The sequence below is a fragment of the Chaetodon trifascialis genome, chromosome 13 (genome assembly GCF_039877785.1).
Source record: "Chaetodon trifascialis isolate fChaTrf1 chromosome 13, fChaTrf1.hap1, whole genome shotgun sequence".
NCBI classification, from domain to species: Eukaryota; Metazoa; Chordata; class Actinopteri; order Chaetodontiformes; family Chaetodontidae; genus Chaetodon; species Chaetodon trifascialis.
The window spans coordinates 22,922,329-23,066,507 of record NC_092068.1 but is presented as its reverse complement, the minus strand read 5'-3'; the positions used below and the strand labels follow the sequence as shown (position 1 = coordinate 23,066,507).

General features: G+C 44.9%; 5 protein-coding genes across 6 annotated transcripts in view; 3 read left to right on the top strand and 2 right to left on the bottom strand.

Annotated features, from left to right (window-relative positions):
* otx1 (orthodenticle homeobox 1) overlaps positions 1 to 3,539 on the top strand; it is a 7,060-nt gene extending 3,521 nt beyond the window's left edge. Inside the window, exons 3-4 of the mRNA XM_070977137.1 lie at positions 110 to 261; positions 1,703 to 3,539. Coding sequence (XP_070833238.1) covers positions 110 to 261; positions 1,703 to 2,452 — 902 coding nt within the window. The 3' untranslated portion in view covers positions 2,453 to 3,539. The remainder of the gene's footprint in view (positions 1 to 109; positions 262 to 1,702) is intronic.
* An 8,154-nt stretch (positions 3,540 to 11,693) lies between these two features.
* wdpcp (WD repeat containing planar cell polarity effector) lies at positions 11,694 to 62,685 on the bottom strand. Its single transcript, XM_070977873.1, has 17 exons — positions 62,606 to 62,685; positions 58,852 to 58,896; positions 55,737 to 55,787; positions 53,463 to 53,533; positions 52,359 to 52,418; positions 52,005 to 52,119; positions 47,044 to 47,180; positions 44,263 to 44,454; positions 36,195 to 36,798; positions 32,485 to 32,673; positions 32,038 to 32,161; positions 30,900 to 30,963; positions 23,876 to 23,969; positions 18,657 to 18,771; positions 15,249 to 15,340; positions 13,997 to 14,040; positions 11,694 to 12,162 (listed from the first exon to the last, which is right to left on the bottom strand). Exons 1-17 carry the CDS (start codon positions 62,664 to 62,666, stop codon positions 12,112 to 12,114), a joined length of 2,109 nt encoding a protein of 702 aa, XP_070833974.1. The 5' UTR covers positions 62,667 to 62,685; the 3' UTR covers positions 11,694 to 12,111.
* Positions 62,686 to 87,439: 24,754 nt separating this feature from the next.
* Positions 87,440 to 93,485, top strand: mdh1ab (malate dehydrogenase 1Ab, NAD (soluble)). Its single transcript, XM_070977453.1, has 9 exons — positions 87,440 to 87,488; positions 87,967 to 88,065; positions 88,539 to 88,635; positions 90,099 to 90,274; positions 90,673 to 90,795; positions 90,895 to 91,071; positions 91,360 to 91,473; positions 92,463 to 92,552; positions 92,740 to 93,485. The coding sequence occupies exons 1-9, from the start codon at positions 87,486 to 87,488 to the stop codon at positions 92,860 to 92,862; spliced, it is 1,002 nt and encodes a 333-aa protein (XP_070833554.1). The 5' UTR covers positions 87,440 to 87,485; the 3' UTR covers positions 92,863 to 93,485.
* An 840-nt stretch (positions 93,486 to 94,325) lies between these two features.
* On the top strand, positions 94,326 to 120,329 carry ugp2b (UDP-glucose pyrophosphorylase 2b). 2 transcript variants are annotated; one of them, XM_070977800.1, is made up of 10 exons: positions 94,326 to 94,606; positions 97,974 to 98,101; positions 99,567 to 99,674; positions 108,199 to 108,384; positions 111,885 to 112,018; positions 114,418 to 114,715; positions 114,810 to 115,007; positions 117,242 to 117,484; positions 117,669 to 117,773; positions 118,394 to 120,329. In XM_070977800.1, exons 2-10 carry the CDS (start codon positions 98,003 to 98,005, stop codon positions 118,499 to 118,501), a joined length of 1,479 nt encoding a protein of 492 aa, XP_070833901.1. In that variant the 5' UTR covers positions 94,326 to 94,606; positions 97,974 to 98,002; the 3' UTR covers positions 118,502 to 120,329. The 2 variants fall into 2 exon arrangements, with proteins under 2 accessions (XP_070833901.1, XP_070833900.1); XM_070977799.1 differs by lacking the exon at positions 94,326 to 94,606 and adding an exon at positions 95,182 to 95,554.
* Positions 120,330 to 125,515: 5,186 nt separating this feature from the next.
* On the bottom strand, positions 125,516 to 140,317 carry peli1b (pellino E3 ubiquitin protein ligase 1b). Its single transcript, XM_070977139.1, has 6 exons — positions 140,085 to 140,317; positions 133,078 to 133,207; positions 131,667 to 131,768; positions 130,567 to 130,764; positions 129,840 to 130,028; positions 125,516 to 126,200 (listed from the first exon to the last, which is right to left on the bottom strand). Exons 1-6 carry the CDS (start codon positions 140,165 to 140,167, stop codon positions 125,622 to 125,624), a joined length of 1,281 nt encoding a protein of 426 aa, XP_070833240.1. The 5' UTR covers positions 140,168 to 140,317; the 3' UTR covers positions 125,516 to 125,621.
* Positions 140,318 to 144,179: the final 3,862 nt, after the last annotated feature.

Genomic DNA, 144,179 nt, shown 5'->3' with positions numbered 1-144,179 from the left:
ATCGTTTTTCACCTGTGTAACGTGTCAGCACACCTGAGCATTCTGCGGCTCTTTTAATGCGGTGAACACGCTCATTAACGCGCCTCCGTCTTTGCCTCCGTTTCTGCAGCGACTCCCCGGAAGCAGCGGCGGGAGCGGACCACCTTCACGCGCTCTCAGCTCGACGTCCTGGAGGCTCTGTTCGCCAAAACCCGGTACCCGGATATTTTCATGCGGGAGGAGGTGGCGCTGAAAATCAACCTGCCGGAGTCCAGAGTCCAGGTGAAAAACGCCGCATTTCGCTGCACACTTCCGGTGGAAAAGCACCGAAACACAAAGCTGCCGGGCCGCCGTTCAACTCTGCACAGACATGACGATCAATCCCGCTGTTAGCTCACGTCAGACAGGTGATATATTCACATGCAGGTGCTTTCAAAAGGCAGGATTTCCCCTGCTGGAGTGACTGCCGCCATTCATTAAAAGTGAAGAGTGGCTCCTCAGAGGCCTGTAAATGTCTGCAAGCGGTCAAAGCAGGATTTCAGCGGAGACCCCTGAACTCACCTTAAGATAACTCTTTCTTTTTTGTGTGTTAAAAGTTATTAAGCTAATTATTAGTTTAAAAGTGGGCTAGTGAGCTTTTTCTCTGCTTTGAGAGCAGAAATTTGTTTTAAAAACGGAGTAAATTTTCGTTCATTTAATGGAAATGGGCCGTTAATGACGTCATTGTGTTTTTTAAATTAATGGTTAGCGAGCTAGCTAACTAGCTAGCCGGCTATAAATGACTTGGACGTCCAATATTGTCAACAAATCCGATTAGGTTCAGAATTTTTGGAGGATTTACACCAGTAAATATCACTAAAAACCAACTGTGTCATGTAACCCAACAGCAGCATCACATAATTCACCTATGAGGAAAATAATGGTAGCAGGAAGGGGATCATTTTACAACAGTTAGCTCTGTGATTTCAGTAGTTCAAGCAGATAATAACGAATGTATGGCTCGAGTTCGATTGATAATGATGAGATTGTGACAGGAATTAAAATTATGCAGACTATTAATTAAAATAGACTGTAAAAACTGTAACGTTATTACTGATAAATAGGTGAGAAGGAGCAAATGAATGGCAATGGTTGCCACTTCATTTCATGCAGGAATCCAACAGACAAAACAGTTAGTATGAACAAAATGACATTTCAGACATTTTCCAGCTGAATCATTTCTTTATTTCATTAACGGCCTAACTGGAGGCTGTGTAATTTGATCTGAAATGTAGGATCTGCAACCAAGAGGTCAGGAGTGCGCCAGCTAACACTCCACAAGCAACTCACCGGTGTAACTACGATGTTGAACAAATACTACTCTTGAAAGGCATTAGGGGAAAACCAAGGCCGGCCTCTCACACACAATTTGAGTTATTCTCAGAATGTGTGTGTGAAACAAAATGCTCTACATGATCCTACCCTCTCGGTGCTCTAGAGTTACCCTACTGTGTGGTGAAACCCAATAGCCTGTTATCTTAGAGCCGTCTACCAGGTATGAAATTAGACCCCTGGCTGGTCCGAGCCAAGGGGCCGGGGTGGAAATGAACCTTGATAGCTAATAACCCCCAATTTTCCTCCATAATGTACTCCCAGCGTGGCCTGGGAGGATCTTTTTTGTATGAAATGCTGAGGTTGTTTGTATGTATGGTTGCTAACTCCTGGCTGGTGCTCTCTGTTGTAGGTGTGGTTCAAGAACCGGAGGGCCAAGTGTCGCCAGCAGCAGCAGAGCGGCAGCAGTGCCAAAGCCAGGCCGCCCAAGAAGAAGTCTTCTCCGGCCCGGGAGAGCACCGGCTCCGAGAGCAGCGGCCAGTTCACGCCTCCTGCCGTCTCCAGCACGGGCTCGTCCTCGTCTTCATCCTCCTCCACCAATCACACGGGCCCGGTGGCGCTCAGCAGCACCTCTACCTCCATCAGCACCGTCTCCTCCATCTGGAGCCCCGCCATTTCCCCCGGAAACGCTCCTCCTCCCGCCGTGGCCCCGCTCCCTGAGCCCGGACCCCCTTCCAACGCCTCCTGTATGCAGCGTTCAATGTCAGGCTCCGCCGCCGCCGCCACCTCCTACCCCATGTCCTACAACCAGACGCCGGGCTACGGCCAGGGCTACCCCACCCCGTCCAGCTCTTACTTCAGCGGCGTGGACTGCGGCTCCTACCTGGCCCCCATGCACTCCCACCACCACCCCCACCAGCTCAGCCCCATGACGGCCTCCTCCATGTCGGGCCACCCGCACCACCACATCAGCCAGTCGTCAGGCCACCACCACCATCACCACCACCACCAGGCCTACGGCGGCTCCAGCCTGGCCTTCAACTCCTCCGACTGCCTGGATTACAAAGAGCAGACTGCAGCCTCCTCGTGGAAGCTCAACTTTAACACCACAGACTGCTTGGACTACAAGGACCAGGCCTCCTGGAGGTTCCAAGTCTTGTGATCAGGCTTTTTTTTCCTTCCCTCCCTGCTCGTCTGCTCCCTCTTCTTTTATTTTCCAGATTAGCATATTGCTTGTTTTTAAAGACAAAAAGAGTTTATGAACCATAAGAAGACAAGATAGCAGCAGGAATGCTCGGCAGTCGGACTTTGTTTTTCCTCCCTCTCGTCCTCCACGTCTTTTAGAAATTAAAAAAGAAGAAGAAGAAGAAGAAACGGTCCCTCAAGTCGCGTGAAGAGAAAACATCAGGAGCGGCTTCCTGGCGATGAAGAGTGGGCTGTTCGGACGCCCCTCCCTGGATGATCTTAAGAAAACCAAACTGTTTTTCAAAACAGCAACAAAAAAAAAAGTCATTGCAACCAAACTCCTTTGACCACCAGCTCTCTGGCTCTCTGGATGGGAGGAATATTTCCCCTCTGGTGCACTGACAGGAACTGCCTGCAGTGCCCCTCTTTACCTCCAACCCAATCAAATCCTGTATAGTTTTTATTTCTGAAATTTGTTATTTTAGGATGACAGAGATTTTTAGTCAGCTGCGTCGAGGAGCTGAAATATGTAAATATGTATTTGGGTCAGTTACAGTGACCATGTTTAGTTGGTGTTTTTCCGAATTTGAAATTGTTTATTACCACTTTGGGAGAAAAAAAAAAAGAAAAAACCTGTATGTAAATCTTTCCAAATATTCCAAAGAGAACAAATTGGCCATAAAGTTCAGCTTTTATAGACACTGTTTTACTCAGAAAAAAATATGTTTTGGCAATTTGAAATGTCTCGGAAAACTCTCTAAATCTAAAACATAGATGCAGAACTATTCTGGGCTTTTGTCCAGGCGACGGTTAGTTTTCCGGGTATTATTATTCTAGCCTCTACATTTTCAAAGCAGACCTCCTCTCTTGGGCATTGTCGTGATATTGGACATGTTTGAACCGCAGCACTTGGCTTGATTATTGGAGTCAGAGCATTTTTATTATTTTTGGAGAGGAAATGTGGATTTATAGCTCCAAAATGACAGTGAGATGTTGAATGTATCTTTAAGGCGACCACCCTTACATACATGTTCATCCAATAAAGATCCGTTAAGTCATATTTATTTTCCACAGTGGATTCTGTCTCTGCTTGAGTCCCAACAGGGAGTCCAGTTTTTTTAGATGCATGTACACCAGCAAATTACTAACTCAACACTCCTGTTCTCTCTCGTTTGAATTAGTCATACTTTTATTCAAAAGCTTGTTGATTTTGTTTTTTCCTAATTATAACGGGGTAAATGCAAATTAGTCCATAATTAATACGAGCCGTGAACGCGTGTAGGCCCGCATTTCCATTTTAGAGAGCAGCCGGTTTAATCCTCTCTGTCTCCGTCTTTAAATTGAAACACTAACATCTCCCCTTGCTTTAGGGAGACCGAGTGTCTTTTTAAACTGCGGCGTTAAAAAGCCCTAAATATTGAGCCGGGAGACATTTGATCGAGGCGTAATTGAATGCAGCGCTGTAATGGCGTGATAATTACTCCTGCGCCCTGAGTTGGTTTCTCCAAAATAACCTGCAGGAATTTCACCGCCTCTGATGCGGTAATTACGTAGGTGGGGCCAGGTTAGGGGGTCAGATGTAAGTGTGTGTGTGTGGAGTGTGTGTTATGCCTGCGAGCATAAACGCATTATAAAAAGGGGGGCTTGGTTTTAAAAAAATATCCTATCCGTCAGTTCTCTGGCAAGGTTGTTTTGAACGAGCCTGTTTTTAACCCGTGAAGGCCGCACAGAGCGCAGAGCAGGCAGAAGCAGACCTCATGGAAATCAACTGCGCCAAAAAAATGCGTCCTTGTGCTAAGAAATCAGCCCCAAAATGAGCAGGTTGTGCGCACTTTTCCGCCTCTCAGCATGTTGGTTTAATTAAGAGTTTTTTTCTGATCATTTCGAATAAACAGAAATCAACTGTGGGAGTTTTTCTTGAGGCCTGTTTATTGTCCAGTCGTTAAATATGCTCTAATGAGGGCTGCAATTACGATTATTTTCATTAAACGTTAATCTGCTGATTATTTTCTCCACTGTGGCCGATGTGACCTCTTCATGTTTTTTTTGTTTTTTTTAATTTTAGTTCAAAACCCTCAAATATTCAGTTTTATCGCACAGGACAAAAGAAAAGCAGCAAATCCGAAGAAAACAGCAAATATTTGGCTTTTTTTAAAACTTGAAATGACAAACTATTAATTATAAAAACAGTTTAAATTTAGCTCTATAATTTTGCGCCAAGTCATAATTAGACTCACACGATGATTAACAAGCTGAGAAAAACAAACAGATTTCTGCTTCATAAAACTCTTGTGATGTATTTCCAGTATCTTTATTTAGACTTTTAAATAATAGTTAATAATAGAGAAATATCTAAACTTTTGTCGAGGGCTCTCGGGTTGAAAGTTTTGCATACAAACGTCTCAACATCAGAGAGATCTGAGCTCTATATAAATACATTTTTTCTGATTTTTCTGCCACGTTTGTCCCTTTTCTGCAGATATTTTGGATGTTTTTACCCCCAAAAATCCCCAAAATGAAACGATGTGAGAATGGAAAATCTGACACGTCGTTCTTTTGATTTGATTAAAGGGTCAGAAGCCGGAAATATTGGGCAGCATCGTGTTGATCCCGTCGATAATCCCTCCCATCAACCTGATCAGCCTGATCGATACATATTGTAGGTGCCTCCCTGCCTGAGCGGAGCATGCTTCAGCTGCAGCCCGCCGGCTGTTGTCTCTCTCTGTCTCTCTCTCTTTATGTAAATGAAGCTCGCAGCAGCTGAATAAATATCTGCCGACCAGGACATTAAACATGTTTGCGCCAAGACGCGCAAACAGCGCAGCGAGCGTCCACGAACAGCGGCGGATTTGTTCGGATTTGCATCAAACAAACATTTGCGACCAATCTTGTGGGATTGTTTAAGGAGGCAGAGAGAGCCACAGGTCTCACATGAGACAGCTGCTCACCTTCAAACGGCCGCAGAAATGAAAAGCGCGGCCGAGGAGGAGGAGGAGGAGGAGGAGAGAGCTCCGTCATTAAATGTCTCCTCTGAGGACGCGAAGCTGCAGCCAACGTGACGGACGTGCAGGAGATGTCCGCGCGCAGCCGGCTGACGACTCAGGGAACAGCTGCACAGGCAGAAAATATAAAAACAGAATAAAACTTAGATTTTCATCCTGAGCAATTTCTGAAACACAAGACGAATAAAACAGGGGCGAGAGAAACTAAAATAATTCATCCTGCACGCAGTTAAAGAGCTTCAATGTGACTCTAAACACTGAGGGTTTGTTTCCCAGCATGCAGCAGGAAGCAGAACAAAACGTGACTGTAGGAAAAAACAGGACAAAATACAACATTTATGATCCAGATTGTTATAAACTTGTTTCCAAACTGAGGCCGCAGGACGAACGAGAGGAAAAATCACGTGATACAAACAGACTGAACTGCATGACCTGCAGCAGGCAAATGACTTCATCATCTTCCCAGTTTCCTGCAGCTGTTTGACATCTTGTTAGTCAGTATTCAAATCTTTGCAAACATCCACGTTTATGCGTCTCAGTCTACAAGGTGAAAGAGGAGCCTCAGCCTCATTTACGTGTCTCTCAGGCTTCAGCTGCTGCTGGTTGGGGTTACATGTTTGGAACTGACCATCTTGGGACATAAAACCAGCTTGAAAAATGAGAGAATATTTCCCCCGAAGTCCCGCTGAGATGCCACAAAAATGCAGAAATGTTTTTGTAAATTCACACTGCAGCAAAGAATAACAGCCACGTTTAACAAAGGACACATTCAATTCAAATTTAGTATTTTCTTCACGTGATTTGTGTCAGGTGATGAGGAGACGGGTAAATTTAAATTGTTTTGAGAGATTAATGTTGAATTTTGTCAGTGGAGTCATGTTCGTTTGCTGTCAAACACACACACACCAGGTAGAATCTACAGGGCGTCACATGCATGAAAACACACCTTGAATCAACAGGTATCTTAAATTAATGTCTGAAGTTAAATCTGAGCAAACTGCACAGAAATAATTATCAACCTTCAGTTCAGATGCAACAACAAAAGCGACGCGCTCAACATTTTATAACGTACTAAAGCAAAAACCCAAAGTGTTTTTCCTCACAGCCCAGAGTTCCTTTGAATCTACGGACTGAATATTCATCAGGGTCTGTTGTTCCACATGTTGAGAACTAAAGCACATATTTATAAAGTAAACATGTCGATGGCAAAGTGTTCGAGCTGCAGCTGCAGGTTTGGCTGCTCGAGGGAGGGAGGAACCAGAAGTCTTCCTCTGCCTTAGAAAAGGTTTACGAGTGATTAAGTTGATGATCTAATCTATGAGTCAAATAGTTTATCTCTTTGTTCAAAGACCAAATTCTTGGAGCGCTTTGAGAAGATTTTAGGTTGACGCAGGGTTCAACCGGCACAAGGACGCCACATTTTTAGAGGAAATTTGACCAGTTTTCTTCCAAGAACTACGTGTAATCAGTTCTTTCATCAACATTTTAGTATTTCCAGGGTGGAAAAGCCTCTAAAATGTTGTTAAAGTCTTAAATTTGGGGGCAAGGTTGAAATATTAAACAGATAAATGTAAAATCTGCTAATAAAATAAATGTCCTGGTGGTTTTTTCCATTAAAGGAAGGTCCACAGTGACTGAATACTGAATAAAAACAGCACATTACTGGAGCACTTCATCGTCTGTGTGTGTTGTTTTACCCTGAGCTGAGGGTCTGACGCCTTCATGCTCTGTTCAATGGGACGATCGATCGCACCACCTCGCCTGTTGTCAGCTGTCGACCTTTTGGCCTCTCGCCTGCTCCGGTGAGGGTGTCTGAATGTGGGTGGACTGGAAACTGTTGACATTTCGTTCACACTTGTCCAGGAAATGAACTGGAACCGAGCCGGACCGTTTTTGCATGAGTGCTTGTGATTCCTATCTAGGAAAGAGAAACAGAGACAGGCAGAAAGATAAAGGCAGCGTGCGAGACAGAAAGCGGACTGATCCTCCTGTATTATTTAGGCCTGTGAGACCTTACAGGCCTCGATAAGTCCAAGTGTGTGTGTGTGGGAGACAGAGATTCGAAGGACCGGGAGATGCACTGATAGCAGCCTGCATGCTGGGACCGTCTTCTTGTCTTCTATTTCCATGCAGGACAGGAAAAAAAAAGAGAAAACACACTTGTCTTTCATTGGCTGTCAACTGTCGCCAGACCTTGGCATCCCGGTGTGTTCATAGGCCGGTATGAGGAGTGAGAGGTGATCCAGAGGAGGATTATGTTTACCTGGGAGGTTAATCTGGGGTCAACTGTACACCGACATGGGTGGAGTCCAGGCCGCCGTCTCCAGTTTCTCTGCTTTTTTTCTTCTTCTTGCATCTTGTTTTTTTTAACGTAACGCACAAAACTGGTGCTGCGGCAGACTTTAATGTCTGTTTGGTGATTTGAAGGGTTTCCTTGGCGGACATAAAAAGGTTTGTCTTTACCAAAAAACCCGAAGCAGCCACCAACAACCCCTCGAGTCCACCATCCAAACGCAAAGAGGGCGAGAGGACCACCGGTTCCTATGAGGGGATTTCACAGTTGAGTCCAGGCGGCCAACACAGCAGAGCTGGTGGACTGAAAGCAGCTTAGTCACCCCTATGACACAAGGCACCGAGAGCATTCACCAAATTCCTCGTGGGTTTACATAATGTAGGTTTAAGTTGAGCAGAAGACGCAGTGAGAACGACACAGCGTCTTTCCAAAGGGACAAGCTGCAGTTTCTTATGACTGAGTGAGGAGCAGCCTGCAGACTTTCTCACCTCTGTGCATGTGACTGTGGCTCACAATAATATATAATAATATCTACTGTATATAGAATAATATGTATAGAATACTCTGTAAAACTCTTGTAAATGGTGTCAATTACAGGCCGCTGAAGGCTGAGGTTCAGTTAATAAATCTACGGGTTGTAGGAATAAAACAAGCTCCGTGGGGCAGGTACATGCTAACATTAGCTGCTAACGCATTCGCCATATCAGAAAGAGCTGCAGTCATTTTGATTGATCAATTTTCATTATTTTAAAGCAAAAAATCACAACAATCTCTTGTTTAAGCTTGTCACGTGAACAATTGCTGCTTTTCCTCATCGTAACATTACAGTTTAAGCCTTTTGTCAGAAAAAACAACACGTGATGATCACCTAACACTCTCTAGGACATTGTGATGGTTGTTACATAAACCAAATCATGACGATAATCATTCATTGAAGCCCAGATGACACATTTTAAATGCTGATGTTCAGCTGGTACACCGTTTACTGTGCTCAACACCTTTGTTTAGCATGTTAGCATGCTAACATTCGCTAATTAGTGCTAAACACAGCACAGCTGAGGCTGATGGGAACATGATTTGTGAAAAGACACCGCAGTTTCTACAGTTCATCCCGAGGAGAGCATGAATGTCTGCACCAAATTCTGTGATGATACATCCAATAACTGTCGAGACGTCACTCTGAACCACTAGTGTGAACCTCAAGGTGGCGCTAGAGGAAAAAAAAAAATCAGGGATCGTCAGAATCATCTGGGTTCATCCTCTGGGATCATGAATGTCTGTTTATAATTCATCTATAAGAGCTGTTGAGGCAGTTCAGTCTGCAAAGCGTTGAATTGATAAACCAACACAGAGACATGTCACGTGACTAAAAATAACACAAACAGAGGAAGACTGGAGTGCTTATCTCCATGTTTGAGGCCATGCTAACATTACATGCTAAAGTGTTAGCATGCGCACTACACGGAGCGTCCCTGAGAGGACACGCAGACGGGTTTGACATGAATCGTCTGATGAATGCTGAGCAATGATCAGCAGCCCGAACAACAGAATATGCTCCAGCAGCTGTTCTGAGGTCAGCGGAGCAGCCAAACACTTCCTTCCTTCTTTGAAGTGGCTGATGGGAAATCAGACAAGACCGGGCTGGTGAAAGCAGCTCAGGGTTTTTCTGGGCTGAAGATGACATCCTCGCTTCCCTGTGAATCCGTGGCGTCAGGGTTTGGAGGGACGCAGCGGACAGGTATGTGAAGAGGGCTTGTATTGTCTCATCTGCAAAGGACGCAGCAGATCCTCCTCCCAAGTCACAACTTGTCTTTTCCCTCCAGCCACGCAGACATGGGAAAACTCTGAGGAGGCCTGCAGGCGTTAGTGTTTCCCACCGAGGAAGCCGTCTCTGTGTGTCAACAGACCGCCGTCTGGCGCGTTTGTCACATTTCCTCCTTCATTTACTTTGTTCCTCATTAACTAATTTCTCTCTGCATACAAAGCCAGAGGGCAGGAAGAGGAAACGTCTCCGTCTGCACCTCCGAGAAGCTGTTTAGAATCCATCTAAACCGCACTCCCGACCTTTGACCTTTCAAATCTCTGATGAAGATGAAGGACTCTCTTCACTCATTCAAAATCTGCAAAGTCTTTCATTTGCAAATATTATTTCTAATTTCAGCCAATTTTGTTTTTCCTGTGACCTAAAAAAGTGTTGACTGACCTCAACACACATTATGTCCACAAATAAGGAAATATGTCTGCATGTTTTTACGCTGTATGCACGAGCAAATGTATCTTTTATTTGCCAAAAAGAAATGCACAGTGTGTTCATTAATACAAATATATATTATTATATTTATTTTTTCTGCTAAAAAAGGGTCAGGGGTCTAATATCTGACCAAAATCTGACCACGAACGTAACTGTTATCTCAGCTTCAGTCTCAGCCGAGTCCTTCCGTTCGTCTCTGATCTCAGTCTGAGGTTGTTTTAATCAGAGAGCATCAAACTGTAATGCTTTTTGTCTTACAGGCTTCTCCAGGAAACAGATATTAAATACAGATGTTCTGCACCGTAATTAAGAACTTTTCTGATGATCTTTATGCAAAGTACATCTCATTCACTGAGTCCAGAACCGACAAATAAGAGAAACTGCACACCATTCAGTCATTTTTCTGGACAATAAGAGCCTTCCAGTTACCCTCCGCTGTCAGCAATTACGTCTCTTTGATGTCTTTAATGGTCCTGACATATTTGTCTATAATATTTTGGGGATCTGGCTCGTGCAGATTAGTGAAACAAACCTATGAAACATAGAATCTGGCCCTGAGGGGAAACAGCATCAGTCCAATCAGAGCCATCATTAGATGTGATCAGGCCTCCGCAGAAGCACTGCACAGCTGTTGCACAGAGGAGAGGAAAAAAAAACAGATAACCTGGATAATAGCAAGTGCCGGAGGCTTGATTCATTTCCAAATGTTAACAAGGCCGTTTCACAGCTCCAGCATGCCGCACAGTATGTTAATACCACTAATAAGCCTATCTCTGCGAGTCATCTCGGATGGTGGAGATTTGAGGCGGTGTTTTACAATAAAGCTGCTGGCCACATTTTAAATGAAGCATAACTATTTATGATTTTACAAAGCTGACATAATTGCTTAAAGGGTAACTGAGGAGAGCATTTGGTCTCGTACTTTGTTTTCTGTATTATGAAAGAGGAGATTTCACTGTTTGCATGTCAAAAAGGCTACTGTGTAGGCCATCAGAGGGATGGGAGGAACTCGTGCTCGCCTGTTAAGCAATTTTGCAGCTTTTATTCAAGCTGTCAAGTCAAACAATCAGGAGATAATGCAGCCTTGGTTTGTAAATTATAAACGTGTCAAGAGATGCACTAAAGGCATCGACAGATGCCACTTATCTCCAGCAGGCTCTGCAGTGTGACTGTATCATCAGAAGGGAAATATAACATTTTGATGTTTACATAAGAGAAGTATTAGTATCAGTCAGAAATGTAATTCCTTTCACCCATCCCTCTCGCAGGGATTGACTCCCCAAAAAACATACAATGATTTTTTTAAAGCTAACAAAACAAAAAAAAGGAGCAGAAAAGCATCCTCGCTGATCTTCTGTCCATTTCCAACATCGCTTCTTGTATATTTTTTGGTGGAAATCCTCTTAGAATGCAAAGTAAATAGATTACGATACAGTGAGGGATTAGGGCTCGCGCGGCGCTGTCAGATTAGTCGGTGAGCGCAGCGCGTCGACAGCTCTGACACGGCTATGGCTGCTGTTCAGGAAAGGGGCTCCGCGCGATGCTTTAAAGACGCTGGCTGGCTCCTATTCATGAATAAAACTGTGGCCCGTAATCTCGGCCAACACGCACACACATCCACACAGCACGCACGCACACACACAGGAAGCCTGGAACATTCAATATCAGCGGTGATGGAAGTATAATAGAAGTCTTTATTTTTTCAGGCTGATTAATGGAAAGGTTTGAAACGTTTTCTGTGGTGTTTTTAAAGGCAGACGTCGGTGTAACTGCTCTCCTCTCAGGTTGGTTCAGTTCAGACTTCACTAGGACAGAAAATAACCAGGCAGGAATAATAAAAAAAGACTGTTTTTCAGTTTAAAATGTACAAGTTATTAACAAAACTGGCAAAGCTAATGTATTTACATGTATTATTATCTTCAGTCGTCTACTGTTCTGCACAAGAAGAAGCACTTGAGTCCGTTTCCAGGTGACATCACAGGTAATATTCAGCATGTGGAGACAAAGAGAGTCTGTTACTGGTGTGATGACGCCGAGTCTCCAAACTCCCGCTGGGATAAAAAAAGTGCTCTGATCACATCTTGGTTTTTTCAAACCATTCCTAAATGAACCACGTGAAGCATCTCGCCGTCTTCATCATCCTGAGAGAGAACAAACACACGTGTTAGATGAAAATGTGCTTTTGGAGGCTTCCAAACTACATCAGCTGCACCTCATCCGGCTGATCCTGAATTCACACCTGAAAGCTGCACTGAGCAGTCGGGCTGCATCTAACGATCATTTCTATTATTGATTCATCTGCAGATTATTTTCCAGATTGATCATTCTGCCTATAAAACATCAAAAAGTCATGAAAAAATGCAGCCACATCGTCCCAGAGTGAAGTCTTTAAACTGCTCGTTTTACCCAACAACAGTTCAGAACTAAAAAGGTTTCTTCATATATAATAAAAACAAGGAGCAGATTCTTATTCTTGAGAAACTGGAAGCAGCAATTTAATATTGTCTCTCTAATATTGTCTAACTACTGTCTAACTGAAGTGCAGCACAGCAGAGGCTCAAAGGCAACTTATTTACCCTCATCACAGTTTGACTTGTGAGCAGTTCAATTTCCAATTGACCCTCCATTTAGCATTTAAAAGCAGAATATGAACATTTAATAAGTGTACACATTATTCTAAACCCTGTAAAAGTAAAACATATCAGAATCAGAATTTATTTTATTCATATATTATTGGCCAAGTATGTGTGTACATACAAGGAATTTGACCCCAGTTAAACATGCATACAACATATAAACATATATGGCAGAGCGTGTGTATAGGACGGTATTAGGCCAGGGTTAGGGTTAGGGTTAAATAATAAATGGGGTTACAATTGTTGTCAAATCCCGCACATTCATCAGCACTTCACGTCATCATGTCTGTTTATTACTACATTAGTGTGTTATACACTTTAATAAATGTTTATATTAGTGCTCTCAAAAATATTGCGTTATTAACGCAAATCAATTTTAACAGCGTCATTTTTTTTATCGCGCGATTAACGCTCTTTGTGACCTAGTGAACTTGTAGTTTTTTATAAGCTCTGGCCACTGCTAGTAATGTTAGAAAAAATACAGGATCCGATTGTAAACCGGAAACAAAACAATAGACACGCCCCACGCATGTTTTGGTCTCGCCTGCTCGCGAGCTGTTAAAGTGGAGGCGGATGTCAAGCGCGAAACGCCGAAATGGACGTGAACAAGATTCTGAATGGAAAGTTTAGTTTCAAAAAGTTGCCAGATGGGTCGACTGACAAGACCAAAGTTTGGACAGAGTGCACTTTGTAACTTTATCTTGTATCACCCTGTTTTGATCCCGTAGAAAGGTTTTGTTGAAGGGGCTTTTTTGTAACCAAGTATTTATTTTTTTTGTCATCTGTTTATTGACAGTGTTAAATTGTGTGAGATTTGATTCATTCAGATGTGAATGACCGCTCAAAGTGAGAATGTTAGTGTGAAATATAACACTACACATTGTTTTCAATAAAAAACATTTGCACAAAGCAAGCCTGTCCATTTTTCCATGTTGATAACAGTATTAAAATGATAATTAATGGGACATTTAGAATAGATAAAAATGTGCGATTCACTTGCGATTAATCGCGAGTTAACTATGACATTCATGAGATTAATCGCGATTAAATGTTTTAATCGATTGACAGCACCAGTTTATATTGTGCTTGGAAACATCAAAGGACCATATAAACATTATTCTGTGTGGCAGAATTCATGCTTTCCTTTGTTTTTTCCTCAGTTTGGGATCCACTGTACTGCACTTTACTGCTCCACCACTGTAACATCACCGTACACACTGCTGGCGAGGACTTATATATGATAACTCTTCCCTCTGATCCACTGACAGCCATGATACACTCTTGTGACTTCTGTTGACTGAAATGTAAATAAAAATCAATTTGGGGTCAATCAACTCACATTCCTGTTGTCTCTGTCACCTTGGCTGCTTCCTGCAGAACAAACTGAAACGACACGAGACGTTAGAGGATGTCAGACGTCCCTGCAGACCGGCCGTGACGCTTTACACAAGTACAACAACCAAACATTAGACATGCATAATCACACACGGCAGCCCTGCAGCACACACACACACACAGACACACGCGCAGCTGCACAGCTTACACGCTCACTCAGTGGGTCGGACATGTCGCCTTTTCTGGGTTTTAACGAACATGAACCGTTGTCACTCATGGCGATCTCTCTCTCTCGCTCTGAGCTCTGCGTTAATAAGGTTATGATTGACATTAAAACCCCGCCGTGCCTCATACAGATATTTAAAAGCTGATGCAAATTTCCCCCAATAGCCTACAGTCCGGATTATCAAACGACAGAGCGATTTGATAGCGAGACAATTGCTAATCACCCGAAAAATGGAATTATTAAAATGGAGAGAGCAGGAAGGAGGAGAGGAAGTGAAGAAGAAGTGATTTTTTCTTAATGGGTGTTTTTCCTAAATGACCGGTTAGTCATCTCAGACATCTGAGACCGGCAGAGGAGAGCACTCAGGCTACGTTTAGAGAATAAAACAGGTTGAATGTCGCCAGAGAATAGTTGCAGGGCTTAAAACGTGACCTGAAACAGACATGTTGAACATGATGAGACTTAATATAATGGGCTGACTCCCTCTCAGATGAAGATGGATGAACGGGCTTGTCGAAGGCAGTTTGGGGAGAATTTAGAGCAACGCTGAGAGTCGCTTAGTGTCAAGAGAAAGTTTAGATGCGTCTGTAATCAAGTTAAATCATTCAGAATTTTAGATTTTTCTCAGTAAATAAAGATTTTACTGGCCGATAACACTTACTGACACTTACTGTCAACGGGACTTCTTTAAATAAGAAAACAGCTTTAGTTTTAGCATCACACTTAAAATTGATGCCGCAGAAATCAGAAAAAAATCTTTTTTTAATTCACGCGTTCTCCCTAGTCAAAACATGGTGCTTACATTACCCAGAATGCAACATGACTGCTGACAGTTCAGTCACAGATTCAGGTGTGTTATGCTTAAAGTAGCTAATGTAGCCTCGAGCAGAGATGAGGAGCGGGCTGCAGATGTAGAGGACCCCTCACAGACACAACAGACAGGTGCTGAGAGTGCGACAGGCAGGCAGATGGATGGACAGACAGACAGACAGACATGGACAGGCAGACAGACAGACAGGGACAGACAGACCTGTTTGTCTCAGCGCCCTCAACACATCAGGGCTCACGGTCACTCGTATGCTCTCCGCCTGTGGCCTCCTCTGATTGGCTCTTCCATCAGCACTGAAGAACAGGAAGAAAACTGAGTCACATCGGTTCCATTTTGTTTAAAGACTAATGAAGAAGAATAAAACATCTTCTGTTTAACAAAGAATAAAAAATACAGTTTCAGGTATCCTCGGTTTGTCCGGTTTGTTTTGAAACATTGTTATTTACCCTTCAGTTAGTAATTTCCAGAATACAAACCTGAGAAAATGTGGGTGTGAATTTCCATTTGGGTGAAAGCGGTAACTCTTCTTCTTCTATCTTCTACTGATTTAGACGCGTACATTGTTTCTACATAAACGTTAAACCGTCGTCTCTGAACACAGCGTGTGGATGTTTGCTTCATGTTGTTTCTGTCAGAGGTTCAGATTCAGATGAGAAACCATCTTCGGGTTGTTCCACGATTACCTGAACCTCATGAGCCTGAATCAGGTGAGACACAAGCTCACCATCAGTGTGATCTCTAGTTTATCAATGGCAGACATGACACACGTATCATCGTCCTGATCAATGATGGATACAGCGCTGGACGAAGTATTCAGAGCAGCAGTGATACCACACTGTGAAAAATACTTCAGTACAGGAAAGAGTCCTGCATTCAAAACCTTACCAAAGAAAAAATACTATAAGTATTATCAAGTAAAAGTACTGATGTGTTTTTCTATCATATCCGCTGTTCATGGATTAATACTCATGTGTTTGTTGTGTTTTACTGCTGTAGATGTTGAAACTCATTTGCAGCGTAGCGTCTCTAAAAAGTCAGAAAAACAGCCTGTTTTCAGCTTTGTGACGATGCAGCTGATCCAAGAGGCTTTTTAAAGAGTTTGTTTAGTTGAAGGAGGACGTTTATTAGAAAAAATCTAAATCACTACATTTTGAGAAATATGGTTTTCACTGAACAGGAAAGACATGAAACATCGTAATCTGAAAAGCAGCTGTCAGACAAAAAGTACAATATTTGCCTCTGAGATCAAGTGGAGTACAATTATTAGGTTGCATAAAAAGCAAATACTGAGGTAAAGTACATGTACATTGAATTTGTATGTAAATACAGTATTTGAGTAAATGGTCTCAAAGGGACTACTTTCTCGAAGTCTTCATCCTCTGTCTCTTTTGTCTTTGGACGACAGACAACTTCTAGCTTTGTAGGAGTGAGCGGCTCCTCAAACAATAACTATAAAACCAGAATCTGCAACTACTAACACTAAACACACTCAGTGAGAAACTTCATACTATGTTATTCTGTTATTCTAGGAGGTGTGAGGCAGTTTTCTTACAGATCTGTAAGCTCACTGCGTCTGTTGGGGCTTCAGGATCTGCTTCATGCAGACAGACACTGAACCATTTCCCGCACACAGATTCAGGACACGAATATCAAATAAACACATAAAATATAGAGATTGAATCAGTTGAATATAGAAACTCGGCTCTCATCGTCACATTAACTTTGGCCTCCTCGGCTCGTTCTCCTCACTCCACCGACAGAGCAGTGCATGATGGGTGAGAGGGGCCAGCAGCCGTCAAAGGAACGCTGGGATGCTTCCCAGATCCCGTCTCGTTCTCGCTCACTTCTCCGAGCGCGGACTTGGATTTGGGGGATGCGGGAATGGTGCGAGGAGCCCCCGAACTGCCATTGTGCTCGCCTCCCTCTCTTCCTCTGCTCTTTTCTCGGCGAGCCAAACGGGAGAGCGACCGCGCTACAATGCCTCCCCTACTCCATCTCAGCTAAGCTGTCATTGGCTTCACATGAGAAACAATGAAACTTCATCGGAGACCAGATTACAAAAAGGAGGGGGGGGGTTCAATATAAAAAAATTGTTCTACAGGAGGGGGGAAATTGTGGAATAAAAAAGGCAGAGGCTTTTGTCTCTTTCTCTCTGTGGCTATTATCTTTTGGGAGGTTTGGGGATCTGCTTTCTTAGCCTCTGTCAGCGGTGCAGGGGAAGACCTGGGGTAGCACGACCGGGCTTTTGGCTGCCAAATCGCCCTAACCCTCTTTACCACTCTTTTTTCTCCTCTCGCTCCTTTTACTGTTTTTAAAAAGAGCTTAGGACAGAGCATCTCTCTCTGTCTCTTCCCCCCTCTCTCTCTCTGGACCCAGCTTGTTTAAATTGGCTGATAGGAAGGGATTTGGGATGGATGGAGGGGGCTTAGAGAAACGCAGAGTGGAAGGGCGGGTGGGGGGGGGAAAGCAGAGAGTCATCAGTGTTACAGTCAAACAGCCATGAAAAGCCTATGAGGATGAAAAGAACAAGAGCGCTTTTTTATCTAATGCACACAAATCCCATATAAATACTCCAATATGTTAGTTGGGGTATGACAAGGAATGCCCCTCCACCACTTCCTCCCACCCCCCACCCCCCCCCAGCCCACTATAATAGAGACATGGATGGCTATATTTGTATGTATCTGTTTGTGTGTGTGTGAGACGTTCAGGGACAAAGAGAGGGATGCTTCCAGTGCGTCTTTAGACACACTGTTTTCACACGTCATTCACGTAGACGAGTGTATTAAACAATCACTCTGAAACAGTGAGTTCAGTCTGCACTCTGGAGACTGAACCATGGTGAAAATGGACTCCGGTGGAGTTTTAAATGTGGCTCCGGGTTCAGCGTTGGGATCGCTAAGACCCGGAACTGATGTGGCTTTGACATTTGAAATGTCACTGGGAGTGACGGCTTTTAGGCTGCAGCTGGGTCATTTGGCCACAGACGCTCTCATGCAATTCATACGCAGACAATGGCGAATCACTGTGGGAGAGGAGGCGACATGTAAAAGTAAAACAGTCAATCATCTGCACGCAGACTCTGTCTTACTGTTGTGGTTCGCTCGCACCACCGCCGTAGCGTCGGTTTTGGCGGCAGCAGGCAGCAGAAAAGTTGTAAAAACCCACCGTACGCTACCTGCTCAGACACAGCTGGTGAACATTATAGAGCATTTAGCAGCTCAGGAGTTGGCAGAGACCAAAAACTGCTAGAAAGAGAGTCTTATATTCATCAGGTGGACAGATCACGACTCTGTGAATGATAACAGCGCTCTGGAACTGCTGGATGTGTAAGAAAGCCACTGTTTGTTAGCAGCTTCATCATATCAGCTCATAATATATAAACACTGTGTTCACAACTTGTTTCCCTCAGTTATTTCCGGTTTAAAGGAACAGAAGTACCACAATTGGAAAAACGTGCATCCGTAATAATAAAACATGAAAACAAACTGATCTGTGGCAAGCTTGCACTTCTACACTTGTGAGTGTAGTGTATCCCCAGTACATGCTGAACTCCAACAAAGACAGCTGTACAAGTACACACACGTGCACAGAGTACATGTAACTCACTGTGCTGTGGGCGTGCCTGCGTTCGAAGGTCCTGCTGCACCCTGGTTCCTCTCTGTCTGTCCGCCTGCGAGGCTAGAACCACACGACACACCGTTTCTGCCTCTCAGAGGATCTTCTAGGACAAACAGAGAGAGAGAGAGGGAGGGATGAGGGTGAGCAACAGTTTCCATTTACCTAAAACAAAAGCACGACCCAGTTTGAATCATTATCACCGTTTCACACAGAAATGGTCTCGCGTCACTTTCATCAAACCACTCGCTGACCCCTCGTGCCCCGTGGAAGCACTTCAGTTATTTATTCAGGCTTTCCCTTTACTTTGTTATCCACCTCTACACTGCATGTTCATCGTTCACCGGACAAAACCTGAAGATCTCTGTGGGATCAAAATGTTATTTCATTTACCGGCATTGATTGGTGCCTTGTCGATACAGCAGTGTGTTTTTCAGCCCTGTAATCTATCATCTCTTTGTGGTTTAAACAGCTGCATGAACGTGCGCGCAGGCTTTTGATAATTTGGATGTCACGCGTTGACAGTCTTGTTTCCGGTAAACACGTCGTGCCAGTAAAGTTTCTGAATCGAGACGGGAAGCCAAACAGTGACGGAGGTTGCGTGAACCAGCGGAGCCGAGAGGGGAACGGAGACAAACGCTGCTTTCCTTCAACACACACCGGAGCTAACAGGCTTTCCCCATAACGACCAAGAAGGCAGAGAGAGGAGGTGGAGAAGTGGATCTTTAGATAAAGCTCTTGTCTCTTTGCCCATTGAAAGGCCCTGCAGTCACATCAGCCTTTGTGAGGGGGAGACAGAACGATCAGGCAAACAACTTGGCGTCTCCTCTTGGCAAAGCGCTACCCCAAAGAAAAAGAGATAGAGAGCAGGAGAAAGAGGCCTTCCCTCGCACTTGTTCGCTACTCTGCCTCTCACAATGCCGTATCTCTCCAAATCAACACACTTGTCAGCCAGACAGCTATAAGCGATTTCCAACGCTGTTATAAAAGGAACCATTTCTAAGCTGAAATGTGTGTCCTCTATTGTGTGTTTATGTGTACAAGCGAAGGCAGAATCTCTGTTCACGGCGGTTTACAAAGGATGCAGATGAATATGAGAAGAGGTGCATAGAAACGTGTTGTCTGTGCCCCATCTGATTCGAGCCCAAGACCGACGCCGGTGCATCGCAAAACACGTCCACCTCAAAGAACCACCAGATCTGGTATTGAGTCATTTTTTCCGAAAACAAGTGAGAAATCATCCGAACAATGGCAGAAGACATGCTCTTCTTTCCAATGTTTCTTCTTTCCAATGCAAATCAACTCGTTTCTATGATTTTCATGAAATAAAGTAATCCAGGGTGGCGATGGCCTAGATGAGCTGATTTCACTGCTGCTCCTCAACAGAAGCACCGCTGCTTGGTTCCTGTGCTGCCAGGCAGTTAATTCCAGGTGTAAAACAGCGTGAGATTAAGTGGCTCAGATGAAAACCAGCAGAGCTCCAAGTCCTGAGGAACAGGGACTAAAACCTGCTGACCTTGAGTTAAACAAGAAGTTCAATATTCTTATTTGCTGTCTTGCTGAGAGTTAGAGAAGATTAATAGCACTCTCATGTCTGCCGGCTGGCTGAAGCTGCAACCAGCAGATCTGTAAGTTATATAAAATATCTGATGTCTGGTTAGGTTTGTGTGTGTGCATGTGCAGTAAATGTGTGTATTTCCATTCATAAAAAGAAGCCGACTTGTTGCGGACCGTTCACTGTTTGTACAGGAAGCAGCAGGATGTGTCGGGGCTCTGGGTTCGCTGCAGGGAACGGCGGCTTCACATGATCACAGCAGAAATTTCTGTTTAACAGCTGATTATTACAAATGGTTGGTTCGCGGAGGATTCGCCATGACCTGCCTCCCGAGTCACATCCAACCGCACACACACTGTACACATATTGACACAAACACGTATGTCACCGAGGGCCATCCTGAATTTGAGCTGCAGTGTGTGACGACGACGGAGAACAAACACATTTCAGTCTGCTGTGTGCGCTCAAACTGAAAATGTGTCTGTGGCTGCGCTGGGGGAACTTTGAAAAGCGTGGGACTGATGAGACGAGTCTGTGTTTAGTCACTGTGGAGCGACTCAGACTTCGTGTTCAAACAGATACGAGCTGCCACTTCCAAATACAGTCAAACACGTGTACCATGTGACATATGTCGACCAAACATACCTGAGGACGCTATCTGTGTTTCAACAGCAGGTACCATGCTGGTTAATTTGCAAAGCGTGCAGTAATAACTGTGTGTTAGGACTGAATTCTCTACTGACTAATGCAGAGGAGATGCACACATACCATAACAGAGAACAAATATTTATCAGAGAACAAATATTAGCTTTTTGTTTGCTTGTCTTGCTTCGAGGGGGCCGTGTTTAATAAGCCTCTGGATTTGGTTTAATAGTGACATTCTTCATTCTTTAGGCTGTATGAAAGTATTTATTTAATTTAAACCAAAAATACCGTAATTATTGGCTTCATCTTTCAAAAACTTGGCTAAACTTTGCATTAGCAAACAGTGTGGAGGAAGAACTGAATGTACTGGTTTGCAGTGATACTGTCATGTATGACATTAATAGATTGTTACTACTGATGCATCAGTGTGTGAGCAGCATTTTACTGTTAGAGCTGGTTGAGGTGTACTTTATATATAGTTTGTTAGTTTAGTCGAGCGGTTTCCAGCCTGGGGGGGTCAGATTACTCCAAAGGGTCACAAGATAAATTGGAGGGGTCATGAGCTGACTACTGGGGGAGGAAAGAATATGTGACATGTTGGATAATTTCACCTCTTTGAAACAGTTACTCAAGTGAAACATCTGAGAAGTTAATGGTGGAGCTGGGAACAACTCATACCTGAGACCTGACAGTTGGCCTAAAAAGTGTGAACCACTGGTTAAATCCTGAACAATGTGTCTTATACGACTCTCATCTGTGTTTTTACGTTTAAGTACAGCGGGCAGATAAATGTAGTGGAATAAAACGTATAATATGTAGTGTGTTCCTGAGAGCCAGGGCTGATCCTAGTGGTGTGTGATGGCCATGCCAGGAGCTTTGTGTGTCTATGTGTGTGCGCGTGTGTGTCTGTGCGTGTGTGTGTGTAAAGCGAGACACCTGTTCACTGGAGCCCTCTGCTTAAAGCGAGTCACTCATTATTTATGACCTGGCTTTTCTGCTCTGTTAATATGCTCTGTCTGCTTGTCTGAACGTCACACACACACACACACACACACACACACACACACAGAGATGTGTGCAAACACACACAGACAATTCAAGGGAGGCGTCAGTTTAACCATTATCACTACTGACTGTGACACAGTGTCAATATCCTCCTCTTGAGTGTGTGTGTGTGTTTCCAAACACACCTTCAGTCAAACCATCAACCATTTAACATGTTGGTGTCTAATTTTGCATGTGTGTGCCTGTGTGTGCCTGTGTGTGCGTGTGTGTGTGTGTGTGTGTGTGTGTGTGCGTGCGTGGCTGACAAAAACAAATCAAAGGGTCGCTGCTGTGTAACAATTATTCAAATTTGTATTATTCATGAACTTCATCTTGCATTTAGCAATTGAGTGAAAAGATGTTTCTTAATTCATGTTGATAAATTAAACACACACTATCAAACTGATAAGTATCTTCAGAAATGTTTAGTTGAGCTAGCCGTATGCTAGCTCAGCCGCGGGTCACGCAGAGCTTCTTCTGTCTGCTCGGATGTGCTGCTGTCATATAAACGTTTGTTCCAGCAGGTTACATGAACTAAACTATATGAGCAGAAGTTAACAAAAACATAAGAAATGTCTGCGGAAGGAGAACATCCATGTGTCCTTTGATTTCTTTCTTTATTTTCTTTACTTGTTCATATTCTTCTTTCGTTTTTCCTTTTCTTCATTCACCCATTTTTCTTTCTTTCCTATTTTTGCTTTATCCTTTTCTTTCTTTCCCTGTTCATTCCTTTCCTCTCTCCCTGCTGTCATCCCTCCTTTTTCTTCCTCCCTCTTTCTCTGCAGTGCTGTTGTCCAAGGATAGGACACGCTGCAGGTGATGCGGGTAAATCATCGAGGACATAATTAAGAGGCTTATGAGGAGGAGTGTGCGTGTTACGCATCACATTACAAAAAAAAAAAAAAAGAAACCGCATGCAAACAGGCCTCATAGTTACACAATGCTCATTTTCATTCACAGACAAACTCACAGACACTCAGCCTTCGGGGTTTGACCTTATACAGTGGAGTTAAATACCTCTCTCGCCTCATTTGGTTGTGTGCGAGTGCACACACACACACGCACAAAGACACACACTGAAGCACACTGCCTTCTGGTGTGTTTTAAGCACCAATGAAGGACTCATCAGACATGTTCATCTAGTTCCCTCACAAATTTGAATGTTTTCTGCTCACCCGTTGGCCCTTGAAGCCTCTGCGAGGAATTGTGTGTGTGTGTGTGTGTGTGTGTGTGTGTGTGTGTGTGTGTGTGTGTGTGTGTGTGTGTGTGTGTGTAATCAGGAACTCGGCTTGATCCCCTCTGGTATGTGCTTTTGGGAGTGTTTGTCAAAGGGCAGCAGCACAGCCTGAAGTAATGACAAAAAAATGGGCCTTCGCTGGTTTTCCTCCAGTCGCTGGTTACCCCAAAAAAACTTTGGTGCAAAATAATTCATTGGTCTGACACTGAAGACTTAGTTTTTCAACACTTTACGCTTTATATCACAACACTTTTTACCCAATTTTGGGGGAAAAATCTTAATTTAGAAGCATCCATGTCCAAAAACATAAGAAACCTGAAGGTGGAACTGCAAGCTACCACAATAGACACACAGATACAGAGACCTTGTGCTGGTAGTGATTGTCTAAAGGTTGATGTCACTTTAAGGCTTTCTATTTAATTTTACAAACATGCAGTATCTGGCGCTTAATCACTACCTATAGATGATATCGTCTTCAAAAAAAAGGCAACAGTTTGTGTGAATTTTACATGAATATTACTGTCAAACATGATCGGATTCGGTCCTCCTTTGTGCTGTGAAACGAGGGTGAGAGCCTGAGAAAATACCCGGTGTTAGATGTCAGGAAAGTGTGTCGGAGTGGGTGAGTTGCTGAGGTTATCGGGAGCCCACCTCCCATTTCAGATGTAAGGAGAAATAACGAGTCACATTTGGCGTCTTTCTGGTTAGACGTTATGATTATTTCCTTACCGCTGCCTGCGACGGCCTCCATTTCATTAGCTTTCCTCTTGGCCACATCCGCTAGCACCACCTCGCCCTTATCGCCGGCAACATAATGGAGGTCCTTTGAAGGTAATGCAAGAAAGAAAGAAACGTGAGCGTTAATCTAAAATGAATCTAGGCTCCGATGACAATAGCTTTTCTTTTTTTCTTTTTTTTTTGGAGGGGTGGGGGGTGGTGTTTTGGCGGGAGAAGGAAGAAACAGATGAAATGACAGAAAAAAAAGGAGCCGTTTGAAGGCCAACATCAGAAAGAGCACCGGTTGGATGAAATGCCGGTTCCTCCAAAAACTTTGAAATCAGCCCCCCCTCCTCACACACACCCACCCTCGTCTCTCCGGTTTTGAACTAGGGAGGATGTTATCTGTCGCATTTCAAAAGTGGGAGAGGAGGCGAGGGACTGTTCACCTTTCAGAAACGCTGGTATTCTCTCTTTACGGAGAAACATATCCAGCCGAGCACATTACTATATCAGCCTGCGACAATATTGGAAACAGCGTGTATCCTCTGTATCTCTCTGTTTGAGTCTTGCGGGGCCATAAAGAGCGATAATATTGCTAAATGATGTCTGAGGGTGGCTGATTTAAGGCTCAAGACCACCATACTATTCATTAATAACCGCACTGCATCAGACAGCTGTTCCTGTTTCAAGGTGCTCTGTGCTACAAGAAAGGCTGAGGTCAATTCATCCATCTAAACACCTGAAAAACAGAAATGAACTCTCAAACATTTTCATAAAGTAGATTCAGTCCAGTTCAAATCCTGTCCTGTGAGGGATCTGTGCTGTCTCTCAAATCCATACTGAGCTAATTCGACGCAGGTTTTTTTAGTGTGTAACAGGTCTGAGAATAATAGAAAATCCAACTGTCTTATGATGGAAATTTGGTTTGATTTAAAAATGTATTCTGTGTGACCACAGCTGGTTCAGAGGACCTGAAAGCGATGACTAAATGATGAGTCTGTGAGCAAACAGGGGCAGCAGCATGATGGTATAAAAGTGATTTGAGTCCCCCTGAACAGCTGTGAAGTAAATGGAAAACGCATCCTTAACAACAATCAACATGTTGCCCCAGTCGCTCCACTGAAGCCCGTCAATAACCAGCAGTAAAGGCTGGAAATGTACTGGTCAGCTCCCAGCGTGAATGTGTCGCTCTGCGTGGAGAACAGGCTGAAGGAATGCAATTAAAATACTGTTGACAGTACATAAATAAAAGGTCATTATCTGGAAATCTGAGGTGAGGTGAAATTTGAAAAGGAAAAAAAAATGAAACTGATTGAACAGGGAGTGAATCACACCCTCATCCTGGCACCCAACGAGGGTCGCAGGGTTTCCTCGGGCCGAGTGCAGGGCCTGAGGGCCCATCAAAGGGTACAGCGTGTTAAGGAAAGTCTTCCGCCTCAGCGACATCACAGGACATCAGTGCCGTGACTCCGGGCTCGCCATGGATAACCCTCAGCTGGCTAAAGCCTGCCCCCAGCTGAGCTGCACCCGGTCCTAATACCCCCATATTGTAACCCAGCTTTTGTACCCCTTGAGTAAAAAAACGAGGGAGGTGCTGGTTTCCAAAAGAGGAGGGGAGCGGAGAGGGATTGAGGCAGGGAAAGAGGGGGAGTAAAAGAGAAAGAGAGAGAGGTGGTGAAATTGAAGAGTATGAATGGGAACAGATTGGGTAATTATAGTGCGGTGCCTGCCCTCTGTGGCGAGGAGTTAGGAGGAAATGTGAAAATGGCCGACAACAAAATGGCCTCAAAAGAAGCTAAATCGGCTCCCAGGACTGAGGTGGCTAAATCAGCCGCTGTGAACGAGGACATGGCCCCTCAATTAGATATGAGTGAGGCTTCCTAATTGATAACAAACAGAGCAGCTGAAGATTAAAACAGGCGAGGAGGAGAGGAGGCCGAAAAGACGGCAAGGTGTGAGCGAGCGAGGAAGAAGAAAGAAAGAGCGAGAGAGACGATGAACAAGACATAAAAGACGAGAGGAAGGCAAAATTCACAACAAGGGTTTTCGTGTGAGAGAGAGAGAAAGAGAGCGAGAGAGAGCAGCAGGGAGAGAGAGACTGTATGACAGACAGAAGAGAACAATATGAACATTTGATGCCGGGGCGCTTTATTCCAGCTTAGCTCCTCATAATACTGTCTGAATCTGGAGAGAGGGGCCCAGAGAAAGAATAAACGAATGAGCAAATGTGAAACGAGAGCGAGAGAGACAGAGAACTGAGAGAGAGAGAGAGAGAGAGAGAGAGAGGAGTATCAGCCTGACTAAGAAGGGATAACAATAATACTGCATATAAAACCATCAGATATTACACCTCTTATTCCCCGACGCTCAAACACGACACTAATCTTATTTATATAAGAGCTTTAGGGGTTGCAGCGGCTGATAAAGAGGGGCGTTTTAGTGGGCCATTTTTGGGGAGTAGACGGGAGGCGAGGGGGGGGGCTAGGTGCTGGACACTACGAGCTGGATATCAACTGATATTCGGGTTACCTACAAATAAATGAGGGATTAGGTTAACTGGCACACAGCAGCGTTTACGACGCATTAATGGACAGAGTGTGGATCGATGGGACGTACATATGCGAGCGTTCAGTGTGGATTTGCACCCTGTCAGCACTGAGTGATAGAAGTGCAACCTCAAACTGCAGCATGCACAGGGCGAACGTTTCAGCTTTGGGATTTCTGCTCCATAATCTGTAATGTTCCTTTCAACATCTCGCAGAGAACAAGAAACAACTTGTTGCATTTAGAGAGGTAATAGGAAAAGTGTTACAGCAGTGACAGCAGCATCTTTCTTTCTTAAAAACTATCAAATTGTATGTTTTAACTGCAATCTTGCCAAATAGGTCTAACTCTACCTGCAGAGATTCATCCTGTATCTGACTTGAATGATTTGGACGCAGTCTTTGTCTCTGTGTTTCTCCCTGTGCGGTAGTAAAATATCAGCATCAAAAGGCGGCTCTGGAGAGAAGCCTTCGCTCTTTGATTCTGAGAGACGGACATCAAATCCTGATGATTGCTTTTGAAGTTTTCAGGCTTCACTGCAACCCCTGGAAATGTCTCAGGCAAATGTCGCATCAGCTGCCTTCAGCCAGTTATAACCAGGACCGTTAACAATTAGTCCTGGAAATTCAAAGCAGATAAGACTTTTGTTTTCGTTTTGTTTTGGTGCTAAAATGTTTTAGGGTGGAGTTTTTCTTTGCCAGAAACATAAAGTCAAATCAAATATTGACAGGGAGACCGGACACAAATCCACACGAGCACAAGCATGCAAACATGAAAATACATACTCACTAATTAACATAATCCCTGGACATGAGCACATTTGCTGAACCTGCACACATTCATGCAAACACACACACACACACACACACACACACACACACACACACACACACACACACACACACACACACACACACACACACACACACACACACACACACACACACACACACACACACACACACACACACACACACACTTGTTTTCTGACACACCTGTTATCCAGGAGCACTGTGTTTGACTAACACTTCTATCAGATAGGTGTTAAGGACTTAACGTTTTAATAACGCTAATTACTCATCTGAGCGACAACAATGAGCTTATTGCCGAAGACGTGCGATACCTCCTCCTCCTCCTCCTCCTCCTCCTCCTCCTCCTCCTCCTCCTCCTCCTCCAGCGCCGCCAAGCCCGGCGTCAGATAGGAGAGGAAGATAGGGGGTGAACCCAAAAGACGAAGCTTGCCTTACTGCTAGCGCATCTAACAAGAAACAGTACAAGCTCTCATTGGGGAACAAAAGAGTCGGCATCAGATTCGCTATCACACAATTTGATTTAATTAACGAGCTACATCAAGAGCCAAAGACCCAAGAAGAAGAAGAGGAAGAAGAAGAAGAAAAGGGGGAGGGAGGTGGGGAGGAAAAAAACTTGTTGTCGGCTTGACTTGGCTGACGAATGACCTAATTGGCTACATTATCAACTCATTATCAAAGGCTAATTAGAGAGCTACAGAACAGCGCCAATTATGAAAAAAAAATGCAAACGACTCAGTAACCCCCTACTACTACCTCTACATGCACCCCCAACCGCCACCTCCGCCAAAACACCCCCCTGCGACCAGTTCCTCCTCCCCCTCAATTTAGCCTGACACTAAAGTGTTTCATTATAACAAAAGGTTTCTTTTTTAGAAAAAGGGCTTGGAGGGCCTCTATTGTTAGCTGGGAAACAATGGGGCTTCACAGGGTGGGGGTCTGGTGATGGGGGGGTATATCATGCTGGGTATTTCTAGAAGAGGTGAGGGTGTGCATGTTATCTATGTGTGTGCTTGAGTGTGTGCATTTCATCAAGTCGATGGTGCGTTATTGAGTTCTGTGGGCAAGTTTGGAAGTTAAAAAGAGCTCGGCGAACGTGGGGGTTGCCCTCATTAACCCCCTCCACCTCAACTCAATCAGCCGACCAGCAGGTTAAAGCAACAACACAACCTAATTAGAGCGAAGGACAGAGCGAGGGGTGAAATGTCAACGTCCTCTTTTTCTCCTCCGTCCTTTCTGTCGCTCCTTTTGGATGACGAGTTGCTGCTCTCTTGGTCGCTGAGGCAAGAAATGTGCTTGAAAACACTCGTCGTGAGTGAGCGTTCGCTTTGTTGCAGAGTGTTTGCAGTTATGTCTGTGTTTGTGCGAGCCAGATATACTGAGAGCACAGAGAGGTTCACAAACTTCTCTCATTCGGTTTTAAATCGTGTTGCATTTCAGCCAATTCATCTTAAGCAAAAAACTAGAAAAAATGATAAAATATGATTGGAAATATGTCTCCTGTGCAGCATTTAGTCAGATTTAAAAGAGGAAAACAAAAAACATCTGCCAGCTGCAGTATCAGAGCCACAGGAGGGGGACACAGCGCTGAAACAGCTGAAATGGACGAGTGAATTTACTCTATAATTGTTTTGTAGTTCTGGTCCAGCAGTCTGCAGAGCCTCTGGACAGTGACGCACCAGTTCTGGATAACATCACACCAACTTCACACAATCAGGCTCTGAGATCAAATACTCGTGATCCAAATCATCTCTGTCACCTCCTTCACTTTACTGTGTCTGAAACGAATTCTGATGGCACGTTTTGGTTTTTGTCTTTAAAATTTGGCACTTGCACTTTGTTTCTTGGCACAAAATACTGAAATGATCTATGAGAACAAACATTTCACGAGTAATGTCTTTGAGGTTTGAGGAAGTGTTGACAAAGCAGCATCCATACAGCACTGAAGAGAATAATAATAATTATTATTATTTGGGGCAAACTGCTGACAGCTCAGGCTTGTTTGGCCCAGTCTGACTTGTCCTGACGTGGTTGCCTCCACCCGTCAAAGTCAGTTCAAACCCAGCACTGAGAATTATTAATAAATATGACTCCATCCACCTCCATCTCTGTGCTCATCTTGTGTTTCTCTTGCTCATCTCTCGACACCTCTACAGTGACAGACCAAGACCTTCCTGCTCTTCTTTTTTTTTTTTTTTTTGCATTTGTCATATAGCTTTCCATCTACACCACAACCCCCTCCTCTCCTCTCAGGCCCCCTCTCTCCTCCTTTGCGCTCTTTCAAGGTCCACAGGCTCGACTCCACCTTTTCAATTCGGCTTCCCAGCAGCACTACTTAGTGGGGAGGTAATTGGAACCACTGCTATCAGTGTGATTGAGGGAGCAAGAGGAGTGTGCGAGTGTGTGTGTGTGTGTGTGTGTGTGTGCATGTGTGTGTGTGTGTGTGTGTGTGTATGGGGGTCTGTATTAATGTCTAGGGTGTTGGTGAAGCATGGAGCAAAGGGGGCCCCATGAAAAAGGGGGTCAAACACATAGAAGAGCATTTCAGCGTGGAGTGGAAGAAAGACCAAGTTAGAGGGAAGATGAGGGGAGAGGAGAAGGCCGAGCCGAGGCCGTGGAGGTTGTGAAAAGATAGGGGCCCATAGTGAGATCACACCTGCTTTCTGACATGCAGCGCACACGCACGCACACACACACACACACACACACACACACACACACACACACACACACACACACACACACACCATGTCAGCACAACAATGAATGAACAATTACAATAGGTTGTATAGTGTTATTGGAAAAATGCCGTAAGACTTGTCATGTGTCATTTCATGGGCCACAATGATCAAAAATAACCAGTCAAATGGTCTAAATAAGTAAATGAATAATCTTTAATAAAGGAACAAGTTTGGATTAAGCCCTGCCTGATCCTCATGGCTTCACAGCAGGCTTAGGTTGGTCCTGATCTCTTTGTGAGAGGAGGTGCTGTTATTGGAAAAAAAAAATTGTGTCCCAGCCTTTCAGAGGAGTTTCCATATTTCTCTTCCCTTCATTACCTGCCTGTAGTCACGGAGCACCTGTGAGTGATGAGTGATGAAGATGTGTTTGTACTCTCTGTGTTTGGCTTCTGCAGGGTTCACCAAGTTACATTTAACACTTTCTCAGACCTTTTTAATACCATACAGAATGCTATTTAACGAATGTATGATGGAAAAAAGACAATTATAACACACGTCAGGACTTCCTAATAGTATACAACAAAAACTTTTGAACACTTGAGTTTCTTGGAACTCTGGATAAGCTGTGTAAAATGGACGGATGGATTTGTTTATTACAAATTATTACAAATTTTAAGTTCATTTAAGTTTTTTGCTAAAATCAACACTTCCCCATTATGAAACAATGAAACAATCCCACTTTTATTTTAGAGGTGTACAATGTCAGACACCCAGCTGCTCTTACATCTGACAAAGGCTGTAAGACCACGATGTCACACTTTTGTAATTTAAATTTTAAATGTTTGTCACATTTTTCTTCTATTGCATTTGCTGTTCATATGTGTCCACGAGATTATAAACTCCTGGACAGACTTACTATAATGTCGGCACCTTTTTTTGCCTAAATAAGTGTCACATTTTTCAAGAAAGTAACTGAAAAGAAATTTACTTTCCACTCACCATGAATAAATCTCTGGCTTCCAAATCTACAGCGAGGAGGAAGGCCTTCTCAAAGCGCTGGTGTCTGCAGAGAAAGACACACAGTTAAAGAGCAACAGCCTGATAAAAAAAGAAGAACAATAATGAATCTAAACACACGCTTTAGATGAAAATTTATGGATGGATAGGTCAGTAGTGCACATTCCCTCCTTCCTTTGGTCTGCAGACAGACACACACCTCGATGTGCACACATCCGCATACACCTCTGCATACAAAACTGTCAATAATTGAACTGAGAGTAGCAGGTCCTCTTCCTATTATCCAGAATTAAAGCTGGGAGAGAGAGCGCTGTATCTCCCAGTACAAAACAACTTTCCCTGTCTAGAGCCAACATGAAACAAACAAAACAAGCGGAGAGAGGAGGCGTGGGGGGCTTCCTTCATTTGATGTCGATGGAGAGAAAAAGAATGCAGGTAGGTGATAAGAGAGGAGAGAGGAGGGATGCCAAACAACGCTCCAGCTCCGCTACAGAGGAGGTGAAAGAAAGAGAGAGGAAACGGGAGGTAATTGCAGGATGGAGAGCAGTAAGCAGCAGTGTGGGGGAACAACAGGGTCTATTTCAGTCAAACAGGCATTTCAAAAGGCTCTCATGGCAGAAGGGAAAATGAAACAACAGCCTAAACAGGTGCATGTGAGGTGCTCTGCCTTATGAATGACTCAAAGCTGCATCAGTGCGTGTGTGTGTGTGTGTGTGTGTGTGTGTGTGTGTGTGTGTGTGTGAGGAAATTCAAAAGCTATTTCCCTTTTAGAATCTTTAAAATAGCTGCAAATAAGCGGTATTAAATTGTGTCTTCAATGGATGTCATTTTCTGAAAGACCTTTTTTGGACAGTATTTATTTTTCTGATTCTGCACCCTCTGTTGATAAAATGAATAAAACGCTCTGCTAATGCCTTAAAAATAGTGATTTATATTTTAATTACTGCTCTGTAGTCTGATGGAGGAACATAGTGTTTCCGTATTTAAATGCATTTAGCTCCAAAAGTGCTCTAATGTAGCTGACTTGACCTTTGACCCCCTGAGGAGTTACGTAAAACTAATTTCTCCCTCAGAAGATGAAACTAGGACCACAGCAGGTGCACAGAGTAGGTGGCGTTACCTGAGGAGGTGGTGAAAAAAGCGACGGGCATACTTGCTGATTGGCACCCTGTACTCGAGTATCACCATATCAGAGAGGGGGGCAGGTGGGGCATAAAACACACCCAGAGCTGCTTCTAGTTGGGCTACAGACAGAACAGAAACACACACAATGAACCAAAAAATAAAATTTGGCCGAATTTATTTTTAAAGATAATTTAGCTGGCACAGTTAAATCATTTACGTTCTTGTGATATATTAACTTTTCAGAAAAAATACTCCATGCACAAAAGGAAGTCTAATTCAAGTGCTAATTAACACCAAATTTAACAGACGTTAAAATATAAATAAAGTAGAATAACCAAAACCTTTAGATTTGACTACTGAGGTTTGATTTAAACAGTGAAATTAATCTAAATTTACAGAAATATCTGTAAAAGTAACGTTAGTGTTGAGCGCAGAGACCCACCCTCTGTCCGTGCATTCAGCTCCAGTCTCAGCAGGTGGTTGGTGATCGAGCTCAGGCCGCGGTAACACTCGTCTCCCATGATGCTCCAGTCCATGGCCTCCAGGACGCCCAGAGCCTCTTTGACCTGACCACAACGCAGCCGCTGCTGCAGCAGCTCCCCAGGACCCATCTGGCCCCCCGTCAGAGACCCTGTGACATCGAGTCAGGTTTTAGTTTATTATTATAGAAAATAAGGTGGCAGCAGTTAATCTCTTCACAAATAAATAAATAAACCACTAACCCAAAGCAATACTTACTGAATCACTGAAATATCGACCAAATCAAACATCAAGTTAAACTTTAACATTTCCTCTTCAACACGCAGCAGAGCCGCGTTACCGTCAGCCATCGACAAAGCAAAAGATGGTTCATTTGGAAAAGATCTGGCAACAGCTGTTTTATGAGATCAAAATGTACATTCATCTTATAATTTTATTCCATTTTATTATATTTTATACTTCTTTGTGTTGGAGAGTTTTGCTCTCCCTGGCTGTGTGTGACCATGAACATTGTGTGACCATGAACCTCCTCAAGTATCGCCTAAACTCTGGAGCAGCAGTGGATTGGTTAGACCGGCACTGACACGTCAATCAATTAGCCTGGAAGCCTGTTTAATCCCTTGTGTGTCCTCAGTGAGCATCTGAGTGTAAATACAAAATAAAAACAAGGTTGAGCTACACTGAGTATACTGTTCAATTCTGGTCAGACCATTTCCCAAAATCTTATTCAAACGCTGCATGTGTGAATGTGTGAGATCTCTAACTTTGCCCAGCAACTCAGATGTCTGTTCAGGAGATGAGAGGAACTCCAAAACTGATTAGGCCCTTTGACCAGAGGTGATTGGTTATGCCTTTGTTTGTTTGTGTGTGTGTGTACGTTAGGACTCTGTTGAATAATGGAAGGAGTCGGTTTTGTGCCCTTCCCGTTAGCGGAGGTGTCTCGTTCTGTGTGCAAAAGGGCAAAGGTGCATGTGTGTTTTTTTTATGTGTACTACCTTCGTACACATCCGAGAAGTGAAGGTGTTGAATACCAGGGGTGATTACGGGCTATTGTCACCTGATCATGACGGTGCAACAGTCGAGGCATCGCTAGCTTGTTTTGGGAGAGGCTGGTGTATGCTGAGGAGCAGAGCGACAACATCACACTCAAACGGATGCTGCCATAAATGATGATCATGCTACTATGTGGTTAAGCTTACATGTTTACTAAACAAAATCTGGACAGTGGTGGCACAGTTCTGGACGGTGTAGGTGATCACCGACAGCGGTGCTGTCAACGGGCCAGACTGCAGGCAGACAAAGTCACCACTTACTCTTGTCTAATTAATTAATTGAAGAAGTTGTGTGTGTATATCTGTGCGTGTGTGTGTGTGTTGGGGGTGGGTATGAGCAATTAAAATGACAAGCTGGCAATTAGCTAGCCCCCAAATCCCCTAAAGAGTGGGCTAATGTGGCTTATACATCAGCTGAGCGTGGTGCAGTTTGTGTTTATGAGTGTGCGTGTGTATGTGATTGTGTGTGTGTGGATGTGTGCGCTGAGGTCCTTGGGCTGGGCGTTAACGTCTGCTCTGAGCAGAGACAATGGATCATTGTGGTGGCAAGGACAAGTGACTGCTGTCCCACACCTGTCTACGCTAACTTATTTGAGCAGCTCAGTTCAGCGTCTCTGAGTCAGACACAAAACAACAGCAGCAGGAACAAACAGCTCCAGAGAATCAAACTGTGCAGCATTAAGCCCACAAGAGGACTTCAGGGACAAAAGCACTGACAAACTGCTGATACGAATGACAGCCAGGCACTAAAGTCCTCTAAAATACGAAGGAATCTTCCATTGAAACTGTTATATTTGGACAATGGCTCAGTAAATCATAGTTTTAAGTTTGTGCAATCTATCTCCTTTTCAGAAATGAAAATACCTAAAAATTAGAGATGATACTCATTATAAGATGCCCAACGAATCGATTAGACTCCAGTTGATTAGACTGGATAGACTTGACTTTACAAATGAGCTCTGCCTCCGAATGAACAGGCGGCAGCTTGTGCAGCGGAGGAGAGAATCCACCTTCATGTCGCCATAAAGCCTGCTGAGTGAACGTCTTTCTGCTTTTGTCTGTCACCAAAATAAATATCAAATAAGGATGCACCAGCTTGCACTCTCTTTCACACTAGTTACGTAATTCTTCTTTAAATATCAACGATATTTCACTAAATTCCCATCCCTACATAAAAATGACTGTTTTCCTTGCGTGTGGTGCAGCACACTCCCTGGTCTGCCCTTCCACAGCCTGTACCAGTGCAGGCCCAGCCGCGGCCAACGTGTGCCCAGATGAGATAACTCGGTGCAGGCAGGAGGGTGGGGGTGGGGGGGCACTGGGGAGGGCTGCCTCCTATGGAAAAAAGAGAACTTGGAGCTTGGCCAAGTCTTTCTTCCTCGCCGCCTCCCGACTCACTCCTTCTGTCATGTAGCGGGCCTTATGAAACAAGTCAATACAGAGAAGGAGCACAAGCAAGCAAACAAACAAATGAGTTGGAGTGTGAGCATGTGTGTGTGTGTGTGTGTGCGCGCACAGAAGCACAGAAATAGAAGAATACACACACGTGTGTGTGGGGGGAAGAATTATCATGGAGAAAAGACGTGCAGTGACTTTCTTCATCAAAACCTTGGCAGACGATCAGAGGAGGGGAAGCTATTGTTGGAAGACACCCTCCCCTTTCCCTGTGCACACAAGCAAACGCAGTTGAATACACACAGTCAAACACACACCCTCAAACACACACAAACTCAAACGCGCACAGTCCTCTACCTTCCTCCATCCACCCCCACACTCCTGCTTTCAAACTTCAGCAGAGAGCTGCGTGCCACTGTCACATCTTCTTTCCAAAGTCACAATTAAAGACACTGAGTGTGTGTCTGCGCCAGCGTGTGTGAGGCTGCGCGAGTGTGTTTGTGTGCGAGTGTGTTAGAGGGTGAGGTGGCTGCTTCGGAAAACATTTTGATTGGCAAACTTTATCTGGGGGCCCCGAGGGACTGCGCAGCCACTGTAAACGATTTATCGGAAAAATGCATCCCAGAATGCACCTGGGGGGCTCTTGCCCCGGGGCGATTATTGAATGACCTCTGAGAGCGTGACTCCTGCTAACCTTCCCGCCCGTCAACAAATTAACTTCCCTCAGCAGTGAAGAGGTCGACCCGTTCAGCAGCCATATTTACACGCTGGGGTTCAGATACAGTGTCAGATCCAAAACAGAGGAAGAGCCTCTGAAGGGCGGCGGGCGCTTCGTTAGGAAGAGATGACGACGATGCTGCGTAAGTTTACTCGATTATTTCTATTCATTTTCTATTAGTGCACTGAACCGGATCTGGTGCTCTTCTTCTAAATCAAACCAGCATAACTGCAGCATTATTCAAGGTTAGTTTATGTAGATTCACAGAGATGAATACGTTTCACACCAGCTTATAGAGCTCTACAGACTTCTGTGTGAGCATTTCATTTAAAGCAGAGCGAACGTTTGCTCAGCATTTTTAACTTTTTGCACTCTTTTCAGGACATCAGCAACCATTTTGCTAATCGATATGAGTTGCTTCAGGCATCTCAAATGTGAGGATTTTCTGTTGCAGTCTGTGCAGTCATTTGTTTTTGAAATGGCATTTCTGAATCGTATTTCACCCACCTAGTCTGAATCTCAAAGCTGCTAGTGGCCCCCCATGAAAGGCCAACATCAGGATATCGGTTCCCTCTGGGCCTCCTTCCAGGCTCGTCCCCCACTGCAGTCTCTCCAGGCCTCCGAAGCAGCGCAGGTGCTGAGCTAGTCTTAGCGTGGCAGCTGAAGCTACCTCTTCTGCTACCAGTGCCATGCTTACAGGTGCCAAGCCCACATCAAAGCACATCAGCTCCCCCTGCTCTCCTCCTACCATGACCACGGCCCCAGCAGGGTGCCAGGCGAGGAGGGTGGGTAGTATGGGGCAGGAGGCCAGGAGAGAGACCCCCCGGCGCTGGTCATACAAAACCAGGGAGGAGTCACTCAAGCCCAGGACGAGTGTGGTCTCACAGGGGTGTCGTGAGCAGGAGACAGGATGGAATGGCAGTGGGATGCGGGTGACGGACAGACGGCGCAGGCGCTCTCGTGCGTATTCGTACACGCAGGCGTCAGCCCAGGACCCCTCTCTGAAGCCTTGGGGTCCTGCAGGTAGCTCCACTGTTAGCAGCTGGTAGGGCTGGAGCAGGCTGAAGCGACAGTCCAGGAGATTCCCGTCTGTCCGCACCGAGCTAAGGACCTTTGAGAGGAAGGAAACACGGAGAAAAGAGTGATTTCAGAGACTGATGCACACTTGAACATCCTCCCAATAAATCAGATGCAGAAATGCACACTAACATCCCTTATAAACTGTTTTCTCTTCTCTCAGTAGGACGACACAAACTTCTTCATTTGTTACAGCACATTCACACCAGAGATGTTTGGAGCAAGGCCCTCTAACTCTGGAGTGTTTACTCATTTGACTCTGAAACTGCTTTGTGTTTAGTGCTCATTTGCAACATTTAGCATGCTAGCACTAAACTTAGATTATCAATATGGAAAACATTATACCTGCTTAACGTTAGCGTGTTAGCACTGTGAGCAAGTTAGCATGCTGATGCAATTGATGGGGGGAAAAAAACAGAAAAAAGTTAATATCTTAACAACTTCAGGAGACATCCGTGCTTTCAAGTGTGGATTTCTTCATCACAGTCTACCAAACTAAGATGAAGGCCACGGACATTACTGGATTTGTAGTGATGTTTTATATGTTGTGCTTTTATTTCCGTCTGTGTTTGTCTTTGGTCCTTGAGTGATCAAATTACCCTGTTGATACTGGAGTGGTTAGAGGGATTGTTGTTGTTTTAACATGTTCGTCGGTTTAAGAGTTGGAAAATGCCAACTTGTGCCAGTACAGTGAACGAACTAACCTGTTTCTGAATAAAAGAAGGACATGGAAGACAGAGAAATGAGTCATAGCATGGCAACTTCCCCAAACCCCTGGAGATGGAGGAAATGGAGCCGTCCAAACTGCTCATAAACACACAGCTGTCAATCAAGACAGCTAATGATAAGAGCTCCATTTTAACTCAAGGTCAACACCATCTTCTCCCTGAGCATGCCACGGCTTGGCACCCCGCGATAAACAGCCCCCTCTGTTTACCTGTGTGAGGAGCCAAGAGCTCAACACAACACACAGTGAATGACAAGAAACAAGCTCTTTTCACTATTAAGAGGATGATACATGAAGGAAGCTTGGAATTATTTGACCGATGGTGAAAATCAGAATTCAGATTATTTCCTGCTGAACCACAACCAGTTGGTGGGAGTGGGCACAATGGCCCCGCTAAGCAAGCTAGCATTGACACTGAGGGAGATAGGCCATGTCACGGGTGGTACTGTCGATAAAACACCCACAAGGAACCAGGAACAGTGGGTGGATGACAGGAGACAACAGCCTGTACTAAACAGCAGCCCAACAGTTCCACAGTCACTAACAGAGCTTTTTAGGAGGGATTTCACCTTACCAAAGCCTCTATCAGAGCCCTGTATTGACCGTGGCAGCTTTGGCTAAATGAGCCCATTTCTTTTCGCCGTGCAGACAGAAAGAGGGATCTGCTGCCTGCCTGCCTTCCTTTCCTTTCACAAAGCTGCCCGGCCCAGTTTTTTGGCAGGCATTGCCAAAAAGGGACTTAGAGGGAGGAAGAGTTTTTTTTGCCTGCCCATGGTCTACAGCAGGAGAGAAGCAGATGACTGTCCTCCTGAAAGCTTTTTTCCCTCTCCATAATCCCCCAGAGCTAGCTCCTGCTGCTCCCCAGGGGGTGGGTGCTGTGTGTGTGTGTTTATTTGAGGCAGCAGGCAAGACGGGCTCAATTCATGTAAGGGGTGGGGTATCCTTGGTAGGGTGCGGTTCTCTGGATAGCTACATTTCTGCAGGGACAAAGTGACACATGCATTAAATAAACTTGCACACAGACACATAGCAGGCGAGGGTCCATCGAGTCCATCCCACAGAATGCTGTCACAGGAATCACAAGACCTACTTCAATTCCACAAACCCTGACCCCCCAACCACATCTCATCCTCTCAGCTTTTCATCCCGTGCCCGGCTTGCTGGTGCCCGCTGTGCCAGCATGCCACCGTGGCACCATCGGGGATGAGGTGCAGCTGATTCAGCTCTGCCTCCCCTGATAGGTGACCCTCCAAGGAAAAGAGAAGGGGGACAGCGTCAGCTACAGCTCAGAGGCAACGAGAAAATACTGCACGCCCTGGTTCAACGAGCGTATTTCCGTACCAAGTCGTGTTTTTATTCTGACACATGCTCAGAAACCACGTGTGATATGAGGGAGTGAGCACACATTCAACCCAAGTCCACACCTGCACTTCAGTTCACTGCTAAGTCATGCTATGATCAGGACCACAGTTTGGTATTTATTTACTCAATCTTCCAGTAAAATTGAATGAAGTTAATGATTTTTACTTTCACACCAGCAGAAAGTAATGCGCCTCAAACGATTTATCATCCCCGATGTTACGTGGATGTTTGAAAACACAATATATAACACAGATACCTTGACAGCCATTTTATTTATCTATAAGAAACTCCTTATTATAATCATTTGATGTATTGTAAGGCACCTCTGGCCAGCATTAAATGTAGAGTGTCTTAGTTCAGGTGTGGCCTCATTATACTGGCTTCAAGGACATTTTAGGGTTCACTTTAAGATCCTTTCAATCACATTTAAAGACCTAATGATTCTAGATATTTCTACCCACTATTCATCAGCTAAATTTCATCTGCATGATTTATGTCCTGACTTTTCCAAGAGCCCTGAGCTAAGCTGGACCTGGACTTCCACAGTCTAGATGGAGTCCCTTATGGGTGTTCCATTAAAGTGCAATATGCAAAAAGGATGCAGTCCATAAATCTCTAATCTAAAATAGTGCTGCAGCAGACCACACAGAAAACGCACTGCAAAAACTGCATATTCTCACACTCAGCCACACATTTACAGTCACATTTATTCCAGTCAGCACAGCAGCATTTTGACTCCGGGTCATTTTTAAGGCCATGATGTGCTTCGTTTTACTTTCCATGAGGACCGAGCAAAGAGAGGCAAAAGGTCCCTGAAGGCAACACAGCTGATTAGGAGATTACGGCATGGCACTCGAGAGTTTCAGGGTTGTGAGGTTTCAATCTTTCAAAACATAAGCTCTTAAACTGCAAACACTCGTGCTACCATAAGCACGAATGGCGAACGATGACATGTAGATTTATCTGCAGCTCATTAACACGAACTCTCCGTCAGTTGTTTAGCTCATCAGACATCATTTGAAGACCAGTCTCATTTTCAGTTGGCTGTGTGATGTTTTGGGTCTCATCTCACAATTCTGACTAAAAGCTTCCATTATTTTTAAAGCATCAGTTTAAGAGCTACATGAATAAAGTCTAACATAAACACATTTTGAGGCTCAAAACAACAGCCGGTCTTGAAAAGAAGTGCAAATGACTTCCTACATACAGCATGCGTGTCTCTTTTTAATATATTCATACAAGCAGAGATTTGTTTGCCTCTGAACTCCAGAGCATATTGTGACTTGTGAACGCACTGCACTCCCCGGTTCTGAGAGCATAAAACAGAAAAATGATGAATAAGGTCAAGAGAGGGAGTGAGCGAGCGAGTGAGGGGAGGCTGAGAGAGAGGGAGGGAGACAGATGGAAAGAAATATGCACAAAAGATGATGAGGAAGAGTGGGAATGGAAGTGAGTAAAGAGAGGAAGAAAGGGGAAAGAGAGGGCTGGAGACATGGAGAGAAAGATGCAAAGAGAGTAGAGAGAGAGAGAGAGAGGGGGAGGGAGAGGGAGACAGACAGAAAGAGAGAGAGAGAGAGAGAGAGAGAGAAAGGCCTCTAGTAAGTAGCTTTCTCCTGGTTATTGGTTTCAGTGACTGGTCAAAACTATTCTTCTCCATTCTTCTTGTCTCTCTCTCGCCAGCACCTTTTTTTCCCCTCCGTGGCGTGAAAGATAAAGCGGACGGGCCCAACTGTGTGGCTGGCCCTTGTTCACAGCAGTGGCCTTTTGAAGCCAATTTTCCAGCTCACGGAGCAGAGAAAGACAGGGAGAGACGGGTAGAGAGAGAGACGGAGGGACTCGGAGGAGAGTCGAGGGATGAAGGGATGAGGGGGCTGGGGGGGGGGTGGCGCTGGGAAGTTTTAGGTGTGAGAATTAGGGTTAGCGTTGAGGTAGTGATGTGAGAAAATGCACAGGCACGGCGGGATTACGAACCAAAAATATTCCCCACACCTTAACTGTCATAATTGGTACAACTGAACATAATTGTAGAACGGATGGAACATTATTCCATTATTCGCAAGAACCGAAACTGTGGCAGCAGTGTTTCCTGTGTGATTTTTACAAAGCAGTGGAGCTCGGGGGTAATTCTGCACTTTGGATTCAACACCCGACCCTTTCATGGTCCAAATTATGATGGCGGTGCATTGCTGAAAATGCTTTTTTTTACTGTACATGCTTTAATTCTGCACAATAAGACTGCAGCTTTTTGTGATTTAGAGGCAAAATGAGCCATTTTATTCTGTTAATTTAGGCTCTTAATCACAGTGTTCTAGCAGTTGTGGAGGAGATGAAGTACAGATTAAATTATTTAATTTCTATGCAATTATACATTCTTTCTATACAAATGATTTCATTTGAGGTTGTCTTTCATGGATATTCTGTTTCCGTTTTTCTTGATTGTCAAGAGAAGAACGCCACGCAGCACAGTGCTGAAGTCAATAATTTTGAAAAGAAAAACAGAAATCACACAAAAGCAGATCAAACAGCTGCAGAGAAAGTGTTTGGTGACAGATAACAGGATCGTCATGCGCTTAAAAAAATAAAAATCAAACTTAAAAAAAGTATGTTCGCAAATATAAACACATAAACACGCATACAACCACAAAAATATGACAAAAAAAGCAGGAAAACATTCATCTGGTGTTTTCTTTTCATTAAGATTATTAAATTCCAGGAAATGGTTTGTGTGTGTTTTTTTTGGGGGGGGGGGGTTAAGGGAGGGAAGCATGAAGGAAGGATAATTAAAAATGTTAACTGGCTGCATAAAAACGAACTATGTATGTGTTTTTCTCTCCTTCCCACCCTCCACCCCCCTGCGTGCCGTGGCTCCACTTATCAGCATGGGGGGGGGGGGGGGGGGGGGGGGCATACGAATTAAGACCACATAGGGAAAGAAATCAGACTTTTTTAAATGCCGAGAGACTGGCTAGAAAATTGGCTTAGTGCGGCAGATAGCGAACTGAACAAAAGGAACATATATATGAGCTTGAAGTGATTGAAGTAGCTGGCGTCTCCCGATGTGTGCCCGGCGTTTGATTCCCGCCACGGCTCTTACATAAACTGCTCGCTTAATTTCACACCGCGCATCTGAAAAATGACAACAAACGCTTTCATTAGAGCGCGATGCCGCAGCCCCACGAAGAGACTTTAATGTTCTTGAAGCGTGGAGGAAGGAAGGAGGAGAAGGAGGAGAGGAGGACAGGGGGGTTGAAGGAGACAGAGGGAATAAACTAGGTGAAGGAGTGTGATAAATGTGGAGAGCGTTCCAAAAACAACAAGCGGAAAAAGCAGCGAACAACATCTGCTTTGCTTATTTCAATATTCAAGTGCCCCCCCCAGCTCCCATCCCTCCCTCGTTCTCTCCCGCGTGAATTTGTTTTCCTAGCACGCAATTGGTAACGCTCATCTTTCCTCCCTCTCGCAGACTCTCTCCCTTCTCTCTCTGGTGTGGTGAATATTTTGCATATGCTTACCGAGGTACGCGGCATGAGGAGTGCAGTTAAGCCCAGTTCGGTAATTTGGGATCTTTCATCTGTTTTCGGGCATAAAGCCAATCCTATGTTGACATAGAATCGGGTCACGGGTAGGGTTTTGCCGGAGGCCATGAGGATGTGTGTCTAAGTGTGTGTGTGGATATGTAGGCGTTCTCCTTCACGCTGTACCACAGCTTAGCTCTCGTGCTTATTTCATATGGTGATGCATGAAGGTGCAACACAGAGGTGCCACCCTTGAGGTGACTAACACACCATCCCCAATCCCATCCACGGCAACACAGGTCTCCACTCAAAACAGCAGCTTTGTAGCCTTTTTCACTACGTCTTCACTCTGTGTGTGTGTGTGTGTGTGTGTGTGTGAGCACAGCTGGACTTGTGATTTGTGTACCTGAGTTTAAGACTTCAAACAGCACTGAAAGTTCTTATTAAAGTCTTATTAAAAAACCTTTAAAGTTAAGAATTTCTGTCACGAGCAGACACAGTTTCATACTTTGTCCTGTCTCATATCTTTGTTTTGTTTACTGTATTTAATCATGACAGTTATTAGATTTAGCATAGCCTCTTTTGCGTGAAGTTTTGTGAGACATGCTTATAATGAGAGTCGAAGTAGAAAAGCTTGATTTAATTTGAAAGAGCCAGTAAGCAGGATTTCGAGTGTCTCAAACAAAAGACAAACGCCACAAGGCCTTCACACTGTCAAAAGGTGGCAGTGAGTGCATCGAGAAGGTGGCTTCCTGAAGGATAGAGAATGAAGTATATAACCTGCTTCAGTGACCTGTGTATATTCATTAAATTCCTAAATTCTTCCAAATTGATAAGAATCAATGAAAAAAACACTTTTGTGTGAAAATGATGTGTTAAGGGTCTCAACAAAGGCATCGAGACACACACACTTTTCAACGATTCATAGTTAATTCAACATTCATCCACTCATCAGGTTCCTGTCACTCATCCAGGCCCGTGTTGCTGCGGCAGCACATTTAGCAGGCATGGAAGATCGCAGGGTGTTCTGGGCCAGGTGGGAAATGTAAGCATTACAGTGCGTGCTGGGTGTGTCCCGGGGTCTCTTTCGAGCTGGACGTGTCCCAAATGCCTCCATGAGGGGTGTCTAGGAGGCATCCTGATTACATGACTTTCAATGTGCAGAAGCTAAAGTTCAAGTCTAAGCTCCTTCTGGATGTCTGAGCTCTCACTGCTTGAAATATATTGTAGATCGACTGGTATCTGAGAGCTTCACCTACAACGACAACTTGTTCCAAAACCTACATCACTAAGACAGCAAAACACCACCTGGTGCTTTCATGCTCCATCTTACAATCACTTGTGAGCTACACTTGAATTCCTTCATTTCAAGCAGCAATTCGCTCCCAAACAACCAAACTGGCGGAGGCCAACAAGTCTGACTCCAAAATGACTGAATGAACTGCACAGCTCTGTGCAACAGCCCTGCACTGGATATTTCCACAGTTACCCCACAAGACACCACGGGGAGAAGGTCGCAAACCTTCGCCAACAAAACACACGCAGGCTGGACTGGCAAACTCCACCGATCCCTCCGGTGTGCCGGTACAGGTAAAGGGTTGCTCCGTGGTTCCAATCAGGGCCCCGTGGGTACACAGAGTTAATTATCTTACCTGGCAATTTGAACACGTTGTTTGCGCTCACAACTTTTCCCTCATTCTATTTTAGAAATGCAGAATTTACTGGAGCATACAGGACTTTCTTTGTGTACTATGAAAGTCAATAATAGCTTGATTTGCCTTTAAAAACAGCTGCAACAAAGGAAGTAGCAACATTTGTGAATATTGCCGTGGTGATTGATTGTTGTCATTTACCAACTCTGTGTGTGTGCGTGTGTGCGTGTGTGTGTGTGTACCCTGAGGCCTTCAGTAGGCGAGCAGCTGAGCAGGACCAGGTTGTTCCTTCGCGTGTTTGTGGGACTCCAGGGCCACAGCTCCTCACCAGGCTCGTCCAGGCTCCACCAGCAGAGCGCCACATCCTGCAGACGGTTGAGACCGACACGTCTGAGGTGCCCACGGCCACGCCCACTCATATCCACGTCCGCCACCTGGACATGGATGGTATGTTAAGAGGCTCAAAATGGGCAGTACAGCCAGAAGATAAACAGCATAAAGGTCAACCCGAGCAGATGTACCAACAGAGTTAAAACGTATCTCATGATGAAGTGGAAGTTACTGTAGTGATTCACCTCTCCAGCCGTGTTAACACCTGAGGGCTCTCAAACTTCCACATCTGTAGCCTCAAATATCACCTCCTGTCCTTCCCCCGTCCTGTTTTTGTTGATGTCTAAGGTTGTTTTTTATCTTCCATTATTAATGTGTGCGTGCGTGTTTTGTTCTGTCGGGCTTGTTGTTTTAGTGATGTGCATATTTTTGGGAAGGTCCGCCACGCTCTACGGGCCACAACAAAGAGACGCACAGTAATGAGCTCTCGTGGCGCTTGTGGGGGGGTGGGGGGGTGGGCACACACACAGAAACACGCACACATACATGAATGCATGCATGTATGCACACAAATACACATGTACATAAATATAGAGGCACTGATGTAAAAAGTGTATATCAACGCACACTTTTATAGACAAGCACAGTGCAGACACACGCACGCACACACGAACATACACACACACCACTAAACAGTGCTCTATCCAGAAGCACTTTTAAAGCAGGTGAAATTGCAGGTCTGACAGTGTGACCCTGCCTTTCATGTACACCACAGCTCATTTCTTCTTCACACACACACACACACACACACACACACACACACACACACACACACACACACGCCTATAATCATACCGGCCTTTCATACACTCTATATCTCCAGTCACACTCACTAACACAATGAACCAGTTATCAGAGTGGATGGCTACCACAGACACACATTAGCGCGCACACACACACACACACACACACACACACACACACACACACACACACACACACACACACACACACACACGTCCATGACCTCTGTCACAGTGCAGAGTGTCTGGGACCTGACAGAAAGGTGTGCTGTAAAAAGCAGGAATACAGGCTTGTCTGTGCAGAAATTTAGGAAAAACATACTCCTCAGTGCAAAAGAGAAAGGTGGGAAACAGAGAAACATGCAGAAATGTGTAAATCGACAAGCTGTACTGTATAAGGAGAGCAGATTTGAGGTTCAGTGGTCCATGTCTGCCCCTCTTGCCCCCTTGGGCAGATGTTAGCTTTGGACACAAAATACAGAGGCAAATTAAAATGATGGAAGTACATCCGATGATAAAGGGAACAAAGAGTTGCCCCAAACAGCTGAACGGGAGATCACTGACAGATTAGAAATGGAAAATAAGAGGAAAAAAAAATCTGAAATCACTGGGGTTAATAACACACTATCTCTGCCCCCCGCATGCCCCCTTCCATCCCTCCATCCCTACCCATCTCTTCCCTCTTCTAGTCTTCTTTTTTTCTGCTGGCGTTTGCTGGTCAGCAATAATCAAAAACCACTTTCTGTGGGCCGGATTAGTTTAGCCCCCCCCACAACACCCCCAACTCTCCCTTCTCCAGCTTAGCCCACTGGACCAGTGCAATGTGTATGTGGTTGTGCATGTGTGTGTTTGTTGTGGGGGATGGGTAGCTGGGCGTGCATGTGCACACGTGTGTATGTTGCAGGTTGCATGCACATGCATTGACAGAGGTGTGAGGTGTACAATATGGGGTGGTGGTGGAAGGGGGGTGTCTTATCAGGACTCTGCTTCTGGAGACAGGCAGGAACGATTGCTTTTATACACACCAACATGCACGCGCGCGCGCGCACACACACCCACACACACGGCCTGGCAGTAATGTGATAATGCCAGGGTTAGCGGTTAGCCAGCTAGTGAAGGAGGACACAGTGCAGTTTTGTTTTGGGGAGGGAGGAACGGGACGGCACATAATCAGACCCGTTACGAGCACCTCCACAAACACCTCCAGATCAGACTGCCTCTCAATAACACCTTTATGAGAGATTAATAGACAGAAACAGGAAGGATCGAGAGACTTAGAGGCTACCTGGGCATTTTAAAGCAAAGGGCTGTATTCCCATGGTGATTATGTTGAATACATTCACAGTCTGTGGACCTGTTGTGCTCAAAGATACAAACAGACAAAAGCTCATCATTTACAGGTTGTATCAAGCCAAACGAAGGATATATGTTTTCCAAAAGTCCACAGTGAAGTAGCACCTTGGACAGATTCTGTTAGTGGGTCACTGGTAAACTGCCAAACGGACCACTAACTAAATTCAAGCAGTCAGACTGGGCTTCAAAGATTTAGTATGTTTGGGATTTTATTAAGATTTCTATTGGAAGGAAAATCTTTTATATGTTTTTATACAGTGATGGGAATTCCTGTATGTGACTGAATTGTGTTCTTTATTCTTTGTTTCCAGGTTTCACTCAGTGACAAACAGGACCTGATTGAATGTGAAATAGATACAAGAAAAAAAAAAACATTTAGGAAATGTGGGAAATTCAGGAGGACACGTTGACACCCTTCTTTTTTGTCTCCGCTTCCTCTTTGTCTCCTTTTTTCTCTCTCACAAGCACAGACTTAACACAGACTGAAATGCGCAGACACATTACCCATGCACACTCCGGCGATGCGTTCTACTGCACCTTGATTTCAGAGGGCGAGAGTTTGTCTGTTCGCCTGCCAGTCTCTGGGGAGTCCTGGTTCTTTTGGTTGAGGTAGACTGCAGCCACTTGGCTCTGCTCCAGGAAGGACAGCAGAATCAGCTTATCGCTCAGCACCGCTGGGAATGACATCACCACACTTGTCACTGAATGTCATGATTCAAAACAAAAAAACAACTGTACATTGTTGAGGTGACACGGTCTCCTTCCATGACACATACACTGATAGCTACACAGTTAGGTTTCCATCTTTGTTAGAATTTTTTAAGTAAAACATGATTCCTTGATTTAAGATACAAGAAAATGTGACTGAAATTAGTTATCAATAATGATTCACATGTTTTTTTCTATATTCTTAAAGCCTTTTAACTTCCAGGAGCACGGGGAAGCAGGAGCTCGAGGGGGGAGACATAACACACCCAGAAGCCGAACACTTTTCAGAGGTCAAACATTCACAGATGGATTCTTCTTTTTTGGTACTGATTAGGCCGATTTGGGACCCAGAGGAGGTGACATTAACTTTCTTTGAAAATTCAGAAATTTTCTGGATTTACAGTCTCAGAGTGTTACATCCAAGGGAAATGAATGAAGATTTCAGCATAAGAGGGTTGTTGTTGTTTTTACAGCTATTTAATAAAGGATTTCTAGTTTTTTTAAAACACTCACAAAATGGTCAATAGTTTTAATGAGGCGATGGAAAACGTGGCCAAGATAGTGCAGGTGCAAACATTGCTAACAGGAGGTCACTGCTGTATGATCCCACAACACAGACCCCACTGCCAATGCCGCCGGCTTTGACGAGGCCCGGCTGGACCTCTAGGTGCAGGTAGACGTAATACCTTTTTTCAGGTTTCTGATTGGCCACCATGGCCTCAGGGTTTAGGGTTACATTGCCGCCTGTTGGTTTTTTCAAGTCCTTAACTGTGATTCATTTGTGCTTATACACAATTTAAACAATTAAGTTTCAATTCTGATAACTTTTCAATAATGTACATGTTCTCACTTCATTATACTGCAGTAACATTTACCATTATCCCTGTCAGTTTGGAGAGGGAGGACAGAAGTTTCAGTTCTTCTCCACCTTTCCCTCCCATCTCCTTCATTTCTTCTTTCCTGCTCTTTCCTCCTCACCTAATTTCCCCCTCTCCCCTCTCCCCTCTCCACCTTCTCACATCCTCTCCTCTCCTTTCCACTGCCTCCCGTATTCTTTATATCTCCTTCCTCCCATGTTCTCTCCTCTCTCCCCCTGTCGGTGTACTGCAGGCTCTGAGGCCTTTTTTGTGGTAGAAGAACACACTTGATCCTGTTCAACTCTTCAGGAGCTGCATGGAAACGCTGATTAGCAATTAAGCCCCCCTCTCCTTCAAATTAATCTGTTTATGAAACCAATTAAATGGAAAGGAGGGGGGTTGTTACACATGTCTCTCAGATATCCTGCTTTGAGTTGAACGAGTAAGGCTGCACCCCGAGATTTAGAAATATAACCACCAATTAACCGTGGCATGTGTGTATTTATAAACATGCGGGTATTGGTATGATTGCACTTCAAATCATCCTGTTGTGTGAAAATTTCAAATTAATATGCAAATGTTCACGAGGGAAGTGAAACATTGCTTGGAAATAGAGAAAAACTCACATCTTAAATCAGGTCAGTTGAGTGAGTCTGTCCCTATGTTGAAGTTGGATTATAAAGCATTTGTAATGAAAACTGGTTCAAGGCTTAAACCATTACAAAATACAGCCATTAATGATGCCTTGGCTTTCCACAACAACATTTAATGCAATAGTAAGCGTCTTTGTAATAGATTACAGACAAATCAAGTTAAATGCAGTTTAGTATTGATCTCTATGGGTGTCTATAAACGGGATTAGGTTTAATCCCATTCATTCCCAAATGAAGAAGGGATATGAAACCAGGCTGTGGCCCAATCTGGGACCAGGTGGCTGATTTGGCATTAAGGGCCAGACCTTCATGACCCACCCGGACAACCCCCCAGACAGACGCACACACACACACACACACACGCGGGCACATTAATAGTGTATATATGGACACATTCATACTTGCCCTCTAGACACATACACACAACATGCACAGATACATATACATTAATACATGCAAGCCTGCAACCATGCTTTATACATTCTACACACACCAACACACACATGCATTCACACCCACAAGCATTAAACAAACCAACCACATGTTAAAGCACACACACACAGTCTCTTTCACATACACAGACAGACAGACAGACAGACACACACACACACACACACACACACACACACACACACACGCGCACACACACACAGTCCTCTAAATCCATTTAATGCCATCTCCTCAGCAGCATGTTGACATAAGAGGCCAATGGGCTTAACCAAAGCACATTTAAACATGGGTAAATGAAACCGGCTATGAAAAATCACTTAAGGATGCTTAATCGTGGAGCATATGCGCAGCTTGGCCCAGCCATCGGCCAAAGAAAGCCAGTAATACTTTGATGGTGTAAAATATATGTAATCTACTGCTCTGTATGATGCAATCAGAGCTCATGGTGGAGACAGGAAAGTAACCGGCATTGAGCATGCAAAGTTTAAGAGAGGACAGTAAGCCTGCTTTGTCACATCGTGGAACAAAAACAGACCTGGCTGCCGTTGCTTGTTGTCTCAGTGAGGCAAATACGCACCAGGCCTCACATTCAATTCAATGCATGCAAATCAGAGAGGGGATTTTCTTCAGCATTCAAATACTGAGAACCTTTTTGTTTTAGAAAGTTGTCCAATCCTGTCGCGAAAATGCAAAAGAATTCTCTGTCATTACACAGTGACTTACATCTTAATTCAGGATTTGACTACAGGGGAAATTATCAATCAAATAATCGACAGGAATACAATCATTTTGATTGTTTTGGTCATTTTTCAAGCAAAAATGACCTTCTCAAATAAAAGTGTTTGCTGCTTGTTTGGATGATAAACAATTAAATATATCTTGGTTTTTGACTGTTGGTTGGGTAAAACTTTTGGCTCTATGATGTTGTGACTACGATCAAGGGAATAATTGGTAGATTAATAGATAATATAAAACAACCGTTAGATGCAGCCGTGTATTTAACTTAAATTGATGTGACATTGCAGTGATTAAATATGCAAATGTATGCGGACAACATTAAACCACTATTACTTAACACTCAGTACTCAGCATACACACACATACGCACGCGCACACACACACGCACACACACCTAGAACAAACACAACTTGACTGTAACTGTAAACTGTTTCGGTAATTATACGTTGTAAATGTGTTCGATGGTGTGATCTGGTCTGGCTCTCTACTCTAATTGTCTCAGGCTAATTTAACAAGTGACAGATGTGAGAACAGCCCATAACCTACTACTACACCCCCCCAACCCCACACACACACACACACACACACACACACACACACACACACACACACACACACACACACACACACACACACACACACACACACACACACACAAAATCCCCGGAACCCACCCTCTCACAACCATTACTCTAATAATTAGTGCCTCTGAGGCTTTGAATGGAGCACAGTGGGAGGTGAGTGGGTGTATGTGTACCTGGGTGTGTGTGGGTGTGCCTCTGTATGTGCTATTGTGTATGTGGGAGTGTGCATGTGTGTTCCAGTCTCTGTGCATGTATATGAGTGGACATACAGTAAGTGCTTGTAGGTCTATATAAAAAAAAACTCTGCGCGTCTTTAATTACATATGAACGAGTGTGAGAATGAGTGTGTGTATGCCTCTGTGTGTGTGTGTGTGTGTGTGTGTGTGTGTGTGTGTGTGTGTGTGTGTGTGTGTGTGTGTGTGTGTGTGTGTGTGTGTGTGTGTGTGTGTGTGTGTGTGTGTGTACTACAGGGGCTTTATCAGGTGTCTGGAGACCCTGGACGGAAGCAGGGAGGGCGGTGTTATGAACAAATAATTGATACAGAAAGAAAGAAATAATTAGCAGATTTGGGCTGGTGTCCACGGCCCCTTATTCTCTCCTGCCAGGTCTGCAGAGCGAGGGAGCGCAGTGTGAGGGGGGCGGTACTCCCTGGAGGAACGCGCGATGGAGGAAAAACACTGATGGATGCTCTTAAGGGAAGGCCCCTGGACACACGCAGCACAAAAGGATTTGCCCGCAATTAGCTAGCAGAGTCGCCTTGCTCACCTGTGGCACCTGTTATGTGTGTGAGTCGGTGCGTGTGTGAGAGAGTGTTTGCGTGACAAAGTGGTGAGGCGATTGGGGAGTGTGTGTGTGTGTGTGTGTGTGTGTGTGTGTGTGTGTGTGTGGTAGATGTCAAGCTTCATGTGTGGTGAGCAGGTGTAAGGACACAGTAGGTGCTGACAGTGTGAGACAAAGTGTGGGTAGATGGTTTTGTGGTTTTAAAATAATGAACATTTTAATGTAAATGTCTTTGTGTTTGCTTGTGTGCGTGTGTACATGTATTTGTGTGTGTGCGTATTTGTGTTTGCGGCTGTGGGCAGAGATAGGTAGTCCAGCCATGTGGTGGAAACAATGATGTTTGTGTCTAAATCTGCTTTAATCACAATGAACCTCTGGAATGTTTAAAGTCATATGAACCATAGTTTCACTCAGTGAATGCAAACATCACAACAATGCCATAAAAGGCCTGATGGTTATGCAACAGCTCTAATTAGCATCAGCAGTACCAAAGTAACCAAAACCACATTCAAAAATGTCTGAAGGCTATAATGCACTGAGCACCAATGCTGGACTAAAGAGGGAAAAACCTTTTATTGAAGAAATAAAACATATATTGTGTAAAAAAAAAAAAAGCACAATCACTGTTATTCACAGTGTGTGTGTGTGTGTGTGTGTGTGTGTGTGTGTGTGTGTGTGTGTGTGTGTGTGTGTGTGTGTGTGTGTGTGTGTGTGTGTCTGTAACTAACCATCAGTCACGGTGTTGGCTGGTAATCGACCCACCAATGTGCGGTCTACACACACTTGTTCGAGCTCGGGTCCATTTAGGGTCAGAGTCACCAGAACGCCACTGCTCAGCAACACCTGCAAGGTAAATCAAACTGCTGAGACTTGTCCATTAACAGAAATGAAATGCAAATGTAGGAGAGTTTGTCCAGACCGTTCTTACAGACCAGCTCTTTATCTGAAGTCTGGTCTGAGACCATTCAGCTTCTGCCAGCCTGAAAAGAGGTGTGTGTGTGTGTGTGTGTGTGTGTGTGTGTGTGTGTGTGTGTGTGTGTGTGTGTGTGTACAGTAGGTGGCAGGCTGAGAAGAGTGTGCACCTGGCAGCACTGCTTTTTCCTCCATCTGGTGTGAACACAGGTGTTGGTCTGCAAGAGTTCCTGAATATGAACGACAGATAAACAGAGAAACTGTGAGAAAAACAGAACAAACAGAGGCGAATGGTGGTCCAAGCACCCAATACCTGATACTGAGATCAACACCAAACACGTTTTAAACAGGAAGTTCATCCGTGTGGTTGTTAAACACAGACTGAAAATGTATATGACACAATCTGAGGCTTCTGCTTGTCTTTATCAAAGCTGCAAAACACTGAATTTTTCATCTTGTGATGACAGTGCCGCTCATACTTGCACTAATTATCTTGGAGGTACACAGTAGCGGACACTTGCCGCTACAGGTGGCCACTGCAGCAGTTCCTGCTCAGGGAGGGGTGGGAGAGAGTTAAAAGAGGATGCAGGTAAGGGCTGCTTGTGTGCATGTCAGTGTGTGTGTGTGTGTGTGTGTGTGTGTGTGTGTGTGTGTGTGTGTGTGTGTGTAAGGTCAGTCATTCCTGCCACATTCCAAACCCAGCTGGGGTGATTGGATGGGAGGAGAGAGGGATGGAGGAGGAGGAGGAGGGTGGGGTGTGGAGGTGAGATGGGGTGTTTCTAGTTTCAGACAATGGTTACGGGTGAGAGGAAGGAGGTGGATGGGTGGGGAGTGTGTGTGTGCGTGCGTGTGTGTATAACAGCCACAGACAGGTTCCAGCAAACAAAGCTAGGTCTGTACTGCCACAAGTACAGAGGGGATGAAGGGGGGAGGAAGAGGGGGATGAATGAAGGGAGAGGAAGGGAAGGAGGGGGAAGAGAAGGAGGGAGGAAGAGAAGGGATGAGGGGCAGCCTGCAGCCCCCTGATCCCCTCAAATATCCCCCTCGATGACAGAGCTCGGCCGAAAGAGAGGTGATGAGAGAGGAGAGGGAGAGAGGAGAACAAACGGAACGACAGGGAGAGTGAAGGGAGAGGGAGAAAAGAAAGAGAATGCCCCTATTTGTTAATCAATCGGCCGTTTCGGAAAGGGAAAACTCCGAAAATCCCCAGAGGGAGGAAGAAGACGGGGGGCAGGAGGGGTGGCGGTGGAGGGTTTAACAGAGGAGGCGGGCACCTCCAACTCCTTCAGCGAATCGCGTAGCTTCTCTGGTCGGCGGTTCCTGGGGGTCCACGAATAGCCTCGAGCTACGGAGGAAAAACATGAGAGGGACCTAAAGATCATGTGACTCGAACTTTTAAATGCAGACACAGGAGAAATACTTAAAAAAAAGAAAGGTCCTCATGGGAATCTGGAAGAATGTGGCACCAAAAACAGGAAAGGGTGAAAGGGTTGAACTTCGTATCCGGGTCGAGATCTAAGTACAAAAAGGAGTGACATGAGGAATAAAGGATGGTGACAACGCGGCCCAGTGGAATACAGAGATGCAGGTACATGAAGCAGTGCTGAATCTGCTCTTGACTCAATACAGAATGATGATCGCACTCATGAACTTCAGCTCCATATTGACTGCGGGGAGAAATCCTGAGGCCCAATTAGTGCTGAAACAATAAGCTGATTAATCGACAAAACGTTCTATCAATTCAAGCAAAAAGGCCAAACATTTGCTGGTTTCAGCTTCTCAGATGTGACGATTTGTGGTTTTCTCTGTTTTCATATTGTTGGTAACTGATTACTTTGTGTTCTTGGACTTTGGATGGCTCAGAAAACAGAAGCAGCTTGAGGACGTCGCCTTGAGCAAAGAAAAACTTCAGTTAACTAATTACTAATGCCTGCTAATTTATAGACCGATCAATTGAAAGATAATCAACAGGTTATTTCGACACGTATTCAGTCTTCCACTGTTAGAAAATTGAGAAAGTGCACTAAAACAACAGTTCTTAAGAGCGTCTAAAAGTATCTATTTCATGTTTATATTTTATAGTGGCTGGTATATTGCATAAACCACTGCTACACACAACGTCATTATCATCTAAGCTACGCTATCATATAATAAAATGACCATAAACTCAATGACAAGCACCAGATCATTCAAAGCTACGTGAGTGACTTTAACTTGAGTTTAAGATGATCCCAGTCATGATCCATTTTAAGGTCTGTGGGTGAGGAGTTCTACATAATGATTCACAATCAGCAAAAGCCCAAATGAGGATTTGTGAAAGGGCACCTTAAGGTTCCCATAGCTGCCTGCTGGGTTACTGAGCCAGAAATCCCGAGAGGAACCAACAGGCCACTGAGGAACCTGATTAATACAACAATTACTGGTGCACATTTAATGAAATGATCAAAAGTTGCACCAGCGTTGCTTACTCTTAGTACCAGGAGCTGTGTCACTCATTTACTTTTATGTTCAAAGCCCAATGCGAGACCATTACTTACTATGTAGAAAATACATTGATGTAGTTACAAGTCTTATATTTCTGACTACCATATCACCAAAGCAGCAAAAGTCTGAAGTCTGCTGCTTACAGATTGATGTGGCTGCACTAAAGGAGTGAAAATATTCTACTGAAAGCAAAATGTCCCTTCATAAACACACACACACACTGGTCCTTGAGGAGAAGCAAATATTTAATCGTGAGGACTTTTGGCGCTCTTGAGTTATCTCCCAAATGCAACCTCACAGTTAGCAGCACATATCTCAACACATACCACACCAAGGCCCCTTCATTTTAATTTCCCAGCCCTCCCTTTTCCCATCCATCTCTAGTGGTTAAACAGAGGAAGGGAGGGATGTGAAAAAAAGCAGCTAATTGAATTTGTGCATCTGCTTCTGCCCACGCACATACATGAAGTTCAGTGGGAGAAAAAAATACAAGGGAAGGAAGGACTGCTGCTTTCAATATGGTGCAATCACTCGCCTATCTGTTTATTTTACAGTCTCCCTCTTCATCTCTACTGAAACGAACCATTAAGGAGTGGGATTCTCTATTAAGAATGAGTGGGAAGAGGAGGTAAACAGATGCATACAAATGAGGGTGTGGAGGGGAGCGGGGGGGGGGGGTCAGGGGAGAGAGGAGGGAGGGGAGGGCAGGGGGATGAGTGTTCGTCTCCTGATAAGGGTGTTTGTATTCCACTACTGGGTGAAAAGCAGAGAGAGAGGGAGGAACAGAGAGAGGGAGGGAGGGAGGGAGAGAATAGAGCAAGTAGGACAGTTGACTGACTAGGACAGTGATGGTTCTGGAAGATGGTCATCTACCAGTAAGATGACTGGGGCTCACACACACACACACACACACACACACACACACACACACACACACACACACACACACACACACACACACACACACACACACACACACACACACACACACACACACACACACACACACACACACACACACACACACACACACACTCTTTTGAGTTTCACTGTTGGGAACTTACCTTCACAGAAAAGGAGTTTCTCATTGTAGTAGTGATACTCGTGTGGATTGGCTGGAAAAAAAATAAAAAATAAAAAGGCCAAGTGAAGGGTTTGATTTGGGATATACAGCGAAATAACACGGTGTACAGGATGAATGATTCTGATGCAGATAATGAGGAACAGAGAACTAAGCGGGAGCTCAAACATCCCCCTTTAGCTCCAAGAGACCTTGTTGGCACAGTGTAACCCATAACCGTGCCTCATGGCCCAGTCACTGTGAGCAAGAAAGTGGCCAGTCTGGTGGCCGGCCTCTCTGGCAGGCAGGAACACCTCCAGGATTAGTAGTATTAATCAGATAAGGGGGTGAGGGGCCAGACAGGCCCAGACATGGGCACCTGCTCTGGGGCTGGGTGGGGAGGGCTGAGGGGGTGGATTTGGCTGCAGGGGACCCCCGGAGCTGCTCCAATGAGCTTGGGTCTACCTCTAGTGGGGAGATGCAGAACTACACTTCATCAATGATACTGATATACTGACACACAGAATGATGTCTATGCTCTGACATGTTAGACCTAATTGTCACAGTAAGAGCAACGTCACACACTCACTCATTTGCCAGTTTATTAGGTACACCTAGCTAAAATGAATGCAGTCTAACACAACAGTAGAGGTGTTTCTGTGACTTAGCCTAGCCTCGTTAATATAAATGGCATGGACAAAATAATGGAAACAACTGTCAGTGCAGCAAAATTTAGCCACACCACAAAACAGTTTCAACAAAAAAACAGACATACAGTAGAGCGCAACAATGCTGTGCAAGAAGTTTTATTCAGGTGAAACTTGTTGCTTATTCAGTCATGACTATTTAATGTTTAGAGAAATCTGCATGTTTGTTAAAGACCTTTGTGCAATGAGGACCAAAATACGGAGGCAGAATATTGTTCTGAAATGTCGTTTTTTCCACAGTCTGGCTGAGCACACACACACTTTTGTGCTTCAGTGTCAACACAAAATATCAAATGGACAAATTTTAATCTAATCTAATGTAATCAACTGTACATGTAATCGCATCATGACCTGAGCTATCGTTACAACGCTGTGTGAAAATGTTGTGATACTTTTGGATAGTGATTCTGCTCCCCTGCTCTGTGGCTCCCCTCCTCCTCCTCCTCCTCCTCCTCCTCCTCCCACTTTCCTCCATCCACTCTGATATCAAGCCACACTTTAGTAATCCTCCAAATGAAAGGATTTGGAGCGAGAGCATCGTCTCTCCACTGAAGATTGGAATGAAAGAGAAGGCAGCTTCTCAGATGAGAGAGAAGGGAGAGAACCCCATGATGAGAGGGAGAGAGGAAGAGACGGGGAGACGTACTGTACACAAAATGAGGAAGAACAAAATATACATGGTGGGAGAGGAAAAACTGAGACAAAGAGAAGGAAACCAGTGAGAGAGAGAGAGAGAGAGAGAGAGAGAGAGAGAGAGAGAGAGAGAGAGAGAGAGAGAGAGAGAGAGAGGTAGAAACATCTGAGACCGGCACAGTAACAAAAGAAAAAACATGTGGATGGAGAGAAAGAGACTAAAAATACACAGAATTGATGGAATAAAACGGGGCAGAGAACAGAAAGAGACACTGTGCACTGTGGTGAGTGACTTATGGTGCAAAGTGGACTCTCATAGAAATTAATGATACTGCTTAAAGCTCCTCTAATCAATATTTGACATTAACAGTTCCTCAGTCTTTCAAACCACTGCTCACTACCTGCTCAGCATCAAACCACAGACAACGTTAGCAACTAGCTTCTGAGCATAAAGAAGCATTTAGCAGCTAATGAGTCAGATATTTCCCTCAGGAGCTGGTGGAGACTGAAGCTACGTTTACAAGGAAAGGATCTGAACAGAAAACGCAAAAGTGGCGTTGTGTTCTCACATTTTATTCCGCGTTTAGACAAGTGTTTTTTGGGGGGGGGGAATCTGAATGCATACGGTGACGCAAAATTGCGTAGAATCAGAGACTGTAAGGGATGGGCTCTAGCAGATCGAAGCACACTTTTGCCTTTTTACCCTTTAGACGGGAATGCGACGGTGGAGCGTTTTTAAGATTTCCACTCTGGAGGGGGGTTTCACTTTTTTGCGTTTTTAAGCCCCAAAAATGCCGTCCCCGTCTAAACAAAAGGCACATTCGATAAAATATTTTATCATTTTCACCTGCGAGCGTTGTCATGTAAACGGGGCCTAAAAGCACAAAAGAACAAAAGAGAAATGGACACGACACAACTCCAAATGAATGCTGGTGTTTGCTAACACGTCTGTCACATTAACTGAACAATATAATAAGGTGATAAAATGTTTAGAGCTTGTTGCGTCGTCCCATTGTGGCACACTGGTAGTGTAAAATATTGATTTCATACTTTTTACATCTGGAAAATGTACCAAAGATTTTGGACAAAGATGAAGTCACCCCGTTTTCAGCTGTATTTGTGGAGAGCTCCCGTTGGCCATTTTGAACATGGTTGACTTTTTAGGTGCAAATTTGTACACATTCAGCCGAATCCAAATTTTCAAGGTGTGGCTCATACAAGACAAACTATGCATCTTTTTCATAAAAAACACACACATGCACACATAACAAAAGAGAAGCAAAGGAAGAGACAGCTCGTCCTACACTGCTAGGACCGTGGGGGAGCGATTTGAGCGCTTCCTGACGGTAAGGGAAGCCTCCTGGCCTGAGGCAATATGAGGCTGGACTACATGGGGCCTCTCGCTATGTGATCTGGGAAAAAGTCAACAGTTTAGTTTTCCTATCGCTGTGTGGCAGGACCTCGGGTCAACAGGAACACAGCAAGTGTAAGAGATAGAACCACGAGGGCCTAATAACCTGTGTGTGTTTGTGTGTGGTATGTGCATGTGTATATAAGGTTTTAGGGTGTAAATCCTACATACTAATAGCCTCTGTGTGGACAAGTGTATGTGTAGGACCAATAATTTGTGTGCCCGCGTGTGTGTTTACAGCTTATGTGAGCGTGGGAGACAGCAAAAAGCCCTTCTTCATATAGAAGAAAAATCACATACATTCCAAAAACAAGACAAATTCAACTTATCTTAAACACAAACAGACATCCAATATAAACACTATTTACCTGGCTCTCCTTTATCGTAGTACTGATAGGTGCCAATATCAGTATCTGTGGGGCGAGAGAGAGAGAGAGAGAGAGAGAGAGAGAGAGAGAGAGAGAGAGAGAGAGAGAGATGAACATCTAGCTGTCAGGGAAAAGCAGAAGACAGATCAGCAATTTCGCACCGTGGGATAAACAATCGCTATCAGCCAGTGGCCTGTCCCGTCTGCCAGCACCACGGTTTGAGCTGAGATAAGGCCCTGTGAGGGAGGAGGAGGTGGGAGGGTGGGCTGGGGGGTCCGAGCCAGAATGGAGGGGGGAGGCAGAGGGGTATTAATAAAGACAGGAGTGTGCCTTAACCCATCCCACCTGAGGGAGAGCCTCTGATTTACACACATGCAACATATACATTTAAAAGTAGACACACAGACTCAGCAGCTGGCTCTGAAAACATAAGAACACACACACACACACACACACACACACACACACACACACACACACACACACACACACACACACACACACACACACACACACACACACACACACACACACACACACACACACACACACACACACACACACACACACACACACACAAACTGCTGAGCTGAGCCTTTTTTGTCAGTGTTATTCCTGCAGGCCCAAAACCATAAGCAGCCAGACTCGGATTCGCACAACACATCGTTTCTTTATCGCTCCATGACTGTTGCTGCGGCTGCTGCTGCTCCTGAGGCCAGGTCACACTAATACAACAGGAGAGCTGATGGCACACACACACACACACGTACACACACACACAGACACACACACAAACAGAACCCTATTAGTAATGGCTTGATGTCACTTTTTCATTTCTGACAGGGATAGTGATACTATAACCTTGAGCATCTGCCAATAACATCCTGATACATTTTTCTCTTAAAAAAATAACCACGGTTTTCTTAAAACATCTGCATGAAAGCACTTCATGCCAAAAAATATCTTTATGCAGGTTTAACCTTAAATCAAATGATTCTGTGTCATATTAAAGGACCAGTCTGCAGGATTTAGTGGCAACAAACAGTATCAGGTGCATGCTACACCTTCCCAGGATGAAATAGCAGAGGTAAGCTAACGGGAGAGGCAGGTGAAGACAGATGCACATTTGACGTGCTACGGCATATAATTCTCAACCAAACCCAGACCTTCATTCATCAGCCGTCCAGAAACACGACTACAGTGAGATGCTGCTTGATGTGTAGCAAGCAAGCGCAGCACATAGCCAGTTTTATTTACAGCATGTTGCTCAAAGCTTGTGTTTGTGTGGTATCAGACTAACCTATATTTGTGGGATTTCTATGCACGGAAATCCTTTCTTAAGGACACAGTATGTAATTTCTGCTGATAAGGGTCTCTCATTCAAAACAATGAAAAGGAAAGGCGTTGTTGATGACATCGTGAAGTGGCGTGGGATCATGGGAGTTGTTGTCATCATTGCTAAACCAATCACCTTTGCTCATAAAAATCCATCTAACATGATTTGGACAGAAATCTGGTGTTTCCTGTGGAGCTGACCAAATGAAACACACAAAGTTACCATGAATGAGATTATGAATTCTTCTGGGTTCAAACATTATTGCAAACATAATGTACTAAGTACACAACTCAGCAAACTGTATACTGAACTATGATTGGTTTCAACTAGCTGTGATGTCACAGAATCATGCTCGTTCAAGCACATCTTAAACTGAGATTTAAGGTAAACTCAGAGAAATGTTCCTCCTTCAGCTGACGAACATGAAAACAGTCCTCTAGTGTTGAACTCTGCTCAGACATCATTCTGCACAGTGAAGCTTGAACATCCATCATCAACATCAACATCAACATGTTTTTGAGGGGAGGGGGACTTTAATCATTCCTCGTCATTCATAACAGAAGTAGTCTCTTGTGGAACATTAGAGTGAAAATTTGATTCAGGACCGAAGGTGAACAAAGGAACAGGACTAAAAATACTGGGTTTCATAACATCACAGTTAGGCAACAGCAAATTACAGGTTAGAGAAGTAGGATGAACTGGTCACCAGGTCAAATCTGACTTAAAATCTGCCTCCTTGTTAAAAGCAACATAGAAACTGTAATGCTGCTCAGTAACAAAGAGCAGAAGCCATGAGAGGTGTCTGCTCTGGTGTGCAGCTGTACAAACATGATCAACACATGTCACAGATGCACACAAGCAACATATAAAATATCTGTTTCATAGCATCATACAGTAGATGCTGCTTTTATAAATGTATATTTTTGTTTTTGAGGCGGATGTATACGATGTAAAGAAAGTGGCGATAGGGAGCGTCACACCTCAGTGACCAGGCCTCTTCGCTCAGATGTATCCATCCACGTTTCTCCAAGATAGCAGAAGACACACACACAGCAGGAGAAAACAAACAAATAAGGATATGTCACCATCACCGAGGATATACACCCTGTCGTACCTTTGTGTATACACATAAACGCACAACACAGCCAGGCTCCAAGAGACACTATCTTCGTCTAAAGCTCAGCAGACTGTGAAAGACAAGACAGAATGGAAGGCAGGAGAAAACAAGAAAATGGAGAAACAGAGCATTTCTGTCTAACGGAAGAGATGGACTGATAGGTGGCGAGCAGGAAAACGCACAGAAACTGCCAGAAAAGTCAAACTTAGACGACGCCCACTGGGCCTATCAGGGAAGCACTGGCTGCCGGTTAACGTTTCTCAATGCGTGCATGAAGGTGATGTAGGTGGCGTCATGTAGAGTTGACTTAACGTAACCGATCCAAAAGTAGTGTAAAAATGACACTGAACATGTACAACGCAAACAAAAAAGATCACCCATAGCTGTGCTTCTGAGAAATGATCATCAATTTGAAAATATACCACCCTTAAAGGGGAACTCCACGTCTGACGTCTCCACTACGTTTCCACTGTATATGTGATAAAAGTTGTATAAAGCTTTTCTTCAAGTGATGTCACTTAAGTCAGCATTGGTCAGGGACGGAGACTATAAGTAATGAACAGCTCATGAGAGTTTTGGGTTTCTTTGGTTGTTGCAGGTTGTAGCTTGTGCAGAGAACTGGGGCCTTTGATTTGCACCCCTTGCACGGATCATAATAACATTTTCAGTGTGGACTACCAACGAGTAGGTTTTACCCTTTAACTCCTTCCTATAATGATTGACATTCATGTTGACATCACAAGCTACTTAACATCCAGCTGCTTTAAGCATCATAACTGTCCTCACCACAGCGAAAAAAAATCTCTTTGTTTGTTTAATTTTCAATGACAGTCTGATTTACACTTGATTCAAACAGGGCACCTTCATTGGCAAACATGTGAACTTGTAGTGGGAGAGTTAAGTAATTGGCGTGACATGAAAGAAGCTTCCTTGTACACACGTCGGACTGCTGGCATCCCTTTGTCAACATTAGTCAACACGTGTGGTTTTACAGAACATACAGATGTTTCACTGGTTTCTTGTGTTGCTTGTGATCATGTCAACCAATGACACTTTAAAACAGTGTCAAAATGTCATGTAGTATAATGCAATAAACAGACATCGATAGCACGAGAGTCTGAGGAGACAAAGAGAAAGTGAAAACAGACAGAGTGAGAATTGGTGTTGACAGAGAATCAGATTGCTAAAGTAGATACAGGTAAGGTGGGGAAAAGGTGTGAAAACAAAGTGAGTGATGACAGAAAGGGCCAGAGAGAGAATTATTGAGAGAGGGGGAGATTGAACATGGTGATAAGTGCTACCTTTGACTTGGAGTGAGCTCTTGGTGGACCACAAGTGCAGCTCAGCCAGGCAGAACGCCATCTGATGGAGGAGTAGTAACCCAAGTCTGCAGAGGGGCGCAAAGTGAGAGAAAGAACAAATGAAGGGAGGGAGAGACAGCGCAGGCCAAACACAACCACAGATGCGTATCTTGACGAGACGACATAGCAGATTGACAAAAATAGGCCTCGGGGTCAAACAAAGCATGCGTGTAGGCACACATGCTAACATACACACAAACTTGAATGACTGCCAGTTAACACCCGATGTTCCTAGACTGACAAAATCTGTAATTTCCTCTATGGTGAAACTATAGCACTGATGGCAAAGCAGACAAGGCAGTGAGTTAATGGTGTACAATGAACAGTAAATGCTACTTTTAGCAGTAACTAGTAATTAAGTAACTAAATAACCATTAAAGGAAGGCTTATTACTTTGTTACTTTTCAATATAGGGAGGTAAACTGATTCAGTTTGACCAGTGGCAGAGATGCAAAGTCTACACTTCCTGTTAAAAATGAATCTGATCTCAAGTGAGTGTATGTTTGGACATGCATGATGATGATGCCGGACAGGTCAAGGTCTTCAGGAGGAGATATTCTCACTACATTTGTCGAGCAGAAAGACACGAATATTTTAGTAAAATGTAACTTGGCCCTGGCTTAAAGGTTCTATCCTCATCAAAGCTAGCTGCTAAAGATCCGGCACATATGAAGTCATTCAAGCCACTTCGCCCAAGCCGCCGAGGCTAGATTTTAAGTGTCTGGCTCCTGTGACCCTGGGACATCTTAACAAACTCAGCATGGTCTGTTGTAGAAATTATGCAGGCTCTCTCTACTGTCAAGTCACCTGCTTTCAGGTAGCTAAATTAGCAAGATACCCTGTCCAGGTGGTAAGCCACTGGCAAGGAAAACTCTTTGAAAATGACATTTATTCTGTCTGCAAAAAGCTGAACTGCGCATTGCCAATGGCAGCATTTTATAGAAGACATACTACCTAAAAACTAAGTAAAGTAACTATAAACATACTTCTCATAGAAATGCATTAATCTTGGGGTGAAGCAATCAGTAAAGTTATTCAGCTGCTTTTTAAATGAGGTAACAAGGAAATGTAACTAATAACTATGTTTCAGTGTCTAGCATAAAACTGGCAATAAAAATGACCATGTAATGTGAACAAACCTGATCAATATTTATCAATGTGACAGAAAATACTTTTTCCTGGTTTATCTCAGTATTTGTTTTCTGGCTCCTTCATAAATTATTTTTCAATTCAGTGCTGATTCAAGTCCATTTTATTTTCAGTCTTTTTCCATACTGGTAGCACTCATCGTTAAAGTGGCAGTGGAGCCATACTGGTAGTAAGTAACAATAGAAGTTATTAGTTGCAATAGTCACTGGTTTTCCAGCCAGTGTGACAATGGAACTGAAATATAATAGTCTTTTGTGGCACTTCGTCCTGGGCTTGTTATACCTGTTTTACAGGTAAGTTGGAATAATAGTAGTGGCTTGCTCTACAGGTATGGGTGTACATTTTGACCAAAAAATTCATTAACAGAAAGCCAAACAAACATGCACATGAACTCAGATTGACACTGAGACAAGGTCACAGGCCAAAGCCCTTGTACCTTCATTCACACATCACAGGTGAGCAGTGACGGACACACACTTTGGGGCTGACAGCTAACACAAAGCAGGCAACATTCCACACATCAGGTAGTGAGCACAGAACAGGTCTGCGACAGGTGTGTTTCTTAATTATAGACTTTATTCTGCACTCAGTTAACTTCTGTTGCTGGAGGGTTAAGCTGTTGCTTTCTTCTGGTCCTCTCTGTGGGGTTTCCGCTGTAGTATTGATGGTGCGTTATTGTATGTTGCAGAAGCACTTTGTTCTGTCTGTGTGAGCAGTGTCCCAACAGCGTATCGAACCACCGATGACGTTTCAGTAATAAAAAGAATGTCCTGCTGTGGAATCAATAAAATATCAAATACAACTGACATTGCTCACTACTGTTACTTTTACCACTTCTACTATCAACCAATGCTACAACCACTGCCGGCATGAGCACCACAACAACTGTTATTAAAACAAGCATCACCACGACTGCCACTATCTGCCACTAATCATACTGCCTTAACTAGAACTGCTGCAACTACCTCTAGTGAAATATCAGCAGTGCATATTTCATCAACATCTGTACATCTACTTCCATATAACACAATACAGCATGTTACTGACAATACTCTTTAACAGGAATGCTGTTTTTAAGAGACTTTTGTATTGAAAAATAGTGAGTGTGGGCAAATAAATATCAAAAAAAAAAGGTGCAAAACTGACATATCCTTTCAATACACTACTACTGTTGTACTAGCTATTAATATGTATGGTACTCCTCCATCTGAAAATGTCTACTTACATGTCAATGCTGCAAAACATTTACTGAAGTTCAACGTTTTCAGGAGGTTTAATAGTCTGCTTTGGGGGGAATCATCACTTGCACTTAGCTTGACCATCATTTTCAGGTCACTGCATGCAGTCTGAAGTTATACTGAAAGTCAAGATTAGCCTAGCATGTCTTTGAGCCCATCTACTTGAGATGAATTAGCCGAACTTCACCTTCAACATATTTTTAATCTGCACACACAAAGGAGGTTTTTGAGTTTGGCTGATTCTGAGAAAACAGGAAAGAGTTATATTTCCCAAAAACCAAACTACACTTTAACCAATGCTGCCACCTGGAACAAAGAATGGGTTAGGGGTTAGTGCTTTTGATAATATTACGGAGAGACAGACCCTTGGACACGTCAGTATACAAGTCTCAGTGTAAATTACAGGCAGTGCAGCAAAGGTGTTGCAGTGTTGCTGCGTCGGACATCATTTCTCTATCTGTGCAGCTAATGCTCTGCGTCTCTCCATCCTCTCTCGCCCTCTTATTTTCACTCGTTAACGCTGAGAGGGGGGTTCTCTCTTATCTTTCCCCTCTTCCACCTCCTGGTGTGGGGAAAAAAAAATCTCATTTTGCCACTCAACCCCCAAAACTACAAGTCCCAACAAAAATACACACAGATAACACCGGGTGCCATGGAAACGCTGGGGCTAGCATGGCATGGCAGCGACGGCGTAACGAGTTTACTGACATAAGAGGATTCTTTTATCCTCTCCTAACCAGCTTTTTTAGAAGAAGTCAGCCCTTTTGGAGGGAAAACCTCATTTCAGACAGCTTTCATTTAGTTACTGCCAGTCTGGCTAACCTAAAAGTTCTTGAGACCTTGTTCTGCACAGCTGTCGGGGTCTCAGGGAATTTATGGAAGAATAGAAAAAACAAGGGGGCTGACACAGATACAGAAAATATGAGGGTGAACTGGGTGAGCGTGCGTTGAACGACAATGATGTGTGTCCACAAGCCCTGTGGCCACATACCGTATGTATCAGGACAAGCACTACAGAGAGAGAGACATTAACAAGGGACAGACAGAGAGGGTTTGTTCAGGATGAGGCGCTCTTGATGTGTACTAAGATGAATGCTAACTGAAAATCAGTCCACTTACAGTGGCTGTCATTCATCAGCGCTGTCATATCCTGCACACCAGCATGTTTGTCTAATGACTTGCCACTCCGGCTCTTTACACGAACATGCAAAGCCAAACGCATCACTCAGTGCTTGCACTCACTTCACTTGTGCAATATAGAATTAATTTCTCCCCAGCACATTGACCAGCTCACTAACTACAATCAATGCAGACCTCTCAGGCCATTATGTTTCAGTTTCTAGAACAAAATCCAGATATGTGAGGCTGCTATTAGTTATTTTGGCCTTGTTCTCTGGAAGAAAGTACCTGATGTCTGGAGATTTGTCTCAACTGTGTCCATAAAAACCTTTTTTTTTCCAGACTAACAATTGGTCACTGTACATACGTTCCTGTAGGGTGGATGTGGTGTGAGTGTGTGATATTTTTTCTGTTTATTCTTGCATTTTCATTTTCTCTACTTTCATTTTGTTATTGACGCCTTTTTGAGATTTTTCCAAAGTCATATCCTACTCCATCAAACTTGAAAATTCAGAGCTATCACCTAAGCAATTTACTTCTTATAGACCTGTTGTTCACAGACGCGGACGAACCAATTTCTTGCTCTTCATGTTCATACAGAAACATCTCAAGAGAAAGAAAAAGCAAAACAAAATGTGAATGAATGCTTGTTTCCATCCAACTGACAACAACTGACATGTGATTATTAGGTTGGCTCATCAAGATAAGCAGTAGGCAGCGGCAGTTAACCTTCAACACAGTTCTATTAACAATAAGAAATACTGATGACTAAATGTATGAAGCCCTAAAAAACAATCTGCTCCCACGTTTTTAAAAAACTTTTTGTTGAAAGCTACAAGATTGCGCACACACTTGCATACACAGACACACAGCACACACATACACACACTCAGGCACAGAAGCACACACACACACACACACACACACACACACACACACACACACACACACACACACACACACACACACACACACACACACACACACACACACACACACACACACACACACACACACACACACACACACAGCATGCTGCACAGGTCCTGGACAGCTGCCACACTCATTCTGACTTCTGGTTGGGGTTGCTGTGGGTTACCTGTCCCCCCGCAGAGCTTTGTGGGGGTGTGCAGCCAGTGTACAGAGGGTTGTGTGAGGGGTGGGGGGGTCTAGGTTATTGTATCCTGTCTTTACACTAGTAAAGAGGCTGCTTTAACATCAAAGGAGGGGTGGGAAAACACACGACTCCTCTTTCAAAGACAGTCCACAGGAACTACGACCTTGTCTGCTCTCTGCATCTCTTTCTCTGCTCTTCTTTCACTGTCCCCTCTGGGTGGTTACAGAGTGTGTGTGAGAGAGAGAGAGAGAGAGAGAGTGAGTGTGTGTGTGTGTGTGTGTGTGTGTGTGTGTGCGTGTGTGTGCGCGCGCGCAAAGACGAACAAGAGCATCAGAAAGTGTCTTTGTATGAGTGTGCTATGATATGAGTGTGTGTGAAGACAGAACTTTATGTAAATATTTGTTTGAGACTGCTTCTCTCACAGTGAAAGAGAGAAACAATGGAGGCCTTTCTAAGATCTCTGCATTGCCATCCTGTCCCATCTCTCACTCTTTCTACCTCTCAACAGCCACAATCCAAACAGACGTTTATGTAAGCTAATTGAATTTAACATTGGGCTATTGTTCCAGACATGCCCTGAGCGACTACAGTGGGTATATCCTGATGTATATACAGCACAAACACTTGGTTTGAATCTGACTGATGGCCTTTCTAATCTACATCCCTTTCTACATCCTGTCCCTGAAGGAGGAATGACGTGTGTCTACTATATATAAAACCAAACAGGTTGTCTTGAGAGATATGATGAGATGATGACGGTGAAAATGATGATTTTATCCACTGAAAACTTTCCTTGGCAAATGTACGGTGTGACAGAAGGGACAATCAGTGGCCCATCAATTGCTCTGGCAAAGCAAAGAAAAGCTTATGGGTGGGATGAGCTTGTAACCCTCTTAATAGCTTGTTGGAACCACACAGACTTGGTCTAAAGGTAAAGGACATATTGACTCTTTGTGGAATTTGGTGGTGGATTGAGTTGAGAAGTCTCAAATCATTAAAATCTAAAATTAATTAATTTTAGATTTTTGACTTTGCACCATAAAGGTACAGAACAGTAATTACAGGGCACAAAGAAAGATGCCTGCAGATTCAAAGATGGTTTTGGACGGTACATGAGAACAGTAAATGTCATCAAAAGTCATCCAATGCAGTCCACTGGGGATGGACAGCGACCGCAGGCAGCTTCCCCTGCACACTGTCCGATTCAAGTGGTTTTGTGAGTTGGTGTATTTGGCCGAAATTCTTGGCTACTCATATTGACTCAATCTATCACTCCAAGGAAAAGCACGACCATGTTTCATGTCCTGTGACAAACTGTGTGAATTTTTCAACAAAGAGAAGAGGCAGATCTTGACCTCCATGACAGGTGCCATCAGAGAGCACCTGCAAACCCTGAGGAGTCAGCTCTGGGAGTACTTTCCTGTGCTCAGCGAGCAGCACAGCTGGATCCAGAATCCATTTGCCCCCTGTAATGAGGATGCCATCGCAGGTCTCTGTTCCAGGGAGCAGGACAGTTTTGTGGAGATGTGTTGTGATACTGCTCTGAAACTCATCTTCACACAGAAGCACTTGGTACATTTAAGGCATGTTTACTTGGAATATACTGTGTCTAACAAGGTATTGATGTGTCTGATGCCTTTTGCTATCACTTATCTGTGCGGAACTGGATTTTCAGCACTTGTGACTTAAAAGACAAAGTACAGGAAATAACTAGATGATAGAGGCCTGATGTTTGCCTAAAGGTCCTTTCAGCCAGACATCAAGACTCTGACAACTGCTATGCACCATTCTCATTAGGTGAGTTGCAGGTGACACAATGTGATGTTACCCAACATGTGAGTCCTATCCAGTGCATCTGGATAAAGTGTTTGTGGATGGTCGGACAGAGACTGAAATAGATCTTGTGTTACTGTCAATTTATGGACTTGTGAGAATGAATGCTTTGTTTCGCGCTCTTAAATGCCTACATTACACAGCAATAAGCCTGGGTTGGTTGGGTTGGATATAGTGAAATTTTATGCATAAGCTTTTATCATCCACTGTCATATAGTGAGGATACAGACTTAACAATTCACTATCTGCATATAATGTCTTACGTGTGTTGCTTTATAAATTGGTATATGTATGTGGATGCATTATTATGGATAATTTATGAACTTCTGAGAGTGAGTGCTTTGTTTTGTGCTGTTAAATGCCCCTGCTGGGCTCATTGCCACACGGCAATGAGCCCAGCAGTGATGGATAACTGCAAATTTACAAATTGTGGCATATGTGGTTAGATTATGAATTGGTTCTGCATTGCTGCAGGATCTCATTGACGAAGAGTTGTTCTGTTAATGAAATAAAAATACATAGGGAAATGCTTCATCTTAATCTCATGTGTTGGTCAGAGTTGTGATTAAAGGTATGAGTGGGCTGCAGATGATTTCCTGTTGGACTGCAGCATCTTAAATTAGAGAACGGCTGGTACACAGATTTGAACCATCGTCAACCAATGACTGCTACTGACACAACTGATTTCTAGAAACAGAAACTTTGCAACAGATGTGAGGTTATACAAATGAGCTCAAATCTTGCGATCACCACAGGGTCTATCAGGGCCTTCGTCCAGGATCTGGAGCTCCACTGCAACAAGAGACAGACAGGCCTGAAATGAAGGCAGGCTCGCAGACATTTTGTTTGACATCTCGAGAATCCTTTCTCACAGATTCTCTCTCTCTCTCTCTCTCTCTCTCTCTCTCTCTCTCTCTCTCTCTCTCTCTCTCTCTCTCTCTCTCTCTCTCTCTCTCTCTCTCTCTCTCTCTCTCTCTCTCTCTCTCTCTCTCTCTCTCTCTCTCTCTCTCTCTCTCTCTCTCTCTCTCTCTCTCTCTCTCTCTCTCACACACACACACACACACACACACACACACACACACACACACACACACACACACACACACACACACACACACACACACACACACACACACACACACACACAGACACTCACACACACTCACACACACACACACACACACACACGCCAGAGGCAGTGCTGTCAGCTGCTGCAGTGGTCCCATCACTGTGAAAGGAGTGATGCGGTAAATTACAGGGTTAAAGAGCTGCCATAGGGTGACTGACACAAGGCCATCACAGCCTTGCCTCATTCTCCCACCTCCAATACACACACCCCGTCATTACGCATCACACACACACACACTTCCACATTCTCTCCTCACCTGGCTCTGTGTAGGTTTGTCTGTCAGTTTTTCCTTCCCTTTTCCTTTTCTCATGTACCTTCACTTATCATCCCTCTGCCTACTTGTCCCTTGCCTTTTATCTTTTTTTCTCCTCTTCTTGTCTCCCATGTTTTTCTGAGGTACCTCCTATTAGAAATGCATTAAGCTTTCTGACCCCGTCTGCAAGCTTTCACTCTCTTTCGGGCAATTTTTACTCTCGTCATTCTTTGTGTCGTCTCTCTCAAAGGACAGTATTTCAGTGTGTCTGATTTTCTCTTTCTCTCTTGCAAGTTTTATTCTACTCTTTATTGTCTCACGTCTCTCAAAGGACAAAGTTTCAAATTTTCTTGACTTTTTCCCCACAACCTTTATCTGTAGCAGACGCTCTCTCTCAGCTACTGCCTGGTCTTGTTTTGGCTCTCAGAGAAAACCCTGGCAAACACGAAGAACATACAAAGAGCGACCAGAAAGTATTTCCACTGAGAAAGATAGGTAGGGTAACGGTGTGTAATTGTGAGTGTATTTTTATTATCTGAGCTGCCTTGGAGTTTCTGCCAAGTCTCAGACACAAACTACTTCAACACATACACTCATGTATTCAGTAAACACACTCAGGCACTCCAGTCAGTACTACATCGCATACGCTGCAATCTCTCAGACGTGTGATATGTGAACTCATACGGAACCCAAACACATACGTATGCATGGAACGGCATATACAGTATGATGCATACTCTGCTATCTTTTAACCTTGTGATACCTGAGGAAATGTACACATGTACACATTTACATACATATGAAACCATACACACACACACACTCCCACAAGCCCTTATCTTCAGTATATTCTTGAGGGAGAAGTCCTCATGCTTCCAGTCTCATATCAGAGCAAAGGAAGGTGGACACAATCTGAAAACATGCCTCTAAAGAAACTGAGATCATGAGAAGTGAAAAACTGGATAAAACAAAGAATCCAAGCCCTGAAAGGAGTCTAACATGGGAGGACTCAGATAAGAGGGTGTCTGCGCAGTGGAGAGGAGACTTGTGCAATGACAATAAAGACCATAATAAAACAATGCAAACCGACTGTAACAAGTGCCATGCAAGCAACCTTACTAAAACATTTAGAAGGCAACTGATAAAAGTTCTTAATGGATTTCGTCATTCACTTCCCATGATGCTTTGGGAAACAGTGAGTAAGTTATGCAGCTCCAGAAAAAGACATCTCAAAAGCTACTGGTGATATGGCCATTGACAGAGAAGTTGCAGTGAAGGTGGCTAGAAGCTGATTCAAGAGACATGTCAATTCCAGAGTTGTTATTTTTGTACTTGGAGTTACAATAACTTGTACAGCTGTGTCAATCACATACAGCTTTGTCATTTTTCTGGCCCGGTTTTTCATGAATGGAGCTAGGTAGCTCTGTAAAAAGACGACATTTCCCTTCTTAATCCTGACTGCTGAGCTCCGATTCATCTACTGTTTCTTCAACCCCAGCAAATAGCGAACAACGGGCACGACACCAGACCTGTCGTTGCCTTGTGGAGTATTGTGGGGTGTAATGAAAATTGTACTATGCCAGGGTCACTGGTGGGGGCTTAGGAGTTCTAGTCAAGCGATATTCCACTGAATCCTCTCTCCCTCACTGACTGTCTCTCAGTCACACTACTTCAGTGGTTTTGGTGAGGACCTAAGGCGTTACAGAACTTGACCCCCTGAGAAGAGAAAAAGAGGGGACGAACTGAAAACTGTTTTCTTCAGAGTGAAAGTGCTGCGAGGCCTGGCGGCAGTGCACGCGCACGCGCGCGCGCACACACACACACACACACACACACACACACACACACACACACACACACACACACACACACACACACACACACACACAGGCAAGTACAGTGCATCTTCTCAACTGTCCCATTACAAGACAGAGGGTCTGGTGCAGGAGAGTGGAGGGTGGGCAAAGTGGCGCCAGGCAGCAGGCTGAAAACCTTTCATACACACACACTTAACAAAGTCCCAAAGGGGCCCATTCAGCTGTCGGCAGAGAAAGAATAGAGGTGATGGACAGGAAGAACAAAATGAGGTAAAGGTAATACTATTCAAGAGAGGTGACAGGTACAGTCACGATGTACGCATGTGCACATGTGTGCGTGTCTGAGCGTTTTACAGGACGAGTCAATCAACAGGAAAATGAAGCTGCAGTGACATGACCGCTGGGCAAGTCTCTCTATCAAGTGGCATATGTGTGTGCACGGGTGTATGCATATGTGTGTATGTCACTTTTGCAGGTTTGGGGGGCATGTGGAGGTGAAGAGTTGAAAAGTTCAGGTGTCCCTTTCTGCCCACATTTCAGAACAGAAAGAAAGGAAAGCAAAATAAATAAATACATCTTGGAAGTGAGGATCATGCAGTTACTATAGCTTTACACAGAATATACTTTTCTAGGACAAACAAGTCTGTAGGGCTGCATCTAATTATTATTTTAGTTACTCATTAATCTGCAGATTATTTTCTAAATTAATTGATTGTTTTGTTGATAAAATGTAAGATAAGAAGAAGACTGCACATTATAGGCCAAGGTCGCGCCTTCAAGTTTATCCGACCCTCAGTCCAAACCTCAAAGATATGAGATATCACTACATTGTCTAATTATATAAGAAAAATATTTGCAGATTAATATTTTGTCAATAGAGCAATCAATTCATCAACTCATCATTAACCTCCCTCTCATAGACATCTCTCTCCTTTCATAGGTGTGTCTGATTTTTGTTGGTCTACGTGATAAGTTATGTTATCATTATGTGCTGCTGAATTGTAGTAGTTAAGAGGAAGATAGGATATGAATTCAGCAGCTAAATAATGGAGAATGTAATGCTTGAAAAAATGTCAGTGTGCTTGTGTGTGCATGTACAACAAAGAGAGGGAGGGAGAGACGGACGCAGGGTGACACAGAGATGAGTGGAAGTTCTTCTAAGCAGATGTGTAAACGTCATTAGTGGAGGTAATGGAGGGAGGAGGGTGGGACGTGTGGGGGGGGGGCTGCTCCTGCAGAGGTATTTACCCAATGCCTGGAGCAGAAACACAAACACAGCAATCGACAGAGAGAGAAAAACGCAGAAAAAGAGATGTCTGGTGGCGAATGTCTTCCCCAACAAACTTTGTGGCTGCACAAACAGCGAGAGAGACGCAGACCTCTGGGTTCATCATACCTGCTAAGTGTTTTAACAATCCAAAATTTCCACATTCAGACCAGATTCCGCTCTGCTTGTCTTTCACTCCTGTTCAGCTAATAGGCCTAATCCTGGCAAGTGTTTCACTAAAAGCCGAGTGCATCTGCCCTACAGCAACGCCCAAGGGCAGGAAAGACAATACTTCCAAACCCGCGGCACAATTGCGGCTGACTTCAAAGGGATTCTCAGGGACTATGTGCCTCTCCGGTGTCAGTCCCCTGTCACAGCGAAGGTGACACATGTCACACTGACCGTGGTTTTGTTTATGTTGTTGGATTTTCTTCTTTTAAAGCTGTTCGGTGCCCTGTTGTTCGCCCCTCACCTCCTGACCACAAACACGTGTACAACCGGTAAACACACACCAACTCACAAACAAACACGAATGATGAAGCATGTCTACTTGTGTGCAGACGCATGCATAAAAGACAAAAATCAACACGAGTCCATAAATATGAACGCTTACCAAATGCACACACAGTACATTGATACAGTATACACACATGCACAACTCATTTAAATTCTAGTTTGCTGTGAGGCAACACTGCTAACCACCATACTGCTCATTGGTTATTTCCTTAAAAACTACTGAGACAGGAGGAAATACTCTATTTCTTGGTGACTATTTTCAGACACAAATTTGTTGTATGGGTATTTTACATTATTTATGGAAGCAGGACAGTGTATATTGGATCGAATCAAAGCAAAATACAGTGCCCCTGTTCATAATAATGAAGGAAAATGCACCTTGTGCAATGCTGAGGCTCACTGATGCGTGTTTTTAATAGTTTTTAGACCACAATGCACATCTATGCACAGAGGAATAAGATCTATCAGTGTTCAACCCTAACCTACCCTAAGCCTATGCAGACAATACTTTTTAATAGCATCAAGTCACTGCTGGTTTTGGTCTTCATGGGATTTGCTGTCTGTCTGTCATTACCTTAAATAACTTAAACATCTGTACCTTTAGTTCAGAATAAATTTGTTCAATTTTGTTCACAAGAAACAATTTTTACCTTTATGGTGGATCTAAGGGAATGCAGCTGGTGCACAATACGTGTGTCTGGATCTCTGCAAAGTGTTTATTTCAGGACAAAAATGTCCTGTAGCTCTGTTTTTGCACGTGTACACACATACAGCAACATACAGCTTAGTTAAAGCTTTCCACAAACGGTTTACACAACCACATATGCACTTTCAGGTGCACACGCACACAAACACACACACCTGTCAAGGGCTCAGGAGGACAAGGTCCTTTAAAGTTGTTGTCAGATGCACAGAGCGAGATGGACCCTGACAACACGAAAGGTCACGACAAACGTCCCCTAGACTTCTCAGCGGTCTTATTTCCCCGTCACACACTCACACACATGCTGTCTGTCACCTCCCAGATGAGGCCATGACACCTTGGACACCTCTCAGCGGGCAGTGCCTCCCTCTGCCTCCCTCTCTCTGACAGGTTGACATGGCACAGAGTGGTCGGACGTCGATGGCACTCGGACCAAGAAGTTTGTTCCCTTTGCTGTGACCTCAGAGATGGACGCTCGTGTCATATCTCCGGTCTATAAGTAGGAATAAAATCCTGTCTAGCGTCTACTCCCAGGACTTCTTCCCTTTACCTGGCAGTTGTCCATCACACTTCATCACTGTAGTATGATCTTCAGTCTGGGCAAACCGGTTTTCAAACTTACATTGTTTCCTTGTTGGGGACTGCAATGACTTTAATGTAAGGATTTAAACAAATTCTACAGCAGCTGCTAACAATCATTTTCATTATTATCTTAATCCAATCCTCATCTTAAATGACCAGAAACAAATACCTTAAATTTGACCAACTGTCAACAAACCCCGAAGGCATCTGATTGATAATGGAGCCATCAAAAAAAGCAAGCAAACAATCAAATGCTATTTCACTTGATCAATGACAACAAATCACCCACAATAAAGTCACAATAACAGACCAAGTGAGGCACAGCCAGGATACAGAACCAAATGCCAAATACCATAACAGCACTGTGAAAAGAAGTCAAAGAAGACTGCTAACTCGTTGGTTATGGTGAACTGTCTTCATAACATTTGGTATTTGTACTTCTACAATGTCCAGAGACACATTGGGGGGACAGTTCTTCATATCATGGAGGAGTCTGGTTATTTGTCGCCTGCAGTAAGGGGTCAGTCAAGCCGCTGCTGAGGTTTGAAATCAGCAGAATTGAAGCACGAAATAAGACAATTGTGCACACGCACGTGCATGTTCACACACATCTGGCTATTCTCACCTGTCAAAGAGCCCAAACACCCAGCTGTGCATGAAAACAGCCCAATTCTGACCCAATACTCGTCCTAAGAGGGTACTGTCATTGTGCAAGTTGAGCCACATGACGTGCACCCTAACACACACACACACACACACACACACACACACACACACACACACACACACACACACACACACACACACACACACACACACACACACACACACACACACACACACACAAGGGGAAATTCTACAACCCTGATTTCTGCTGTTTATTCAGAACAATAACAGGGCTCTGCCTCTACTGCTGGGTCAAGTCATGTCTTGTCAGACACTGTATCCTCTTCCCATTGAGCCTGATGGTTACGAGTACCACAGGGGCCTGCGCTGGGCCCCATGTTAAACACATTCACCCTGCAGTTAGACCTGTCTGACGCAAAGAGAACAGGCTCGTATTTCGCATCAAACACTCATACAACCTTACCGCAGGCCAACAATTCAAACGCTTACAGTTGACTGTAGGAAATGCAAAACAGGGGCTATAAATTACTGAAATTGACCTGTATAAGATTTTATCCAACCTATTTCTCCTTCTTTCTTGTATTTAGATCCATATTAACAAAATGTCAATCATGTCATTAGTCTCAGGGCTGTAAAGAATATACTGTTACTACTGTCTACTGTCCAGCTGCTCTGTCTCTGTCAATCACTTACGGCCCTTTTCACTTTGTACACATTAAAAGTGAAATCAATACTTTAAATACAACAGAATCATCCCCAAAGACTTGTGCCATATTGACTATGTCCCATGATTTTCTTTGACCCATAATGCTATATGTGCATTTACTAATCTTCATTAGAGGCTCTGTGTGACAAGCACTTGAGAGCTTAGCAGCTCAAACAACACATCACATTAAAGCATCATCTGGGAGAGTAAAAGTCATTGCTCACAAAGGGGAAGTGATTTTGACAGATGATGTGCAACTGTTGGTTTAAAGCCCTCCATGTGCCACTGCTGTAAAACTCAGACCTTACAGAGAGCACTGCAGTCGGAGTATATGCTTTTACAGTGCTTACATACCTAATGAGCATGATAAATTTGTGTGAGACCACTGTGACAAATTTCCCACCGCCATTCTTTTTAATGTGTGACAGGCCCTTTCCTGGCTCAAACCCCCCCACCTCCCATACATGTACATAGGCTTAACGTATCTGGGCGGGCCGATCCCGCGGCTCACTGTCGGCACGGCAACGAGCACTATCCTGGCTAACATCTGCTGCACGACCCGGGGCCACTCAGAATGGGTTTTAATCCCCACACAGCCATGTTGTGGGGGAAAACATTCTTTCCTTTTAGTGAGTGCAGACAAACAGGGACAAGCCGTGTTGCTGGTAACCTGCAGGCAACCGGCCTCTTGGAAGGACCTGGAATGTTGTTGGTTACGTGGCCCCCAATTGTGCCACGGCCCATTATGGCTGTGCAGAGGGGTGTGACCGCCAGCATCGGCAGCGAGTTTCCGTCACCGGTCCAGTTGGATGGATTTGGGTTTTGAGGTTAATGAAAGGTGGTGCGTGGGTCAGGGAACGTTTGTCAGCCAGCCTTGTTGTGCAAAAACAGTTGCATTGATAAAAACGTGAACCACCTTCCACTCTCTCCGATGCGAGTTCGCTGCCACATCAGCTGGCCGTGCATCCAGGACAGGACTGCGTTGCCGCAGCATTTTCGGTCATCCTTCAGTGAGTTTTTAAACAGTGTGTTTGTTGCGGTCAACAGCAGAGTGAACAGAGAGTGAGCTTTCCGTCGGGACAGATGCAGAACATCAACATGTGGCAGTTTGGTGACCCCTTGTGGCCGCTATCAAGAGGACAGGCACTGCAGGAGCACCAAAACACTTTCTCACACACAGAAACACTCGTCTTCACACATACAGACACTCAGGTATTAACACCATGAAACATTCAAAGTCATAACACGACAAGTGAACAACTCCTCTCCGAAACAAGCCGAGCCATGATCCTTCATATTACTGCTCCTGATAAAGATCTTCCTTGGCAGCAACGCAACGAGGAAATGAAGACACAGCGCCATCAATCAGTCCATCAACTGCTATGAAATACGTATTTGTCTTAATATGGAGTTTGATTCCATCAAACCCATTTCACGGACCATTTCCCTATGCAAACACCTCGGGGAGAGAGAGGGAGAGAGAGAATGGCTGAGTGTGGTTGGGGCTCGTTCAGGGGAGGAAACATACCGAGGATGGTGTGTGTATATTATGAGATTTAATTGAATAGTTCTGCATCAGTGCCAAGAAGTTAGTTGGTGTGTTTGCAGAGGTCTCTGTTCTTTCTGATTGAGCTTGGTTGTCTTGATTTCCCCACAGCAAGCCAATACTTGGCTAGAAACAAAGCCCTTCTCAGGTTTCAATCACAGACAAGCAGCAAGAGAGAAACTCAGAGAGGTAGTACGTACATCAAGGCAAACTGGAAACATTCGTATGCCTCCAGGCCTCGTCCTGAAAGTGCCAAAGCCACACAATAACAACAGCTCAAATGGATCTGCAGGCTATTTCTGGACTTGACTAATTCATATATCCCAGCTCAGCAAAGGGTTATTTGGAAGATGCGCTCTGCTCGGTGTAGAAATGCGGCTTGGAAAAATATCTTTCAACAGACAATGAAAATTATTAAAGAGTATGTCATTCACAGTATGTTGAATGATTAGATGTAAAGGTCCTCATGCAGGAATTAAACAGCAATGAAGGAAGACCTAGTTCACATCATTCAACACTCTCGGTAAGAGTTTGGTTTACACAGAGTTGGTTTGCTATGGATACAAATTTCATGAGAAGTCTGTTTCCACATGACATGACAGCTCCAAATTTGAGCACAATGAGCAGCGGGACACAAATTCCCACAAAAGCTTTGTTAATAATGGGTTCAAAGATAGATGTACGTCTTGAAAGCAAGAAGAGCATTTGTTGTAGCCAAATATTTCCTGAGTTGGACTGTCATGTTAGGCACTCGAAAAACCTTCAAAGAGGGAGACACAAAGGTTTACATGTGCCAGATAATTTCTTTCCCATGATTTTCAAGAGCACTTACACACTCCATTGTTTTTCTAATTTTATGCATTGTCTTCTGTGTCTCTTCCATCTGCTCTTTTTCCAATTTCTTCCTGTAGAGCACTTTGAAACTTCTGTTTTTCAAAGCACAATATAAACATACTTTGAGCGAGAAGATTAACAGAGATTTAAACTGTTATCGTATCTGAGGAAAAGGTTTTAACAAAGCAAAACGGTGACAAAACCACTCTGTTTCACATGGTTGCCAAATTTCAGTGTGAGAAGATGAACTGTCATAAGCTCAGTTGTTACACAGAAGACTACTGCTGCAGCAACAAGTGTTTTTGGAGAGTCTTCACTTCAAAATCCATCAACACCAATTTCCAAGTGCCATGTAAAGTGACGTCCAAGAATGACTGTGGTTAACTGCAGCCAGACACTGACACCTAGTGTATTATTATGGTTACTGCAAATAATAAAGACTGACAGGACAGGTTCATTTTAAAACCAGCGACTGTCTGCATTACAGTGTCACTAAGAAAGGGAACACAAATCATCGGCTCCATCTGATCTAAAGCTTCATCAGCTAATCTAAGACACAGACATGCCACAAAGTAAACAGGGTTGTGGCACATGGATACAGAAGTTGAATATGATGGGAGATAGCAGTAACGATGATGTAATTATCTGTTGTGTTCGTGTGTTGTTTCTGTATTTATGAGGGTGCGCTCGTGTGAATGCAGCCTGCTATCTCACCGCGTCTGCTGGTACACTGTGAGGACTATTTGGTCTAGCAAGGCCGATAAGAGGGCGATATCGAGGTCGGTGGGTGTGCTGGCTATGTGCCTCCCGGCTGCCAACGTGACAGGGTCACTCAGGTGCACTCTGCGGGGACATGTGAAGGAGCAGTATAGGAGGAGATAAAGTGGGAGAGGACGGAAAGGGTGGAGATGAGGGAGGTGAAATGATGAGGGAACAAAAGAGGAGGAGGAGATGGAGGGGACAAAGGACGGAGAGAGGGGTCAGCAGAGGAGACAGACACTGTAAAGAGAAAGGCGTGCTGCTGTTCATGCACTTATCAAGATTTTCACAGCTCAGAGCGTGACAGTGTATTCTGTATGTGTGCACATGTATGCGTAAAATCCAGGCATTGCTGAGCTTTGAGCATGTTCACTCACATGTGTATAAGCATATGCATGTGCATGTGTGTCTGTGTAGCTTAGGATTTGTGCATGTGTGAACTTCGTCCATTCCCCTCGCTTCTGTGGGGCTCCAGGTTTCGCCTAGTGGGTGGGATAAAATACCCACAATGCCGATTGTTTTCACAGCACACACACAGGGGATCAGGCCGGCATGGCAAACTGGCACCAGATATTATCGTGTGTGCCGCTGCTGTTTTTGGTTTCATTCTGATTTCCTTTTTACAAAGACGAAGTATGCCTAATCCCCTCATGTCAACCTGACTTTGGGGGCTGCCAGAGAAGAAAATAAACACTGGAGTTTAACTTGTCAAATAACAGCGAGAGCAGCAACAGACTCTTTCAAATGTGCGCTTGTGTAAAATCAGAACTGTCACAAGCCTTTGGGGGATTTTAGGTGATTTTGATTTACAGGTACGCTCATAGCAGCATCTGATGCAGAGTGCATTGAAAGGCTAATGAATAATTCAAAGACAAACACTATTCTGACAGAGGAAGTGCCCTAAATCAGCTGCTTTTCAGGTGATGTAAAACATCTTATTGCAAGCTCAGTAAATACTGAAAACACAAAAGTGGGGCTGTTTCAAAGTTGTGTGCAACAAACAGAATTTTATCTCAGTGACAAACTGATCTACAGACAACTTCGGAACTCAACATGTAAGCAGCCCGACTAAAATGACACCACAGAAGCATACATACAGTATGGAGTCAGTGCCCCATACAAGTTGGAACGCTGTGTAAAACATAAATAAAACAGAATGTGACCATTTCTAACCCTTTTTGAGTTGAAAACAGCACAAAGACAATATATTCCATGTTTGAGCACATCAACTTCATTGATTTTTGTAAATATCTGCTTTGGAACTTTGGAACATTTCACAGGTAAACAAGTTCCCAACTTTTTTGGGATTGGGGTTGTAGCTGTCTGTCTTAAAGAGAAGTACTAAGAGTGATCAATACTGAAATAGTCCTGCACATTATAAGAAAGTAAAATCGAATAAAATGTGATACAATCAAATGACTTGAAGAAAAGATTAACCTCAAGGTAACAGTCTTCTTTTAATCTTCCCCCCGCTTGTAGATATTTCTATTCCTGACGTCTCACTGCAGACAGGTGGCGTCGTTTCTACATTTTGTGACAGGAAACTCCTAACACTCTGCACCGACCTTTTGAGGGGTTTCCACATTTACTTTGCAATTTAACCCCAATATCTAAATGCAAAACTTTTCCATAACTTTAAGCATCAGATTAAAATTTCCCAATGCATTGGAATACATAGAGCAATCAACAAATGCTGAATATTTTATTTTGTCTTAAAATCCATTAATCAGGATTTCATTGGCATGGCAATCTTGATTGTGTAATTTAAATGCATGTAGAAAAAGCACCACATACAAGCTACATGCACTTAATGTTCACCTGACACCACACAGATCAGCTAACTGCTAGCTAAAAACAACCACTGCTAAGAGGACACCAGTCATCCCTCACTTATCAGGGCAGTGAATAAAAAGTTTCACTCACTCTGGAAAAAGCAGCAGAGTTAAACGGAAAACTAGATCATGAAAAGAAGCAGACCACAACACATTTCAAGGGCCTTCTGATCAATGTAAGAAACCCACAGTATGATTATACAGCATTATGCCAGCCAACACACAGCTGTGAGCAACTGTTTGGCCCATATTGACACCCACGACAGACACGAGCTCAAACCACACAGAGGCGTAAAAATGCAACCGGAGCTGAGAGGAACACTGCCAGGCCGCAGCAGCTGCTTCAAACAGCTCTGAATCAGGCTTTCACACACACACACAGCCTTTTGAGTAGGGAAGTGTCTGTGTCAGCCCCTGTCACTGGCAGGTGGAGACACGAAAAGCAAGGACAGTTTTGGGCTTTGGACGGAGAATTGGTGGTGGTTTGGATTCATTTTGTGCCATTAGTTTGTCAGATCACAGCGGGATGTTGGACAAAATGGAAAATATTATTATTACATGAGAATGTTACCGTCCACATGGCGGAGACAGAGTGGAAAATGGTTTATCTCAACCTGACGAGGCAAGCGCTACAGCTCAGCGGTGTTACTGCTGCAGCACTGCCACTAAAAACTAAATTCAACTTATGATCTTACAAGGCTGAAAAACATGAACTCGACTATTTTCAAAGCAAGCAAGCAAAAAACACATCTATCCCATGTCACAGAGAAAGATATTGCAATCTTGAACGGTCAAAACATGTCCAGCATTGTGCTCAAAATGACTGATGAGCTGTCCATCAGCACTTTTTTTCTCCAGGCATATTTCACTTCCACTTATTTACATACTTTTTGAATTGAACACCTTAGGGGGTGAGAAACCTCCGCCTTCTGGCCATATAAGCCTTTTTAATAGCTTTTTTCCAGCTATAAAGAAAATAACATAACTATTTTCAGTGTGTTTAAACACTTTAAGCATAACAGATTAAAAGTGTATGCATTTTTATTTTTTTCTGTCATAAATTTACTCAAGAGTTTGTTTTATTCCGCTGAATTTAAAATTGAAATATAGTTTACTTTTGGCAAATACACAACTGTGAAATATTTTCTTAGTAAAATTTAAGTTCAATATTTAAAATGTACTTTCAAAATAACTGCTGCCAAATACTTTGTGGTTTCTTTGTATTTTCAGTAAGTGTACGAAAGTACGGACAGACTTGGCAGACCCAAACGTACCGTGAGGGTCTGTTGGGAACGTCTGGCGGAACCCGCTGTCAGGGAAGTTTTCAACTCCCACCTCCGGGAGAGCTTCAACCAGATCCCGAGGGAGGTTGGAGACATTGAGTCCGAATGGACCATGTTCTCCACTTCCATTGTTGATGCAGCCGTCCATAGCTGTGGCCGTAAAGTTGGCGGTGCCTGTCGTGGCGGCAACCCCCGAACCCGGTGGTGGACACCGGAAATAAGGGATGCTGTCAAGCTGAAGAAGGAGTCCTATCGGGCCTGGTTGGCTCATAGGACTCCTGAGGCAGCTGATGGGTACCGGCGGACCAAGCATGCGGCAGCTCGGGCGGTTGTAGAAGCAAAAACTCGGGTCTGGGAGGAGTTCGGGGAGGCCATGGAGGAGGACAACCGGTCGGCCTCGAGGAAATTCTGGCAAACCGTTCGGCGCCTCAGGAGGGGGAAGCAGCTTTCTGTCAACACTGTTTACAGTGGAGGTGGGGAGCTGTTGACCTCGACTGGGGATATTGTCGGGCGGTGGAAGGAATACTTCGAGGATCTCCTCAATCCCTCTGTCATGTCTTCCGTAGAGGAAGCAGAGACTGGGGACTTTGAGGTCGATTCATTCATCACCGGGGCTGAAGTCACTGAGGCAGTTCGCAAGCTCCTCGGTGGCAAAGCGCCGGGGGTGGATGAGATCCGCCCTGAGTACCTCAAGTCTCTGGATGTTGTAGGACTGTCTTGGTTGACACGCCTCTGCAGCATCGCGTGGCAGACGGGGACAGTGCCTCTGGACTGGCAGACTGGGGTGGTGGTCCCTCTTTTTAAAAAGGGGGACCGGAGGGTGTGTTCCAACTATCGGGGGATCACACTCCTCAGCCTCCCTGGTAAAGTCTATTCCAGGGTACTGGAGAGGAGAATCCGGCCGATAGTCAAACCCCGGATTCAAGAGGAACAATGCGGTTTTCGTCCTGGCCGTGGAACACTGGACCAGCTCTATACCCTCCACAGGGTGCTTGAGGGTTCATGGGAGTTTGCCCAACCAGTCCACATGTGCTTTGTGGACTTGGAGAAGGCATTCGACCGTGTCCCTCGCGTCATTCTGTGGGAGGTGCTCCAGGAGTATGGGGTTGGAGGCCCTCTGTTGAGGGCTCTACAGTCCCTGTACAACCGGAGCAGGAGCTTGGTCCGCATTGCCGGCAGTAAGTCGGACCTGTTCCCGGTGCATGTTGGACTCCGGCAGGGCTGCCCTTTGTCACCGGTTCTGTTCATCATTTTTATGAACAGGATTTCTAGGCGCAGCCAGGGGCCGGAGGGGGTTCAGTTCGGGGGCCGGCAGATTTCGTCTCTGCTTTTCGCGGATGATGTTGTCTTGTTGGCTACCTCGAGCCAGGACCTTCAGCATGCGCTGGGGCGGTTCGCGGCCGAGTGTGAAGCAGCTGGGATGAGAGTTAGCACCTCCAAGTCCGAGGCCATGGTTCTCGACCGGAAAAAGGTGGCTTGCTCCCTTCAGGTTTGGGGAGAGTTCCTGCCTCAAGTGGAGGAGTTTAAGTATCTTGGGATCCTGTTCACGAGTGAGGGAAGGATGGAACGTGAGATCGACAGGCGGATCGGTGCAGCGGCTGCAGTAATGCGGTCGCTGTATCGGTCTGTCATGGTAAAGAAGGAGCTGAGCCGAAAGGCGAAGCTCTCGATTTACCGGTCAATCTACGTTCCTACCCTCACCTATGGTCATGAACTTTGGGTCATGACCGAAAGAACGAGGTCCCGGATACAAGCGGCTGAAATGAGTTTCCTCCGCAGGGTGGCGGGGCGCTCCCTTAGAGATAGGGTGAGGAGCTCTGTCACCCGGGAGGAGCTCAGAGTAGAGTCGCTGCTCCTCCGCATGGAGAGGAGTCAGCTGAGGTGGCTCGGGCATCTCTATCGGATGCCCCCTGGACGCCTCCCTAGAGAGGTGTTCCAGGCATGTCCCACCGGGAGGACGCCCCGGGGAAGACCCAGGACACGCTGGGGTGACTACATCACTCGGCTGGCCTGGGAACGCCTCGGGATCCCCCCGGAAGAGTTGAAGGAAGTGTCCGGGGAGAGGGAAGTCTGGGCGTCCCTGCTCAGACTGCTCCCCCCGCAACCCGGCCCCGGATAAGCGGAAGAAAATGGATGGATGGATGTACGAAAGCCTTGTTGCATAGCGAATGAATTAAATATATTAACTGTATTCTCTCATGACATACTCAAAAGTTTATTTTTACTCACTAATCTGTATATATCTATTTGCTAATCAGATGTATGTACTGTACAGTATATCTCGTTCATCTTCAGTCTAAAAGTACACTTAAAGTGTACTGAAAGTGCTCAAGAAGTATGTAAAACACACACAATACACTTATTTGACATCTAGATAATGCCTGTCTGTACAAGAAGGAGGACATTTATGAAAATGATGACATTATGGATGTATGCTCTGAAAATGTTGTTTCATTCGTTTCATTGGCAATAAAAGGCGCAGACTTTAGGACAATCTTTCCTGAACACATTCATAGTGTTGCATTCATTCATACATGCAAGTGATGGAAGTAATTGCATAAAGAATGAAAAGAAGAGCAGCTGAGGACACCCGGGTAATCACTGCATGACGCTGGCACGCATGTCAAATTGAGAGTTTTGGAAAGTTTCAGAGGCTGTTGATGCTGCACCCCACAACTCCGACCTTAGAAAGGTGTTTAGACCAGCTACCTGGAACGGCTTCTCTTCCCAACTGATTGTCAGATGGTAGCGATGATGATGATGCTCCTTGCAGCTGGTTTTCCAGGTTTGGGTCAGACAGTCTTGAGGGGAACCAAGTCTTTACAAGAGTCGGTTTAGAAAAGAACTGCAAGTGGCGCGTTCATTTCATGATGGGGGTTGTCAGGTATATTAGCTGGTTACTAAACAGCGTAGCCAATACATTCAGGCAAATATGTTCAGTTACTCGCAGGCCAGTTCAAACAGTCTTGCAGGCCTCATATGGCCAAAAGGTGGAGGTTCTCCACCCCTGCCTCAGGTGTTCATTTCACTGCACCGCAAAAGTCAAAACTCAACTATGACACAGTTCAACCATACAGTTCTATCTGATCTCATATTAGGGATAATTTAAGGTTACATAGTTCAACATATCTCTCATCTCAATACAGTCTGACAACTCCAACTGCAATTATTATTTTTTCATTTGTCAATCTGACTGCATGGCCTCACTGTCTATACATAACCCCAAATGCTGCCAAACCAAAAGGCAAAAATGGAGCCAAAATAGAAAATGGTGTTCATGCAACAAGCACCAATACTTAAGAGTACTGTTTAAACTATAATATTATCAGACAGTGTTGTAACCCAGCTGACAGCCAGCCGAGCCAGCCCACAGTGAGACCACAGTCAGCCAGGTGTGACACCATCTCCTCTGCTTTTTGTTCAGGCCATGTAATGAGGCCGTAATGAGGCCATGAAATATTGATAACCACGCTCACCTAACACTGGGCCTCTGTAGGGGTCCTCTCAACTCAAAACAAGGTAGTAGATAGAAACACTTTATGGCCTCTCTTACTAAGGAAACAAACATTAAGGAGACGCAACAAGCACTTAAATGAAATCTAGATAGGCCTCCGTATGTGTGCTAAACACAAATCTACCATTTTAACACAGACACAAACAGGGAGAGGGGAAAGAGACGAGACAGATTAACACCAGCATCATCAACTTACCTTGATTTTCTGTCACGAAAACTGCTGAAGTTTTCGAGCTCTCTCCTGGGCTGCTCGGCTTCAGTGAGCTTCACGCTTTTGAACTTAACTTTAACGGTAACAAACGTAATAAAAGATGCCTCTCACTGCGAGTATTGAACGGTATAACGTCAGTTAGCTAACGTTAGCTATGTTTGTTTGATGAGGATGACATGTGAACGCCACACCGGGAACTTAGCATGATCCAAACTTACAGTAACAACCTGGTTTGCACTGAAAAAAATGTGATATTAAACCGGTTTCATTACATATAGATACTGCCGTTAGTCGCTGTTCGGCCCACCTAATAACACACGTCGGTCGTGTCTACTTTATTAATGAGCAACTAAGCTAAAGTAATTAACAAACTGTTTCTCGATGCTAGCTAGTTGCTGCCGCTGAGTACAGGTCGCTAAGCAACAACAAGCAGCACTTTGAAGGCTATGCTAACCAGCTAGCACATTAGCGATCCTGTAGCAGCATGTACAAAGACTAACTAGGACTTTTAACCGCTATATCCCGTAGAAACCTGCTGGTACTGCCTAGATAATATTTATATTACCGATGCCGATGTTTTCGTCAACTGTCTACCGTCTAACTTCTTGAGACTCGTGTGTTCTTTTTGACAAATGACTACATTACCTGTCAAAAACTACAACTACCAAGACCATCAATCTATCGTCAGACGGTTACAAGTGTCGTGATCCGCTGAGGATTTAAATAGGCGTGCCTCCGGCTTGAGCGAGACGTGGGTGAGTGACAGTCGAAGCTGTGGTGTGAGTATGGTGAGTACAACCAGCAACTAAATCGGCTATTCTTTTTCTCAGTGATGCATTGTTAAATTAAATAAAACCTGCAGTTATTCCAGTTAATCAAATGAATAAAGTTTTGTTCATTCACAAAGTTCGCTGTACAAGTTGATTTAACGATGCCTGTATGGTCCACGGCATGACTCCGGGTAACCAACCCCTCACTGCTCATTTTCAGTAGTCATATTCATGTAAAGGCTTCTGTAATTTGTTGCTCAGCTAGTTAATGAATGGTAAAGATGGCGATGAACTTGATCGCCTAAGTATATACGGCTTTTGTTATGCAACTGGGTCTATTTTTGAACTGACCCCTTGCTTTAGCAAATCCTGTTGACAAAAATAGACACCCAGCCCACGTGCGCTGGACAATTAAACTCTCCTTTTCATACCTGTCCTCTCATTGAAATCAATGCTAATAGCACTAACAGCAGTGTTTTCTCCTTGTGTCTTGCAGTCTGAGCCTATTAGAGTTCTGGTGACCGGCGCTGCTGGGCAGATTGCCTATTCCCTGTTGTTCAGCATTGCCAAGGGAGATGTCTTTGGCAAAGATCAGGTAAGACAGGCTTTTGTCTTGCTCGCAGTACACACTCAATTCCCTTATCTCATTAGGCAGTGTAAGAGCAGCGCCACAAGACACACGCAGGGCACTGAGTGACAACCCCCAGTAAACAGCTGTGAATATCACAAGTTGTCCAGGTCATGCCTCGGGTGCCGCTGAACAGATGTTGTCCCTGCGGGGATTGATCAGGTTGCATGCGCCCTGGGACGAGCCAGGGTTGTCCTTCAAGTCAGTGAAATGGATCTTGTGCCAAGAGTCTTAGGCCAACTTTAAAACCACTTGATCCACTTGGCACAGGCCGTAATGAGGCACATGGCTTAGGCCTTCACACTCTGTTCCAGAGATGGCTAAGTCCCTCACTGTCATGTCATTATACGTGGGAATTATGATTTAAATGCGTTTGAATTCAGGTCAGCGTGTTTTTATTCATTTCACTGCCTGTTTCCTTGCCCCCCCCCTTCTGTCAGCCACTCATCTTGCTCCTTCTGGACATTGCGCCCGCATTGCCCGTCCTGGAGGGTGTTGTCATGGAGCTGCAGGACTGTGCCCTCCCACTTCTGAGAGGTAACCGTTCAAGGCTGGGGCGAACCATCCACACTATAAAATAACATGATATATTGTCCGTATGCAGAACAGTATTGATACAAGTCCATAAACACGTAGACTGTGGATTTTTTTGTAGAAGCTGTTTGGAGTTAACATGTGTTTGCTCTGAGACAGAGATGTGTTCTTTATTTTAACCAGGTCATTAATGCATTGGAAATTATTGTCTTGCTTTTGATGTTGTCACTTTTGAGCACAGCTTTCATGTTGATACTAATCTAGCTCTCTTATTACTCATTATGATATTAATAGTAACATGTGTTATCCAGCCTCCAGTAGCTGCAGCTCTGGCCTCTGTCATAAGCCTGTGCCTCATCATGCCTGCATGTTTTCTATATGATGAAGGCTTCTGCATAGTTTTCAGCTTTCTGGGGTCTTTAAATGTCATTGGGGCAACAGTAGATACTGGGGTAAAGAAGTAGTTGACAGTTTTGTTGAAAGAGCCTACGCCTCCTGCTGAGTAAACACACATTTGAATAGAAGGAACCAGGAGCTGTATTTATTAAGCATCTCCAAATCACTTTGTTTTTTTGGTTTTTTTTACACTAATCTTACACCATTAAAACATTAGGGATAAAACATGCATAACATTAATTTTAAATGATTGAATATGTGCAGCATTGCACGGACACATGCAGTCAGAGCTGCCGTATACCAAGCAATAAACGTTGCAGCTTGTTGTCAGTCAGCTGTAAGATCTCGCTCTTTGTGGCACAGGCGCAGTTTTGTAGATGAGTGGTTATCTCTGCCAAAATCCACCACAAGATTTTTGAAACATTTGATGAATAGCTTCCTGTAACCGCCGTCATAACGTCAGTCGTGAGGCGCCATTATGTGCCATCTCCATTGTGACCTGGAATTTTTCCTTTGAATTGGTGCTGTCCTTTGCTTTGTTTGGACAGAGGCTGTGAGAGGCCCCTGCATTAACAACTGTGCTGCAAAGACAGCGCTTCATGCATTGAGATGGGCCCAGCCATACAGTACAACAGGGATCACATGGGATACGCCCCTCATACATGTCTCAATGTTGTATGCATGTATGATTTATAAAGGATGAAAAACCTTTCACCAAGTTTGGTTTTAAACTATTTAAGTGTCCAATCGACCATGTGGACAGGCGAGCGTTATACTTGTGTGCTCTGGTGTAATTGTTTTAGGAGTGTATGAGCAAGTTTACTGTTCAGTTAACCTTTATCAGGAATACCACCAAAGAAAATGTGTCTGTATTACAGGATCCTAATGGCCATGCACGACCACTGGGTCCCAGTCAAGTGGGAATCTTCCCAAAGATGTATTTTAGGGCTTGGAGATGGTAGAATGTTATTATCCATGTTAAATCCGTAGCACTGTTTATAGCATGTACACATATGTATATAAGCATGTTCAACCAGCGTTATTAATGAATTAACGCTGGTTTTCCACAGAGATTGTCCCCACTGACAAGGAGGAAGTGGCCTTCAAGGACCTGGACGCAGCCATCTTGGTGGGCTCCATGCCCAGGAAGGAGGGCATGGAGAGGAGGGACCTCCTCAAAGCCAACGTGGAAATCTTCAGGAGCCAGGGAGCTGCCCTGGAGAAGTACGCCAAGAAGACTGTTAAGGTAAGAGCACAGGCTGTAGTTCATAGACACACGCTAGTATGCAAATATACTGAAACATCCACCCCCTTCTTCTGCACTTGCTGAAGGCTGTTGGGTGAAACTGTGGTGCCTCTGGCTAAGTGGCTTGTGTTACATTGTGTTCATAGATGCAGAAATGTTCCCTCTAATTAAACATTCCTTGTGCAGAGTTGGTTCCCATTGTTCAGAGCCCTCATGTTAGCACACATGGCAACATAGTACAAAAGCACAAGTTTATTCTTATTATGATATTAACAACAGAGTGACTCCACTGTGGTACGCATGAGAGATGAAACCTACAGCTGCTTTTAAACTGAGCAAATCTATCCCATGGAAGTACATGTGACTGCATTTTAAAGCGTGTGCGTGTGTGTTTTCAGGTGCTGGTTGTGGGAAACCCTGCCAACACAAACTGTCTGATTGCAGCCAAGTCTGCTCCCTCCATCCCCAAAGAGAACTTCTCCTGCCTCACTCGTCTGGACCACAACAGGGCTCGCTCTCAGGTGCACCCCGGAGACCCTCTTTTCATTAGACTCACAGACTCTTCGTCATTTCTTGTTCTGAGCCGATCGTGACACCTGAATCGACGTTCTGCCCCGTAGTTGGCGATGCGCTGCGGCGTTCCTGCCACCCATGTGAGAAATGTGATCATCTGGGGCAACCACTCGTCCACCCAGTACCCAGATGTGCACCACTGCTTGGTCAACATGTCCGGTAGTGAGCTGGCCTGCTTTGATGCAGTCAACGATGACGCCTGGCTGAAAGGAGATTTCATCACTGTGAGTTAAAGAAGATTCACTGTTATTCTATTAGCCACTCAAGCTTTAGACTTTCCAGGTCTGCTTAAGTCAAGGCAAAACGCATAAATGGTCATAAGCTTTCAAATCTTACAGAAAAGTCTTGCTGCTGTAAACATTTCAGCCTTCATCTCAAGACCTTGACATAAAACCGAAAGTAGCTGCACATCTCAAAAACACAAGCTCAACCAACATGCTGAGTTGTTCTGCTCACACCCTCATTGACTGCCACCACATTTTCATGTGATGCTCCACGTTGTTCTGTTGCAGACAGTGCAGCAGAGAGGCGCCGCGGTCATCAAGGCCAGGAAGCTGTCCAGCGCCATGTCTGCAGCCAAAGCCATCTGTGACCACATGAGAGACATCTGGTCAGGCACCCCTGAGGTACACGCCATTTTTATTTTCACTTTCGACAGTTTCTTGCAGTTCAAATAACAGTTGTCAAAGCTTATTGTAAGTGTATTCCAATGATTGTTCTGTTGCACTGCTTGGAGACCTCAACAATGTTGTCAAGTCAAGAACTTTTGGCTTCTTTTTGGTCGTTCTTGTCATTGAGAGACTGATGGAGTTGATTAAGGCAGTGCCTGCACCTTCTGCTGGCTAATTATGTTTATGCATGTTCTTCACTCTGACAAAAAGTGTGTATGTGCATGCATATTTCTGTTTGTGCTCACACACAGATGGTTTTACTCATTAATATACACACACTTTTGTGGGGGCCGCAGGGGGCTCTGCCGCCGGGCTGCACCTCCTCAAAGATTTCATGCTGGAGGTTGTCAGGCAGTTCAGTTTAAACAATGGAGCAAATATGTTCAGGCAAATGCGTTCAGTTAATTTTTTTACCTTTCGTGTCCTGAAACGTTTCCCTAAATGCCTGACGAGGTTTTTCACACTCAGCAGCATATTCATGTGTCAGAGCAGCTTTTGTTCTTGCAGAGTAGGAACATGCACAGTGTTTCCTCTTTCCAGTTGCCACAGCTTTAATGTCACTTTAAATGATTTGGAAGCAGAGAGCTGAGCTTCATGTTCACTGCAGTTCTGTTTGGAGCTGTAGTGACTCTAAGATTGACCTTTTTCATCACTGTGAGCTCGTCCCCACAGACTAACGTGGACACACTGGCTTGCCTTGTATTTCACGTTTGTTTTGATGACACCATGATGCATTAACATGATATCAGCTGCTACGTGTGTTGCTTTCAGGGACCACTCAGAGGAACATATTAGTCTTGATTTTTGTTGTTTTCTTTTTGCATTCATGAATTGCCTCATGAGCTGCATCAAAGAAATGCAACATATCTGGAATAAGCAACATTGTATTCGAAAGGGTTTTTTGTTTTTTTGTTTTTTTTAACCACTTTCTCCTCTTTTTTTAGGGTGACTTCATCTCCATGGGTGTTTACTCCAATGGCAACTCCTATGGAGTCCCAGAAGACCTCATCTACTCATTCCCTGTCCAGATTAAGGTGAGATGATCCGACCTTGTGTTCACTCCTCTAGCAGCTTAAAGTAGGCTTTGAATTTGACGTATAGTGAGCAATAAATGTCATTGTTTGTCCTCAAAATGTGAAGCATTGTGCTGTTGACATTTGTAAAATGAGGTTTGTAAGCAGTCAAAAATATAAAACTTATGAAAGTATGATATTTCCTCAGGACAAGACCTGGAAGATTGTTGAGGGCCTGGCCATCAACAGCTTTTCCAAAGCCAAGATGGAGGCCACAGCTGCAGAGCTGATTGAGGAAAGAGACATGGCTGTGGCTTCTGTGGCATTATGACTAAACCCTTCAGGGCCACCCAACCAGCACTTAGACAGCCCCGTAACTCCAGTCGCACATCTGTGATAAAGCACTCCACCAACCCCTGCATTACTCTGCGTGCGTGTGTGTGTGTGTGTGTGTGTGTGTGTGTGTGAGTCAGTGATTATGAGTGTAAAGTTGGATTTGTACTTGTGCGTTGGGAAGCTGCAGTGTAGAAATGAGCCTACGCATGATCGGCAAGCTTGGGTTGCTTGAGTTTTCTGCTACTGGAGGTTCAGTACTTGTCTCCTTTTTGGTATCACTCGGCACATCCTGTGATCTGGCAAAGCCATTTGCACTATAAACCTTCTACCTTTTTGATTTGCGCTAACACAAAGTGGGAAAATCAAGGTAACCAGGTTTACTGTGGCTCTAAGTGATTTCCCGGCATTAGTCTCCTTTTCAGTTTACAACAGCGCCGCTGTACACCAAAACGTACAAGTATAACTTCACCTTAAGTATGCACTATATACTGAAAGCACATCAAATATGTTACCAGCTTTTTTCCAATAAACTGTCTCTGGGGTGAAGTGAAACATGGATAGTTGTTGTCAGTGATGCATTAAGTCCTCAAACACTGGAATTGATAACTTTTAAAGCTGAAACAATATAAAAAAAATTAAACAGCGCAGTTGTTATGTATTGTTTTACAAGTGTGTGTGTGTGTGTGTGTGTGTGTGTGTGTGTGTGTGTGTGTGTTGTGATGTTACAGGCAAATAGATAGGCGCAATGTAGTTCCCTTAAGTGGACATACTTACATCTATGACACTTATAACACTGGACTGAATGCTAATGAGGAGTAACGTAGTATTGTAATTACCAGCAGGGAAATGAGGGTTTTTTTTTTTGGCATCGTTCTGTCATTCAGACAAACAAAGGATCTGATTACACAGAATTATACCTGGCAGAAATATTATCAATATCCATTCCTGATCAGTCATTTGCAGAGAGTTAAGATGAGTAAAAATACTGTTCAGTAGAAGCTGAATTACAGCGCAATGCCACAGCTTCACCAGGCGGGGGCGGTGTTCCCTAGCTTTTACCGTCCCAACAGCAGGAGGAAGGATTATGTAACACTTTCATTTAAATTCACATTGTTGATAAGAAAGGGGTCAAAGGGGTCAATAATCACAAACGACAAATCTAACAAAAACATGATTATTCCTACAAAAATCTGGTGCATTCAGTGGAATGTTGAATGTTTTTGATACTACTCATTGTAAAGGTTGTGCTTATTCATTCGTACTTTGAAACTATATTAGAAACAAAAAGATCAATATAAATATAAATAGAGGGGCTTTTTTTGTTGGTTTATTGCCAAATAATTGGAGCATTCTTTAACCTGTCCTCGTCAGAAACCACATCGCACGTTGCGCACATCTATTGGCAGTCAAAGTTGCGTCACAGGAAAACAGCTTCCTCATTGGCTGCCATCCTCCTGCAACGTTCCCATTCGCCCCTTCCAGGAATGGCACTGTAGTGTAAAATATCTTCAAACTAATCACCTTTTTTTAACTTCTCTAATGTGTGCGCTGTCCTGATTTTTATTCGGCTCTTTCGAGGGGAAGCGGAAGCGGAGTTTTCAGGTGAAAACCCGTTAAAAACTGAAACCCAGCGCGCGCTCCCCGCTGCCTCCTCCGCGGGATTTGCTGTGGTCCTTCAGACCCGCAGGACCAGGCCGACCCCATCGACTTTTCTTCCGCCAGCATCCTGCAGTCACACAGTAAGAAAACGGCTTTAAATCTGAAAACATTCACTTCGTCTCTTGACATTGTGCTGTCTCTAAAGCGAGGGGTTTTTCGGGTCGTATCTTGCAGTTATTGCGAAACCACTGCGCAGCCCAACGGTTTTTTTTAACGTAAATTTATCGGAATCGGTCGTCTTCTCTCGTGTGGTGTTCAGGTACCACCGTAGATTTGACTTGTCTGTATTCCTCAAAGCTGTTCCCCGAAGGACGCGCAAATATTTATTGTTTCTTGAGTCGACAGCACACCGCCTCCCTCTGTCCACCCCCCGTCAGTCATTCATTTCCGCAGCCTCGAGTCTCTGAAGTTCCCCGTTAGGCAGGTCTTGCGTACGGCCAGACCACCGTGCGTCTCCCCGGTTAAGAATTGACGGCATGTTTATAGGCAGTGCAAGCGGACAGGTGTGAAAAGCGGCCGAAAATCCCTAACCGTCTGGCTGTAAGGTAATAAAAATGAAAGCCGTGGGCGAGGCGGAAGAAAAAAAACATGACCAAGAGGTTGAGGATTTGTGACGTGGTTTACAGTATTGGGGCTGGAAAAATAAGAGGCAGGCACCGCAAGCAATAAAAAGATCCTGCTAGTTACGACCCAGCTTCATGTCCAGGGACGACGTCTGGCTGCCGTCCAGAGAGATAAGTGTAAACGGACACATGTGTCCTTGTTTGTGCTCTTTGACGTCCTCCAGAACCTCATTTGTGAATGGACTTAAGAGGTTGTGGACGTCTGAATGAAGGACCAGCTGGCTTTTAGGATACCTCGCGGAAACTTTTTTTTTTTTGTATTTAACTACGGGATGTATGCTCGGTGAATGCTCTCTGGGAAATTTAAGTTGAAGCTCTGTTTTTGGATTTATTTCATGATCATTTGACCGCATGTATTGTTGAAGTGGTCGCTACTTGGCAGCTGAAACATGGCATTTTATCTAGGTAAGTAGAGATGTGGAGGGTCTGTGCTACAATGAACCAATCGGGGTTTAAAGGACCATACCTGCTAGTTGTTTTTTGTTTTGTTTTGTTTTTTTTTCCATATTAGTGACAAACATTTTAGTTTTTTCTATGCAAATGTATTTTCATGGTTGGTTGTCATTCCTTTGAAAAGAGACTTGAAGCTCACGTACTGACTGATCCATCACATGTGATCACCATGATTGGTTTTATTTCTTTTCCTAAATTATCCTTTCGCGTCACCACTTGGCCGCTATCCCTGCCGACTACACACTGTATCCCTTGAAAGCGTCAGAGAAGTGTAGTTAAGTGTGAATTATGAAATGTGGCACCTCCAATCTGTACACGAACGCACCATATGGACCTGATTAATTCAATTCAGGTATTTGTGATTGATTTTGATCAGTCTACAGCTGAATGAAGTCCTGTGTGGACCTTTTGAAAGGCACTCAGGTGGAGATCTGGTCAGGTTCTCCAGTTTATTCACTGCTTTGTAATTGATCAGCTACACGTCTGTGTTTTTGTTTTTCTATATTTCCTGTTTTTGTGACACGTCCTGTCTGCTGTCTAAGATGCAGCCAGCCATCAGTAGACTACACATCGCTGCCATGAATACAGCTTTCAGCCCTGTAGACAAACCAAATGTGCCAGTTAATGTGTGGATGACAGCTGATTTTTGGGCGCAGTTTTTCCTAAATTCTCAGGTCTTCAGGACCTCTGAATAAAGTTTTCTAGCTGTCAGAAGAGATAAGACGACCAGTCAAACAACCGAATGACTGATTTTGATGAATCAGTGAGTAATTTAAAGGGATTGTGAGGTAAACATTGTGCGGCTTTCATAATCTCACAGTTATCATGACTTGGACACGTTATAGACGAAACAGTTAATTGATGTAGTAAATCCATTAAGCAATAGATAAATGGTCCCAGCTTCTAAAGCGCTATCATGACTCTATTAAGTGTGGATCATCTGGACTTAACACACTCACAGCAGTTAGCTGGCAGATGGTTTTCATGTGTCCTTGATGACAAAAGTTAAAGGTCGGTATCATAAAATCTTAAGATATTAGACTCTAATTAAAAGCTTAACCGGGGATTGCAAAACGTGTGAATCCTTCCTGTTTCTCGCTGGTGTCACATTTTCATCAACAGTTTCCTGTTGCTATTTTTTTGTCCGTGTGCCAGAAGCAGTGAATTATTCTGTAGTAAAGTTACTGCAGTTAGCTGCACCGCAAAGCAACGAGGAGAATGCCGACAGACAGACAGACAGACAGACTGGTTTTCTTTTATTAATTATTTTAACATTTCAGACTATTTTTTTTTAACTTTCGTTCTTCGGTGAACTTCACAGTCCACAGAAAACCCAACAGGCTCAGCAGGTTCATGCGGCCGGGCCTTTTCTTTTTGTCACACCCAAATCGTGGCATGTGAGCTTTGATTGGTGCTCTCACCTGAATGAGTCACGCTGTACCTTGCGAGCAGTGAGCGTGCTTGGCCAAAGCCAAACAGGACAGGTGATAATAAAACATGATTTGGCTCATGGTTGTAATTCAGGCCTAACTGCACTCCTTCGGCCATTTAGGCGAAGCTCAGTCGGTGAAGTTGGCACAGCTGTGAAGGCTGCAGAGCTCTGAAGTGTTTCGCTTTCAGGTGGTTTAACGAGTACACGTTTCGCTTTTGCTTCCTTTATTTTTATTGTAGCCCGGACTGATATCAATGTTTGTTGATATTGATCATTTATTTATTGCTAACAGCTGTTTGTGGTGTTATTGTCTCTGCTTTCTCCAGTTTTGAAGCTTATTTGTGTTTTAAAACCACTTCTGACATTCACTCTTCATCTTCATCAAGCCGATTGAGAACTTCATGAAAGCTTCATCAAATCTTCCTTTTGCATTTCATCAAGGTGGCAGTGATTCAGTTAGAGCTGCAGCTAATGATTATTTTCATTATTATCTAATATGTTGATTGTTTTATTGATTAATTGTTTGGTCCTTTAAAGATCAGGAAGCAATGAAAAAGAGGATCACAGAGCACAAGCTGACGCCATCTGTTGATGTGTTTCATCAACAGAAAACCAAAAAACATTAAATTTATACTCATAGTTGAAAAACTAATCAATTATAAAAATATTTGCCAATTATTTTGAGTTGAATGGAATAATTGATCAGACTTTGCACCTCTGGATTCAGTTTCCTGTCGAAGTTTAGGACTTTTCTGCCTCCCTCAGCAATCCAGCATCCAAAAATGTACTTTTATAACTTTATTCATTAGCACACAACGCTACGACAGATGGTTTGAGTTAATTAAACGAGCAACCGTCGAGGTCAGAAGCAGCTTTTAGGGTCCAGATGATGTTGGTGTAAAACTTTGTCTCCCATCTTCCACCATCTTGCCTGTCCAGCTCTGAGTAAAGGAGTGGCCAAAGAAGGGATGGCTGAGTTCCAGGAAATGATGCGGCAGCAGCTGGAGAGCTCCATGCACGCTGAGCTGGAGAAACTGCTGGACACCACCACGGACGCGGAGAAAGAGGTACGCTCGCGTGCTCCCTCCCTCTCCCTCCTTCCCCCTCCCTCCCTCCCTCCCTCCCTCCCTCCCTCTGTCTCTCTCCGACCAGCTGGTTGCGATTAAAGGGTGGTGGGGTCACTCACAAACACTGCGAAAGCACAAAAGTGACACATACTGTAGCACGGTGCCAAAGAGGGTTCCACCTACACGCTGACAGACACACTAACATGAAGCATACGTCATAAAACCGCAGTAGGCAACGTTTTTAAGCAAACATGCAGACTGAATTACAATAAACTGCGTCATTAAAGACCTCCAGCCCAGCTGGGACTCTGTAGATTTGCTGTCGGCCCAGAGTGAATTCTGGTGTTGGGAGTGGAAGCCGCTCAGTCCACAGCTGCAAATCAATGAAAAATCTGAGAGTAAAATCCAAAGCGGCAGCAGCAGGAAAGCTCGACCAACCATCATTTAGTACGTTTTCTGTTTGGATTTCCTTTGGGCGTCTGTACACACACGCCTGCAAACACACAGGGATCAGCGGAGCCTCTTTCAGACGTAAACCTTTCGCTCGATGACAAAAGACACGGCGATGCTCAGAGAAAACGATCAGTCAGTCAACACAGGCGTGCCCATTGCTTCACACACACTCTCACTGGAGGGTGTTCACGGAAAAAGCTTTTGTAGATTCAGTAAGAACTCACAGATTTGAAGTCAATTATTTACATTTTTCAACATTTCAAATGTCTCTTCACTGTTAGAATAATCTCCTTCTTTTTTAAATCTTATATTAAAACCCAGAAAAAATGAGGATTTCTAAATAAATCGTTTAAGTTGTTAAAAATCATGTCATGTTTCTGCTTTTACTGATTTTTAATGATCTGATAGCTGCAGTACGCTGTAAGCCACATCATGAAATCTGTTTAAACATATAACACCAGTACTTGGAAACGATTATTGTCCCAGGTGAACAAAGCAGCTTTTGTAATTATTGATGGCGTACTCATAATCAAATATGCCGGCTGAAGTGAAGCAGAGTTTGTTGAGTGGCTTCACATTTACTCAGGGCATTCATGTCATTGTAGAATTTCAGGCTCAGTAAACATTCATGTTTCACTGCAGCGACTCCTTCAGCAAGCACAGGTTTAACCTCTCACTGTGTAACTGCAGATAATCAAACCCACATTTCACATTTGAGGCTTTCAGCTGGTTGTTTTTGTCATTGAATGACTTCCCGTAAGCGCAGCGGAGTAATAAAGTACAACTAAAGGAACATAAGAACCACAGCGGGAATCACTGATGGCAAAAATGTCATCAATTTATCCTGATTTCTAAGAGAAGAGTAAAAGATGTCACAGTGTAAGCTGTGGAGAAACCTGGTGGATGATCGGCTCTCTGAGAAGAAATGAGTGCATTTTTCATCCGTCCGGGCAGAAGAATCAAAACTGTGTCTGATGATCAGATGTTCAGAGGAAACCTTTGTGTTTTTCAGATGTCCAGGAAAGACTTTGAGGGCTTCAAGACTCTTTTCCACAGATTTCTGCAGGTGAAGGGTCCGTCGGTGGAGTGGATCAAGATACAGAGACCTCCAGAAGACTCGGTGAGTGTGGTTGGCTTGTCGAGGCCTCTCTGTGCCTCTGCGTGTTTCTGTGCATGCGCTTAAAAATGTCAAGTAAAACGTGAAACATGTCAGTGTGCGCTGCGCAGACACAGAGGGATTAAGTAAAGCACACACGCGTCTTTTCATGTGAGCGCTGAGCCTGAAAGCCATCAGGAATACTCGAGTGAACAGTCTGGATTCAAACCAGTGGTGCTGATTTCACACTTGATAGCATCCACGCAGAAACCACATCTCTTTGTGAAGTGTCGGGAAAACAAACAAACAAAAAAAACAATGATCTGTTGATCTTTACAAATCAAGACTTGACTGTCAGCGCTGAAAATAACCTGGAAGCAACGAGCTGTGATAGCGGAGGCATGTTGCTACAGATACACATGAGCTGAGGAAATCGCACCCAGATCGTCCAGTTTGAGTGAGAAGTGTTGAAATTTGTCACGTGATCAAAAAAAACACTGCGCTCATACCACCAGGCACATTTTTACAGCCTGATCGGCCTGGAGTGAGGGCTTTTGATTGGTCAGCATGGTGTGTTTCGCTGGATGACCGGACATCACGCCTCTCACTTACACTGGCTGCATCTTGAACACATCTGACACTTTTTACAGGAATTATTGTTATGTAAGTTGAAACTATTTGCGTCACCAATGCGCGGCGTCAGATTTGACCATTGAACGCCTTTTATTTGAACATATATCACAACTCTCCTCGTCTTTGTCTTTGGCGGGTACGGATGTGTCGCATCAAGCGGGTTCAAAGTCAACACGAAAGCAGCCATGTGCAGCTTTTCACCTTGAGTCAGTGGTGTGGTTTTAGTCCCAGGCTCAGACGATCAAACTCCCATCCAGCACCTGTCACTCATCACGGTGAGCTGTGACGAAGCAGCACTGGTTACATGCAAACAGGGGATTTGAGCTCACACAGTATGTGTGGTCCAGAGTAATATCCCGTTCGTTAAATAATGTCTGACACTTTGTGCTTACAGGAAACACAGCTTCAGACAGGACTGGATTCCACAGAAGCATATTTGAGCCAATATTGGTGTAAATTAGAACCCCTTTATGACAGATGAGTTGAGTTCATATTATAATGTGGTTCATAACTGTTAGGTGGCGCTCCTATATTTAACCTTTTCAAAAGTGGATAATTAGAGTTTGAATAGTAGAAGTCCAGAGATTCCTGCCAGGCGCCTGTAATTGTTAGGTCAGCTTAAGGATTTAAGTTACCTTCTACCATTTAAAGTAAGTATAACTATTGCATAAGCCAGTGATATTATGTAAGAGTGATGTCCTTTTTTCAACTGGTGACTCCTTCCTTTCTGCTTGAAAATCATCTTTTTATCATTATGGCCCGTTGCTTTCTGGGCTTTGCTCGATTCAAATAAAGCAGTAAATCATTCGTCAGTCATGAGGTTCCGGAGTCTTTTGGTGACACAGCAAAGCGAAATCCCCAGCGATGTTGACAGAAGGGTCTGAAGTTTTGCTTTCACTCATCGAGGTGTGTCGGGCTAATATAAGCGCAGCAAGCGTGGATAAGATGTGGTAGCAGCAAGCGAGACGTGAATTGTATAGCAGAACGTCAGTTTAACCAGTTCCAGGCTCAGAAGTGGACGTGGAGTTCGCAGCTATTTCTTTCCACGCTTGGATTAGATAACCTGCTTCAGGATGCTGCAGTCGGTAAAGTACAGCTCCTCCTTTTATCCTTTAACACTGAACACGCCTGGACCACACGCCTGGAGGGTGACAGCACTTTCTCAGCTGCATGACAGATGGGACATGTCCATAGCTCCTTGTGTCCTGTTGGTTCCGTCCCAGTCATACGTTTGAGAACGCGGCGGTAGCAGCAGAGCCATCAACGATGTCGACGTTATCTGGAGGATCTTATCAACGGCACAGTACAGTACACCCTGTGCTCTCCTCAACACCCAGAGCCACGGCACGGAGAGTTAGTTTACGCGACAGTTAACTCAGATTAATCAGGTTAAAAGGTAGATTATTACAGTATGACACATTTGATGCATTAATTGTGGAACGGTGATCACAAAGCGTCGCTCTGAAGGTGATACCAGTGATTTATGCTCAGTGTGTCACGTCAGACACTTCAGAGAGAGAGCTGGATATCACAAGATCATAGCAGCACAAAATCATCTTTCAAGTTGTGTGTTTGTGGTTAAACTACACTTGTTTTATATTGATTAGCATCCTCAGAGGAACTGCTGGCAGCTGCAGGTGTGATTTAGGTGTGATGATGGCGAGAGAAGCTGCAATAGCATCAGTTACACCAGAGCTGGAGAGTAGGCTTCAGCAGGACCACCACAATATACGGTTCATTGATCTGATTGGTTGAAATTAGCCAGCGATGGACAGAGAATTGATCCAATCTCCTGCTAAGAATTTCTTGACCTTTTCCAAACAGCTTCCAAGGACGGCTTCAGGTTGTCACCTCAGGTGCTTAAAAATGATGTTAGCAACAGTCCTTAAAGATATCTGCCGCCGTGAGTTTCAGGTAAACTGTCTTTAAAATGCTTCACTTAGATGATCCAGCAGTCATTCCTTACAGTCGACCTCTGTAGACTACACACGATTGTCCACTGCCCTCCTGGCAGTAAACTGCACAAACCACAGGAGTGTGAGTGTCCTTCTGATGGCGCTGTGGCTCAGCCTCTCACAAAGTGCCAAGTCATCAGTGCTTCTTTGAGTCGCTGGTGCAGGATTTCCTTGTTCTCCTCTACTGAAAAAGCACATTTTGTAGGTCTTCCTTAGTTTTCAGTCACCAGGGATGCTTTCTGTGCTCCCCTTCGGTTTCCTGAACACCGGGTTTCCGTGTTTCCTGTGAACTTCAAAGTACAAGATAAAAAGGTTTAACCGGGTAAAGAAACGGCCAACTTATCTGATCCCGAGGGAGGATCTTTAAAGTCTGAACTCGGTGTTTTCTGTCAGTCAAAGCGTTGAGCGGTCAGAGGCAGCACTCGAGAGCAGCCAGTGAGAAAACGGAGCAGCAGAAGTACACGAGTGTTGGTTTGCACGCTGAATTTCAAACCCTGAGAAAGTTCTCGCTTTTCCTTCAGTCGGCTGTGACTTCGTGTTGAACTCAGCTGAACATCATTGTGTCCGTGATGTGAAGCTCCGACGTCTCGTGCATGTGGCCTCATAAATTACTTACATGGAAAAAAATGGTCACATCTGCAGAGACAACAAAACAAAACTGTATAAAACAGATGCGAGTATTTATTTTGAATCCGCTGTGTGTAAATCAGCTCTGCATCCTTGTTTACTGCCTCACCACCACAGCGTCTGTTTTGTTTGTGAAAGAGGAGTGGGTTTATCCTTTATGTCAGTCTGTTTTGTTGTGGTGCACAGAGTGACTCACAAGACAAGTGAAAACACTGGAGATGTGAATTGTTCTGCGGTAAGATCAGATTTCAGGCACGTTGAGGCCGAACATCCCGCTACAGTGAAGAGGGAAGTGGCAAAGCATGAATTTCAGCTGTGATGCTGTTTTCATCACGATCCTAAAATCTGGGCGTACTGTCGATGGATTCGGAGATATGAACTGAATATCAGGTTCAGATTGAACTTTGATGCAAAGTTGTTGTCGTGCAGCGCAGATATGATGCACGTTGTTTTCATTTGGATCAGACTCCACACCAGCTTGCATGAATTAGTTTCACCATCCTGTGATTTGATATTCACATGCGACAGTTTTGTGTCCTGTCGTTAAATGCCATGTGACACAGGTTCCCAAATGAAACCCATCGGGTGTCTGGAGGCATGACTTCTCTTCTGCTTTTTCAGGAACTTGTAGGAGAATGTCTCATTGTGAGAGTGGCCTGATGCACCTGACCAGACAGCTGCACTAAATGTGAAAGTGACAGTAGATATCTGAAGCAGTTTGTCTGAGCCACTGGGTCAAAGCATGAAGTCAGAAGTTACACAATCAGACTGACTGTTAATGTTTTACACAAAGCATCATAAATGTGTGAAATGAAAGAGCTGCTGCTGTCATTCAGTCAATTGGCATTATTGGATTTTATCTTGGGTGACGCTATCTAATAAAGAATTCATAAGATGCATTTAATGGCTCATTAGCTTCTGCTTTATAGATCAGTTATAAGCCATTAAAGGTGCAATGTGCAAGATATGGCTGGAATTTTAATTTAAAACAATCAACAGAGTGTGAAGAAGTCCCACTGCCGACGGCATGTCAGAGACGTCTGCTGAAGTTAGCATGCTAACCAGCTAGCCCCAACCACTTTGCCAAACATTGCTCTTTTTAATGGCTCACAGCTGATCTACAGAGCATTAAAAAATGATTCCTTAACATTAATAAAGCTATTGCAGCCAATGAACCTTTTATTTAGAAAGTGATATCTATATTCCAAAGATTTGAACATGATATAAATCAGTTAATTTCAGCGTACCGTCGTTTTGGCTGCTGCAATCCTGTTGCATTCGATGCTGTTTCCTGATACGATGCTCCTACCACCTGTTGAGGAAAACAACCTGTGGTCCAGATTTCAGGTTCAGCCGGTTTCATGCCAGAGATGATGCTGTCTGGCATTTGTTGGCCACATTGGCTTCCGTCTCACTGAACATTGACAAAACTTCCTCAGTTGTTCGCCCAGTTCTGGACTCTTTCACCAAACACTCACAAACACAAAGCCTGATCTGTCTTTTCCTCTTCGGTCTGTGGCAACAGTAACTGCATCGCTCCCCAAAACTGAGCTGCCTCATTGGTTTTCACGAGGCTGAGGAGAAAGACGGAGAAGATTAAAGATGGAGAGAGGAGCTGGAAAAGATGAATGAATTGCGAAAAGAGGAGGCTTTTACGGTAAAATTGAGAGTTGCATAAAGAGAGATGGAGGCAGAGAGAAGATTAGAGGTTTGGAGACAAGTATTGAAACAGGGAACGCTAAGTGAAATAGAAAATGACAGCGACACACAGGGCAGGATGAGGGTAAAGAGGCAGCATTAAGCAGCATCCTGTCCCACAGAGCGCGAGGAAAGGAAACCAAAAACAGGGCCTCTGGATGCCCCAACCAAATTCATTATTCAGCAGCTGGTACATCTGTAACGTCAGCTCTGACACAGATCGCTCACTCACTTCTGTGGCTCGTGGAGATGACAGGCCGACCTGCTGCAGCACTAATTATTGGTATATGTTTGGTGTTTTTCAAGTTGTGAAGTCGACACAGGCAGAAGGAGATGAAGGCCTTGCAATGGATGCGTCTTCCTCTGTCACCAGATGATAGACTGCGATAGAACGGAGACGCGGAGAAGGGATATCTGGCACAACTTCACCTCACCAAGAGTATGCGCTGCCCAAATATGCCCAATGGTGTCCTTGTTAAAACACAGTTGTCTCATGCTGACGACTCACGGTCCTCTAGTTTCATGATGGTGCGGTTCAGTTTCAGTTCAGTGCCTTCAATTCTAACTTTAACTTGACATGTTGAATATGGTGTTGAGTTGTAGCTAACACTGATTTCCCTGATTAGCCGGTGACCCTGCAAAATAAAAATTTCCCAAAGCTCAAAGCAACATCTTCAGATGTCTTGTTGTGTCAGAGATATTCAGCTTCACATCACATACAACAAAAAAGCTGGTACTAGGACACTGCTCTTGATGGCCAGTAATCAAATGGTTGCCGATTAATTTTCTGTTGATCAATCGGCTCATCAGTAGAGCTGTAATGTGGTCATGATTAAACAGTATGGAGTAGTCTGATGTTCCATTGGGGCGAGTGGCTGCACAATAAATATCAAAAAACATTCAGTGAAAATCAAACCGGCTGCATTTCTTTGCAAAGTATTTAGTTACACGCCAGAATCAACAATGACAGGAATGTTGCTCTTCCACCTGACGTGATACAGTAAGTATCGTGGTAATGGGTGATCTGTTCATCAAGGTGTGTGTTTGGGTGTGTGTGAGTGATGCATATTTTAAAGACGTGGATCAGACTCAACCAGAGGGAGTGCTGGATTTACCTACACTGTAAGTTAAACTGAAGGCGTCTTGTCATTCATGTAATGGAGACCCTCATGTTGTTAGAAATGTGTGCCTGCACTTAATACTGCTGACAGGAAAAGTCGCAGAACACTGCTGTGGCACCTGATGGTGAAGGTGTAGCTGGTGTTGGTGAAACAGCAGACGGTACGTACACAGATAACATCGGTGTCATTTTTAATGCACTACAAAAAAATCTTATAGTTATGATGGCAGTACTTCAGCCTGTTGATGTAATGACATCACACAGTTACACACAACAGCAACATGCGTGACTGAAAGTGAAAGTAACAGTGCTGTGATGTTGATGTGCAGTGGTAGGTTTTTATTATTAAAGAAAAATGTGGAAAATGTTTGAAAGAAAGAAATGCCAAACAAATTTTGTCATTCAAGTGCAAGTTTGAGGTCTGCAGAGATAAAGAACATGAAAGGCAGTTTGAGAAGAGCCATGGACGTACAAGATTGTATCATCTGCATAAAATCGGATTATGTTACTAGATTAATGTAGATTAGAAGTAATAAGGCAAGCTCGGGAACTTGTGGTACCCTGTTTGCTCTTACGAGAGAGGCTGGACCATCGGTGTAGTTTCCATGTGCTCTATCATATGAGGGTTGTTTCTGAACATGTGCAGCTTCCAGTGCGCTTGAGTGCTAACAGCGTAGTTTGACTGCAGACATCTTCCCTCAAATACAGCTGTGCAAACCATATTTTAGTTGTATAACATTTTGCATCCCTCTGCCTTGTATTTATGTCACTCCAAATCTATAATTTATGGCTGGGTCCCTCTTCGCTCTAGAAGACATGTCCTGGGACTGTCTCCCAGGTGCTCCCTCCTACAGCTGGCAGCGGCTTGTCAGTCAGACTGAAAAGCAGAAACACTGTACAGCAGTCTGCATTGAAGCTGGTGGCTTCAGAAATAGAGAGAAGTGGTCTAAGAGTGCTTCCTGCAGGCCGCTGTTGTTAACTTTGTACTGTTGGAAAGGAGGAAAGTAGCCTCATCTGTACAGGCTATACAAGGAGATGAACATCTGTGAGGCTGTGGGGGTACAGGGGCAGGATGGGGATGTGACAACACACACACAGCCTCTCTTCCCCTTGAATTTTTGCTTTCTTTTTTCATTTTTCCAATACCTGCAGGGATTTGTATCAGTAGACGCTTACATGCATGTTGACAATGAGTGTTTTCCTGCGAGTCAGTCAACATGTTTTACAACTTTCCACCACGAAACATCTTTTGTCCTCCGTGAGGGAGCAGCAGCTGAGTGGAGCTTGTGTGTTGTGTTTGTAACCTCATGCCTCCATGTGGTGTGAAGTGAGGGGGTGAGGAGGAGCTGTTGAGCCGGGGGAGGGGGGGTAAACACCAGAGAGGCCGTCTGTTTCCATCAGGAGGTCTGCTGTGCGTCTGCTGTGACTGATTGGGACTCTGTGCTTTTAGCAGGAAAGGACACAGGATGACTCCCGACCTTTTCACACACACACACACACACACACACACACACACACACACACACACACACATCTGAGACACTGTTTTATTTTAAGAATGCAGGCAAACTCACACACAGCTTCAACTCTGACACACTCCCTCGCTCCCCAAGAACAGAAAGCTGGTGTAACATCTGGTTAGGATTTGCTGTCCCTGGATGACCCTGCGCATTGCTCGCAGTTTTTCAAAATTCCTCGCAAAGAACTAAACTCAGTCAAGCTGCACTGAACTCAGGGAGAGACACAGCAGCAGTGCAAAGCAGCACGTTAGCACTGAGATCTGATCCAGCTGCTGTTTCACCTTCAGTTTGAAGATGACATTGCTTCCTGGTTCACAGACGTCTTATTGTTCAGACGGTCACATCCTCCCTCATATCGTCCCTTCACTCCTTCCTGCTCTGTGGGAGAGAATGAAGGAAGTCAATAAACGATGTGTGAATACGCTGATGTGAGAGCTGTAATATCGACCCGCTAATTTGGCTTCACACACACGTTCACCTTACTTAACGATTTTTGCTGCTTCGCCAACAGAAGCGCTGAAGCCTGCATCTGACTCCAGCTGTGTTGTGCATGAAGTCATTGTAATTATGATCATCTGCACCGTTCACTCAAAAACATGCCACAATGTGTGTGATGTGTCTTTTTTGTTTTATGCAGCATTGTCTCTCTTGTTTCAAAAAAGCACCTGCAGCAAAATGAATGGACAGTTTGTGTGTTTTTGTGTCAATTCAGCTGCTAATCGATGAGCCCGCACTCCTTTCCTGGGTGAAACATTACATTACAGGAATGCATTTGTTTGCAAAAAGCAGTAAAATCCAAGATTAAAAGTATCTGAATTGCTGTTGTTGATTTACAGATGTTCTCTTGGAAGTGCAGTCCAGTAAAGCCCTGAACACCCAAAGACGAATCAAACTGAAACTCATAAATGAAGGAACAGTAAAGTTGACTGTTAAAGCACTTTATCGGTCCACCTGCAGCTTCTCTGACCCCGTGCTCGCCTCCCTCTCTCCTCCAGATCCAGCCCTACGATAAGATCGCTGCTCGGGGCCTCCCGGACAACGTGGCCGACAGCCTGAACAAACTGGTGGTGGTGAAGCTGAACGGGGGCCTGGGCACCAGCATGGGATGTAAAGGCCCCAAAAGCCTGATCAGTGTCCGCAACGAGAACACCTTCCTGGACCTCACTGTGCAGCAGATTGAGGTACAGAAATCAGCACACGATTTTAAGACCTCGGGGGGGCAAAGATTAGAAGAATTTCTTTGTAAGATGTGAGGCAAAGATGTGACCTGCTGCCAGTCAGAAAGACGCGTAGAGACGTCTTCTTACTGTATCAGAGATGGTCTTCATGCCACGTTGTCAGGACGTAAAGACTTCGCATCCTTCCTGTGTGTGGTACCATTAACAGGGAAAATTAGAGTTTAGCCTGGTGGTTTGCAAAATTGGACTTTTCTGTGCACATGAGCCTCATTGCAGAAAGTTAACAAACATCAGCGCTGATACCCAAACACAGTTACAGAGGAGATTATGAGCGTCTTCAGAGAGCTGGTGGTAAGTGAAGGACGTTTATAAGGGGTGTAACTCTTTCATGAAGTCTCTGCTGATTGAACTGAACCTAAAAGCTCAGTCGAGAAGACCCTCTTTGTGTTGCCTCCCCTCCTCATATCAGCTGATTCAGAGCATTCACTCTTTCGCCACCGTCTCTATCAACCAGTCTTATCTTTGCTGCTCTCTTTTCTGCCGCTGTCAGCTGTCTGTGCGTGTTAAACTTTGCCACATGGATAATGGGCAGCAAATGTCAAATGAAGGCAAACTCACTACTCATGTGCAAAACTTAATCACCATGTTGGCGCTGTAATATCTTTTGCACAGTTTATAAATCGGGCCTGGAGACATTGCGAGCAATGCGCAGTTCATGGCGCCGTCAGCAGATCGTGTGTTCAGCCTCCATGTAGTGTAGAAACACAGCAGGTCTGCCAATGAAAGGCTCATGAGCTATGTGAAGGAGATCTGCACTTTTTAACAGAGCAGAGCAGGCGCAGGGTTCAATCACAGACAGGCAGAAAAAACCTTTTCACCTCACTGGTGAAAACACTGATTTCATTCAGGCAAAAGACTAAATAAACTGTTTATGCGTCTTGGTTCTGGAGGAAATGATGGATGAGCTCAGGCGGCTCTGACGCCTTTTGGGAGTTTCCATTTCTTTCGTTGGCTGTTGGTTTTCCTGTCATGAGACTTTCCTCCTCAGCCCGTAAATCCATCACTGGATAAAAGCTTTAATTTCACACTCTGTGAGTTTCTCTTTTCTCTCACAAGCGCCGCCCTCCTTTACAAACCACGTTCACGCTGCGACTCAGAGGAGCACCCGCTAGGTGTTGCCTAACTCGAACGTGTGGTTACCACGCCAGCACACATGATGTGGCTGTGATGTCAGGACGGGTGAGGCCAGCGAGCAGGAAGTGACATATTTTCTGATGTTATCCAAACGTCTGCTCTGCGTACCACAGTGTTTATCGCTCTGATGTCCTGGTGTTTTTAAGCCCGTCACAACACAGGAGCTTTTCTTTATTATCCACAGCTGGAACAGTTCAGAGGAAGATATCAGAGGATTGAGGAGGATGCACATGCCTCCTCCTCCTCTGCCTCTCTCTCCACAATGCTGCATGCGTATCACCTCCAGGCACAAGCCTCTGTTACTTTATGTGTGCGAGGTGCCGGGGGAGAGACACGAAGGTCTTTTGAAAGGAGTTCAGTGTGATATCTGGGGGGAGTCGTGGTGAAAGAGGATCTGTTGGCGTGCAGGCGGGCAGGTCTGCCGGGTTGGCAGGGAAACAGAGGAGGCTGTGTGCCGGAGGAGACCAGTGTGTGTGCGTGTGTGTGAACATGCGTGTGGAAAGGACATGTACAATAAATAAAAAAAATGTCCCAGCATCAGCCGTGCCTCTGATCCTTTGATTCATTTATGTCGGTTCAGTCACGGATGAAGAAAACCTTCAGCACAGCTTCACGAGCAGCGTTTTGGAGTGAGGTTCAAGTTTTGGGAGTTGTCGAGTCGACGATGCCAGAGTCCTGGTGTGTGTCGTATTGTGTAATTGAGTTTATATAGGAGATGTGTGCCTGCTTTGTGTTTGTGTGTTTCATAACGGCCTCATGGGACGCGTCCTCCCCCCGCACACTGCTCTCCATTCTGTGCTCAGGTCTGGTCAGATTACCTCCCGCCTGAATCGGCCTATTTAGAAAAGAGTGAAAATGGATCCCATACACGCACCCTCTCATAAACGGGGCTCCTGTGCGAGAACGCCCCTCGCAGCCCCGACGCAGCCACGCTCGATTGGACAGAACTCAGGCTTGCTGGAATGGCGCCACCTGGCTGCTGAAGATCTGCTGCTTTCACCTGAGTGACTCCTGTTGCCGCGGCTGTTCGGTTTGAAAAGTTGTGTTGAGTATAAAAGCATTCTGTCCAAAGGTGGCGGTCTCAGTCCGACATGCCGGTCTTTGGTCAGGATGTCTTAAAGGTACAGACCTTTTTTTAAGATCATCTTTCCACATTAAGGCATTTTTCTATCAAGTTACAAAAGCACTTTGTGTTATTACAGGACTGAAGCTACAAATCAGGACAGTAAATTGAGTATTTTTCAGGCTGCTTTCAGTATTTGCAGACTCAGCTGATCAGTCAGTTATTGGATCAGTTGATTCTGATAATCAATCAGTTGCTTTTTAAGCAAAAATACTGAAATCTTACTCCAGGAAATGTGGTGTCCATGATTCAAGGATGGTTACACCACCCTCCCTCCCCACACATCCTTTCTCCATCTCTACTGCGACTGTCAGATGAAGGCAAAAGCGTATAAAATATCAAATTTTCTTTGGTTTTCTTATGTGGCAGCTCTCTGAAAAGTTGTTTGCTGGCGTGAAGGCGTTAACATCCTGAAGTGCTGCAATGGATCCACAGAAGGTGTGACGAAGTCATGCACAGTCACACACTCGTTTAGCTGATGAGAGGTCACCGCTGGTTTGCACTGAGAGGACGGCGTCCGGGTCTGTTAATGACAAAAACATGTCAGCTCTTTAACAGCCTCGTCACGTCAGCCTCTCCCCACTGATTCATACCCTGGTTCTCATTTTCCTCCTCCAGTCACTTTAATTTTCTCTTATCTGGGTAAAGGAATTGCCTCCATCTCTCCCCAGGTATTACTCTCCTCGTCTACATTCATTCTGATCACACAATCAAGTTATAGAAATTTTGTCACAACCCGTCTCTTGGGCCGTTGTTCTCGTTAGTGTTCATTACATGTCACAATGATGAAGAGTCAGATGACATCACTCCTTTAACAAAACCAGCTGCTTTAACAGTTAACACACTTAAACCAGAACATATACTGTACACACACATGCACACACACACAAATATTGACTGCTATGCATCGACTCCTCTCTTCCAACGTTCACTATGATCCATACAAACCTCTACTTGTCCTATGTTCCTCATAGTAACACATCCTTAGCATTAGCAGTAGCGTAGCATTCATGTGCTACAAAAGAGGACCCTATCTGATCACGTGATGTCAGCCTCTTAATGAAACCTGCCTGTCCAGCATCATTAGGACTGAAATTAAAAATATATTTATAGAACTTTTCCAGAACTTTGGCATAAACATTCATTCAAACTTTGACCTTGTGTTTGCATTTTGAACGTCCCGCAGCACCTGAACAAGACTTACAACACAGACGTGCCCCTGGTCCTCATGAACTCCTTCAACACAGACGAAGACACGAAGAAGATTCTGCAGAAGTACACACACCACCCGGTCAAGATACACACCTTTAACCAGAGCAGGTGAGAGAGCGTGCTCAGCGAAAGTCACGATGGATGACAGCGCAAACATGTGACACTGCACTGATCCGGCTCGTTTTTCCATCACACCAGAAGAAAATGTGTGCTAGATTATACTAAAGTCAGCATCAGCATTGGCACATTACTCTTATCAGTTAGCAGTGTTTAACCCAGAAACAGCTGTTTTCAGTATCAGAGCAGCCAGTGGGCATCGCCTGCTGTAGCTGTAGGAAACAGCCTCGTCCAGACAGGAAATGTCATGTAATGTATGAAGAAAGACATTAATATTTGATGCCTGGGTGTCTCAAATTTGTCAGTCATGTGGAACTTGATTTTTACTGTCTGCCTTGAATTATTTAGAGCACGTGTATGTTATGTGTGCAGTACAAAGGGCAGCGGTGGTGGTGGTGGTGGTAATGGGGGGGGGGGTACTGAAGCTCAAGACTTTACTGTCAGCGCGGAGAAAGCGGTTGAATGTTGAAATTGTCAATCAGTAGAAGAACAAAGGGAAGTCTGTGGTCGAGGTCGTGAGAGTAGTTCCTAAAAGGCAAATTAAAGCCAGTATCTGGTGTTCCACTTGATGAGGGAAAGCAATTAGCTTTTTATCCACCAGACAAATCCCAAAACCGTCCGGCCCCTTTCATTATGTGTCAGCCAAACAAAGCTCCCAGGCTGCCAAACAGACAGAACAAATAAACTCATTCAAAGGTCTAAAACTGAGCCTGTTTTTCATGTTATTTCTATGTTTTACCTGCAAAAAAATCATTCATTTCAAATGCAAATCCAGCTGAGTGCAGCTGTTAAAGCCAGTTTCCTTCTATCCAGTACTGAATAAAACAGCTGAAAATGGATAAAAAAAAGAAAGATGTGATAAGATGAAAATAATTTAGAACGACCAGTAGATGAAAACCCTGTCCTGTAACTCTGCACTGAGATGTGATATGTGTGTAATATGATTCTGGACTCTTTGATAAGATCTTCGTTCGTTTTCCTGTGTCCTCTGGAGAGAAGGACGGATCCTTCTGAGGCAGAAATACTGGATCCAAGAGTCCTGGAAGCGTGGACGTAACAAGATGTTCTCAGACTTTGGCGTGAGATGAAATCTTTGAAGTCCATGAGCTCGTATCCAAAGCTGTGGTCCGGAGCGGTCGGCTGGGATTAGACCTCCTTTAAAAAAGCCTCCTCTCACCTGACCAGCTCATCTGCACGCTGAAACATCCTCAAACTGCCAGAAACACAGCCAGCTCCCACTCAGCGCTGCTCCTCGCCACGAGGTTTGCTAACTCAACCTGACGCAGATCCTTCTTAGAAACCTTTGATCAGTTTAATGCCGAGCGCGATGAAGGCTCGGGCTCTTTGGCTTGTTGCCTCGTCTGCCTTCTTGGAAACACTTGAAAACTTGACTTCCTGATGCTGCCGTTTGAAGTCCTGCAGTGATATGAAAAGAAGAGATTTCCACTGCACCTGCCGCGCTGCTTTTTGACTGAGTTTCCGCGGCTTTCCCTCAGATGTGAAGCCTTTTCTGTCTGGGCTGTTTGTCTGTTGAACGTATGCAGTCTGAGGTTTACAGCGCTGCAGTGGGCGGCTGAGAGGAGTGAGGTAATCAGCTGTTTCTGTCAGAACTACAGACACATTAATGACATGTAAGAGATAAGACCTTAAACATGCCAACAGAAAGGGGGAAACTGTTCATCTGGTGTCATCAAACACATAAAACGACACTTTAATGTCATATTTATTATCAGGGTTGATAAGTATTAAAGATTACGTGATATCTCGTGGCCTTTCAGACATCAAGAACTTGGATTAGATTGTGTTTGCTCTAATCACTATTTGTATTTCAGCAGTAGATCCAGTAATTACATGAAAAATGATCTCTTAACTCCGCAGCTCTACGGAGAAGTGGAGCTCATTGTTTGAATTCAGGCTCAGCTCTGATTTGCATCATTTTCGCAGCTGTTTTCATTGAGATGACACCAAAAAAAAAAAAAAAACACTGCACACTACCTGCTCGCCACCAAACGGCAGATTCACCAAGTTATCGACTAGCTGGTGAATTTATGGTGGAGCTTTGAATCAGTTTTGAGCCCAATCAAGAGTTGGAGGAGACCAAAACCAGAGCTACAAGCAGAGTTAACGTTGGACTCAGCTCAGTAAATGCTAATGTTGTCATGTTTTCCATAACAAGCCTATAAGGTGATAAAATGTCAGTGCTGTTTGCCCCCAAGTGGCCAAAATTTATAATGCAGGTTTTAAATTTGGGTTCAGTCATTTGTAGACCCACCGCTCCATCGCTCCTCGCTTTGATGATATCGAGTTATGGTGCAGCTGAGTGTTTCTTTATGAGTTAAAACACAGAAAATCACGATGGCTGGTCTCATCGTGGACTTTCCTCTGTTCAGATACCCTCGCATCAACAAAGAGTCCCTCCTCCCCGTGCCCACAAACCTGAGCATGAACGGGCAGAACGCCGAAGGCTGGTACCCTCCAGGCCACGGCGACATTTACGCCAGCTTCTACAACTCGGGCCTGCTGGACCAGCTGATCGCGCAGGGGAAGGAGTACATCTTTGTGTCCAACATCGACAACCTGGGAGCCACCGTCGACCTCCACATCCTGCACCACCTGGTCAGCCAGCCCAACGGCAAGCGCTGCGAGTTCGTCATGGAGGTGACGGACAAGACGCGAGCCGACGTGAAGGTACGTGGGGGCTCAGCCGAGCTTTGAGGTCAAGCATTCACACGCACTCACACACACGTTGATCGTGTTTAAAATGGCGGACTGTGCTTCTCAGGGTGGAACGCTGATCCAGTACGACGGAAAGCTGCGTCTGCTGGAGATCGCCCAGGTCCCCAAGGCTCACGTAGACGAATTCAAATCCGTTTCAAAGTTCAAGATCTTCAACACCAACAACCTGTGGGTCTCTCTGGCTGCCATCAAGAGGCTGCAGGAGCAGAAGGCAATGGACCTGGAGATTATAGTCAACCCCAAGGTGAGTAGTCACAGAATCACGAGGCGAAGTTCACAGCCAATCACGTCAGAGCAAATCAGATGCTTATTGCGTCATTTAGCTGCTACTCAGTTTGACAGTTATGTGTAAAGTCAAAGGACGAGTTGTGAAAGAATTCACTGACGGTTAATCAGTGAGTGAAAAACACGAAAATCAGCTGAACAAAATACAGTTTAGATGTCTCTCTGTCTCTGTAACCGTCCTCATGTCCCGCCATGTCTGTCACTCACATTCATGATCGAAATTGTCCACATTTTACTTTTAGGGACAGTAGTTTTCCTCCAACATGTGTAATTTTTTTAAGCTGAGATGAAGGAGTTTGTGAGGTGCAGTCAGGTTTACCGTTGAGTCAGATGAGCCGTGATGATTACTGCAGGATTTTAGTCGTAGATTAGAGGCCGAGACTTCAGACATAATTACCCAAAATCTACCTTTGTTCCTTCTCGCAGACATTACTCAGTCAAATCTGAACATGTAGACGTGATTCACATATTTCAGATTCAGGGGGACTTACACACTTAGCTTTAACGTCCAGAATGAATCCACATCCACAAATCCACTTACGAAACTGCAGTTTTTAGTTTTCTTCAGCATCACAGTAATCCAGTGACTTCTCTGTACAGCTGAAGGTACATGCAAACAGGAAGGACTAAAATCAGCATACACCATACTGAATTATGGAGCCCATCGGAGTGAAAGGACTCATAAATGTCCTGGTAATAACCCGCTGTCGGATCATCCATGTGTGAGGCTGACGGCTGGAGGGGGCCAAGCACAGCAGGAGGCCTGAGTGTGCGAAAAGATGCTCGCATGAAACAATTCACTGTAATAACCAGCCAGCCTCAGAGTAACATCATCTGTCAGCTCTTACACGTCACACAGCTGTGAACAGCAGAGCGGAGAGATATCTGCAGCGCTCTCCTCCACAGACCCCCACCGCTGAATATTTCATATCTCGCTGAAAAGAAAAATCCAAGCGTTTTAAAGCCGTCCCGCTCGGCTCGACTCCTCCAGCCGTTTGTTGTCACGTGAGGTTTTTTGCACACAAAGGAGAGAAAAGAAGATCCAGCTTCCTGGCCGCCTCTCTGGGGGCTCGTCTGTCCTACTTGGACTCCAGTTTAAGCTGTTTGTGTCTGTGTGGGACGATGATTTTAACGTCCTCTTTGCTGACTCAGTTTGTTTGTCCGCCGCTCACATTTGCACACGGTTCATTTTCACATGTTTTTTTTTTTAAGTCGAGCTGCGTGAACGAACGTGAGGGAGAAGTTTGAGCGAACGCTTCATCAGTCGGCTTCATCTCTGTGGATCAGCACCATTTGCTTAAGCATGCATTTAAGGCTCCTGTTAAAAGCAGTGCAGCAAACATATCTGCATTGATGTGACGTTATTTCGGTTGTGCTCAGACTGCCCCCCCCCCACCACCACCAGTGGAGACGCACCGCCTCAGGGTATCCACAAATCCACAAACAGCGTAATAAATTCACGGGCAAACCCCGCCAGCCTCATTCCTGATTATTGCTTTTTTTGGGCCTACGGGTGTGATTTTCCAGCCCGAGGCTTCAGGAGTGCACGCTGTGACACGACACAGCAAGTGTTATGTAAGCGGTGATAACTGTGCAGAGCTGTGTGGCTTTACATAAGTGTGTGGTCCCACTGAGGTGGCAGTGCAGCACAAAACCTGCAGAGCGACTGTTCCTGTTGCACACAACTGAACTGTAGCTGCATGTACGGAAAAACTGCGTGCTTCTGAGAGGCACTTCAGGTAAAAGCGTCCACGAACAGGTGAACGGTACATAAATCCATCTGATCGTCTCAGATCAGTATCACTGTCGCCTTAAAACGTGCTGAAGACGGAGAGTCGAACAGCCATTCTGACAGCGTTGAGCTAAATGCTAACATCAGCATGCTAACAGGTTGGAAGCTGCTGCCTAAAAACGTCCAGTGCAGACAAACAAATCCAGACGAACCTTTAAACGTAAAATGAATTTAATGTTAAATGTTCATTGAGCTTCTTGTAGAACTGAGGTCTGTTTGTTATCTTTGTTGCTCGTGGTTCACTGATGCAGTGAGACGTGGACAGAAAAGCGAGAACAGTTCTTGGCGATGTGAATCAGACGTTCAAACGCTTCTCAAGATGAGCGGGCAAAGACATTTTAAAGAATGGAGTCACTCCTCCCTAACAGCCAACACGCCTCCTCTCTCCGTTTGCTCATCAGACGCTCGACGGCGGCCTGAACGTCGTCCAGCTGGAGACGGCGGTGGGCGCCGCCATCAAATGCTTCGACAACGCGCTGGGTATCAACGTGCCTCGCAGCCGCTTCCTGCCCGTCAAGACCACGTCGGACCTGCTGCTGGTCATGTCCAACCTGTACAGCCTGGACGCCGGCTCGCTCACCATGAGCCCCAAGAGAGAGTTCCCAACAACGCCGCACGTCAAGCTGGGCAGCGTCTTCACCAAGGTAAGAAACACCTGCTGCTGTTATTCAGGGGAGTATCTCAGACAGTGTCTTAGATAAAGACTTCAAGGTTACAGAATCAGACTTTGACCTTATTTGGTCTCGTTGGAATAATCTTAACCCGAGCGGAGATGATCTAAACTCAAACAGCAGGTCGTTTGTAAACTTCCTCTTCCTCTGTGCTCAGGTTCAGGAGTATTTGACCCGCTTCGAGAGCATCCCCGACATGCTGGAGCTCGACCACCTGACCGTGTCCGGAGACGTCACCTTCGGCAAGAACGTCTCACTCAAGGTAACTTAACCAGAGAGGTAAAGGGGACTGGACCAGTGTGCTCAAGTTTAAGTACAACTTGAGCGTAGATAAAAGAGTGACGTCACTAGAATTAACCAGAAAAGAGGACAAAGCTCAGACGATTAGACAAGATGGCCGACGGTCAGTGAAAAGGGCCGTTATTAAACGTCAGTGACGCTTTAACAGCAGCAACAGCAGCAGGATCTGCTTTAGGGTGGTGAAGTTCCAGCTGGACCCAGCGTGCACGGCATTGTGGGTGTGTTTGATTTGAGCCTCTTGTCGTGCTTGCCGGGTGGTGCATTTAACCAGCTTTTACAGCTTCAACCAAAACTCGTAGCGTTGCGATCTTTGCTGAGAACTCAAAGTAAAATGACTGATTTCTAAAAATACTCTGAAAAAGTACACAAAATGACTTTGATACACTGAGGAGAGTAGATGTAACCCCCCCACCCCACCCCGCCCCGCCCCCAGTGTCACAGTCGGTGGCAGTGATTGGCCCTGCCGGCAGCTGGCTGTCATTGATTTATTGCTTTAATTAAATCCTGCGTCCAGAATGTCTTCCTGCTGTCCTCTGTGTCTCCGATGACAACAGCTAAACTCATCGCTCTTCCTCCTTCCAGGGCACCGTCATCATCATCGCCAACCACGGAGATCGGATTGATATCCCAGCCGGCTCCATGCTGGAAAACAAAATCGTATCTGGCAACCTCCGCATCATGGACCACTAACATCTCTTTCACACACACCCCCCCCCCCCCCCCACACCCCCCCCCCCCACACCCCAATCATGTGACCTAGTGATTTTTATCCCCGTCATGTGACCTGTGTGTGAAAAGGAAGTGGCTTTTCCCTGAAGGGTGTGTGTGGCTGCACAGCGCAGTGCTGGGTGACACTGCCCTCTACAGGCTGTTTGTGATGGGACATAAACATTTAATAATGTTAATAATGAGCTACTCACTGTAATGATCTCTACCCATGATCGAGAGGAAGACAACAAATCAGACTTTATTTTTTATTCTTTTCAAACTCTTGGCCAGAAAATCAAAGCTGCCAAAGCCGACGGGGAACAATAGTTTAATGTTAATTTCTGGGATACTAATGAGACGATACGTCAAAGAACAAACAGGATTTCATCGTCGTCTTCGTCCTCAGCGCGCTCTTACAGCACTGCTAGTGCAGCTGCATCGTGCACTTCCACAGAGAGGTGAAGTCAAATCAAACAAATTAAGAACGTGGTTAAATTACTTCTAATTGAGCTTGTACCTGAGACATGTTTTCCTCTCTGGACTGACTGTGCTTCCTATGATCCGCTGAGGATTGTCGAGTGTAGCCAGACAGATTCGGAAATGTCTCATTAGGGATTCTTCTATTTAAACCCACATTCACTGATTTTAGTTTTTGTTTTATTTCAATTTTGGCCACTTGGGGGCAACAAACTGTGAACACAGCATCGACATATCACGCTCTATCAGTTGATCTGGTGAGTCTGGTATCAAAACGTTGCCTGTTTGTTCATCCAGCAATCAGAGAACAACGTCATCAGTAACGTGGAGCCTCGTCTGGAGACAGAATATTCAGGCTCCTTTTAGCTCCTGAGGGAAAGATACCAGCTAACAGCTGAATGCTCCACAGCTAGTCGCTAACTTTTAGCCCCCCCGTGACTCAAACGTCCACTGAAGAGACAAAAACACCAGATCTGTGAGTCTCATTCCCCAAATTAACACATGAAACCGGCATAAATGCTGCAGATCCAGACTCTACGCTGATAATCAGCCAGTCGTGGATGGAAATAAGCATTTATTCAGATTTTCTGTGTCATTTGGCGCTCTGCAGGCAGCTGATTATCACACTGATGAGAGCTCTTACGTTGTGACCTTGAATACTCAAAAAAATCAGCTTAAAGATGCTTGAAGTTGCAGAGCTGCACAGTCACAGTGAGTCTCTGCAGAAACATGCAGAAATCCATCCCGATGTGACGTCTGTGCTCAGAAATAAAAGCGTCCTCCGGATGTGTTTACACCTCCAGCATCCTCCTGGAGTTTGTGCCATAGAGGAGAAAGGAGCACGTTGTCCACGTCTCGCCTGAAGCACCTCCGTCTCTGCCTGTCCGGAGCTTTCCTGGATGAAGACTGATCCAAATCCAGGCGCGATCACGACGCCATGACTGACGCGACGTCAGTTTAACACGAAGGCCTTTATTTGTGACGTAATGATGACAAATATCAACAATGTTGTGCTTTATTGTTCTGTTTTTACTCCTGTGTGTCTGCTCACATCCTGACCTTAACGTTGTGTCAAAGATCTCTGTCAGGTGTCCATCACGTCATTCAGCATTAACTCTCCACACACGAAGCGCCGCACTTCCTGCAGCGCTGGTTTGCACACACACGTTCAGACGGTTTTAAAAACACAAAGTTTCAGCGTGGGAATACTTGAGATGGGTCCGCCGCGCGCGGGCCTGAAGCCTGAAAGCAATAAGTGTTGATCTGTGAAGGTGATGAGGTCTCAGCCCAGAACAGTTCTGCCTCCTCAGAGCTGAATAAAGTGCAATATGAAACGATGAGCGTGTGTCGTCTTTGTGTCGCTTCATTCATCAGAAACCTCCTGCAGAACAAACAGGAAGTCACTCAAAGGAGCCATATTGGATATCTGCAGGAACTTAAATATTACATAGCCCTGCGACATAAGAGCATGTCTCTTCAAAGAAATATCAGTATTACAGTTTAAACTGGTGTCTGTGAGGCAAAATCTGGTTCATTCTTTGCTGTAATGGGCTCATTACTGCCCCCCTGAGGCTGGTCAAGACCAACATGAACCCACTCCACACTCACACTTCCACAAACAACACAGACATGACCTTTGAGTTTTCTGTTTCACAGAAGAAAAGACTTAAAGGACAAAGACTGACGGGTCTGTGAGCGACTGCTCCTCCTTTAAAGAGCAGCACACAGCTCGCTTCAGGAAGTAGTCTGAGCCCTTTAACTGAGCGTTCACCTGCAGTTAATGGTGCTGGTGGTGCAGCAGCCTCACACAGTTGGCCCTGTTAGTAACACACTGTAACAAAGCTGAAAACACACATCTGTTTGTTTGACATTTTGGGAAACTGTTTGCCGAGTCTGAAGAGATTACACTGCGTCTGTGATATGACACGTTTCCAGGCAACAGGCGGGAAATACTCCAGCGCAGAAGTCAGAGTGTAAAATGATATTTTACACTCTGGTTTTCATGCAGACTAAATCTGTTGATCAAAATGTGCTCATGCTGGTTTTCTTGTCCGTTGTTTTGGGGTCTGGACGGACATGATGTGAGCGCTGATGTGTGTGATGAAAGAGACCTTCACAAAATGGGAATTGGATTTTCAAGGATTTGGGGGTTTTGCACCAGAAATTGTGAAATTTCCCAGTTCACAGAGCAACAACAGCACTTTGAGGCTGTAGGCTTTGATTATGAAATGCAGCGAGGAAGTCACACAGATGGGCATCAAATCTGCATTAATCTTTAGATTATTTAGATGTAATATCACTTCACAGAGCTCCAAACAGGAAATACTCAAACATTTTGAGGATACTGAGGAGGAATATCAAATATTAAATCATGTTAATGTTTCACTTCAGCTACAGCAAAAGTTCAGCTTATTGACAACATGAAAATCTGCCAAAAGGATTTTTTATTTCTTGATTTTTCTCTTTGAAGGAGCTGGGAAATGTGGGCAATCAGAAAATCAGAGAAAAGCCAAATCAGCCAAAGTCATGAGAACATCTGAGGCCACACACACACACACACACACACAAACACACACACACACACACACACACACACACACACACACGTTTCCAATCAAGGCAGTGATGAACTGGCAACTGGTGCTCTCTGAGGTAAAATCACTGTTGTTATCAAAGGAGTCTGGTGGCTTTGAAGACAGCGCAGATGATATAATGGCTCCAGCTTCCCGTCAGAAAAGGCTGCCTGACTGTGAGGCAGAGCAGGGAAAATATTCTAATTATAGCTCACACTTAAACTGAGGGTGACTTTTTAAGGTGGACTGTCCACAGCCGCTCATCACTCAGCTTAAACTGAGGATGTTTCATTGATGTGAATGAAAGGCAGCACACGGCCAAAAGTGTCACTTTTACACTTTATTGTTTAAAGTTGTTACAAAAAGTGTTTGCTGGAAACATTCTTTGCTTTCGCCTCTACAAGCACAAGGAGACTCAAGGAGACAGAGGAGAGGACGGGCGGGACTGACGTAGGTGTGTTTGTGTCCAAACAGGGTCGAGTTAACAGTACAGAGACAGAGTGAAGCCCTTACTAACACACTTCATCCACAGAGAGGCCAGGACACACAGGTGGGCGAAGGAGAGGCAAGACAACACTTTAAATCCAGAACAGACTTTTTTTTTACTGATGAGGTATCCTCAGAAGTCCTTAGCATGTGTGTGCGTGTGTGTGTGTGTGTGTGTGTGTGTGACACAGGTCATTGTTTTCTCCCTGAGGTGAGTTCGTGTGTCGCAGTCCGAGCACTGGAGTGATGAGAGTGATGGAGAACGACTGTGTGGACAGATGAACGAGCTGAAAGCTGCACGCATGCACGCACACACACACAGTCATCATGAATGCATCAGTTAAAATCACACACACACACACACACACACACACACACACACACACACACACACACACACACTTCCGGTACCTGCAGAAGCTCAGTGTGTGCTGAAGGAGTCGTGGCCAGTTTGGAAGTGACTGATCAGTAAAGCTGCTTCACTGTGGGGGAGTTTCTACAGTCGGAGTGTGTGTCTCCTTCTTGTGGCAGCGGGTGGAAAGTCTGCAGGGTGTGTGTGCGTGTGCGTGTGTGTGTGTGTGTCTGTGTGTGTGTGTAGCAGGATGTGTGCTTTCACAAACATCAGGCCGGCAGGTTTGGTTGTTTCTCTGCATTCGTCTGTGGTCAAGCTGCCGTAATCCCTCGGATGATGCTCAGATCATGCAGATGTTTGGATTTGTGTTTTTCTGAGCACCTCTGGTTCATGTTGGCTTAAAGGTTGGGATGGATTTTTGTCTCATTTTCATATTCATTATTATTTATCAGCATTCCCATTTGTCTTCGCAAACACTGAAACCTCGATGTTTAACTGAAAACAGCACAGAGACGACAGATCGAAGGTTGAAACTGAGGCACTTTGTTGTTTTTGAACATGATGTTTAGATTTTGACGGCAGCAACACGTTTCGGTAAAGCTGGGACAGCTTCATGTTTCCCTCTCTGCTGCATCAGCTCTTCTCTGAACGGCTCTGTCACACGTTTGACAAACTGCTCTCATGTAGAAAGTGGCATGTTTCCTGTTATCGGGGTCTCCTCCGTCATATTTTAAGCTTCATAATGCTCCAAACATTTTCAGATGGGGACAGAGTGGCCTGCAGGCGGCCGGACTCTTTTACTGCAGAGATTATTATTCTGAACTTGTTGCACGATCCTCCCCCTCCACATCTTTCCTTCACGCACACTCGGCCTCTCTGAGTCGCTCTTTATACCCAGCCATGTTTCCAACCTGCTGCCAGTTAACCTGATCACCTGTCAGATGATCCACCAGCTGTTTCCTGTCAGCATTTCACAGCTTCTCCAGTCTTTTGTTCTTTGAAACCTGCATCAAACTCCAAACGAGGATTCACTTTTCAAAAAACAGTGAAATGTCTCAGTTTCCACATTTGAGATGTTTTCACGTAGATAAGAGGTTTAGTTTACTGTCGGCGTTTTGAATGAAGTGTTTTTCAGCCATTGGAGAAACTCTGTCTGGCCTCATCACTGACACTCACATTTGGGGATCTCATAGCGAAATCAATAAAAAGTTGAATTAAAAGTCCATTTTTCTCTGGCTCTCTGGTTTTGGAGGAGCTATATAACAAGCGGCTGAATGCAGAGACCTTAAATTAAGCTGCAGGCCTTTATTTGAAGTGTACACAGATTTTAACAGGATACACTTGAGCCATATTTGCCAGTAATTGATCTGTTGGCGACGTGTCAGTAAAGCTGGTGGTGGCCACCAATCAAAGCCCTCCTGAAGCTCGTCAAGCTGTCGTTAATTGATCTCTTTTAAATGGTGATTTTGTTTAATGATTGTTGTTAGAAAGGCATCAAAGAGCTCGTTCCCCCTGAAATGCTCCACCGGGGGGACGGGGACCGGGGGGGTCCACTGTTTGGAAAGCACAAATCAGTATGAAGCCGTGGAGGATACACACACACACACACACACACACACACACGTCCACAGAGCTTGAAGCCATGCGTGTGTTCGCGTGCGTCAAACCTGAGTCAAACAGCTACAGTTGTCTTTGTCTTAAATGAGTTCTGCTGATTGCTTCATGCATCAGACGGACGGGACTTCCTGCACAGGTACGCTTCAGGTGAGAGAACGAAGCAAACACACCTGCTGTTAATACCTGCTGTTGCATAATTATGTAAATAATGTTGCCTGATTCCCTTGCAGCTCAGGTGTCTTTTCCAGAGAATTCTTCACGTCTTTCCTTGATCTCATGTGTCCCATCGAGGTCAAGAAACGTGTATAGAAGACACAGGACCTAAATATTCAACCTCAGCCCAGAACTTTAAATCACGCCTGAAATGCTGCAGTAAATCAGCGTTTTTCAAAATAAAACATGATCAGCCTCCAATAGGACGCAGCATTACTCACTCTCACCGGCCGCAGTGAAAGTTTTCATTTAAAAATGGTCCTTCAGAGTTAAAAACAGTCAGGACGCCATCGTTTCTCAGAACTGAATAACACTGATCAGAATACTGATCATCACTCCTCTGTCACTGCAGCTGCGCCCCAAACAGCACATTTAGTCATTTTATAACATCTGCGTCTTTATCTTTGTACCACCAGGTTCAGTGTGCACGTTTCTTTCCACTTTTAATATGATGAAAAGTATTTGACCGGGTCTGTGTGTGTGTGTGTGTGTGTGTGTGTGTGTGTGTGTGTGTGTGTGTGTGTGTGTGACATTAGCTACGTAGCATCATGGCTGACCTGTGATCAGAAAAGAGTCACACACCCGCGGGAAAGTTTCACTCGGACTTTAAAGGGAGGGAGCAGTCACTCAGGCTGCGCGAGCCCCACACAAACGCCTACGAGACTCAGTTTCCCACAATGCTTCAGGAGGTTCCCGTTCCAAATCTATTGCTTTGAATGTGAAAAGGCCATGGTGATGCCTGATGAGTGGAGTATAACTGAAGGGTTGACACACAGAGCGAGAGCACGCCGGAGGACGGGGTGTATAAATACGACAAAACAGACGTGACGTGGGGGAGAGACACGGAACGAAACCCTCAGAACACACCTAGAACTTTATATCTGATTAACAATATACTGTACTTTCAAATTAAAATGCTAAATATTATTGAAGTTAGACATATCTGACAGATAAAGGATGAAGCGATGGTTCTTGGGCCATAAATAAACATCTTTGTTTAAATTAGCTCTAAGAGATGTACACAGATGTATATTGCAACAATAAACATGAGTAGAAACCGTATGTTTGCGCTACGGTGTGTTAGTACTTTGAAAAATACTGTTGCAGAAAGTTCTTTCCGAGAAACAGACAAGAGGTTTACCCAGCAGTGTTCTTTGTTTGGTTTTTGTGTCTCTGGTTTCACGTGAAAATATAGAAATCTTTGTTGTCATTCATGAAAAAGCAATACAAAGGTCACTTAAATATGAGACAAAACGTCCAGGAAAAGGTTTACATCGTCACCGCAGAGGAAAGAAAACCAATCAGGGTCGTTTTCCACGCAGGGTCCAAACAAAAAAACTCCCCGCTCTGCCTCGCCCGAAGGACGCTGGGAGGCCCCCCCTCGCTAGTCGAGGGGTCCCTGGAAGATGAGTCTGACGAAGCCCTGCTCACCGGACAGCTGCTGGGCACAGAAGGGGCAGGCGGCGTGGAAGGTGTGCGTGCCGTGCGGGAGCGGGATCTGACTCCAGAAGGCCGCCGTCTTCTCTGAGCAAACATGGCCGCAGGGGTTGAAGGCGTGAGTGGGCGGGGCGGCGTCCACATAGAAGCCCGCCTCGCAGCCCAGCCACAGCGGCACGTACGGCCCTTTGGCTCGGCACATGGGGCACTCCCTGTGGCGGCCCTCCCGGCCCTCCCTCTCCTCCAGGTGGTTGCCCCAGTTGTGGTAGCCGTGCACGTGGCCACACTGGAGGTAGACCCACGGCTGCTTCTCGTCCGGTGTGTCTTTGCGACGCATGGAGGGGAAGGCCAGCGTGTTGAAGCCCACGGGGCACTGCGGGCGGGCCGCGTTGATCTCCTGCCGCAGCGCCTCCAGGTGCTTGAGGGTGGGGGTGCGCGACAGGCCTTCAGCCGTGCGCCACAGCAAGGTCGCGCCGCAAAGGTCGATGAGGGAGCCGTCGACCAGCTCCTGAGTCTCAGTCTCCACCTGGAACAGGAAGAGGTCACAGAGACGAGTTAATACACAAACAAACAAGATGGCTGCGCCAGATGTTCAAGTAAGATATGGATACTAAAACACACTGTTTTTGCCCTATTGCATGGTAGAAAATATATAATACAGTAAAAAAATATATGTATAGTAAAAAACATTATTGCACAAGATAGTTGCAAACGTAAATAATGGAGTAAATTTCTGAGTTTCCTCTGCTTCACCAGGGACGACTGCTGGCTGGAAATGCTTATAAATGCTCGTACTTATTCATCTCTGATGTGACCTGTGCTGTATGAGCCTCGCCACACCTCTCACCCAGTGGACAGGCTCCAGCCCCCTCCATGACACTGAACAGGATAAACAGTTTAGAAAGCGGATGATTAACGCCTGCTTCCAACGTGGAGCGCTGATGTTGTAGTACTTGTCTGCGCGCAGCAGGTGGCAGTGTGACGCTTCCTGCTCTGCCTCAGACAGCTGTGAGATTCAGGAACTCACAGCTGGAGGCAGAAGACACAAGGGAGCTGAAAAAATGACGGCGTGGGGGGTGATGGTGCAGTTTTGAGGCTCGGTCAGCTGGGAAATTCCAAGTTTAGATAACCGGAAGCTGACAAGGAGGGACGAGGGCAGAGGAGGGAACGAAGGCAAAAACAAGCTATTTTTAAAACGTGATACAGACAGGGGAGGAGCAGCTCTCGGGGTCTGTGGTGAGATCACTCGTACTAACGCTGGCGTTGAGGTCGTTGAGCGTCTCGGGGTAAACGCAGCACAGCGGCGCCACGGGCTGACGAGTCCCTCCTGGTGACAGCTTTTGACCTTCATTCATCCCGCCAAGGTTCCCTGAGCGCATGTGTGCTCTTCAGATGCAGCGGCACACACATTCACACCTGCCCAGTAAAACCACAGCCTCTCTGCCGCTGGCCAATGAGCCGCTCAGCTGGAACAGGTAAGAGTTCAGCGTCCGACTCGAGGGAAAGTGTTGTTTTTCTCAGATCTCACGCCTGCAGCTTCTGGGTCCTCCAATCATTAACCTCCCGCCACGTCAACAAAGGGATGAGAATATGATACTACGTTTTGTCTCATCAATAAATGACCGGAGTGGAAATCAATGATCCGAGCGCTCCGGCTGGACTCAGTCCAGGTAAACCCTCACACACGCTCACCCCTGACACACAGTTATAATTTCATTAGACCAAAGTGAATCATTTATCAGCACAAAAGCTTTTATCAAACACAGCAGGAGCTCAGACACCGTGGCCCGCTCGTTTATTATACTTCAAACACCAAGTATAATAAACGAGCGGGGCGTGCACGTGTGTGTGTGTGTGTGTGTGTGTGTGTGTGTGTGTGTGTGTGTGTGTGTGTGTGTGTGTGTGTGTGTGTGTGTGTGTGCACTCTAAGATATTCCTAATTACGCTGCTTTCAACCTTGTGTCCGCCTGCAGAAGGGCAGCCAGCGGCCCTGCAGGCGAGGCCGAGCGAATCTGTCCGCAAACTGAAACCAGCCCGCACATGATTCATCCTCGCCTCGCAATAAATCCTGAACATCACCTGTTTACAGCTTCAGAATAAACAAAAACATCCTCCGCAACAGAAATGGTGCTGCTTCTTCTTCTTCTGTTATTTTTAGTCTCTCAGTAGGTGTCATGTTTTCCAAACCGTGGATGTTTCTTAAAGCAACCCAAGGACAGGCCGGATCAGAACGCATTCAGCGGCACACCTCGGGTTCCTATTAACACACACGCACACACGCAAGCTCGGATAGCTTTTTGGCAAACTTGCTGAGGCGACTCCCTCCCCGCTTCTGTTTAATCAGAGAGTCCTTCAGCTGTTAACCTTCACAAACGCAGGGCGGTTATCACATTTAGAGAGCGGTGCGCTTCGCCGAGGCTTCGAGGGGAGGGTGAAATACGACAAAACCGCGTCGTGCTGTAGCCTACATGTCACAGGCTGTGCTGTTTGTGGGAGCATCGAACCGGACCCAGGTGACACTTGCTGGTGTGTGTGCCGTTAAATGCTGCAGCTGAGCACACACTTAGCGTTAGCGGTGAACTTCTCTCCGGTGAATGTTTGCTTGGCGGCTCATTCAACGCGGCGAGGCGCAGGACGAGCCGTGTTCGTGTCTGTGCGTTACATAAGAAGCAGACTTCAGCAGGAGAGCTGATGTCGGCCGTTGTTCGGAGTCTGCGGCTCTTGTGTTGTGTAGCTGCTGTTTGGCTTTGATGTAGCAGCTTCCTGGTTTAAAATGAAGCCATCTGATTGGCTGTTTGGAGAGACGGAGAGCAGAGCAGACAAATAAAATACTTCTTAACTTCAGTTGGACATAAGTTTGAACTCCAAAAGGCTGTTTTTCTATCTGCAAGTGCTGGTTTAATTCCAGCTTGTCTGTTTACATCTGAGGGCGTCAACCAGAACGGCGAGGCTCCACCGTCTGGCCTTCACTCGTGTGCATCCAGCATGGAAATGAAACCCCATCGTGCTCCAACACCGTGCGTAATGAAAATAGGTGCTTTCCCGAAGACGACTATCTAAATTGTCAATCAAGTGTGAAATAATGAGTGGTTTCTATGGTGGTGGATAATGCACACGCAGTTAACCCTCAGGATGGCGGAGGGCCAGTGGAGATAAGACAGCGGTTAATTTGTGCTGCGCTGGAGAGACCTGAGAACAGGTGGGACGTCAGATAAAGAGACGGACTGCTGCTGGAGCGGCAGACGTGCTGACTGTGTGCTCCTGGATGACGATGTGCAGAGTGTGGGAGCAAAGATGGAGGAAAAAAACAGAGACCTAATTAAACACACAACAGGCCACTAAATCCAGTCGGACAAACGCCACAGGTGGTGGCCGACGAGGCCTCGCGTTGTGATTGGCTGGGAGGCCCTGACGTGAGCTGGAGGATCCCCTTACAAGGTCCTGTTACACGCAGTGCTGACAGCCCCAATCGTTGCCATGGAGACGGCATCCGGATAACCTCCCGGTGATGTGAAGCTCTGACTGACCTCCCGCTGCCTGAGTGACGGCGTCGGTGTGTGAGTGTGAGAGTGTGAGAGAGACAGAGAGGACGAGTTTCTGTGAAACCAGCTCGTCCAGCTGACGAGCTGCTTCCATTGGACGTCTGTCCTGGTGTCCGTCTCTTAGACCAGCAGCCAGCTTTCTTTAATGTACCAAAGACAGTGTGAACGGTTTCGCAGTGATGAACCTACAGAGATCTATCACCTGAACCTGCGGCTCCCCTCGGTTTTATGCGGCTTTCAGCTCATTGTTCAGCGTCTGACTGCAGCTTCACTGCTGTCATGTCGTCATTTCAAGCAAAGAAAAAAACTGCTCTGTGCACGACCTGCTCAGCACCAAACAGCAAGCAGACACAGTTAGCAACTGCCTGATGAACACAGTGGAGCATTCAGCAGCTGAAGAGCCAGATATTTCCCTCAGGTAGAGACCAAAGACAGGGCTGAAAGAGCGCGACTACTGGACCATAAGTGGCCAAAACGTTTAGTTATTACAGGTTTAATAGTAATTAGCTGAGGTCCTCATCATCACGTGACCTTCTCATGTTTCTAAAACCCACAGTTCCATCCAAAGCGGCAGCATTTGTATTCAGGTGGTGCTACAGTACCCGCCCTGCCTCCTTTCTCACCATCTTTCCTCGCTGCTGAGCTGAACGGGTCTCCCGCAGGGTGAAGACGTTGCCGCAGACCGAGATCTCCCTCCACACGCCCGGTTTGGAGTCCTGGCTGAAGCCGTTTCGAGGGTGCATCACCAGCACGCCGTTGGTGGTCAGCCCGTCCATTTGACCGTCGGACGTCTTCCACTTGGCGGCCTTCTCCTGAGGACAAGAGTCAGGACGGATGTTCATTAGAGTCAGTCATGCATCGTGCGTTATTTGTCAGAAGCTGTGCTGTCAGTCGTCATTATTTATACTGTGACTGACTCTCAGCTCTCAACCCCAAACATCTGAACTCAACATGGGAGCAGTGGACGATTGGAAAGCTGCCTCTTGTTTCTTGTTGTCCACAACAGACTGGTGCCAAAGTGTCCTTGTGACAGGCTGCAGCTGAAAAGTGAGTCACTTCCTCTTTTTTCTGTTGAGCCTGTGTCAGGACACGAGCTGTTGTCCCTCTGCTGTCATGACAATAACAAATCAAGAAGAATGATGTTTGCCTCTGACACTACATGAAAAATCAATTAGAACGCAAAAGCAAACATGATCTGGAAAGAAAACAGGTTAAAGGAGTTTTAGCTGGCGACTCCTCTTTCCTCTTTTTTTCATGTATTTTTCTGTCACATGTCCTCGCGGTGCTTTGTCCTTTCATCTCTCTGCCTCTTCCTCTCACACTTGCCTACACGTGTGACAAGCAGCTCACCCCGAGGAAGATGTTCTTGGAGGAGTCGAAGCCCGCGGCGTAGATGCGTGCGGTGTAAGGCGGCGTGCGCTGGCACTTGATGCGGCAGGCGAAGCGGGAGATGGTGCTCTGGACCGACTGGGTGTCGGCGTTACTCTGGCTGCCTGCCACCGTGTCCGTCACTACGAAGTCTATGGGACTCTCCGTCGATCGACCGATCTGGTGAGCAGAGATGGAAATGCGTTCCAACAAGTCTCAGACAAGATATAACGAGCAAGGAACAACAGATTCCAGCTATGATGTAATATAATAATCAATTCCCTCTGGAGACGCCGGCTGGAAAAGACAGCGCAGAATAACAGACGAGTCAATAAAATCATGAGTGCTGAATATGTACGATATGGAAAAGTAAGACAGTCAGCGTTGTCCTTTGAGGACATTTTGGACAGTGATGATGGTACTTTGCCGCCCCTGACAGCTTCTTGCATCACCACTGTACCATTATCACCGTGCAGGACGGCCTCCCGCAGTCTTAATGCCACCATCGAGCAAAGAACAGGACGACTTTGGAAAAAAGTTTTGAAAAACGTTGTGTGACAAACTTTCAGAATCCAACAGCATGACCTTTTGGACGTGCCCGACTGGGATGATCGGCACCATTAAAAGCATGCTGAATTCGCTATGAGCAGTTCCTGTTTGCAACTCATCCACAGACATACAGACAGCTGTCACTGCGTTACTACGATGCTGAAGAAAACTTAAAAATGTGTTCATTCTCAGGCAAGTTCTGACGTTATAAAGACGGCCTTTTTCTGTGATTTCTACGTGGATTAAAGGATGGTTATTGCAATGGACCTCTACGTTATGTCTGACTCTGAGAAGCTGTACAAATTTTGACAGCGATCGGCACTAAAGTTTAAGGTTTTAAAGTATCTTACGTGCCTCCATGAGCCATGCGTCACAGCTGCTGACTGAGGGCGAAGCCACATGCGTGCAGACAGATGAGGGTGCACTAACTACGAAACTGATCTCAGACCAGGTTGGCTGATTGCGAGATAATTCCACTTGGAGAAATGCAGTGGAAAAAATAAGGCCTGGTGGTAAAAGCTGAGGCTTGTTACCTGGAACATGTCTGTATTGCTGTCATGGGTGTACTCCACCACCACCGTCTGGGCTCGAGACAGAGTGTAAGAGATGCTGTGCTGGTCTTTGTTGCTTATGGCCTGATGGGACAGAGGGAGAAAGAGACAAGATTAAAGACCTTTAGATGCTCCAATCAAACCCCTCGCTTAAAAAGGACTGAAGCTGAACATGGTTTACGGCAAAAACACCTCTGAAATCTGCTCGCCGATCCTCAGAGAGAACAATAGGAACACACAGGAAGGGCGGGGTGGGTCAGGAGTTCAGTCATGGAGTCATGAGCTGGACTTAATGCTGCCTCAACGTCTTTTCAGTCAGTCAGGACCACCCAAAGGACGGAGGAGAACAATCACTCCCCAAGACTCTTAAATGGCTGCAGCTGAACGCCTGGCCTGTGTGTGTGCGTGTCCACAGAGAATCCACGGCGTGCAGATGTTAAAGCGACGGTCCTCACACACACACACACACACACACACACACACACACACACACACACACACACACACACACACACACACACACACACACACACACACACACACACACGCCTCACGATCCTCCGTCCATCTCACAGATTTGGCTGATTTCTGGGCAGACGTGCAGCCGACGATGGAAACACTTGGACACGTGCTTCGCAGGACTTTTTGCTCGAAAACGCTCGGCTACGCTCGTCTGGACCGCCGACATTTGTTTCTCATATAAACCTTCAGCTCACTCCAGTTAAACGCCGCGTAAAAACCGTTGTTCAAATACCTTTTAAGCACAGCCTCGTACCTGCTCCTTTCTCCCCCTCTGCTAACTCAGGGGAGCTTTGCTGAACTCTGCCCTTTTCCTGTCGTGTTGATGGGTGTGTGTCAGAGTGTGTGTGTGTGTGTGTGTGAGAGAGAGAGAGACACTTTAATATCACAGAACAAAAAGCAAACAGAATTTCACAAAAGCCTTTGGTGGAGCGGCGCAGGTCGAATCCGCTGAACTGGGTGTGCTTCATTTGATGTTGTCAGGCATGCGCCTCAGACACAGACGACCTTTGTTAAGAGACGGAGAAAGGAAAGCTATTTTCTACCCGATGCGTTTGTATTTGCTTTGTTATTCGATATATTTGCCATGTGCTTCACGAACACCAGAGCCATGAATCATTCATAAATCATGTGCTGATTTATGAATGACATATGACATGTCATATGACATATGACATGTGCTGATTTATGAATGACATAAATCAGCACATGAAGAAGAAAAGCACTGAAACTGCTGAGTGAAGGGTTTCTGTGATCTCTGGGATGACTTAGTGATATTGTGTGTGTGTGTGTGTGTGTGTGTGTGTGTGTGTGTGTGTGTGTGTGTGTGTGTGTGTGTGTGGGTGTGTGTGGGTGTGGGTGTGTGTGTGTTCACCTTGGCTGCCTGTGGAGAGCAGGCGACGTGAACTGTGCTGGGCTTCACCCCGTTTGCCTTCGGTCTCTTGCAAAGTGCAAAACGGCTTTTACGTCGGCCTCGGTCCCCGTTGGGCAGAGAGCCATTGTACCTGCGCGTGCGCACACGCACACACACACACACACACACACACACACACACACACACACACACACACACACACACATACACAAAACAATAGGGCATTATAGTCTGAGCAGCTGTATAATACACTGGAAAAACAGTCATTATGGAAAATGCTTGAGGCATTCGGGCGCACTGCTTCCATGCCCCTAAGACCACATTCACGAACACAAACACACACACAAATAGCAGCCTATACTTTTCATACATGCTTTTTCTTTTTACAAAAGCACATCGTGTCCCGTAAACAACAAAGCCCCGCACACACATCCCCAGAAAGGCTGAGAAAATAAACACACAAAGAGACTCATTTATCCTGATACACGGCTGAGGAAAGGCGAATAAACAGAGGCGTTCCCTGCAGCAGAATGGAGCCTCTGTGACTCCCGACAACACTGACTGTGCTGTCGTGTCTCTGAGTGTGTGTGTGTGTGTGTGTGTGTGTGTGTGTGTGTGCCTTTCTTAATATCCTAAGTAAGAAAACACTCAGAAAACATTAATCATCTCCATCTACCGCTCAGCATATCAACAGTGTGTGCTTTCGAGAACTGACTCAAACTGATCCGTCTGCAGCCGATCCACCGCAGCGCTTAGAAACCAGGAACAACAAAAAGCAGCATTCATAAAAACCAACCATCCCATTCAATAAAGGAGAGGGTCCTCACTGACAACAATCACATAAAGTTATGTGATTAATGGAAGCAAAATGAGTGCGGGAAAGAAATTAAAAGGTGCAAAGTTAGATGCTTTTCTGCAGATAAGCCAGCACCAGTGTGAAGTGATATTCCTGCTGGCAGAACCACAGCTTTATAAACATCACCACATGCATAAACACCGCTCATTACTTTAACATTGTTATGACATCCAGGGACCACATAAGTTATGGACTCCTCTGGCTTCCCTGTTAAACTGCAGCGACACCCAACTGCAATAAATAGAAAGTGATAGCTTGGAAAAAGACGGCGCAGACATGATGTGAAGTTGAACCGCTTAGGTTTTTGCTTAGCTATGAATTCTGCAGTTCTGTTTATTTATTTGCGGGTCTTCTTCTAAAAAGTGTCTAAATATCATGATCGGCATGACATAAACTTTCAGAGCATAAAACATTACACAGCTAACTTTTCCAGAGGTGATAAACTTTGCAAACACAGCGGCGATGTCAGAGAAGTAGTAATCAAGGGTTCATTGTTTTAACCCAGACTGCAGACGCATGTGTAATGTCTGAAAAGATTTCTTTGAAGAAGAACACACGAATAAGAAAAAAAAAACACCGTGACTGCAGCAGAATCAGGACCTCAGCACAGCTGGAACGTGTCTCTGACCAATCAGACTCTTCAACTGAAACCACCCATTGCACTGAGTCCAGCACAGGCGACGCAGACAGGCTGTGAGGACGCCCAGCCTGCAGCGAACCGCTTCTCCGAGAGAGCGGATCTGCGGGGATCAAACGACGCCGGGAGGGTTTATGAGTCACCATGGTGAGAGAACAGAACCGCAGCAACGTTTGGGAAGAGTAACCATGGCAGGAGTGTAACCATGGTGAAGTTTAGCCCGTGGAGAGAGAGGAGAGAGGGCAGGGCGGTCTGCTGGAGAGAGCTCAAAGTGCTGCTGGCAGCTCAGGCCCTGGTTCCCATGGGTAGCACTAATGTGTGAGTGTGCATGCATGTGTCCAGATCCTCTCCAAACAATGGCAGAAAGGCCAAAGGTTAGCAGCAAGTTAGTGTGTGTTCATGTGTGTGTGCATACACAGGTTGCTCATACAGCGAGGCTGTGAGAGGAAAAAGTTAGTCTGTGTGTGCAGACACATGCTGTATTTTTCTACAAATGTGTGTGTGTTCCCTCCAAACACTAAAAAAACTACGGCTCAGTGTGCAGCGACAAGCTACCATTTATACAGTAAACCTATAAAAACATAAAGACAGGCTGTGTGTGTAATTACTGCCTGCGACTGAGTCACTGTGTGTGTCTGTTTGCATGTGTTAACATTACAAGGCTCTCAGACTAAAGGCCACCAAATGCATCAAAGTTTGTTGCTGTTTCAAATATACAGTGCAAAAAAACAAAGTTAAAACACTTTATTTTAAGATACACATACTCACCTTTAACTAGTTATTCATTAGCATGCATATCAGCAGCACACTGGCTCTTAGTCTGTATAATGCACTTATTAAAAAAAGTGGAAGCGAGATAATATTTCTGTCGTTCGGCTCGTTCATCTCCATGTGTGAATATACAGTACTGTCTCAATAATTAATAATAATCTTCCTGTGCTGCACTTGAGGTCCGTGGCACACGTGAAGATTTGACACACATGAAAAATGCATAAACATGCACGTGGACACACGATTAATAGGCTAATAGAGACGTTTAAAGACAGACAGAGACGGGACTGCAGTGTTCCCAGTAACGTCCCGGTTGTTTAAAGAACCACATGGATGTCCAGTGCGCCTGTAAACACATCGTCCCCAGAGACGCTGCAGCATTCCTCTGGATTAGACCATTAGCATCAGTGGGCTTCAAACATGGTAATGTTGGGCTGGGGTGAGCGCAGAGGTCAGGCACTGCGCTGTGCTGTGTGCTGACGGGGTTCTCCTTCAGTATTCGCATGTTCTTAGTCACACATTCTCCCTTAATCCAAGCATTTGTTTGAGCCTGCTGGGAGAACCAGACGGGTGGAGGTTACCACAGTTGAGCCATTTAGTGAGCACAGTCATGTTCTGTACTGGCTCACGAGTCCTTTACCCCAACTGTCCTTCACCTAATAGACTAAAACCAACCGAATAAGTAAAGTTCCTGCACACAGAAAGCAGATTTCAAAGAGAAAAGTAAACTAACAGTTTTTTGTCCTCTCCTACACTGGTTTACACTGGGACTCTCCCAGCGTTAGCCTGGTTTCAGACTTCTGAATCATTGTCCATATCTGCATATCAGCAACTGAAGCGAAAAAAAAACCAGTCTGATTATCAGCCAGGCACCTGTATCTGGACACGTTACCCTGATACGGTAAATGCATTGAGACTGGAACATGGTCGGATCTGCCTGACCACATCTGGAAGCAGTCTGCCTTGCATTGTGTGCCGATCTTAAGCTGTCGTGGCAACGTGCTGGCATCAGGCTACACAACATCCAGATTTGGTTTTAACTAACATAAGACTTAGTTTGCGGTTACAATTTAGAGAGTGTCTCAGCCATGAAGGCACCAAAAGATGTCTTATTCAACAGAGCTGCATGGAAAATGAAAGCAATATGATGGTAAGTGTTTACAAGTGTAAGAGGTGTAAATGCAAAGGAGAGATAAGACCGTTTATGACCCAGATAACGTACCTGGATACAAATACCACTTAAATGGGATGAGGGTGACTCAACGATCACAGTTTCAGCCTTGCACAGGGAAAATCTGAAGTGAAGCAATACGGCCTGAAGGCACATGTTCATGACACCTGTGACCTGAATACTGCGAGCTGGTCTCTAACTGGTCACCCAATGTGCTCGCTTCTGTATTGCATGCAGTTTAACCCCACAGGCCATGACTCAGCTGCTATTAAACGGGGACAGGAGGGTCAGTTCAGCACAGTCACGTGGTGATTTAGGATATGTTTGAAAACTCCACAGAGCTGCACCTGGAGGGAAGCAAGCAGCTTTTTACCATCTAGCTGTGAGTAACCTTCAGGGTCATCCTCACTCACAGCAGGGTCCTGAGCAGCCTGATGCTAATGTAATAGATTACACGCAACAAATATGACCGTGTGCACCCATTAGGATTATGCTCTCAGTGTGAGTAACAGGGCATTCTGTGTTGTGTGGCCTTGTGTGACTTTTATACTGCATAAATCACAGGTTATTGATAGTAAACAGGCTGTCCTGCTGAGTGATGCATTCACTGACCTACCCCGGGGTTAGAGGCCACACACAAAACATACTGTAATGCAAATTAAAGTGTTCGCTGCGCTGAGAGCCGCCTTGCTTGCAGAACAGTGCGTTTCTATTCACGCCATCCAGCAAAAAGTGCTCCCACTGACCTTTTAAAAAGGCTGGCTGGACCTGGAATGAAAAACTAGGAGCGGAAAAAGGAGAGCAAAGCGGAAAACTGGGGTTCTCCCTTGTAAAGGCATGGAGCTGCGTTTACTGCTCGCCGCCTTTTTCCACTAGGGAAAATTTCCACGGTCATCTCCCTGACGATGCTCGCTCCAGCACAACCCAGAACAACACACTGTGAGTCAGCTGCGACACCAACTGTGTGTCTGCATGAGACGTGAAATGTGTGTGTGTGTGTGTGTGTGCTGTACATGGACGAGAAAGTGTGTGTGTGCATGTAAGGAGTCTTTCCGACATCTGCATTCCTCTGTGGAGTGGGCCGGGACGGGGAGTGGAGTGGAATAGCCCTTTGGGGAATAAACAGGAGACAGATAGATAGAGGAAGTCCTTCACTGTCGGTCGTTGTTGGAGAAAGTGTGTGTGTGTGTGTGTGTGTGTGTGTGTGTGTGTGTGTGTGTGTGTGTGTGTGGTTATATGTCTTCTATGCTGAAGATGCAGGGCGGGGTGGAGGGTTTTTCCTACAGCTGAGTATGTGGACCACAGTCGAAACAAATCCCTGGAGGGAGAGGCAGCCAAGGTGTTTATGATGAGCATCCGGCGCTGCTCCCGGCCAAAATTGATCTCATCTGGTAATACATCACGTAAGGTGGTCCGTCCCATGTTCTGATGACACGTAACTCGAACTCTGGCTGAACAATCCTATCAGCGCATGACCCAACTGGACCAAAATATCACAGCTGCTGTCTGTGTTTTGTGGAAAAGCATCAGATATCCGCAGGTTAGCTGACCAAACAAAGTGCCTTTAAAGCTTTACTGTGTATTCTCTCAGGACACTTCAACAGCTGCCATCGTTTGTGGCATATAGTGTAAACAAACAAACAAACAATACAAAGTCAGAATCGCGTGTGTCTTCATCGCAGCAATTTAGGTTCTCGTGTTGCCTTAAAGGAGCCCTGTGGAAACAAAATCTCCCTCCTCATAAAACTTTTAATATTTCAAATCAGAAATTGTTTACATCCATGTTTACTTGGCAGTCCTCTTTCCCGCCTTTGTTGACACACTGCTATGCTTCTTTGTGCTTTATCCCTCAGACCAGGATCTGGATTTTGTGTTTTGAGCGACTGACTCTTGTCTAAAACTGTACACTGGGAGGTGAGTTTGGTTTTTAAAGTGCATGCGTCGGTAACGGTCTAACCAGAAAACACACAAGTAGGTCACATTTTCATGTTCGTTCATCAAACACTGGGAACGTTGGGAAAACTGGCGAGCAACAAGAGTCAGCGGCTGTGACCAACACGTCCAACCACAATCAGCCATGACTCAGAGATCCAACACCATGACTAATACAGTCAATAATGATCAATACGCACAGCTCATGTTCAAGCTTGTAACGTGAAGCACCTGCGATATCAAGAAACACGATGTCAGCACAACACTCAGATATCTTCACCCTTTAAGTCGAAACAGTGAACTTGTTAGCAAACAAGTTGCTTATTGACACAACTAGCAGTTACCTTTATCAAGATTATCATTGATTTGGAGCCACGTGTCTGATAACCTGATCAATGTAAGTCCGGCATTGGCTCTCTTTTAGCTCTGTTTTTGGTCTCCGCCGCCTCCTGAAGGGAATATCTGGCTCATTAGCGGATAAAGCTCCACTTTGTCGCTTTCTGTCTGCTGTCTTGCAGGTTCCCATGGACAGTGGCTGAATCTGGATTGTGGATTTCAGCTGCGTCTCCTGCCTTGGCCCTGCCTGACATCCACTGAAACTGCTACTGCTGTTATTACATCCACTGTCACTGTTACTGTGACTGCATGTCTGTCTCTCTGTCTCTGTCTCTCTCTGTCTCTCTCTCTCTCTCTCTGACTGCTTTTCTGTCTGTCTGTCTGTCTGTCTGTCTGTCTGTCTGTCTGTCTGTCTGTCTGTCTGTCTGTCTGTCTGTCTGTCTGTCTGACTCACTCACTCACTCTCCCTCTCTTGCTCTTCCTCTCTCACCGGTCGAGGCAGATGGCCGCCCACCCAGAGTCTGGTTCTGCTCGAGGTTTCTGCCTGTTAAAAGGAAGTTTTTCCTCGCCACTGTCGCCAAGTGCTTGCTCATGGGGGAATTGTTGGTTTCTTTGTAGATAACAGAGCTTGGTCTGTACCAGCTCTATATGGAAAGTGTCCTGAGACAACTTCTGTTGTGATTTGGCGCTATACAAATAAAATTGAATTGAATTGAATTGAACTGTCTGGTGCTGAGCAGGTGGATTAAATTGGTTTTTCATGACGCTATGAGAGTGAGAGTGAACCAAAACATGAAAGTTGAGGTCCAGGCTGCTAAACAATGAGCTGAAACTCACAATGAAGCTCCATAAATCTGAGTGGAGCTGCAGATTTGAGATATTACTGTCTGTGGGATCATCGTTACGAGAAACCTTTTTTATATTGTCTTCTGATAAATATTATTATAAAAATAATAATTATAGACAGTTTAATATCAGTGCCTTAAGATTTGGACATAAATGCAGGCAATTAAAGACAACATAAAAACCTTATTTTTGTCTTGACCGGAGTGTATTTTTGACATTTTCGAAGAGATCTTTGCTTTGATTTGCATTTGAGCGTCTCACCTGCAGCAAGTTCAACTTTCTTCTTATTTAGATTTAAGTGCAACAAAAACATTGTGAGGGAATTACAGCTGTATTCTTTTCAAATGCATACATTTCAAAATAAAAACAGCAGTTATGGAAAAAATAAGAAATAAACTAAGGCTGCGTTCACAGAGGTATGTTCTGGGTGAAATGACGATGTGTGATTTGTTGCTCACCCCAGCACAATGAGCTCTCCGTACTTCACTGGCACTTTGGTGGAGGAGGTGGTGGAGATGTTTTCCTGCTCCGGGGAGTACATTGGGCACGGCTGATTGAGGCTCTGAGGAGGAGGGGAGGTGAGATCCAGCAGGCCGAGGGAGACAGGAAGGGGAAAGGAGGGGAAGGGAGGGGGAGGTGCCGATTGAATGGAGCACAAGGGAAAGGAGGAGAAGGAAGGGGAAGGGTCAGCTGAGCCTCAGCTCCACCCTCTCATGCTTCATGTGTCCCTCTCTCGCGGCACCACTTGTCCTGCCCTGCAGAGGGACAACGAAAGGATTTACACAGAGATTAGTGTCTTTACTCACGGTGGAAGAATCAACGACTCACATGCATTTTCGACTCAGCGATGAAGCCCCTTGCTCTGCTCTAAACCCGGGCTGGTCGGGTGGGAAGCCAGTGAGGGATCAAATGTTCGTCACTGTTCTAGCAAATACGACTGGTTGGTCAGGTGTGTTTCATGGGAACATCAAGAACCACCCCCGCCTTACGCTACCAGTGCAGGAAGCACATGTCTATCTACATCTTCCTCAGGTCAGCTGTGGCGTTCACAGAGATGAGGGCCGCAGTGCACAGCTTTAAGCCCTACGTCGCCTAATTTCAACCAAGATATCAAGAGCCACCTCAAACGGCTCAGTGGGTACAAATGTAAAATCCACACACTTCAACCTCCCAAGATTTTACTACAAAGTTGAAAATATAAAGGCCGACATCAGAACACAAGGGAAATGACTAAGGTCGGAGTACATGCGACTTATTCTCCTTGCTGAGTGAGGTGTCTGCAAATGCTGACTTCAGAGAATGACTCACACACACACGCACACACACACGTCTTTCTAAATACACAGGAAATAACAGCGAGTAGCAGAGAAAGAAAGTGTGTGTGAGAAAAGAAAGCCTGAGAAAAAGGAAGGACTTCCTGTTACAACAAGCTAAAGACGATGTCGACGTTATGAGCTCGGTTTTAACTCGTGACCCCCTCTCCCACTCACTTGACAAGAAAAGGCAGAATGTAAATATGCTGAGCTATCTGTCAGAAGACGGGCAGAACAGAAACAATAACATCGTCACTTCCAGGCAGTCCTCCTCATATGAGGCAGGATATTTCTCCTACAATTCCCAGAGTGCCCTTCTGCTCAGAGAATGCAAAACCACGCATGAATAAAGCATAGGAAGCGTTTTGATGATGAGTGGGAAAGGGGAGGCTTTGTTCCTGAAGACTCTCACTGAGCAGTGAAGAGCAGGAAGCCTGATCCAGTCCCATCAGACCGAGTGGGAGAGGTTCATACAGAGGACTTCCAAGTAAATATTTCAGACATAATGTCAGACAGATAGTGTTTGCATGAGCCTTTGTGAGGCATCAAAAACGGAGAATACATCCTGTGTTTCAATGAGTCGGATGAGCTGAGCGATGGATGTAGTTTGTTAAAATATGGCAACATGCTGCAGTTCCTCAGAACCAGCCAAAGTTTTGACTGCGTGCATCATCATCATCATCATCATCATCATCATCATCATCATCATCGACTGAAATCATCCACTTCAAGTCTGTGAATGTCACTGATGCAGAACGTCCCGTGTCAACACGCGAGCCTACATCCACCTGACGTGTGATGCCTGTGTTCAGCCAGATCTTTACCAGATGTCCTCTGACCGTCTAGCAACAACCAACTGGAAAAACTCCCCCAAACAAACTCAGATCATTTCATCGCTCGTGTCAGATTCAGGCTGGCGTGGAGATTGAAAGCAGAGGGAACCTGCTGGTCTGGATCTGTCCAGTGGTTACAAAATCAGCCTAACGGCAAGACGGCTAATCAGCGGTCTTAAGATCCCTAATTAGCATCCTGTTTGTCTAATTTCTACTAAAACCGAATTGTAAAAACGATAATTAATCATTTCATGGGCAAAGCTAAGCTGCTGGCTGTAGGCTTATACTTAATGCAGCTGAAGTCCTGATTTTTTATCTGCCACTGCTGTTGTCTAAAACTTAAGCTCCTGTCTGTCCTGCTGTTATAACCGACGTGTCTGAGCGAGCCGCAGCCCCTTGACTCACCCGTGGACTCGTCTCTTTTGTCAAGCCGTGACATTTAGCCCATGAGGGTCTGAGGCTTATGGGAAATCATGTTTGTTAAAGGCCACTAAAATACAAAAAAACTGAAGAAAACAACAATACTCAATCATTTTTCCATGTAAGTGAACCACACGGCCTACTGATGAGTAAGATTATGTTCCAGGCTGGATTTTTTTATTTGTTATGACCAAATGTCAGGAGTCTTCTCTCGTGGTGATGATGTGGTTTCACTTTGGCTCGTCATAGCCAGACATGAGCTTGGTATCGATCTTATCAGCTAAATCTCCACCAAAAAATCAACTCATTCGTTATGCAAAATGTCAAACTATGACACATTTAACTGCCGTTTTGATTGTTTTCTGGGATCCTATCTGCACGAAACAGCATGCACACTGCAATGCTCTGAAGAACTAAGCACCATACTGGCTAATGCCAGCACAGTGTGTTGCCTCCACTCCTCCAGTCTCTCTGACTCGTCTGTCAATCACACCTCCAGCCCACATGCTCGGTGGAGTCCTGCAAGGAGGGAACCTCTGTGCACAATACTGTAGGTGCATACACAAAAAAGTTCCCACTCAGAAACAGGAAGTTAGAGGGTGTTTACACAATCACAGCTTAGTTTATGGGTTGGCCAGTGTTGATGCACTGCGGTCAGTGGTGGAGTTTCCAGCTTTGGTCCTGTGCAGCTACAAAGTCTTAACTTACAAATTATCTGATGAGGAAAAGCTCACAATAGCACAGACGACTGTGGAAAGAAAGCTAGTTAAGATTTATATTCCAGTATCTGAGCACACCATTGTTCTGACAGAGACACAACAAGACATCTGTGTGGACAGCCCTTCAGAAACTTCAGTTATGTTGATGTTAATGTTATAATATTATTAAAAGCTGGTGATGACGCTGATGTAATGCCTGGGACGTGTAGCTTTAGCTTCAGTCTTTCAGCATTATATCATGTGTGCAGCGACATTTAAGACCCTTTCATGTGTATCTCAATTTAAAATGTGTCACATTAGCACTAGCTTACATAACCTAGCTACACTTTGCTGCAATCTGCTAGCAAGAGTCGCTGTTTTAGCGACACAATCTACAGTTGAAGCCTGCTTCTGTTTACCTCTGTGAGGACCCGAAGACCTCGTGTTTCAAATATTACTGCGATTTTTGATGGTAAATCTGCCGCCGCCATTGCTGTAAACTTCATATTTGCAGTGCAGACAGGTGCATCAAGGAGGGTGAGGCTTAGCAAAGAGTCAACTGTACTCAACCAGCGAGACAAGTTAGTAAAATGAATATACACAAACTTTCAACTGGCCTGTTTTAAAGTGCCGGAGCGCTCAAACTGACAACCACACAAACTGTTTCACAGCCTCACACTTGAAGAAGTAGCACTTTCGCTTATTAGTCACATCCCAATCTCTCGCTCCCAGAGTGTTAACATTGTGTTAACAATAGATCTATATTCAGTGTATCACACCACAGCGTCAGCAGAGCTGTGAACTATAAACAGCTTCATCACGCAACGTGAGAGGGAGGAGGGTACGGGTGAAGCAACGGTGGCACAGTCAGAAAATCACATGCAAATTAGAAAGGTTGTGAATCTTTCCAGCTTTTTCTGCGGGAGGACGGTGAGGTCGGGGCGGAGGGAAGGATGTTTTATTCTGGATGGAGGCAGTAGAAGCAAAATGGAGGACCTGGGAGAGTGTGCATGAAGAAGGGGGAGGCGAAGACGAGTGTGTTCGAACTGCAAAACTGGATGTGAGCCTGAGCTGACAGAAGGGGTTAATCCCACACACACACACACACACACACACCACTGCCATTGCACACTGAAACACTGTGCTCTTAATTGTGTGTGTGTGAAATCCTCTCTGTACACACACACACACGTGCTCACAAGTGTCGAGGGAGCTGTTGGCTGCCAGGAATTGATTTTTACCTATGGATCCAGACACTGAAGACCAACAGAAATACAGGTCTGGGTGCG

Coding starts and splice junctions, on each gene's coding strand:
- wdpcp (XM_070977873.1), bottom strand. CDS start 62,666: ATGGCGTTCTGCCTGGCTGAGCTGCACTTGTGGTCCACCAAGAGCTCA. Junction 52,419..53,462: donor ATTCGCTGAAGGAGTTGGAG/GTGCCCGCCTCC, acceptor GTTCATATTCAG/GAACTCTTGCAGACCAACAC. Junction 12,163..13,996: donor GTGACAGAGACAACAGGAAT/GTGAGTTGATTG, acceptor GTTCTCTCTCAG/GATGATGAAGACGGCGAGAT.
- mdh1ab (XM_070977453.1), top strand. Junction 88,636..90,098: donor TGCCCTCCCACTTCTGAGAG/GTAACCGTTCAA, acceptor GGTTTTCCACAG/AGATTGTCCCCACTGACAAG. Junction 91,072..91,359: donor TGAAAGGAGATTTCATCACT/GTGAGTTAAAGA, acceptor GTTCTGTTGCAG/ACAGTGCAGCAGAGAGGCGC.
- ugp2b (XM_070977799.1), top strand. Junction 115,008..117,241: donor AGATTATAGTCAACCCCAAG/GTGAGTAGTCAC, acceptor TTTGCTCATCAG/ACGCTCGACGGCGGCCTGAA. Junction 117,485..117,668: donor TGGGCAGCGTCTTCACCAAG/GTAAGAAACACC, acceptor CTCTGTGCTCAG/GTTCAGGAGTATTTGACCCG.
- peli1b (XM_070977139.1), bottom strand. CDS start 140,167: ATGTACTCCCCGGAGCAGGAAAACATCTCCACCACCTCCTCCACCAAA. Junction 133,208..140,084: donor GGAGAGCTCATTGTGCTGGG/GTGAGCAACAAA, acceptor GCGCACGCGCAG/GTACAATGGCTCTCTGCCCA. Junction 131,769..133,077: donor GCTCTCCACAGGCAGCCAAG/GTGAACACACAC, acceptor CTGTCCCATCAG/GCCATAAGCAACAAAGACCA.